Below are 144,179 nucleotides of genomic sequence, written 5' to 3'. Positions count from 1 at the left end.
TTTTCCCTTCCCTTTTCCCAGAATGATAAAGTGCCAGAGACAGGACTCAAGCCCAGGTGTGTCTGACTCTAAAGATCAATTTCCTACGTGTGTACAGGAAGCTGTAGGTCCCAGCTTCCTCACAACATAGGGTGGGCACACTCAACTCTGGACAGAAATACCAACAAGGCCACACATGTGAGAAACCCACTGAGGGTTGTCAGATGTCAGCACGGATACTGGAGAAAAAACAAGGTTTCTGTGTTGCTTTCATGAACTCATTCTGGACCTTTCTTCCTAAAGAGAGAAGGAAGGCTGAATGGTGGGATGTTTGTGAGCCAGTAAAAAGATACAGCAGCCGGGCATGGTGGCACATGCCTATAGTCCCAGCACTTGGGAGGCAGAGGCAGGCGGATCTCTGCGAGTTCAAGGCCAGCCTGGTCTACATAGTGAGTTCCAGGCCAGCTGGGGCTACAGGGAGACCCTGTCTCAAAAAGACAAAAAAAAAAAAAAGAAAGAAAGAAAGAAAAGAAAAGATACAGCAGTGTTTATCTGGAGCAAGGCGGCCAAGCTGCAAAACTCTACCAATGCAGCTGGCCTTCTGCATCGGTAAGTTGAGGTTTATTGGAATCTCGTCCCATTTTGCTTTTTCCAGGGACTGAATCAAGCTATTGAGACAATATTGCATGGCCCAGAAAGTCACAAATATTGGTTACATGGCCCTTTACAGAAAAAGATTGCGAAGCCTATTCTCAGGCCCTTTCTTCAGACACCACCCTGTGCTTCTCAGAGGGCTCACTGAAGCCTTTCCCACCCTGATGCCAGCTGCTGATTTCCAGAGCTCCCAATCATCCACACAGGGTATATCCTCCAGGCAAAGCCCCGCTAGCTAATCCTCCACACAATAATAGAAATTGATAGCCACTACTGATCAAACACCCTAAGGAACCTTGGGATTATGTTTCTAGCAGGGCCCATTATTTCATGTGTATTATAATATTAATACATATGTCACTATATGCACATAAACCTGCACACCCCAACTTATCAGAATTAATTGGAGAAGCCTGGGACAGTGCATATTAAAGTCTGAAATACAGTGGCAGGAGTCTGTGAGACTGGCCTGGTTTGTGATCTGTTTCACCCATGCCGGCAGGTGCTACCTGCCACTCCTCCAATTTTTCATCCTCCTATTTGAGCAGCTGGGGGGGAGGGTAGAAAGGCAGATCATGGGTTCTGGTTCAAGAAGGCCTGGGGTTTCTAACCACTGATCCTGGGTTTGATGACTTCAGGTTGCACAAAACCACCTAACAGAACCTCTGTCTCTTGATCTGTCTCAGGGGAAAAGGCCCTGTTACCACGTATTCTTGTGAGATAATTTTTTTTTGGTCTTTTTGAGACAGGGTCTCCCTGTAGCCCCAGCTGTCCTGGAACTCATGATGTAGACCAGGCTGGCCTTGAACTCACAGAGATCCACCTGCCTCTGCCTCCCGAGTGCTGGGATTAAAGGCGTGTGCCACCACGCCCGACAAGATAAATATTTTTAAAGCTATACTGCAGAGTGTAAAATCTTCAGCAAATACTGGCAGAGAGTGGTTGTGCTTCTGTTCCCTGTGCTAGGATGAAGCCGTTGCTCAAATCCAGCTTTCAATCTGGTGAGGATTTCAGAAAAGAAAAGTCAGTGTAGCTTTTGTGTTGCAACCAATATAAATAATGGAGAAAAAAATAACTGAGAACATCTCTCTCCAGCTCAATAAAAATGTCTCTCCATCTTCCATGTGGGAAGGTCCCCACTTTATCATGAAACCATTGAAACTTTGGTGATAAGACAGAATGATGTCCTCCCCAGCTACACCCACAGATGACCACATCCCTATCCCTAGAACATGCACATTAAGTTATGCGGCCAAAGGGAATTAAAGCTACAGATGAAATTAAGGTCACAAATGAACTAACCTTGTAGTCAGGGGGAGCATCCTGAATTTCCCAGCTGTGGGTCATTAAAAGGACTCTTAAATCAGAAAGAGATGTGATTCAGGAAGCAAGGAGGGTCAGAAAGCTATGGTGCTGTTGCCTTTGACAATTAAAGAGAGATCCTAGGCCAGGAAGTATAGCTGGCCTCTAGAAACTGGTGTTGCCAGATCCCCCAGGGCCTCTGAGAGGAACGCAGTCCTGAGGATGCTTTGATTCTAGCCATAGACCCATGCTGGAATGCAACCTGCTGAACCATGATAATAGACTGAGTCTGGGGTGATTTGTAATGACAGCAATAAGAAAATGACACAGCTTTCATTCACTTTGCAGCTGCATTCCTGTGGAAATGATCTTCAAAGCTGCTCACCAGCTAGTGCAGGAACAGCGAAGCCAGTCTGCAACAGGTCTCATCTCCCTGAGCCACAAGATTGGGCTGGCAAGTGGCCAAGTTGAGGAGTGACATCTTGCTACAACCAGACCACCAAATGTCCACTCAGGTTATAAGGCAGACAGTGAATTTCTTGACACAGACAGTGAGCCAGCCGCAGAGGTCAAGGTGGGGCAGAACTAGCAGAAAGGACAACTTTGCACATTGACTTCTTCCTCCTGCCCAGCTTTATGGACAATAACTAGTAGGTAAAGCCCACACAAAGTGGAAAGTGGAAAATGCTTATTGACCAATGTATGGATGATGCCTTGGAGTTTGGGGGCTCTTCTTGAAGCCTCTGAGGCTCCAGACCACAGTCCAGAGAGGTGGGGGGGCACTTACCACAGCCCAGAGGATCCTGATTATCTTCACTGGGGGTTGAGACTCGGTAGAATCCTTCCAAGCATCCCAACCGGATCCTGGGAGAGATGCCAAAGTGGTCCCCATGGAGGAAGTAGAGGAAGGTGTCTGCTGAGAATGTCTTGGAGTCCAGATCAAGTTGGAACTTGCCTCTTTGGATGAGATCTGTAAAGCGTCCAAGGAGATCCTGACCCAATAAGATCCTTTCTGTAAGACACAGAAAAGGCAGAGGTCACCCAACTGTTCACTGCAGGGTCAAGGAGGATAAAGAAGGGCCCAGCTGTGTAGAACATCCTGGTGGAAGGGACATATGGGCATCATGTGCTCCCTTGCTAGACAGAAGGACAGACCAGGCTCAGAGATCAAGATTGGCTGGCCCAAGGTTACAAGTGAGTCACACATACAAGTCAAACTCCAGTCCAAGTCTCGGGCTCTATGGCACCAATGGGATGCAACTTGGTATAAAATAGTACGCTTTGTCATTAATCTAAGGTATGCTATCCAGATACTCAGCCACCGCAGTCTTCAGAAGCCACCACCTCTGAGCCTGGGTGTTTGCATCTGCTCAGTAGGTATGGGAATGCTTTCAGATGGGGAGGTTCCCGAGGGACAGCATGACTATAGGGGCTGCCCACAGGAAAGGCATGGCCTTCTGGAGGCAACACAGCTTTTACTATTCTGCTAAACATGAAGATGGATATAGTTTCCCAAGAAGAAATCAAAGGAGTGCCACATGAAGTGCTGGGGAAGATCCGTGTATATAGCAAACATCCATGTTGCAACTTGTCATTGGAAAGCCAGCCATGGCCTGAAGCCAGTCATTACTGTCCCCACATTGAAGGAGGGGACAAACATCTCGGTTTCTGCAATATCAAATGCTTCCAAGTTATGAGGCTCTCTCAGGGGTAGGCTGAGGGGATCCCTAATTTATAGATTATTGCCATGGCAACAAGAGGAGGCCAAAAAGAGTGATAGACTTGCAGCCTGCTTCCTGAGAGATGCTTTAGTCATGTTTTCTGGGATTTCTGTCCATAGAACAGAATAAGTTCTAGCTACTGAGTGACCCTGGTTGTCTTGCCACCGGATGATAGAAGAAAAATAGGAGTTACCCTTCAGACCCTGCTTGGAAATATGAGGAATACCTCCTAGGCTACCAGAAAGCTCATGGAAACATGGCTCAGACTCATGACATTCCTCATACCACTGACTCTGCCCTTCCGCTGAGATCTCTGTGGTCTCTCAATTCACCCCTGTCATAACTGTCTGGGAAGGGTAGATACACATTGTAAACCAGTGAAGACTCACTCTCCCCACTTCATCGCTCGTTCATACAGTCTGCTTCACCTCTCCACAGAGAAAATCAGAACTAAAGGATGCTCATGGAAGTCTCTTAGCCTCCCTGTTGCTTATCATGCTGTTTGTCCCTGTTGCAGAACTCTGCTGACTTACATATATATGTTTTCATATGCAGCTAGCTCTTCCCAAAGGCCAGGCACATGACTCTCCTTCACTGTCGTGAGAAAGCTGGTGCTTTCCCCAGCTCCATTAGAAGGAAAGCGTCTGAGGCCTGATGAGGCTGCTCAGTTTCTTCAACACGGTAATGAAGACACACATACCAATGCTCTGCAAATCTGGAAGCGAGGCCACCGAGATGTCCTCAAGCCGTAATTTCCACGTGACATTCACTCCTAAACGCTCCGAAGTCAGACACCCCACCTGTACTGAGGAGTCGTCACAGACAGGACTGGAAACCAGGGTTCCAAACGTCTTCACCTACATGGGGAGGGACGTCTTGGTTCAGGGACACAGAGCAGTTGCTGATGTCAAGCCCATGTCAGAAGCCTAAAGGGCATGCATTTACTCCTGTAATCTTCCACCACCCTGCTCCCAGGGACGAGGCACTGGAAAGTCCCTTCCCCACTTGAGGTTTCCTGACAGCTGATACGTTCAGCCCAAGTCCTCACTGTGGGGAAGGCCAGCATGTACCTGGATCTGGCAGAAGCCACGGGCTGTCAACTCATCCTGTATGAGGACCTGGAAAGCCTGCAGCAAGCCAGCGTAGTCAGCACTACACATCTTGCCTGGTGGGAGCAGTAGCTGAAAGTGCACTCGGGTCTGCACGGTCTGCCACAGCTGGGGCCCTGCAGCCAAGCACATCAGGTCAGTGGGACTCTTTCCTATACAAAGAGCCCATCCTCATTTAGCTTAAATAGCCAGCACTGCCATTTTGCACTTCCATCCTCAGGGGCTCCTGCTTTCTGACACGCTGGTGTGACTGCTCAGAGCTACCTCAGGCTTTAAACCAGGGTGCTTCACAAGGCTGTGACATTCTTTCTGGAAAATTTTCCCTACAGCTCTGCACATGAACGCCACCACGCCACATGGTTCTGCAAGCTAAGAGTAGATGGTATCTAAGGTTGTGCAGTGTTCCATGGTGCTCCCCTTGGTCTTGATTTCAGCTTGAGACCACTCTACCACAGACAAAGGGACAAGTTTCTTATTTTTCCAAATCACGTCTTAGACTTTTTCTGGATGAGAATCCTCTATAACCCAGAGTGCTTTGCAACTAATATTTCCCTGGACACTGGCAGCCAGCTATATAGCCTAGGGATCCAGACCAGTCCTAGGATCTGAGTCTCTACCCAGGATGTCCTTCCATCCTGAAGTTTTGGTTGTCCAGTTCTGCCTGGTCTGTTGGAGCTACTCCTAGCCTGACCTTGCCAAGTCAGGCATGGCTAGAACCCCATGCTACCACATAGTCACATATGTGTGTGCTTTTGCTTTAGTCAGGTGGGGTCAGTGTGGCACCAGAAGGACCTGTGCACAGAAAGAGGATGGTGTTTACGTAAGCTACTGACATCCATCTGGCACAGGGCTTGGACCCCTGCAGTGCCAGGCATTTACCATGGAGGTCCACGTGGACATGGGGAGAGGCTAGAGGTCACTGTCAGGCTAGATAAACAACACTAAGCACATCATACATGGTCCCAAACTTGGCTGCTGGGACATCTACCAGCTGAATGTCTGTCCTGAATCCAAGACACCCCGGGAGAACTGGAATGATGGCAATTCTCCCATGAAACAGATGGCACCAGAGAGCCACAAATAAAGCCTAACTCCAGGAGCTGTGGAGCACATCTGCTCCTTCTAGCAGTGCTCCACAGGGCCAGCTCCCCTACTCTGGTGCCACCTGGCTTTCTATGGAAAGGCTTAATTTAAATGGGAGAGAGTTTCCTCAGTCATGACCCTAAGAGGGAGCAAAGTGTACGACAGATACCCCAGAAGTCACTCACGCTGGCAGGCTTGGGGGGATGGTGGTGGCGATACCCAGCGCTGACTCTCCAGGCTACACATCAATGGACCTGATGGGAATACGCTCTGGTGGCCCTGGCGGCAGAGCAGCTGGCATTGCTGGACCACAGCCCCTCCTGGGCCTGAGGTTGTCTCACAGAGGACCACTCCACCAGCTACATCAGGTGCAGAGAACGGCAGTGGACACTGTGGGCCTGGGACCAGGAGAAAGGACAGTCATGGGCATCTGCCAGGCTACAGCCCAGCTCCTGCCCATCTTTCTGTTTTCCTTAGTTGGTCCCTTTCCTGTTTGTTCCCTGATCTCAGGCAGGGCCCAGGCCTTTCCTCTCCCTCTATGCCTAATCTATAATATTTACTAACATCTCTATTCCCTGTCCTGAAGTAAGGTATTCATAGACAGTTTACCATGCCTGGTCATGTCAATTCAAAGTCTTGAGAACACAGGAGAAATAAAAGGGAAATAATCCTATTGGGGCAGGGTAGATTTTTCTTTTGTTGTTGTTGTTGTTTTGTTTTTGTTTTAGACAGGGTCTTGCTATGTATGTTAGACAGGATGGCCTCAAACTGGTGATCCTTTTAGTGCTGGAACTATAAGCATTGTCTCTATGGTAGGTTCTTAAATAGTACATTTTGAAATGTAAAGATTTATTTTGGTATTCTAATATATACTCATACGATGTATATCTCAATATCTGATAGTCAAATAACTTTCTAGATAACAAAATGAGCAGTTGGGGTGAAGAGACAGTTGAGTGGCTAAGAGCACTTACTGCTCTTGTAGAAGATTCAAGTTGGTTCCCAGCACCTATATGAGGTGGTCACAACCATAACCCCTGCTCCGGGGACTCTGATTCACCTGTGGTCTCTGAGGGTATCTATGCTCATATACACATACCACCTTCCCAACACACACATGGAATAATAAAAATAAATCTTTTTTAATGAGCAAGTTGATAGCTCTCTAGATGTCAGAAATGCAAGTCTCCCTTGAGATCCTGAAATTAGGCTGCTTCTCCAAACCAGGACAACAGGGAGAGCCATCCCAGACTCCTCCTCTGGTAGTAGCACCAGGCTCTTTCCAATTTCAAACCTAGGCTGTTTCTTTGGAAGTGCACACTGGTTTCCACAGCCTGTCAATCAGCCCTGTGCATATCCCTTGCGTGTTCTTTGCCCGTTCCTGTTCCTACAGCTTAGCCTCCCTGAGACTCCCAGCCCAGGTATAGGATGAGGCTTGCAGCCTGTGATTCTTCCAGTGGCTCAGGACTTACTCTCACAGACAGGCTTGCTGCCCACTATGCGTGTCCCAGGAACCTCTTCTCCACTGTCCAGGGTACACCAGCAGCTTCCCTGGGCCAGGTCACACTGCACTGGGGAGAAGCCCCCATCGTGTGCCTCACAGGCTGGTAGATAGCCAGGGCCGACTCTCCTAGACAGGGCTCCGCTCCTGAGGACATCGCAGAGGCCTGGGCCTGGCCAGAGACAAGTGTGGGGAGCAGGGCTACAGCCTCTGCTCCCTGTGTAGGCACAGCTATCACATCCCTCCCCCACTCCTGCCACCCTAGGCCAGCTGCCTGCAGTGTCCCAGGGGTCTCTGCCCTGTCCCTCCCATTGCCTGGCCTGGAGTGGCTCATCCTCACACATTTCAGTGGCGAGCAGTTGGAAAGAAAGAAGGCAAGGGTGCAATGTGGAGCCATGGGGAGGCCCTGAGTTAGCAAAGAGGACTGTGGAGGCTTCTAGAGAACTGCTGGGAATCTGTGAGACTCAGTTGGATAGGAGTGCTTCCTTCCAGGCTGGAGAGCCAGACTGAATAAAAGTCTGGAAGAGAGCGTGTCCCCTCCCTTCAAGTGCTGATCACAATTTGTTACAAGATCCCAAGCACGAGCAATGCAAAGTAAAAGAACCAGATGCCCCACAGGAGCCTGACCTGGGGCCCCTTGGCTATACCAAAGAGTTCTGGCTTGGACCTGGGGTTAATGGAGCTCAGTGGTCTCCGGCAGAGAGGACACAAACACATGGCACTGGGGAGACATTCTCTGGGGTGTGGGGTCTGTAGTGCTTCAGGGCAACACAGTTGCTGTCCCCCAACGCACTAATGATCCCTTGGGCAGGGACAGATGCTGGCTAGTGCTTCTTGGTTCCAAAGCACAGACAGCTCCTTCCACACTGACTTCTCTGAGAACTGTTAAGATAGAAAGAGCACCTATTCTGTAGATGAGAAAGGTGGGCACAGTGGGATCAGGATTTGTGTTCCCAGCTGTGGGGGTAGCAGGTCTGAGACTATACCCAGTGCTCACTAGGGAGGCCATAGGGCAACAGGGGGAGGAACAATTACTCACACTGAGCACTGCTGTTTGTGTCTGGTGGGGTCGCTTCTCCTGAGGCTGGGTCCACACACCAGGTACTCATCCCTGATGCCTGCAGCCTGATGTACTCTCCTGTCTGAAATGAAGTCATCGTCACCTCATCACAGGCAAAGCTTTGCAGCTCACTTACTGGTGGGAGGAAATCTTAAAAGAATTTCCCTTTGCAAACAACTGGTGACAGCTTCTCAAACAAAAGGGAAGGTTCTGCATTGAATTGATGCTCTGAAATGATGGGTACAGCAACCCACGAACAAGGGCAAGTTGTCCCATTTGAGGACAGGGAAGGTCAAGGTTCATTCTGAAGTGATGGAGCAATGTCCCAGAGCTGGATAGTGACAGGTTGGGCCCAAACCATCTAGCCCCAAGCCCAAAATCACTGGTAATCAGGAGCCTTAAAAGGGGCCTTAGTGCTTGTAACTAATAATACAGATATGTCATATGACAGTTACCCAAACTCCATCTCTGGCTGGGGACCCACACAACAGAACCTACCAGTGTTGACTCTGCCTTTCCTGGCCTGTGTTAGGGTTCGCTGGCCTGACCCTGCAGGTAACCTTCCCAAGGACATATAGCCAGGTTCTAGCAGGACTGGGACAGACACCCTTGACTCCTGTGATCTTTTCCCAGTTCATTAAGCCAAATGAACCAAAAAACTAGAAAAGCCACCTCAGGAATGGAGAGATGGCTCAGTGGTTATGAGTACTGACTGCTTTTACAGACAACCAGGGTTCAATTCCCAGCACTCACATGGCAGCTGACAACCATCTGTAACTCCAGTTCCAGGGGAATTTGATGCTCTTTTCTGATTTCTTTGAGCATTGCATGACATACATGAGCATTGCACTTACATACATGCAGGCAACACACTTATACACATAAAAATAAAAATAATAACATTTATAAAAAGGAAAAGCCACCTCAGCCAGAGAGGCTGTGTCAATGACACTTTGTACCCTTTCCTGAGCCCTCGGAGTCTCACCTCCAGGCAGGCAGGAGTGAACAGGACTCCCGGGGCTGGGTTTCCTTGGGATCCAGTCTGTTTCCAAGCAGAAAGCAGCCCATTGACTCGGGATCGCTCACAGCTTGTGGGGCCTATGAGAGAGGGGAGTTCTCAGCAGATGGTCATGAAGATGAGGGAAGGTAGGGAGCCCTGGTTAACCCTAGCGCTTTTCAAAGAGCTGGAACCTCAGAGGAGAGGCAGGCTGTTGTTCAGGAACAGAGACACACAGGAATGGTCTGGAGCTTTGAGGGGTCCAGGGGGTCATTCACTGATGGCCTAGAGCTAACCTTCAGTGGGAGCTAGGCTGCAGGAACAATGTGAGGTGGTGCTAAAATCTCAAGAGTGGCTGGAGCTGCCCAGGAGCCAGGGCCCAGGGACCAAAGTCAGGCTGTCACTAGTCTAGCTCTTCCCTGCACACCCATAGTAGGAGAACCAGTGAGAAAGGGCCAAGGTCACCATGAGCCCCAGGCCTGGGGACTTGGGAAACTGTGTCCAGGGCATACTCAGGGATAGTCTGAAGGGCTAGACACTTGAGTTCTCAGTTGGGTGACCAAGCTGGCTCCAGAAGCATAGGCAGATGAAGGCTTCACTTACACTGGGGCCTCTGGGAGGAGCGGGCAGTCAGCGAGGCTGGAATCAGCTCGCCTCTCTCATCCACACACCAGCAGTAACCTGGAAAACAGCCACAGGCAAGAAGCTTAGGATGCATGCTGGGGAGTCTCCTGAGCATCCTGTGAACGACTTCCCTGCTTTTCAGTCATAGGACTACAGCAAGGTGGCCTATCTGTCGCCTGGTCCAGGCCCCCTGCCTGACATTGTCTATAATTCTAGGACCTTAGCATCCAATGTTCCCAGAACCCAAGCAATTGACATCAGGTTGACTGAATGTCCCTCCTTCCCTGTGTAAGGCAAGGGGCCTGGACCAGGCCAGAGAGGCTAAGAGTTTGTCCTAGTTGCTAGAGGGGCCAAGATCTGGTTTGCCCGCCTCCCATTTCACTTGCCATCCTAAGGTCCTCTTACCTGTCCCAGTGTGGCACTGCAAAGGCATCCAGCTCCCCAGAGCATCACACTGTGGTACATAGGGGTCCAGCTGCAGAGGGCTGACTGCTCCAGCTGACTCTCCCAGGGAAGCACGGCGACCCCTATAGAAGTTCAAGGCTAGAGCCACAGAAAGAAAGAAGAGTAAGGAAGTTGGCCCCTGGGCTCTGTCATTGAGATAAGCCAAGCACACTTCTCAACATGCCCTGATCCCACATAAGATGGCCTTCCTATAAACTGACAAACATTTCAACCTGAAGCATCACAGAGGCTCCTTGGACAGCTGGTAGGTGCTCAGCAGATTGCTCTGTAAACATAAACCGTAGGCTGCAGGTGGAAGAATCTCTGTAGCTCTCTGGTAACTTCACATAGAGCTGATTAGGCCAGTGGGTAGCTTCATGCCACCTTACTCCAGATAAGAGTCATGAGCAGTGAAGGTACCAGGCACTGTCCACTGGTTGACACCACACAGTCATGTGTTCAACCTTTTAACATTGCAACAGGACATTGTCATCTACAAAGTTCACACTCAAGAACCATACCGTGGAATTACAAAACTAAAATCTCAAAAGAATCTCATAACACTTTAAGTAAGTTCATGGTTCTGTGTTGGGCTATATTCATAGTTATCCTGGGATATATGTGGCCCATAGGGCTATGGGCTAGACAGACTTAGAACATGCTTAACTGAGTTATCTCCATGGGTCTATAAAGCATTCTCAACTCAGCTGATCAGTGACAACACTAAGGCAGACAGATAAGACACTTAACCCTGGTCTTGCAGCAGGACATGGAGGGTAGGCTTTGACCACATGGGGCCAGCCCATGCTGATTGTCCTCCTAGTCTTCTCTGCCACACTCTTATGAATTGTTTTCCTGCTCTTCAAAGCCTTGTAATCCACAGAACCTTACCCAATGTTCCCAACAGCTCCACAAATTCAGAACTGTCACCCATGTTAGAACTAAACTCAATGAGAAAGGCCAAGTGAACCCTGCTAAGGACTCTGCACCCAGTCCACAGCTCTTCCACCCCATGTGGCTCCTCTGCATAGCATCCACCCCTATTTCTCCCTCTACCTCCACACATCATCTGCCCCTACCTCTCCCCCACCTCTGTACAGCATTCACTGCCTTTAACACAACAGGTACATGCTGATCTATTTGTGTAAGTGTTCTTTTCCCAGGCTAGTGTTTAGGATTCATGCAGGGATTCACACTTATTTTACATTGGCTCATGGCGCGTACTCAAGAAATAATTAAACCTGTAATCCCAACTACCTATAATCCTCCCTCTGGGAGGCAGAATCAAGAGGCTCTCAAGTTGGAAGCCAGACAGGGCTACAGAGTAAGCTCAAGGCCAACATGGGAAACTTAGTAATCTTTCCCTTTAGGAGGCAGAGGCAAGATGATCTCATGTTGGAGGCCAGTCATGGCTACAGAGTAAGTTCGAGGCCAGCATGGGAAACTTAGGGAGTTAACTTCTCTCAAAATTAAAAGAAAAAAAGGGGGGAGTCCTGGGGTTGATATGAAAAAAAGGGGAAGAAATGAAGAGAGAGAATGAAAGAAGAAAGAAAGAAAGAAAGAAAGAAAGAAAGAAAGAAAGAAAGAAAGCAAAAGAGAAAGAAGGGAGGGAGGGAGGAGGGAGGGAAGGAAGGAGGGAGGGAGGGAAAGGGAAGGGAGGGAAGGAGAGAGAAAGAGAGAGAATTGACATAAAGGCCATGCATATGCACCCTTGAGACGAGGCAAAGAGGTGAGCAGTAGCCAAAGCATGCAGCCATCTGGTTCAGGTCCCCCAGCTCCTCATCCTGGGCTCCCACCACTCTCCTACATGACTGTTGTCTCTCCTATTTGGCCTGCAATCTCCTCTCTACAAATGTGGGTGCCAGAGCTAAGGTTGTGGCTCCTCCTCCAGATCCCAGAGGACTGCCATCTCTGGTACAAGTGGGGCAGTAGCTGTCTTCTGCATACTAGGGGAGTTCTTCCCAACCTGCTGCACATTGGAAATGGGCTTCATGGTTCCAGAAGAAGATCTTGCAGATATAAGGACAGCACCAACCCCCCATCAGAAACCACCTTTGAAGTAGCCTGGTGCTATGCATGGGGCTCTTGAAGCTGATAAGCCTCTGTGTAAATTCAGATACCACACCTCTTGACTATATAACCAGGAGCAAGTAGCCAACTTGCATTTGCTCAGGGTTATGTGTTATATACCATATCAAAAGAGCTAGTAGGTGATAAGCCATGTGCCATGCTTTTCTCCAGCCTCACCAGATTCTAGACAATGCTGCCATGTTCTGTTGGCCATAGGTATTTTGTGGCCTTCAGTCTATCTTTGTTCTGGGCCCTCAATCCCCAGCCCCTCAAAGTAAAGTGCAGCTGGGATGCCTCATTCTTTCTAGAATCTTCTTCTTTGTAGCCTCAGGCATGCAAAATCATGAGGCTAGCTAGAGAGGAACTTCTCAACTTGACTTCTGAAGAAAATGTCACCATGCCATGCACTGACAAATCTCTGGCACCAGCAGCTTCATTTCCTCTGCATCCCCATACTGTGAAGGGCCACTGGGGCCTCTCCCTGTGAGTGCATCAAGCTCCATCCATTCACAAAATTTCAAGTAACTACTTTCCTGTCAGAATCAGAAGTGCCCAGGTCTCTGGGGAATAGAGAAAGGGGGTAACTAGGCAGAATAAGGGGCATGGAAAGAGGAGGGAGCAGCAAGGCAAGTGACCACAGGACTGCCTGGACCAGGTGCTGAGCAGGCCCTGGACACAAAGGAAGGTTAGGATGGTACCGTGCGTTGGCCTCCAGAGCAATGGTCTGGTAATGGAGAAAGGCAGGAAATGGAGCACTTTGTGAAATCCTTCTCTGGGGTTAAAGACACCATTCCCAACCAGCAGCAGACACCACCAGGGGAAGGTAGGAAGTCTCCATCCTTCTGCAAGGGATTCACTCTGGCTTTGCACAAGTGTTGTCACTCAAGCCTGGAATGGTTTAAACAGAGAATCCCCTGAGAGTACTTAGAAGGGATGGAGATCCAGGTGAGGCTCAGAGAGAAAGAAAGAGATGGATCCCATATCCCTGTTGATATGAGGTCAGCGAGAACTCAGTGGGGTCAGAGCCTCTGGCTAGAGTAAGCTGTGGGCAGAGAAGGAAGGACACTGGCTCTCAGATGATCTAGGTCTTGGCACTGACTCCAGGTGCCCCAAGATCAGTTGAACAGAGCACAAGGTATTGAGGGTATGGACCTGAAGCCTGGATCACCAGGCTGTTCACCTTAACTTCCATAGTTAGTAGATGCACAGTGACTTAACCAATAACTCATCTTCTCTGTTGTAAGAATCAAGACGGTGGCAAGATGGTGTAAGAATCAAGCTTTGTTCTTTGAAAGTGTTAGAGGATTAACACAAAGATCTGACTGTGTGCTTAGAGCTTAGCATGCAAGTGTCTGCTCAGGAGCTTGGTTCAAGCACTGTGCAGTTGTTACTGAACCACATAACTATGGCTCTCTTCCTCTGTCACATACAAAGTTGACATAAGCCTTTGGGAGTTGCTCTTTGGATGGGCTCACATGAGCAATGGTTCCTCAGGAATGAGGGTCCTCTGCTTTCTCCTCCAGGTAGTCCCTTCAGTCTTGGGAATGAAGGGGAACGGTTACAGTTGTGTGGTGGGGAGGAAGTATACAGAGTCACTAGCATTTTAACAAGGCTGTGTTCTCAAGCCTGCAGGCACCATCTGCAGTACACAGTGTGGAACCCATGGTAGCTCCACTGGAGGATCTGCAAGACTTTGGGAAAAGCTGTGGCTGGGGTCACAGAGCCACCCTGCCTTTCCAGAAACCCAACAGACTGGGGCAACCAAGCCAAATCCTGGAGAGCCAAATGCAAACTTATGCTTTCCCCAAAGAGATGCTGTAAGAAACTTCAGCACATAGTACTCACTGGACCGTGCAGCCAAAAGAATGGCATATTCGCCCCCACGCAGAAACTTCTCAGAGAAAGCCTCCCGGGATGGGTAGAGAGGAGGAAGGCTGAGCTCATCATTGGTCAGCTGGATTCCCTTGGCCGCTAGGAAACTCTCTCCCAGGGGAAAGGAAGAACTGTTGGAAGCTAAGACAATCTCTTCTGTTTCCTTAATGAACTGCAGGACACGAAATTTCACTTCCTCACAGGAGCCAGGACCTAGGGCAATAAAAATACAGATGGAATCATTCACCAAGCCCAGCTCGTTCTGCTTTGTCTTCTTCCCCTCATTCGCTCAGCATTCATGAGGGAACCTCCGTAAGATTAGTGATACGTAATGTTCACACCATGCCACGTAAAAATTTAATCTGTGTAAGTCTGAGAAGATACTCCTCAGTCCCATGTGTCCTCCTTTCATTTCTGTTGCTGTGACAAAACATCCTGACCAAAATGCAACATGGAAGAGGAAGGATTTATTTGGCTTACATCATTGAAAATAGTCAAGGTAAGAACTTGAAGGCAGGCCTGTTTGTTATTCTACATAGCATTACTTACAACCAATTAACTCACTTCGCAACCAAAGAAGTACAGTGGAACCTTGGAGAATGCTGCTTGCTGACTGGCAGACAGGCTTATACTCAGCTAGCTTTGTTATAAAGTTCAGGACCCTCTGCCTAAGGAATGGTGTTACCCACAGTGGGCCCTCCTACATCAATTAGTAATCAAGACAGTCCCTCACAGACAGGTTCACAGGTCAATATGATCTAGTCAATTTCTCAACTGAGATTCTCTTCCCAGATAGTTGTAGGCTGTTCCAAGTTGACAGTGAAGCTAACCAGATGAGACTCCAGCCTGCAGAAATCATATAACTTGAGCAAGTTCCCAGATAAGTAACTGACTCAGAATTCCAATCTAGACAGTCTTACCCTAGAAACACTGATCTGAACTATATCTAAGATAGACAGGTATGGGGAGGTGGGTGGGTGGCTGGACGTAGAGGTTGAGATACAGGTGGACAGACAAGTGCTGCCATCCATAGATTTATTCCTGTGCTTGTGTAAAGAGCATGTCTCCCAGAAATGCCCTTGGTCCCTACTGTTTACTCACTTTTTTAGCTATCTGATGATAGATAATGTGCTTGGCTTCTCTAAACTTCAGCCCCCTGAACAATGGGGGTTACAGGCACCTCTATTCCAATTTCTCATGAGATGCTTTAATCATTCTGAGAGGGTCTATAATTGAAGGGCTTGGTACAGGGCATGTACATGCTGCCCCATAGTTATCAGTAGAAGGGAAGATACCCTGGTGATACTTATTTCTACCAGACACATAGTGAGTTCAATGGAGGAGGTGCTCCTTTGATTCTTTTGAGGGCATGAGATGAACAGGAGCCTTTAATTTCTGAAATTTCAAAACATGACTGTGTTCTTAATCAAATATGTCTTGATTCCCTTCTCTGTATGTGTGTGGGAGGTCTGTGTATGTTTACATATTCATGTATATGAGTATGGAGGCTCACATGCCATGGTATGCATGTGGAGATCAAAAGTACAGTTCAGGTGTTGATTCTCACCTTCTACTTTGTTTAAGGCAGAGTCTCTTATTGATCACCCCTGTGTATGCCAGGATACCTGGCTAGGGTCTTCCAGGGACTATCCTGTCTCCTTCTCCTATCTTACCATAGGACTGTATTAACCTTGTCAACTTATGAACTCACATGCCCTCTTTGAACCTTGATTCTCTCGGGCAAACATTGCAAGGATGCTCCTGGTCATCTTTGAACTCCATTACTGCATTATCACTCAGTACCTTCCCACCAGACAGCCTTTTCAAAGAATACAGAGTTATCTCTTCACATGAGTCAACTCACATGTTGGGATCTTGCCTGACTCAGCCCGAGTTCCGTTCAGTTCCTGACCAGCCTCATCCACACACCAGCAGCTCCGGAGGTCGAAGTGTGCCAAAGGCACGTTAAAGTCTGAGTATGACCCTGGGTACCGGCTGACCTCACCACTTAGGATCTGCCAAAAGAGGTAGGGCTCCAGGAGAATGTTCTCTCTAGGCTGAATCAGGGCCCCTTCCAGTAATGCCTGTGGGACATCTTGAAGAGAAGGGTACTGTGTCAGCTCTGGGAAGATGCCTTCCTGGTCAGCCTCATAGAAACTTTGAAGAAAGAGACTGAAGTTTCTGGATGCTGCTTCTCTGTAGCTTAGGATCCTCATCAGCAGTTTGGCAGGGGTCACCTCCTGGCCGTCACTGTTTTGAGTGTTCCATCGATCATACCACTCGAAGGCCTGCTCAGGGGGCCCATCACATTGCACTCGTCTCCACTGCCCACTGGCACTGCACTGTGGGATGTAGATGTTGGAGAGGGCAGGTGGGGTGCTGGAGTTAGAGAGCAGGCTCTGCACTGTTCTGAGGAAAGCTTGCTCTGCCTGTAACTGGCAGGGACTGGGACCTGGGTAGAAACAAGAGCAGGTATTTAACATATCGAATAAGCTACAAAGATCAAGGTGGCCACCTCCCTGTCTAAAGCATTTAAACTTATAAGGAGGCAGGAACCTTGACAGTCCTAAACTTATAAATGATATCCAACCAGAGGACACCTGGTGGCTAACCCAAGTACTGACCTGCGCCATAGAAATGTGTGTGGCACTTTCTCTTGTGCATGCGTGTATGTTTGTGTGTATGTGTGTGTTTGTGCACACGTGTATGCATATGGAGGTCAGAAGTCACTGTTGAATGTTTTCGTCAATCCTTCTCTACCTTATTTTTCTGAGACAGGGTCTCTCACTAAAACCTGAAGCTTGCTGATTTGGCTAGACTGGCCCGTGAGCTTCGCAGGTCTGCCTGTTTCCACCTGCCCTCTGCCCCCTAGCACTGGGTTACAGATGCACATCACCCATTGTGCTTTTAGGTGGATAATGGTGATCCAAACTCAGGTCCTCATGCTTGTATAGTGAGTACTTTACTGCCTGAGCCATCTCCTCAGTCCATATGCATGTTCCTAAGGACAAGCAAATCTCCCATTAGCTCACTAAAATGGCTAATGCTGTCCGGGTTTCCCTGTATAATGCTTTGCTTAGACAGCTAATTGTTCTGTTAACTGAAGTTTTCCCTTTAGCCATGACTAAACTCAGTTTCTTGCAATGTACTGGGTTCTGGTCTAAAGAGAGACTGAAAAGTCTATAAATACCCAACAGACTTACACTGCTTGGGCTTGCCAAGTGTACTCTGAGTTCCAGGAATAGCCTGACCCTCAGCATCAACACAGTAGCATTCGGAGTTGAAGCACTGGATAGGGAGGAAATATCCCTCACTAGTACAAGTGGGGACAAAAAAGCTGGAGCCAGCTGGCTGGCTGCCTGCGAGTCTCCGCATAAGGGCTCTTTGCTTCTCACACTCTGTGGGGCACCTGGGGCGTCCACCTCTGACTCTTGAGCCAGGAAGTTCTTTGCCCTTGGAATCCACACACCAACACTCTCCAGCAAAGCACTGGATCTCTTCATAGCTTCCCCCAGAGGTGCATGATGGGACAAACAGCCTCCCAGGGGTCTGTCCACAGGCCTGGGAGCTGAGCACCATTTCCAGCACGTCTCCTAAGTCCCTCGCTACATCCTCAGGCACAGAAACAGCACGCTGCAAGAAGACAAGAAATTCTGGAAGCTCCAGGAGAGAAGCTAGGAATTTTAAGGCATTTTGGTTCTCTTGTATGTTGACTTTGAAGCCAAAGATGCCCATAACTGAGTGATTCATAGCAACAGTCTTCTCAGAGGCATGGAGAGTTTCCGGGGTAGAGTTTGAGTCCAATCCCACAGAGAGAAGCTTGGCTGAGGTTGTCGGTGCATCTCCATTCTGGAAGCCTGGGAGACCAAGCTGCTGAAAAAACTGACTGAAGTTAAATGTGCCTCTTGTGCCAAGGGCTCCAGACAAGTTAAACTGGGCAACATTCACCAAAAATGTCCCTCCAAAAAGGTTTTGCTGGAGTCGCTTGGGGTTGGTGGTAAACTGGAGAGCAAGCTGAGCTAGTTCTCGGGAAGGGAAAACCGCCCTGATGGCTTCTTTGAGTAGGCTTTCTGATGCAGAAAACTCTTGGTATTGCTCTATGGCCATCGAGCGCAGAAGCCCAGAGTCAACAAAGAGCTGCTTGATCATGGGTGGGCAGGATGTGTCTGTACTCCCAAAGACCTGCCTTTCCTCAGAAGAGAACAGGTCCTGCTGGCTGAGGTAGCCTGAGGTACCAAAGTAGAGCCTGGACAAAGCCTGCTGCCTTTCTGAAGCACATGACTGGTCTTCAGCTGCATGAAACAATGCAAGTGGAGACAAGGTTAGCCTCATGGGAAGTCCTGAGCTCCATCCCCAATGCCCCAGGCCTCTGGTAGTCAGATACTGAAAGTTCACACCTGTGTTGTGGACCACTTCCTTCTCTGTATCCTCTTACACTTTTCTTTCTGCCCTTAGCTGCCTCCATTGGGGTTATTTCTGGGGGTGACTATCTCTATCCCCATGACCACTCTGCCACCTCACTGACACTTTTCTACAAGTCTATGAGACACTTGCCCACTGCACTGCATTGAAGAGTGTTCCCTGCAAAATTCATGTCTACCTGGAACCCCTGAATATGATTTGGAAACAGGGTCTTGGCAAATGTAATCAAGTTAAATGAGGTTATCTAGACTAGGATGGGCTGGGCATCCAATGGTTGGTGTCTTATAAGAAGGTCAACATAAACAGAGACACAGGAAGGAGGCCATGTGAAGACTGAGGCATGCAGACTGAAAGTGATGGATGCAGGCACAAGTGAAGGAGACCAGAAATTGTCAACAGTTCTGTGCAGAAGGAGTATGGAAGGCTCTATCCACACCTCGACTTCAGACTTCCCGTGTAAGGATTGTGAGAACAAATTCTGCTATCTAAGGCACCCCATTTGTAGCAATTTGTTCTGGCAGCCATAGGAGCCCAGTTTGCTAACAAAGTCCTGTTCGTGTTAACTGGGATGCTGCTTCCCAGCTTCCTCTCGTTGGAACTCTTAATAGACTTTAATGCTTTACCGTATGCTCTTCCTGTGGCTCCCCAATGCCTTCTCTGGGTAATCTTGTCTAGACTAACTAGTTTCTAGTCTCTTTTGGGATAATGTCTGTACCTTGAATACCACCAGTGTTTCATATAGCAAGAAATGTTCTCCTACATTCAGGCATGTAATCTTAAAAATACAACCTATTTCATTACTGCATCATTTCTTTTCCTTTTTTTTTTGTCTTTTTGAGACAGGTTCTCCCTGCAGTCCCAGCTGGCCTGGAACTCACTATGGAGACCAGGCTGGCCTCAAACTCACAGAGATCTGCCTGCTTTTGCCTCCCGAGTGCTGGAACTAAAGGTGTGTGCCACCACGCCCAGCTGCATCATTTCTTAGAATACTAAAATGCAGAGCAAGTAAACACAGTTAGTGTGCCCCTCAGGTTTCTTGATCTTTCCATTAAATTACTAGTGAGAAGGTGATCAGCTAGTCAATTCCAAGCATAGTCAGACTGTTCTGTATAAGTATCTTTGGGACTGTAATCACATCAGGGAAAAAAACTAAAAGCTCAAAAGCCATGTATCTCTCTTCACATAGGTTGAAGTACGCAAGTTCCATTTTTATCCACAAATCCATAAATCTTGGGGGACCTTCTAAACCACTGCCCCACCTTCCACTTTCAAAAATAATTCTTTCCTCTTGATTCATACAGATACCAAAAAGGAAGCCAACCAACCTCCCTTTGTAACCAGGCAACAGGAAAAGAACTGGAACATATGGGGGGGGGCCTTCAACATATAAACGTGTAACAGATCCCTCAGGAAGACCACTGTGTTCCTTAATCTGCATCATAGGAGGCGTGGAGGAAGTTCACTGCCTTGCTTCTCTTTCTACACTGAGAACCGAGTCCCTCCATACATTTGTTATGTAGTGTTTCCAAGGAAAGAAACCCAGATATCCCCATGTAGCATTTGTTGCCACAGCAACAGAACTGGTGTGCAAGTGAGAAAGAGCGAAAGCCTGTGGCCCATCCATGCATTTGAGTTCTTGTTTTAACTTGGAATGTCATGGTTCTTCATTTCCATCTGAAGGCGAGAGGATGAAGCATTCTCCAGGTTTTAATAGAACTAGAACATGGTTACAAATACCTCCCAAGGAAGTGTCTTAAATTTCTCTTTTTTGACATCTGTGCACTTATCAAATAGAATACTTCCAAAAAGCATGCAGAATATTCAAATTGTGGCAGTAGGAAAGGTTGAACAATTTAAGAGGAATTGTTGACTGAGCATCCATACATGTCTGGCTTGAAGCCATGACACTTTAGTTCCTCCTTCACTGTGCTTAGCTCCCCTGGTTGTGTGCTTGTGTGCTCCTGGCTTCCTCCCTCTCCATCATCAGCAGCTACCCTGTCCCCTTAATCCTGCTGGGGAGATGAGACCAGATGCTCAGTGATATTTCTGAGGTTTACATCCCTCTTTCTGCCCTAACATTGGTCACCATACTGGGTAGAATAGTGTCCCTCCAAATTGCACATTTCTTCCAAGAGAATGTAAAAATTTGGCAAAAGTGTCGCTGCAGGTATCACCGGTCAAGACGAGACCACACTGGTTTAGGGGTCCTTAGTCCAAGCTTACTTATATTCTTACAAGAGGCACAGAGACAGAGGGACGGTGGCAGAGATGGGGGAAGTCCCACTGTAAGCTGAAGGATGGCTGGCCTCCACCAGAGCTAGAAGAGTCAAGAGAGGATCTAGCTGGTACCTGCAGAAGCACAGGCTCTACCCCCACCTGGATTTTGGAATTCCAGGCTCCAGAACTGCAAGACAGTGAAGAGCTGCCCAGCTTGTGTTATTTTGTGACAACAGCCCTTGGAACTCATGAGGTCCCCACCCTCTCTCCTGAGGATACTGAGATGACTTTCTGATTGGTTGTCTTGCCTTGGTTCCAAGGCTTCTTCCACTTCCTCATCTAACATTGCTGGGAGACGTGTCTTGTGCACACAGCCCAAGAGACATCGCCAGAGTGAACCTGACACCAGGCTTACTTCCCTCCAGCATGAAGCCCCAAGTCTTGGTTATCAGAAGTGCTTCTGATCAGTGTCTTGTCTTGCTCCTTCCTGTCTCTGCCTCTAGTCACAAAGTGCAGAGTGCCCCTACTTCATGTTCTAACCATGTCTCACCACCACAGACGCTAAGCAACTGTCACCTCTTCCATGAAGGCCTCCCATGTGCTTTGAAATAGAATGAACGAACTCCGTCTGTGGCCTTCAGCTCCCTGTGTCCAATCCTCCCACAGCACATGAAGACTTAGCTCTCTTTTCTGGTCTGTTTCCTATGAGTCCCTCAGTTCTCCTCGAGCTCTCTGAGGATGTGACTATGTCTGGCATGAGACAAGAAACGTGCCCAAAGGTAATGGCAACAAACTACTCCTTAGTCAGGCACAACTTGAAGGGCACCTGGGTCACACTCGATCAGCAGTTGATTAGTAGGCTCAAGAGACTGGTGTGGAGAAGCAGTGGCAGTAACAGGCTCTGAGGAGATGGGAAAGGATGGCCCTAGAGGAAACGCACCACAAGATGGAGGCTGGCCTTGCCGCCGAGTGCCAGGGATCTCTGCTCCCTGGGCATCCACACACCAGCACACTTCCTTCTGGCACTGAACTGCCTGGTAGTCCCCATTTCTGTGGCAACTCGGAATGTAGGGGTGACCAAAGCTTGTGGCAGCAAACTGCTCCACTTCACACTTTGTAGGACCTGGAAGAAACCATGCAGCAAAGGAGACATACGTGAATAAGGCTTATATGTTCTTTCACAGCCTGAATGGAAGCTTGCTGCCCAGAGCTAACCCCCTGCACTTCCCTTGACTGAACAACCATACAGACTGGAGTGACCCTAAGACCCAAGTGATACCCTTGCATGTCTTTTACCCACTTACATCGGAATCTGCCAGAGATGACCAATTGAACTGCTAGGAAGCGTCTCTGCAATATCCGGTACATGGTGCTGTCAGTGAAGGTGGAAGCCTGGTCCAGGCCAGCAAAAATGGTGTCGTAAATTTCATCCAGTAGCAACTCCAAGCCTGGGCAAAAGCAGACAGCATTTCAGGGACACGCTCATTCCAAAAGAAAGCCCTAACCTTGCTGGATTAACAGATGTCAAAAGGACAGTCTTCACCAACAGCATTTTCAGAGGGTCCAGGCATGTCCAACCTTTTGACATTGCCAAATGACATCATCAACTGCAATACGTTAGAGAACCACGCAACCAAGTTACATAAAAACCTGTGAGAAAAACCTGCAAATAAGCCCCAAATACCAACAACTCATCATGTTTTAAGTAAGTCTATGAATTTGTGTTGGGCTGCACTCATAGCTACCCTTGGCCATACGCAGCATGATGCAGCCCCTGGGCCATAGGTTGGACATGCCTTGAACCATATTTTAACAATGTGCAAGTCAGGGTCGCCATCAAGGTTGCTGGCAGCACAGAGGAGTGTTACTACAGAACGTAGCCGAAAACCCACCCTGTGCGCCACTTGCCATACTGCAAGGTAAACACCTTTCTCAGCGTGAAAAGTGAGTGAGCAGCAGCTGCAACCAGACTACCGCAGATGAACGTTGGCTAGGGCTGCGTCCTCTTGCGCACCTCTAGCAGGCCAGCAACAATGTAGAAGGCCAGTGTCATGTCTGCCATAAGCACTAGAACCCCAAAACTTCACTTGATCCATTCACATGGCCCGAAGGGGGGCCGCTCACCTGTCTCAGCCAGCTCCCGCCCCTGGCTGTCAGCACAGTAACAGTACCCAGACACTTCAGGGAACCTGCTCCTAAACGAACTGAAGGTCACAAATGCCTCTGGAAACCTGATGGAAAACAAGTACGGTCACTGTTTCATAATTGGCAAGTCATTATCAGCTCTTCCCATCAAAATCAATGTGGAGGAGTCCTCAGCTAGGGAGGACTGCTTTCTACATGCAGCCCACAGTTAGTGCAGTAGCTCTTTCTTAAGTCGGTTTCACCCAACCAGAGCAAGGCTGGACTTTTTGTACTAAGGCTATGCTTAGCTGTCATCTACCAATTGTGGCATTTGACCAATTTATGATGTCCATATGTATGTCTCAGAAGACAGGTAGGTCATAGGCACTGCATCAGCCAGTTCCTTGATACAGTGTAACTCTAGAGTCCTAAGGCCAAGCTTATTTTATAAACATATGTTAGGCTGTGGGTGATCTCATTTTGCATGAGCAAATGCTCCAGGGTTTTTTTTTTTTTTTTTTTTTTTTTACAGCTTTCAAGAGCTTGTCAAGAAGCCAGATTCCGTTACAGGAGAAGCAAATGCTTTCAGTTCCATTACTAAAAACACAAAATCAAAGTGATGCCACCATCTCTTTTGTTCTGTTGAAGAAAAGCCTTCCTTAACCATGCCCAACCTAGCAGCTACTACATGAAGCCCACTGTCTGGGTCCACATCCTTGCTTATGAGGAGGCTAAGGGATCAGAAAGCATACCGAGGATTTCCTCCCACGGACAATGAGGTCAGCAGAGGAGAATTTTTCATCTTCATACAATAATGAGAGCTTCTTTTCACACTCTGTACTACTAAGGTGAAGTGTGTATTTCTACCCATGTGTGGAAACAGCACAGAAGCTAGCACTCTGCCCAGAGTTCTCTTGCTGTATACTCTTCTCCAGCAAAACACTGAAAGCAACTTTCATGTTCAACAATGGGCAAGTGAAGTGAATTATAGCAACCCCCCCCCATGGAAGAAAATGCTGCAGCTGACGTAGATATTCATGAACACTAGCAAAAGGGGAGCGTCATGGCAAAGGAAGCAGTATAAAACAGCATGTGCACACAGTGTGATCACTACCACGTAAAACCAGTTCTGGAAGGCAAGACAGGGGCAGCAACTACCCAATTCTGAACATGGGCTGCAACAAGTATTAGTCAATTTGAATGGAAATAAATACGTGAAACAAAAGCTATGAACGTGCTCGAGAACTCCAGACTTTTCCCATGTTGCTTATCTATTATTGTAGATTGCACAAAGAATGCTATCATAAGTGGGCTGCGACATAACAATGAAAGCTGATTTTGCCTAGTTGCCATTAGTAGGAAATACGTAATTTTAAAAGTTCACTCATTGGAAAATGAGATGATTTGATTATAAAGGTGGTAATGATAGTAAAATAGTTGATCCTGTTTATTGAGCACTACTTTTTTAATGACAGCTGCAAAAATGATTACTATCCATCCACTTGTTAAATCTACTACATTCCTCTCAGGATGAAGGTGACATTTTCATCTCATCTTTGAGATGAAGAAGGTAGTGAATGTGGGCCGCTATCTTGATCTAGTGGCAGGAACAGAATTCACACCTGGTCTTACCCAACAACTGAACTCTGCCAGTGTTGTTTCTCAATACGAGTTGGGAAGTGACTAGTTCCTGCTCTGTGTCCTTTGAGGCATATGGCTATTGTTGCAACCATCTCTGCATGCTGAATACCTCACTTTCCCTGGCATGTAATGGATGTTGAAGACACTGTGTTAGAGACAGATGCACAGACCAGTCCCCCAGCTGGCTGAGAGGGTTCTGACATCCACTCCAGCAAGAAGCACGAAGAGCTTAAATCTCCCTACTCCCTGTGGTGCTGAGGCAGCCCAGATGGCCACCTCAGTTTCTTGCTCTAGGCAAAGTATGGCCTCATGGATCTTTGCATGATTTTATCTCATCATTTTATAGCCAAAAGTCCCCCTTTGGGGTTCCTGGTCTTATGAATAGACTAGCATCTGAGCCAACAGTGTTTTGGGTATGACCTTTCTCAATGTCTTTCCCTTCCTGTGTACTGAGGAGCTCTCCCTGGCTTCAGCTTCCTGTCCTCTCAGGAAGATTTCCCCAAGGCCCGTTATTGCTGCCTGCACTCCCCAAGATTGCACCTTCATTTCCTGTGAGGCAGAACTGTGCTGCCACGTGTAATCCTTTTCTGTTAATTTTGTACACAATGAGAAGATCTAGGGCCTGGAACCCACATGGCAGAATTTCTGTTCTGGCCTACCACAGTGATTATTGCTATTAATTATTACTCAGAAACATCAACAAGCAATATGTAGTTATGTAGTAAGCAATCACTCTGCCAAGAGTTATCCACAGTCTATCTCATGCAATTCTTATAACAATCCAAAATAACCCTCAAGTTCACAAATGGAAAAGCTGGCATGCACAGTGGTGATGGGGTAAGATCAAGCTCATCCAGGCAGGACCAAGGTCCTGGCATCCTAAGCCTGTTTCCACTGTTCCTTCCCCAAAGAGAAGGTCAGATGGTAGGATGCCTACATAAACAGAGCATGGTCTTTGGGGCTCTCTCCTCAACCGCTAGTGAGTTCAAGTTCTAAATCATCCTGAGACCCCAAGTTCCTATAACCTGATTTAATACAATCTGATTTTTGTGGACAGTTTCTGAAGTGATGTCACCACTTATCAGTTTGGGGGTTCCTCCAGTGCAACCATTTCCACTGGTGTGGCTGTTTGGCTGTTTCTTATGCTACTGTCAGTGCTGATTTGTCACTGGGGCTGATCCCATACCCCACAGTAGTCAAAGAAAGGCAGAGTCCTGAAACCGAACTACAAACCCAGTGAAGAAGGACATCCCTGGCCCCATCTCCATTAGTAGCTCAGGGGGCTTTGGCCTGAGAAGGTTCCCAGAGGAGGAGAGTTTGGGTGGTACCTAAAGCCACAAATGACCATTTGACCAGGAGAGAATGGAAGACATGTCCAGAAGGTTTTAATGCACCTCAACCCTCTAGGTAAGACATATCCCAGTGTGGACAAGAGAGCAAACAGAAACAATACCAGAGGAGAAACAAGTAAGGCAGAACAACAGGTCCCGAGCATCTCCATCACTCAGCATCAGTGTGCAGAAGCCCTGTGCCAGCTGCTTATGGGCACTGGCCTGGGAAAGCCCTCATCTCATTGACAGCAGGGAATTGTGAGGTGAAATAGCCCTGGAAGGCTTATGCTATTGTCCCCTTTATAAGAACCAAAGACCAAAGTTCCTTCCATCCTCAAGGATGCTTCCCTGAGAAGCTGGCTCATTGTTAGACTTTGAACTGTCCTTTCTCTTGCTATAGCCAAAGCTCAGAGACACATATGAATTCCCTTACACATTTTATAACTTTAAATAAGGACGGGTGTGGACTAGTCTTTGCCATGACTCACTTTGCTTCTCCATGTTTTCCTCTAATATCTTCCTTTATCCTGTTCTTGGAATACAGGGAGAAGGAAGATCAAATCACTACAATATTCCATGAAACAAAACTATGTACTCTATCTCTTGGGAAAGGCTGATGAATGTTTGTTGATTTAAAAGGAAAGTCTCAGACTGAGCAGAACAGAGTACTCAAGAATGAAAATCTTAAAGGAGGGGCAAGTGACGGAGTCAGTGAGCTCATGCGCAGATTGGGCCTCCCTAAACTTAGAGGAATTACAGATGAAGCTCAGTGGAATCTGGAAGGCTGGTCCCCAACAGGCTACTTCAGGTGTCTCCTTGACAGGATCAGATGACTGTTTATGAGGCTTTCCCAGTCTCTTCCATGTTCCAATTATAAGCTTTGCTACATATTAAGGAACTCATGACTCTATTCATGGGATAACTGGGATAGCAGAAGTTCCTAAAGCATTTGAACTGAGGCTCGTTGTTAAGACAGAGTAATCTTTTTTTAAAAAAAAGAAATAAATTTTTATTTTAAGGACATTCAAGAAGCATTGGAATGTAGCCGTATGTTGAAAAACATAATTATGTTAGCTTGACTTTACATATTTTTCTTGTTAGATATGATATGTAAATCTACTGGTGTTCTCTAGTATACAACTAGTACAGTCCATGAATGACAGCTCCTTAGCCATAAGCTACGAACTTCATAAACCTAACATATTGTTTTATATTAGAGAAAACAACAGTTTAAAGTTTATTTTACAATTTTTAAAAAAGAATACTAAATATCTATGTATAAATTCTTTACATATGTTCATATGATGGTTTTTATTATAGTATATTAATAAAATGTGCCATGTATGTAAATCAATGGTATTATAGATATTTAATTAGAACCATAAAAGTGAATGGAGTATCAATCTAACTCATGAATGCGTTACATGTTACAGAAGAAAAATTTACCATTAACATATGAAAGACATACATGCACATAGGACTCTTCATTTTTTCAAGATCAATGTTCAGTATTTTGTATCTGTTATTTGAAAATCAAATAATATAGTAAATATGATTTAAAATATCACTAACTACTAAGCACTTACAAATTGAAAGATTTTGTGGCGACAGAAGTTATAAGAGTATAATTAGGAAGTTAAGAGAGAGCTGTAATCTTACTCAATAGAAGTAAGAGTTGACTTAAAAAAAAAAAAAGCTTTTAACTCAATCTCTAAAGCCTTGATAATGGACCAGTTCTCTATGAAGTTCTGCACAGCTTTCCTTACAGTGTCCAGGCAGGATGGGATTCCATAGTTGGTGCTTGGGCCAGGCCATAGGAAAGGTGGGAGGGGCTCAGAAGAACCAGCACAACTACTGCCCATCAAAAAAGAGGATTTCAGGCTTTCAGCCAAATTGCTATAATAAGTTATGTCTTTTGTCAAGGGGCAAAGGGACTTACAACAGTCAAGGTCAAGTGTAAACCATAGCACAGCACATTGAGAATTCACAGGAAGTTGGGAAATGAGCTGTCCACAGATCTCAAGATTCCTAAAGCCCTCTGAAAGCAAGTCAATTGCCTTATGCCACTCCTCCAAGGAAATCCCCTCAAATTCAATATTCCAAAATCAAATTGTAGCTTTTCCTTTCCGAACACATCATTGGCCATCTACCTAGACACACCTGATTCTCCTCTTCCTCTTCTCCATATGTTTATTTCCTAAATTCTGAAGGTCTACATAGTAAATATGCCTCCAATATAGCCCCATCTCCCAAGTATCCTCCCCATCACCTCCTCTAGTCTGAACTACCATCATCTCCCCTCTAAACTCAAAGTGGCTTCCCAGGACCCACTATGCTTCTCTCAGACCATTCTTTTTAAATTCCAAGTGCTTATGGTAATCATGCAGTACCCTACCAATCCAACCCCTCACCCCATTTCCTGCCCTGACTTAAAATATTTGAGGCAATGTCAAATATATACAGTAAACTAAAATAGCCCTTTGTTCATCTTAAATGCAGCTGTAACTGTCCTGTATTTTATCTGCCAACCCCAGGTGATTTGAATTGTTTCGTACAAGTCCCTTCCACTTGCCTAGGATGGCCAGGTCTGCAGACATATCAGAAAATTCTTGATTACCCCTGAGCTTGCAGTGATCAACCACTTGATCGTTCATATGACCTTCTGAAGCCATAATTTTCTCAGAGATATGCTTGCTTACAAAAAGAAAAAGATCCCATTTCAGAAGTGAATGTTTTTGTTTGCTTATTGTAAACAATGATTCCTTAAGTCTCAACCTTTCCATTTAACTACCCTGCCCTCTTGTGGCAGTAGCTGTGAACTGAGCCTCAATCTCAATGTGGCTCACAAAAGTCTTTGCTGCATCCAACCCATTAAAGTCACTAAACTCAAACTGCAGACTGTATGCAAGGAAGGCTCTGTGCTATGTGCTGTGGGGGAAGAGAAATGGATCGCAGAAGTAAAGGATTTTTATAGACAGCTCTAGAACCCACTATGTTTCCTAGAATGACTTCTTTAAACTCTTCCAGATTCCTCAGCCATATAACAGACTAAAATTGCCTATTTCTGTATTAAAATGGAAGGATATACAATTTTTTAGAAATAGTGAGCACTCAGTTGAATTTGACCTAAGGATACCCAGTTTGCACAAGGTGGATGAGCATTCAGTAAGCCTGGCTGCCTGAGTGGTCTGTACTCACGGGCTAATCGCTAATCGCCAGGGGGGAAAATCTAACCTACATTTTTCTGAAACTGGGTGATGCTTGAGAATTCCCTAAAGAGGAACAATATGTTACAATTCTGTATATTCTCAATGGTTTCGTAGTTGAGGTCTCATCAGATATCTGCCATGGCCCAATAGGCTTCCATTCCCCAGCTGGGAACACTGAGGCTCTGGGAAGGTGACTGACTAAGTCACTGAGCAAAGTAGTGGCAGAGGAAGAACGCAGATGGCGAAGGCAAATACCATCCTGAAAACAGACACGACTGTCAGGAGTAAGGTGGCTGAGACCTAAGGGAGCCAGGACACAGAACAGTATGCCTTGGTCCAAAACAGATAGCTCAAGGCTTTCCACCCTCGGACTTTAAAACCATAAATTCTAAGCTTTCTATTTTAGGTTGAATATATGAAATCACTGCTGTTATACTATTTATAATAAAACCTTATAAGGTATGATCTAATGAGCAGTTCCTAGTTTTTTGTTTGTTTGTTTTGTTCTTAGTTCCTAGTTTTTTAAGTATTATGCAGCTCAGGTGAGGTTTGTCTATGCGACCTGCACACAGGACACTGGTCTGTGACCGCTCTGGCACAGCGCATGGGAATGTCCTCTGTCACTCGTGGAAACTGGTTGTTCTGGAAGTCAGCCACTTCGAGGCTGGAGTTCTCCAACAGAAAGCACAGAGGCATTCACCAACTGGTGCTTGATTTCTTTTTACTCAGAACAGTCTGATTATATCTAAAGTCTGCATGGCCCTTCACAATCATCAAGTGATCTAGAATAGCCAGCTACTACCTGGGTATTTGGGTCAGGACACATAATGTGCCTCTCATTTTATATTTAAATTATTAATGCCATTTATGAGTGCATGCATGGACATAACATCTAGAAACTCACGCATATGATCATATCTATGATTTTAGCGGGCTGTCTTCCACTGTTCTGTATCTCTCTTCTGTCCACAACACCACTGCAGCCCTGATTCTCCAAGGGTCCCTCAGTAAGTGTGTGGTCCTTCACGTTACCCCCTGTGCTCCTGGTCTAATCTAGACCTAGCTTAATCATCCAATCCCAAGATCTTATATGAACATCTACAGGATATTTTGCTTATTTGCTTTATAAATAATTAAATCACAGTACTCGCACTGCATATCTTGAATCATAACATGATGTGGAATCTTCTCTAAGTCAACTGTTCCAGCTTTGGTGCCTTCTCTTAAGTGACTACATAAATATTTATGGCATATACATGTTAATTCAGCCATCCACCCCATTTGACAAGCCATCACTTTTCTCCCCAGGTTCTGCTAGGATGGAGAGCAGTGCAGCGGGCAGCCTGGTTCATATGCTTTCACATTCTGATGTTTTCATTCACGTGGGCTGGCTGGGCCAGAGAGGACTTGCATTTACAGTTTTAATAGCTATTTATTTCCAGATGGTTTTGTTAAAAAGTGCAATAGCCCTGACCTTGCCTGTCAGCAGTGTATGAGAGCAAGACATCTTGATTCTCCACCAGGCTGCATGTTACACATGATACCCCAAGCTCCTGAAGTGCACTTGAGCCTGAGAAGCCAACAGCACCTTGAACTGCCCCTGTCAGGGGCCAGCTCCACTTACCTGTTATAGCTGTGGATCAGATCAAAAATCATCATGTCTGTAGTGTTGACAAACTTGCACTGAACTGGCATAAACTCTCCATCTGCAGAGCACTGGGGGGGTGACTTGTCTCCCACTCCATGGAGGAGACGACGGTTTCTTATCTCACAGCTCCTTGGACCTAAACATTTTCATGCAAAGCTGTTCAGTTCTTATGGATGGGTAGGTATATATATGTTTTCAGGAATGATGTATATACTGATGTAGGTACATATGACGTGGAAACCCACCAGTGCCTAAAATATGCCACCAGAGACTCGCAAGCATTCATTGAAATCCTGCTTGGACTTCTAGCTGTCAGCCAGCAAGTAAGGATCTAGGGTCTATCTGTCACTGAACTGCCTGGATGACAATTTCCCTCAATGGCCAGGCTCTTTGCTGTTGTCAGGCAGACCTAAAAGGATGTAGTTTGAGGGGAGCCAAACTGCAGCCCAACTAGGGGGGATGCTAGTGTCCATGACAGGGACACTTACATTGCGTTGGCCTCCCTAGCTGGCGGGTGCCATACACCTCCATTCCTTCTGCGTCTACACACCAGCACTGCACCTGCCACAGGTCACACTGCACAGGTGCATAATCCCCCGAATCTTGGCATTGGGGGAGATAGGTGGTGTCCGTGCTGTTGATATAGCCACTCAGCAGGATCTGTTGCTTGTGCAGCTGGCAGAAAGACAGACCTGGGGGGGCAAAGAGAGGTGTCCAAAGAGTGCTGAGGGAGAAACCTGGAGGACCCTTCTCTCTCCCCCTCCCTGAGGGGCACTTAGCCAGACATTCAGAAGGCATTAGCATCTTGAGGAGTGGGTCAGAGTGGGATAGCCCTCCATGCAGTCACACCTGCTGTCCTGATCCTTCAGAGGAGATTCCAGAGGAGTTAACAGAATGTCTCAATGTGGGTTTTCATGGAGACAGCAGTGTAAGCTGGGAAGCTGTTTCCCTGCTCCGAGTCTCTGTTTATCTACAAGTAGACTATCTGCTTCCCTCTAGGTGCAGGGGGTCCAGTCGTCTTGCCTTGATTGTTCTTATCAAATAGCTACTGTGCATCAGGTTTATCACATGTTTTAAAACATCACATGGGAGGCAGATTCTCTATTGTTTGGATGGGGAGCTATGTAGCTCAGAATGGGCAGGTGACTTTGGTCAAGGTCATGCCATCAGAGTCAGTGAAGGGCCAGTCTGATTCCCCAAAGCAGTCATGCCAGTTGCAGAAGACAAGAGCCACTGATAGGACTGTAATCCACCCATTGAAGAAGAGTTTTTCTTCTAGGCTCACTTTCACCATTGAACTGACCTTTGCTGAGAGCTCTGAATCTGACTTCAGGATACTTGGAGTTCCACTGGCCATACTTGGCTTGGTACTGGGCTGGCACAGGGGAAGCCCTTGATAGCTACTCACTGGGCACATGACTTGAATGTCTAATTCGATTTTCACTGTGATCCTTGGGAACCTTGTGTGGTGGGCAAGGACTCTGCTATTCAAAGAGGGGGAGCCAGCAGTCCAGAGGGAGGCTTGCCTAGAGGAGGTCACCCACTCAAGCTCAGTACTGATTCCTGAGTGTGAGGTGTCCCAGTACAAGGGCCTTCCTATCTTACTGGGAGCCCCTTTGTCACTTACAAACCATTGGTCTCCCCTGCTGCCTGCTGCCAGGTACTTCCCTGCCATTGACGTCCACACACCAGCAGAAGCGGCCATCGTTTTGGCACTGGACAGTCCTGAAGAGAGACACACCAGGTGACACCATTATGGGTTTTTGAAGCCACATTCTGGCTCCAGCCCAGTAGGGCCCGAAACCAGCAAGCCACATGGGGAAGCCTGGGTTGCGATCAGACCAGGTTGTGGAGTAGGATCCAAGGGCACAGAAGGCTACACTGAGAGCTGCAGGCTATCCTGGGGTAGAAGATAGAAGTGTCCTGGGTAGAGAGAAGACTGTCTGCAGAGCCTTCTGGGGACAAGGCAGGCTTGAAACTTCAGTGGCTAGAACAAGAGATATTGATAGAGGAGGAATATACATAAGCAGGCAGAAGGGAGGCCTGCCCCTTTAGTCTTCCCTCACCACCCTGAATTCCCAGAGGTCCTGACTGAAGGTGGACAGAAGCTTGAGAATACAGAAAGCTTGTTAAGGCCAGTGAAGAGAATAGAGGACAGCATCAGGGATGGTGTTCCATAGGCAGAGATGAGGGCCCTTCAGTGTGATTGTAACAGCAGAAGAGATCCAGCTGCCCATGGATCATGAGGACTCTGACCCCATAGGGGAGAGAAGTTTAGGCTACCACCTCACTCTACTTGGAGGGAGACAGTCCCAGGACCCATCTGTGTCAGAGCCCCTTTCAATGTGGAGCTCCCTGAGGGGCAGTGACCAGGCAGCCTAGGGCAGCTATGAAAGCGAGGAAGGCCAGGTGAGAGAAAGCCCTTGCTTTTTTCCACCAGGGAACAGAGAAGGTACCAAGGAGCACCCTCACACTATTTGGACTTTACTGAAAGGGCACACACACCGCGGTAAACCAGTTAGGACTAAACCATGGCAGGAAGTGAAAGGTTCCCAGCAGTCTATAGGGAGGGCTGGCCTCCTGCTCTCTCCATCAGATTACCTGCACATGAGGGACAAAGAAGGAACCTCTCTCCACATGGCTGCAGCCATAGCTCACACTCTCTGAGGAACTGGGGTCGGGGGGCATTACAACTTGGGGTGGCAGGGATAAGATATGAGAGGTTCCCAAGGCATCTTGGGGCCCTAGAACCAGCCTTACTGGAAGCTGCCATCTTCGGAGCACTGTGACACATAGTCAGCCTGCTTTAGAAAGGCCCTCTCCCTCTGCAGCTCACAAGGACGGAGTGGCTGGGCATCCACCTGGTACTCTAGGCAAAGGGAGAAGGCACATGACAGAAGGGTATAGGTTGGGTCTCGCCCACCCAGATGCCCCCCTCCCCACTCCCCAGAGTACAGGAGTTTGTACAGATACACAGCCATTGCCTTCCCAGTCTCGTTGTGTCTTGGCAGCTATTCATGTCTCCCCAGTGTAAGGTTAGCTCATTTAATCCTCTACAGTCCCCTGGGAGGTGATGAGAATGCCTTCATTCCCCCACAGTCAACCAAACTTCAGGTAGCAGTGAAAGCCACCTGCCCAAGGCTACACAGCTTGCAAGGAAGGATTCCTGAATCACCTTTGGAGTCCACATGTGTCCAAGCCACTGTGGATTGGTATGGGGCACAATAAGGTAGTTGGTTTGGACATCACCAGGCCATGCCTATGGGCATAGCACATTCCTGGCACACAGTGGGAATCATTCTTCATTAAAAACCCACATGGCATGTTGAATCTCAATCACAATCACTTCAGGAGCTGTGTCCTTTGCCTCCCTCCCTCCCTTCCTGCCTCCATGCCTCCCTCCCTCCCTGCCTCTCTCCCTCCCTCCCTCTCTTTCTCTCTGGTATATGCATATATACATGTATGCATTGGCATGGAGGCCAGGAGTCAACATTGGATGTCTTCCTCAATAGCTTCTCTGCCTTATTTTTTAAGACAAAGTCTCTCATAGCACCTGGAGCTCAGTGATTGACTGGACTGGCTGGCCAGTGAGCTCCAGGGATCTGCCTATCTGTCCCCTCCAGCCCTGGGGTTTTGAGCATATGCTGCTGGAGGGCCTGGCTTCAATGTGGGTTTTAGGGATCCAAATCTAGGTCCTTACTGCATGACAAGCACTTACCGACTGAGCCATATCCTCAGCTTTCCTACACATTCCTTTTTTTAAAAAAAAAGTCTCCCTGTAGCCCCAGCTGACCTGGAACTCACTATGTAGACCTGGCTGGCCTTGAGCTCACAGAGCTCTGCCTCTGCCTCCCAAGCCCTGGAATTAAAGGTGTGTGCCACCACACCTGGCTGTGCATGGTTTTTAACACAGAAACTGCAACTTGGCAGTCTGTCCACAGCTGAACAGGTAAATATGAGATATGGATGTGGGGGGGGGGGAGCTGTGATTGTCCTAGGTTCTCCACCAATCCCTAGCTCTGAGACCTAAGGCAATACACATTACTCTTTGAACCACTGTCTTTTATCTGAATAGCAAAGAGAAAATAGCCAGCCTCTGGGCATTTGTGGAGCAAAATTAGATCTGGCATGCTTAAGAGCCCTGGGACAGGATCTGGGTGAGTACCATGTGTGGAAAACTCTCTCCCCAACCCCATGGCCTCAGCCTCAGAACTCACCAAAGATGTTGGCCACCACTGGGTAGGCTGAGCCCAGCAGGGAAAAGACCCACAGGACCAGGGCCATCTTCCTGCCCCTTCCTGGGATGAAGGGGTAGGAGCAGGGTCTTGTTTGAGTCTCTAACCAGGGAATATTTATAGTGTAGTGCCAAGCCCTTGCTTTCTTGCTCAAGAACACTTGGTGGGGTGGTGGCTCAGCCTGTTTTCTCTGTGGGTCACAGGAACTCCCTCTACCTGCGTCTGCTCCCTCTAAAAACACTTGAGTGGTCAATAGGGTATGAGAACCTTGTCTAGACTCTGGGGAGAAGAAATAAGTATGGTGGCATCAAAATCCCTTTCAAAAGGCAGGGGTCAGAGCTCTGTACCCTTGTGGGTTTATTATATCTCTGCTTTTCCTTCTACCTCCTTTCCTCCTCTTCCTCCTCCTCCTCCTCCTGTTCCTCCTCTCCGTCCTCCTTTTCTTCCTTCTTTCCAGTTTTGTTTTAGAGCCTAACATCTGTAGGTATTATTCTAGTAAATGAAGCTATGGAAAAAAACAAATTTTTCCCTCATTAATGTGGAATATGAGAACTACACTGAAGGAAGCCAAATATATAACATACAGGTGCACACTCAGCAAATGGAGTCTTCTGCACACAAGGCCCATGTATCCCTGCAGCTTCTCTTTGGGTCTCTCCAAGAAAGCAAATACAGCATGTACCATGCCATCTTCACTATGGTCATTATCTTCTCATTTTGCAAAGGCCATCATCGTGCCAGGTAATGGCAAATACTCAGAACATCGCTGTAAGACAATGGGCAGGGGTCAGTGAATGACCACTCATCAGAGAAGAGGAAGACCATGTAAGAATCTGAAGAACTGTGTCACTGGACATGGGAAGGGTTTGGGAAGAGATGCATGCTTTCCATGGGCAGAAACCAAGGGTCCACTTTCTGCCCTGGCTGCAGAACAGGGCAAGATGTTGCAGAGACCAAGTCAATTACCTGTGGTTCACACACTCTTAAACAGAAGTACCCAGCATTGGCCACTGTGTTAGTTGGTTCTGGCTGCCATCAAAGAGTAGCATAGAACTAGTGGCCTATGCAACAGACATGCCTTTTCTTCAGGTTCTGGGGGCTGAAAGAGTGAGGCAGAGATGCTGGGTTCTCCTAAGGCTACTCTCTGTGGCTTGTAGGTGACTGGTATGTCCCTGTATCTTCATGTGGTCTTTCCCCTCTGCATGTCTGGGTCCTAACCTCCCCTTCTCCTGAAGACACCAGTCATGAGACTCACCCAAAGAGCCTTATTACCTAAACTGAGTTATCTAAAGACCCTGACTCCAAATACAGTCACACTCTGAGCTACTGAGTGAAGACTTCAACATAGGAATTAGGGGTTGGACTGTATAGTTTATCCACAAACATCTACTGATGTTACTCTGTTCATGATACAAACTAGAATATGAAACCTACGTCATTTTGGGATCTGAGCCTGGTGGTAAGGCAGGTGAGAAACTTTTCCCCACCTCTCTCCTAGGTACCCCACCTTCAGGGCCTCCCCATCACTCCCTGCTTCGGTCTCCAGCCAGGCCTCTTCACAGAGCTCAGATTCCCTTTGCCTGGATGCTTCACAGATGGTTCTTGTTCAAAGACTCCCCACATTGATGGCATAGCTTGGTTGCCACCCTGAGATCTTCCTAACCCTCTCCCCTGACCCAAAGCATCCTTCAGAACCCACCAGGAGCCCATCATCCTTGATGTGCCACCAGTCCTCATTCCCTGCATCCTCCCCTTCTCCCAAGTTGGCCAAAGCTGGCTGAGTGCTGAGTCACTGTGCCTGGCTCAGACTCTGGGAAGCAATGGAGTGTAGGTGACAGGGCCAGGTCCTCACCAGGGTGTTTCTGCTCCATTGGATCTGGTGCTTTAGGGATCCTGGGCTCAGCCCATGAAGCAGGATGAAGAGGGCTCTAGAGGTAAGGGACAGCTGCCCTCTTCCGGGACTCACTTGAGAGACTGCTGGAGTGGGGAGTATGAGCGCAGCGTGGGGCAGAGCTGTCAGGCTTCAGTCCATACCAGAGCTGCCCTCAACCGCCAGAAGACGGCTTCTCTCTACCCAGGCAGCAGAGCAGAACAAGGCTTACAGTATCCCCCACGGGAAACTGGCTTCTCACTATGACTCAGCTCCTCACTTCTGTCTTTTTCTGCACCGAGCCCAGAATAAGCAGGCTTTCATGGTGACTCTATGAGCCACGTTCTACTCAGGCCCCCACCACTCAGAGGACAGGTTCTTCAACACTGGCACAGACACTCCTCAGTTCTGAATGCAAAGCCTTAACCTCCTTTATCCCCTCTTTCCCCAACACAGGAGCCTGGTGCATTATAAGGCATGCTGATGATGTGAGGACCATGCACAGTCATTGGAGTGCACAGTGGGAGATGTTACAAATGGAACCTCACAGGCCCCTACTTCTGAGTTCTCCTGACACCTGTCATCTCCAGAAGGAACTGGTTAGCCCTCTCTCCCCTAGTCCAGTCTGATTGGTTCTGCTAGCCTCACATTCCATTTAGGGTCAGTTTCTCACCCTGTCCCACCCATCTTGGAACTCAAAGCCACATCCTTCCTTCTCCTGATCACTAGGGCAATAACAAAAATTCCTTGCACTTCATTTCCACATCTAGAAAGACGGGGTGGAAACACTTTCCCCAGCACTCCTTACAGTGTGGACTAAGACTGTTGACATCATCTCTGAACAAATGTAACAGGACACTGAAAGGTGGAGGGTACACGGGAGGCATTACTGGCCAGCCACCTCAGGCCCAGAAGAGGGCATCATAGCGAGTCCCTTGGGTTATAATTTGGTTTCATGTCTCAGACTGTATTTTGGAGAAGCTTGCAAATCACAGATACTGGTGAGCACAGATTAAAAACCAATCAAACAATCAAGGAAAGCTTATAGAGACTTGTAAAGGCCACAGCCCTGTTAGAATTTTGGAGACCAAAAGTCCAGTGATCCTGAAAACAGAGCTTTTCCTTTTTCCAGCCATTCTGAGTCTTAAGGAGTATTTGTTTTGCTGTTATTTTCTACAGGAAATAAACATGGCTCTGAAATTTTATCTTCCACTGCAGCTCTCATTTTGTTTCTGAGGAGACTCTACCTGTGTTCTAGCAATTTAAGTGGCTTCTTACAGCACTCTCTGTGACTGTTATCTTGGTTGTTACCTTGATGGAATTGAGAAAACACCTTTGAGGATGTCTAGGAGGGAGGTTGGATTAATTGGGGTGGGATTGAAATCTATGGATTATTTTAAAGATTATTTTAAATCTTCGTCTGATAAAGTTTTTAACTTTCTTATTTTGAAATAATTTTGAACACCCACAATTGAAACAGTATCAGAGTTCCCTTGTACCTTCTAGTCACCCAATATCAATATCATAGATAAACATGTTGAAGTTATAAAAAGTAAGAAACTAACATTGATGCAATACTGTTCAATAACACTGCAACAATTATTTCATTAATTTCAGTTTCTTGGTTCCAGATTGAATACAGAATTTACTCTTTCTTTTAACTAACATCTCCTTAGTCCTCATGGTCAACAATCTGACTATAGAATATATGGGTGTATATCTTTATCTTAGTTACTTTCCATTGCTGAGATAAAAACACTGACCAAAAACTAAACTGGAGATGAAAGGGTTTATTTTACCTTCGGCTTACAGTTCATCATGGAGGAGAACCAGGGTAGGAGCTCAGGGCAGGAATTGAAACACAGACATTGAGGTACACTGTTTACTGACTTGCTTCTCTGGCCCATACTCAGCCTGCTTTCTAATATAACACAGGACTACCTGACCAGGGGTGGCACCGCCCACAGTGGGCTAGGCCCTCCCACATCACCCAGCAATCAAGAAAATGCCTGACAGACATGGCCACAGGCCAATCCAATGGAGGAATTCCTCAGTTGAGGTTCCTCCCACCCAAATGTGTCAAGTTGACAGCTGAAGCTATCCAGCACAGTGTACTTTCTGAAAATAACTGAAATATAATTCACATGCTGTACAAATTTACCTAAAGTGTACAATTCAATAACCAATCACCACAATTATAGAATCTTATCTTCAAAAGAAACCGCCCACCCCTAGATATCATTCTCCAATCTCCCTAACCCTCTTTTCCAGGTACCCACTAATCTACTTTCTGTCATAGATATCCAGGACTTTTCATGCAACATTCATATATATTTCGTATATAATCATACATTTGTTGCTTTTGAGATTACTTTCTTTGACTCAACTGATTCTGAGAATGCAAGGTGGGCTTAACCTCTAAAAGTATTATACCATAAAGTACACTATGATAAAAGAAAAATACAAACTATATATGGTCACTTATATGACAAGAACAAAGATGAGTTTTCAAAATCCAACACCATAGTAATCCAACCACAAAAATCTAACAAAACAAGTTTCAAAAAATCCAAACCATAATAATCCAACTGCAAAATCTAACTTTCCCAATAAAATTTCTCATCAAACTAAGAATTGAGACTAACTTCTTAAATCTGACAAAAAAGGCATATACAAAAAATCTTGGAGATAATTTTTATTCAATGGTGACAAACTAAATGCTTTTCTAGGAGGAGACAATACAAGGATGTTCACTCTAACCATTCTCATCCATAACTGGCTGTTTTTGCCTATGCTAAGTCATTAAAAGTAACAAACAGCATATACATTAGTAAGAAAGGAATGTATTATGTGTAAATCTTAGGGTACACACAAAAAGTCTGTGATCAATGAGCAATTTCAATAATATCAGAGTTCAAAATATAGATATCTCAATTTTATTTTTTACTCCAAGTAGTAAATCCTCTGAAAATGAAATTAAAGTAATTTTATTTATAATATAAAAAATAGTCAGTCATTCTTTCTGTTGCTGTGATAAAATACCCTGATAAAAGCAACTTAAAGAATAAAAATTTTACTTTCCCTTACAGTTTGAGAGGACTGTTTTCCTTGTTGTCATGGTCATGAACCTCTTCCCCTGGTTCTTACAATCTTTCTGCCCCCTCTTCCAAAATGGTCCCTGAGCCCTCTGTGGGTGAAGTTTAAGATAGAAGTCCTGTCCAGGGACCCACACTTTGCACTTTGGCCAGTTGTGGCCTTTTGTGTTCATCATCCTCTGTTGCATGAGAAAGTTTGCTGGTGAGAGTTGAGAGATGCATTGGTTGTCTTTCTTCCGTTTGTTCCACTCTGTTCTGTGAGCCTTGGGTGTGGAGGTTCCGTGTGGATGGATCACTTCGGGTTAGGCATCTCACAGACATCATTCTCTCTGTGTGACCAGTTGTGGAACTCTGTAATAATCTCTGTCTGTTGCAAAAAAATATTTCTTTGATGAGTGGTGACTGACATTCTTGTCTGTAAATAAAAGGATCCACATTTAGCTTGTAGTAAGAAACTACATTTGTCCAAGGATGTGACAGCCTTGGGGTTTTCTCTAAGATCTATGACATCCCCAGCCATGTGTATTTGGTTATGTTTATACTGTCACACATGAGTTCCCTCCCATTGAGCAGGATTTGTCTAATTAGGTAGCTGTTGATTACGCCCTAGAAAAAAGTGCCACTACTGCCTTAACGTAGTTTGCTGTGCCAGTCATTGCTGTGGTGATTAGGCTTAAAGTTGGAGTTGGACCATTGATTGATTTTCTCCACCAGCAGTTTACATAGTATCCTCCAAAACTATCGCAGCTAGTCTTCAGGTCAATTAAAACTCCATTTTTCCAAATTCCATGTCTGAAGTATGTCCTGTCTTCAGCAATAGGGTCTTACCTTCAAGTTCTAGGAGATAATCAAGGGGCTGTGGCTATTGCCTGTATAATTTTGGGAGTCTCTTAAGACTTCCCCGATCAACAGCTCAAAGGTAGGTTTCTCCTGTTAGGCATCATGCTCTTGTTATACAGCCTTCAGCTATACACATGCACTCATGTACAGATATTGTAGGCGGTGTTTGATCAATACATTTTCCTGTGGTTTACATATTAGCTAAGTATTTTTTATCTCTCTTCTCTCTCTCTCCCTGTCTAACATTCCCTCCTCCCTCTCAAGTTTCCCCATTTCACTGTTAATGATACTTGTCTCCTATGGTCCTCCTGCTCTTGAGCTCCTTCTTCCCCTTTAATCCTGTGGTTCCTTGTATAACTCTCTCTTCCCCTCCCAGTTAAATCCCACCCTTTTACCCATTTCCCCCTCAGTAATACCTGTATCCTACTGTTCCTCTCTCGGGCTCCTTCTTTCCCTTTACCTCCATAGTTGTGTTCCATTTCCCTGGCTTCTGCAGTTACATTAATATATACATCAGGACTTGGTGCTAAGATTTATAAAAGAGGGAGAATATACGTCATTTATTTTTCTGAGCCTGTGTTACTTCACTTAGTATGACAGCTTCTAGTTCCATCCATTTACCTGTAGGCGGTGTTCTACTCACTGTTGAGTAGAACTGTATTGTGTAAATGTACCATCTTTTCATTATCCATTAGTCAGTTGAGGGACATTTAGGTTGTTTCCATTTGTTAGCTATTGTAAAAAGAGTAGCAAAAAACATGGATGTACAAGTATCTCTGCAGTAGGATGAGTCCTTTGGGTATAAGCCAAGGAGTGGTATAACAGGATCATACGGTAGATTCATTTTTACTTTATTGCAGTTCTCCATACTGATTTCCATAAACTTTGCAACTCCCAAGCAGTGAATGAGTGCTCACTTTTCCCCACATCCGTGCCAACACTTGGTATTATTTGTTCTCTTGATCCTAGCCAGTTTCATTGGGGCAAGATGAAATCTTAAAGTGGTTTTTATTGGCATTCGCCTAATTCCTGACAATGTTGAACACTTTTTAAGGCGTTCCTTGGCCATTTTTATTTCTTCTTTGGTGACCTCTCCATTCAGATTCATAGCCCATCTTTTTGTTTTTAAAGAAGGCATCCATTTTTTTCTCTGATTCAGGTTTTTTATTTCTGTTTAGATCTGAAGTTAACCAGATGAAGCCCACCCACATAGGGATGGGGGATTGGCTCTGTTCAATCTACCAATTAATATGTTGATCTTACCCAGAAAGCGCCTACAGAGACCCACTTAGAACAGTGTTCGACCAAATGTCTGACCACCTTATGGTTTAGTCAAATTAATACATAAAATTAGGCATCATAGAATTTTAATAATCTTCTCTCAGTAAATGATATAATACCTAGACAAAAATCAGTAAAGATACAAAAGACTGGAGCAGCACTGAAACAGTTTGACCTAACTGACACTCATTAGCTACCACCTATGTTCTACATGAGTAGATCAGCTTAGCCTAAGAGCATATGATAGGGACAACAGGGCTAGTAACTTAGAGAGCAGGCAGATAGAGTGGCGGGGCATTGGAAATGACAGCTAGGCCCACATCCAATGAACTGTGATTATTTCACTGATAAAATCCATATCTCATATATGAGGTATGAATGACCTCAGAAGCTAGCCTGACTTGAAAATCTGAACCCAAAGATTAAGATCTATGGATATTTTATTTTGTTTTATTGTTTTGTTTTGTTGAATTTTTGTGTATTTCATACAGAACACCTTAAACATTCTTTGGCATCTTCGCATCCTCATCCCCACTGGAGCCCATGTACTCTGTCATCCCTGTTAAGGCCCAAGGTGTCAAGTCAGTGTCCACAGACAATTCCCAGTACAAGTACATCCAGTGAGGTCTAGTCAGCTTATCTAGAGTCTCTTGTTTTAGAAAGATCAGGTCTTCTTCACCTAGAAGCAAACAGTTGCCAACATTTCTTCAGATAAGATTGGGGTCTACTATTCATTTTCCCAGTTCTCTTCTGGGTTTTTGTCTGCCCGAGTTTGCATGGGACTTGTATGTGCTGACACCATTCCCATAGAATCATAGGAGCAGGTTCCCAGGAACTAGTAGGACTCTGTTTTCATATGGTCATGCACCTCCTCCCTAGCTCTTACAACCTTTCTGCTCCCTCTTCTTTGATGGTTCCTGAGCCTTGCGTGGGTGAAGTTTAATAAAGGAGTCCAGTCCAAGGACCACCATCCAGCAGACTCTTGATCTCTATGTGTTGGCTGTTTGTGCCTTTTGTTTCTGGCCCTCCACTGCATGAAGGAGCTTCATTAATGAGAACTGAGGGATTCATTAGTGTCCCCTTCTTTACCCCTGTCCTATGTTCCATGAGCCTTAGGTGTAGAGGTTGCATTGCAGATATGTCTTAGGCCCGGGCAATTCACAGACAATGTCCCTGTATGACCAGTTGTGGTACTGGGTAACAGTCTCTGACTCATCCAAAATGATCTTCTTTAATGAGTTGGTTACTGGGATGTTTGCCTGTAAATATAAGGATACATATTTTGTACATAGTAAGAAATCACATTAGTCTAGGGATGTGACAGTCTTAGGGTTTTCTATAAGATTTATGACCACTCCGGTCATGGGTATTTGCTTATGTTTACAGTACCACACTTGAGTTTCCTCCCACTGAGTGGGCTTTTGGTCCAATTAGGTAGCTGCTGATTGCCCCCAAGATAAAAGTGCCATACTGCACCATTAACATATGCTGTGCTGGCCATTGATGTGGTTATTTGGTCTTGAAGCTGGTGGTGGACTATCAATAGTTGTTTTCCCTTGGCACCTTCATAGCGCTCTCCAAAGCGGTGAGACCCAGCCTTCAGGGGAAATGGTTTCAGGTCAGTTGCAGCTCTATTGCTCCAAATCCTGTGTCCGAATTATGTTCTGTCTTCAGCAATAGGGTCTTACTTTCAAGTTCCAGGAGGTCATCAAGGGTTATGGCAATAGCCAGAGTAATTTTGGGAGTCTCTTAGACCACCCTGACCAAAAATTCAAAGGAAGGTTTCTTCTGTCTGGCACTGTTTCTTGTTATGTAGCCTTTAGCTGTACACTTAGATTCATGTAGAGATGATGTATGTGTAATTTGTCATTAGGTTGTTGGACTACTATGCCTCCCTCTGGTTTTTCAGACTATCTAGGCATTATTTACCTCTACCCTCTCACTCACTGTCTAATCCTTCTGGTATGTATTCCTCATTTAAAGTGTCCCCATTTTCCCCTTGATAATACCAGTCTCCTCTCTTGAGCTCCACATTTCCCTTTATCCCCAAGGTTCCTTGTGTAACCTTTCCCACCCTCCCATCTAAATAACCTGATTTTTAGCCATCTCTCCCTTAGTAACTAATCCCTGTTTCCTACTGTTCTTCTCTTTCAAGTTCTTTCCTTCTTTTTACCTCCCTGGTTCCTTTTCATTATTCTGGTGTCTGAAGTTATGTCTGGGCATATACTCACTTATAACGATTTGGTGCTAGGATTCACATATGAGGGAGAACATATGCCATTTATTTTTCTGAGTCTGTGTTACTTCATTTAGTGTAACAGTTTCTAGTTCCACACATTTACCTGCAAATTTCATAATTTTATCTTTCTTTACTGCTGAGAAGAACTCCATTGTGTAAATGTAACACAATTTCATTATCCACTTGTCAGTTGAGGGACACTTAGGCAGCTTCCATCTCTTAGCTATTGTGAGAAGAGAGCAACAAACATGGATGAACAAGTGTCTCTGCAATAGGATGAGTCCTTTGGGCATATGCCAAGAAGTGGTATAACTGAGTCAAATGGTAAGTTCATTTTTAGTTTCTTAAGAGTTTTCCACACTGCCTTCCATAGGGGTCGAACAAATTTGCAATCCCATCAGCAGTGGATGAGTGTTCCCTTTCCCCATATCCTCTCCAACATTTGGTACCATTTCTTCTCTTGATCTTAGCCAGTCTGACTGGGGTAAGATGAAATCTTAAAGTGGTTTTAATTTGCATTTCCGTAACTACTAACAATGTTGAACACCTTTTAAGATGTTTCTTAGCCATCTTTATTTCTTCTTTTGAGAACTCTCTGTTCAGATCCTTAGCCTGTCTTTTAACTGGGGTATTTGCTTTCTTGATTCTTTGTTTTTTGAGTTCTTCATACATTCTGGATGTTAAACCTCTGTCAGATGCATCACTTGTGAAAATTTTCTCCCACTTTGTGGGTTTTCTCTTCATTTCCCTGGTTGCTCCTTTTTCTGCACATAAGATTTTTAGTTTAATGAGATCCCACTTACGAATTCTTGACCTTAATTCCTGAAAAATTGATGTGCAGTTTAGAAAATCCTTTCCTACATCTATATCTTGTAGGTTATTGCCAATGTTTTCTTCTAACAGTTTCAGTTTCAGGTTTCACATTGAGGTCTTTGATCCACTTGGAGTTGACTTTCATGTAACATGAAAGATAGGGGTTTAGTTTCATTCTCCTACAGGTGGACATTCAGTTTTGCCAGCACCATTTGCTGAAGATGCTGCCTTTGCCCCAGTGAATATTCTTGCCTCCTCTGTCAAATATCAAGTGGCTGAAATTGCATGTACTCATATTTGGGCCTTCAATTTTGTTCCATTGATCTACAATTCTATTTTTGTGCCAGTATCATGCTGTTTTAATGACCATAGCAATGTAATACTGTTTTAAACCTGGTATAATAATTCCCCCAGCATTGATCTTTGTGCTCAGAGTTGTTTTGGCTATCCAGGGTCTTTTGCACTTCCGTATGAATTTTAGGATTTTTTTTTTCTAATTTTGTGAAGGATGTCATGGGGATTTTGATTGGCATTGCATTGAATCCATAAATGGCTTTTGGTAAGATGGTCATTTTCACAATATTAATTCTTCCAATCCATGAGCATGGGAGGGCCTTCCATATTCTGGTGTCTTCCTCAATCTCTTTCTTTAAAGACTGCAGAGGTCTTTAACGCCTTGGTCAGGTTTATTCCGAGATTTTTTTTTTTTTTTTGAGACTATGGTAAATGGGAGTGTTTCCATGTACTCTTTCTCCAATTTTTTGTTGTTGGTATATAGAAAGGCTACTAATGTTAATAAATTAATCTTATAATCTGCCACTCTACTGAAAGTGTTCATTTCTAGAAGTTTCTGGCAGAATTTTTGGCATTTCCTAGATATCATATCATCTGCAAAAAGACATAATTTCACCTCTTCTTTTCCAAACAGTACTCCTTTAATTCCCCTTTTTTTGTCTTATTGTTCTAGCAAGAGTTTCAAGCACTGTGTTAAACAGGAGCAGAGATAGTGGATATCCTGATTTTAATGGGAATGCTTCCAGTTTTTCTCCATTTGGAATGATGTTGGCTGTGGCTTTGTTGTATATGGCTTTAATTATGTTGAGGTATGTTCCCTCCATCCCAATTCCCTCTAGGACTTTGAACATAAATACATTTTTAATTTTGTCAAAGACCTTCTCTGCATGTATTAAGATGACCATGTGGTTTTGTCTTTGAGTCCATTTATATATGATTTATGACAATTATTGACTTACATATATTGAACCATCCCTGTATCTCTGGAATAAAGCCGATTTGATCATTGGGGATGATCTTTCTGACGTGTGTCTGTATGCAGTTTGCAAGTATTTTGTTGAGAATTTTTGCGTGTGTTAAGGATATGGGTCTATAGTTTTCTCTTTGGTTGTATCTTTACCTGGTTTTGGTAATAGATTGGTGCTGGCTTCATAGAGGGAATTTGGAAATTCCCCCTCTGTTTCTATCTTTTTAAATAAATTAAGTAGTATTAGCTATAGATCTTTAAGTGTCTCATAGAATTCTGTTGTGAATCCATGTGGGCTTTGGCTTTTTTTGTTGGGGGGGTTGTATTACTGTTTGAATTTCTTTATGTGTTATGGGTCTGTTTAAGCTGTAGATCTATGCTTAGTTTAGCTTTAGTGATTCCCATGATTTCAGATATACATCCATTTCTTTTAGGTATGTTTGTTCTTTTGTAATGTTCTGGATCTTTTTGTTGTCTGTTGTGATGTTTCCATTTCCATCTCTGATTTTGTTGATTTGGAGCTGCTTTTTCTTTCTTTTGGTTAACTGGGCTAAGGGTCTATCTTGTTTAGCTTTTCAAAGAAACAGCTCTTGGATTCATTGATTCTTTGTATTGTTTTCTTTGTTTCTATTTCATTAATTTCTGCTCCAATTTTTCTTATTTTTTTCTTGTCTGCTTGGTTTGGGTTTCATTTGTTGTTCTTTTTCAAGTGTCTTGAGTTGCAATGTTAAGTCATTTATTTGTGTTCTTTCTGAATTTTTAGTGTAGGCACTTAGAGATATAACTTCCCTCTTAAGGCTGATTTAAAGTGTCCCAGAGGTTTTGTTGTGTTGTATTGCCTTTTCATTTATTTCCAGGAATACTTTTATTTCTTTCTTAATTTGTCCTTTGACCCATTCACTATTCAGGAGTGTGTTGCTTAATCTGCATGAGTTCATGTAGCTACTAGGGTTTCTTCCGGTGTTGATTGTAAGCTTTATTGCACTGTGATCAGATAGAATGTATGGAATTATTTCAATTTTTTGTATTTGTTGAGGCTTGTTTCGTGCCCCAGTATATGGTCAATTTTGGAGAAAGGTCCATGGGGCACTGAATAGAAAGTATATTCTTTGGTGCTTAGGTGGAATATTCAGTAGATGTCTATTAGGTCCATTTACTTTTTGCTATTGTTTAGTTCAGATGTCTCTTTGTTTATTCCTTGTCCCACTGGGCTGTCTCCTGGAGGCAGTGGAGTATTGAAGTCCCATACTTTCAGTGAGTTGGGGTTAATCTGTGTCTTAAAGTCCTGTAGTGCTGTTTTTATGCAGTTGGTTGCACCAGAGTTTGGTTCATATATGTTCATGATTGTAAAATCTTCTTGGTCAATTGTTCCTTTGATCAGAATGAAGTAGCCCTCTTTATCTCTTCTGATTAGTTTTAGTTTGAAGTCTATTTTGTCCTTGATGGTGAGATGGGCTTCTTGCAGACAACAAAAAAGATGGATTTTGTTTCTTAATACATTCAACTAGCCTGTGTCTTTTGATTGGGGAGTTCAGTCCATTGATATTTAAAGTTGTTATTGAAAGACGCGCATTGATTCCTGTCATTTTGATTTCTGTTTGCATTCTTGGTCTAACTGAATTTCCACAGTTATACCTTATTTAGTTTCTTTCTGTAACCCCTTGGGTATAGTCTTTCCTTTCTTCAGCTCTTTGTATTGCTTCAAGAATTCTCTGAAGCTCTTGTTTTGTGGACATGAATTCTTTCAGCCCATTTATGTCACAGAAGATTTTTCTTTCCCCTTCACCTATAAAAGACAGTTTTGCTGGATAAATTATTCTGGGTTGACATCTGTAGTTATTTAGAACTGGGAATACTTTGGTCCAGGCCCTTCTGGCTTTCACTATTTGCACTGAAAAGTCAGCTGTAATTCAGACAGGTTTCCCTTTATATGTGACTTCTTTTCTTTTGCAGTTTTCAGTGTTCTCTCTTTGTTCTGTACATTTAGTGTTTTTACTATGATATACCATGGGGAGTTTCTTTTCTGGTCCTGTCTATTTGGTGTTCTATGTGCTTTTTGTATTTGAATGGGCATGTCTTTCTTTAATTTGGGGAAATTTTCTTCTACAATCCTGTTGAAGATCTGGTCCATACCATTATCCTAGGATTCTTCTCCTTCCTCTATGCCTATAATGTGTAAATTTGGTCTTTTCATGGTGTCCCACATTTCCTGCATATTCCATTCCTGTGTTTTCTTAAATTTTTCTGTCTTTGGTTATGTGGTCCAAATTGTCAACTTTATCCTCAAGTCCTGATATTCTGTTTTCCATTTCATTGATTCTGTTGGTGAAGCTTTCTTCTATTTTTTCTAGTTGGCTTAATGAGTGTTTTACTTCCTTCATTTCAGCCCGAGTATTCAGTGCCCTGTGTTATCTCTAGGGGGTTCTCATTGTATACCTCCTCTATAGGACTGTTGGTGCTTGGTGGGGACATATTTGAGTTTTTCATGTTATTATTTTTTCATTGTGACTTTGGCATGTGGATTTCTTTTGTTGTTTCTGATTCTTGTCTGGGACTCAAGCCTTCCTTTGTTGAGTTTAGGCCTATTTCTGTTTGTATGCTTTCTGTGCCTTTATTGTTTTCTTATTGGGTATGAAAAGCTGGTTGGTCTAGGTTTCAGGTTCTCCTTTTTGATTTTATATTAGAAGGGTCTAATGGCTTTAGTCCAGCTGCTCAGGAGTTCCCAGAGAGGCCCAAGTCCTATGAGGATCAGATGCTCTCAGGCTACCTCCTAACGTCTGGGTCCCTCTAGTCAGCAGGCACAGTACAATTTGGGAGGTTTGCTAGGTGGAGTTAGGATTTGGGTGACCTCAGGAAGTCAGGGAAGGAGGCTGGTCTTAGGAATCCCAGGCAAGTTGAAGTTGGGGAAAGCCAGGGTAGAAGGCTGGTCTCAGGTATTCAATGGCATCTTGGGGGTGGGGGCAGGCTGTGAAGTCTCTAGGATATTAGACTGAATAATTGTATTGGTCTGGGTGAAAAGGATCAGGACACAGTGGGTGAATATGGACCAAGATGGTAGTCCAGAGGTTTGGGAGCGATGAGCAGAAGCAGGCCTATGCCCAGGGCTAGAAGGAGACCAGGATGTGTGGGCTCATAGCCCATCTTTTAATTGGATCACTTGATTTCTTGATTATTTTTTGAGTTCTTTATATATTCTGAATACTCATCCTCTGTCAGAAGTGTAGCCAGTAAAGATTTTCTCCCATTCTTTCGATTTCCTCTTTGCTTCCTTGGTTGTTTCTTTTGCAGTACAGAAGTATTTTACTTTAATGAGGTTTCCCTTGTCAATTGTTGACCTGAATTCTGAGCAACTGATGTTCAATTTAGAAAGTCCTTTCCTGCACCTATATCTTATAGGATAATGTCTGTTTTCTTGTGACAGTTTCAGGGTTTCAGGTTTTTACATTGAGGTCTTTGATCCATTTGGCATTGACTTTTGTGGAGGGTGATAGATAAGGGATTAATTTCATTCTTCTACAGGTGAGATCCAGTTTTGCCAGCATCATTTGTTGAAGTTGCTGTCTTGCCTCCAGTGTGTGTTCTTAGAATCTTTGCCAAATATCAGGTGAGTAAAATCTTATACAGTCATGTTTGTGCTATCTATTATGTTCTGATTTACATGTCAGGTTTTGTGCCAGTACTGTGCTGTTTTTATGACTATAACTCTGTAATATAGCTTAAGATATGGTATGGTGATCCCTCCAGCATTGTTCTTTTTCCTCAAGATTGTTTTAATTATCTGGGGGTTCTTGTGATTCCATATGTATTTTAGGATATTTTTTCCTAGCTCTGTGAAGAATGTCATGGGGGGTTTGATTGGCATTGCATTGAATCTATAGATTGCTTTTGGTAGTATGGTTATTTTTACAACATAAATTCTGCCAATCTATGAGTCCAGGAGGTCCTTCCATTTCCTGGTGTCTTCCTTAATCTTGCTTCAAAGGTTTAACATTTTCATTGTAGAGATCTTTGATGTCTTTGGTCAGATTTATTCCTAGATATTTTTGTGAGGCTATTTTGAATAGAAGGGTTTCCATGAACTAGTTCTCTAATTGCTTGTTATTGTTATATAGAAAGGCTATTGATTTTTAAAAATCCATTTTGTAACCTGTCACTTTGCTGAAAGTGTCAATCCTTTCTAGGAGTTTTCTGGTGAAGTTTTTGATATCTCTTATTTATAATATCATATCATCTGCATTTAGGGATAATTTGACCTCTTCTTTTCCAATTAGTACTCCTTTAATTTTCTTTTCTTGTGTTATTGCTCTGGCAAGAGTTTCAAGCACTGTATTGAAAAGGGCTGGAGATAGTGGACAGTCTTGTCTGGTTCTTGATCTTAATGGGAATGTTTCCAGTTTTTCTCCATTTAGAATGGCTGCGGCTTGTTGAATACAACTTTAATTATGTTGAGCTATGTTCCCTCCAGTCCAATTTCCTCTAGGACTTTAAAAGGTGTTTTATTATTTTTATTTTACATGTATGAGTGTATTGCTTGCATGTAGGTAAGTATACCCATCTTATGCAATGCCCACAGAGGTGAGAAGATGTCATCAGATCCCTTGGAACTGGAGTTACATACAGTTGTTAGCCACTGTGGTGATTTGAATGAAAATGTCCCCCAAAGGCTCCAAATATTGGGACATCTTGTCCCCAGTTGGTGACATTGTTTGGGGATGTCTCAGAAGGTGTGGCAATGCTGGAGGAAGCACATCACAGAGGCCCAGCTTAGAGAGTTCTTAAGCCTTGCCAGATCTCAAGCTGCTCTCTTGCTTCCTGTGCCTGCTTGAAGATGTGAGAGTTTAGCTTCTGGTGCTCCTCCTCCAGACACCTGTGTCACCATGTTTGTTGCCAAGACAGACTGTACTTCCCCTGGAACCGTAAGCTCAAATAAACTCTTCCTTCTATAAGTTACTTTGCTCAGTACTTCTATCACAGCAACAGAAAAGTAACATACAGCCACCATGTGGGTGCTGGGAATCAAATTTAGGTCCTCTGCAAAAACAGCCAGTGCTCTTAACCACTGAGCCATTTCTCTAATCACCCTCACCCCCTAAAGCACTTTTAAATTAATGCATGTTGGATTTTTTATTTTCTGCATCTATTGAGATGACCATGTGATTTTTGTCTTTAAGTCCATTTATATGATTTAGTGCATTTATTGACTTATGTATATTGAAGCATTTCTGCATCTCTGTAATAAAGCTGGCTTGATCATGATGGAAGCTCTTTTTGATGTGAGTCTGTATGCAGTTTGCAAGTATTTTGTTGAGAATTTTTGCATCTATGTTCATTAAGGATATGGGTCTATAGTTTTCTTTTTTTGTTGTGTCTTTACCTGGATTTTTTATTAGAATAATACTGGCTTCATAAAAGGAGTTTGGGTGTTGTGGTGATTTGAATGAAAATGTCCCCCATAGGCTCTAAGTATTTGGACATTTTGTCCCCAGATGGTGGTGAGGGACTTAGAAGGTGTGGCTATCCCAGAGAAAGTACATCACTAGGGGTGGGCTTAGAGAGTTCTTAAGCCTTGCTGGATCTCCAGTTGCTTTCTTGCTTCCTGTGCCTGCTTGATAATGTGAGAGCTTAATTTCTGCTGCTCCTGCTCCAGCCACCTCCAGCCACCATGCCTCCCCACCATGATGGACTTTAATTCCTCTGGAACCATAAGCTCAAATAAACTCTTCCTTCTCTAAATTACTTTGGTCATTGTTTCTATCATAGCAACAGAAAAGTGACTAATACAGGTGTTCTCACTCTGTTTCTATCTTTTTGAATAATTTAAGTAGTATTGGATGTAGATCTTTAAATATCTAGTAGAATTCTTCTGTGAATCCATCTGGGCCTGGACATGTTTTAGTCAGGAGATTTTCTTTTTAATATGTTTCAGTTTCCTTATTTGTTATGAGTCTGGATAAGCTGTCCATCTCTTCTTGGTTTAGCTTTGGTGGTTTCCTTGAATTTAGAAAGTGGGCTACTGAATTCTAGTGCTTGAGTAGAATATTATGTAGATATGTTAGACCCATTTGATATATGAATTCAGATGTCTCTCTGTTTATTACTCATCCAGTTGACTTATCTATTGTAAATAGGGGGATATGAATTTACCCACTATTACTAAGTTGGGGTTAATGTGTGTTTTATAGTCCTGTAGCACTTCTTTTATGAAATTGGGTGCACTTTAATTGGTGCATGTATGTTCATGATTGTAATATCTCCTTGGTGAGTTCTTCCTTTGATCAGAATGAAGTGATCTTGTTTTCTCTTCTGAAGAGTTTTAATTTGAAGTCTGTTTTGTCAGATATTATAATTGCAACACCTGCTTGTTTCTTAGTGCCATTTACTTGGAATATCTTTTTACCAGCCTTTCACCTTAAAGTACTGTCTATCCTTGAAGGTGGGATGAGTTTCTTGCACACAACAAAAAGATTGATTTTGTTTCTTAATCCATTCAACTAGCCTGTGTCTTTTGAAAAGGAAGTTGAGGTCATTGTTATTTAAAGTCATTATTGAAAGGTATGTTTTGGTTATTGTCATTTTAATTTCAGTTTGCATTCTTGCTCCAATTTTGTGTTTCCATAAATATACCTTCATTTATTTCCTCTCAGTTGCCTCTCTTGTAGGGCTGGCTTGGTGGACATGAATTCTTTCAGTCTATTTGTGTCATGGAAAATTTTTCTTTCCCCTTCTATCGTAATAGACAGTTTTTCCGGGTAAAGTATTCTGAATTGGCATATATGATCATTTAGAATTTGGTATACTTTGATCCTGGCTCTTCTGGCTTTCATAATTTGCATTGAAAGTCAGCTGTAACTTTGATGAGTTTTCCTTCATATGTGACTTGTTTTTCTCTTGAAGCTTTCAGTATTCTTTGTTCTGTATATTTAGTGTTCTTACTATGTTATGCTGTGGGGAGTTCCTTTTCTGGTCCTGTCCTGTTGGTGTTCTGTGTACTTCTTGTACCTGTATGGCATATCTTTCCTTAATTTAAGGAAATTTTCTTCTATAATCCTGTCAAAGATCTGGTCAGTGACATTATTCTGAGATTCTTCTCCTTCCTCTATGCTTATGATGCCTCAATTTGGTCTTTTCACGGTGTCCCACATTTCCTGCATATTACATTCCTGTGTTTTAATTTTATTTCATATTTTTGAGTGGTCCAATTCTTCAGCTTTATTGACCAGTCTTGATATTGTTTTCCTTTTCATCAATTCTGTTGGCGAGGCTTTCTTCCGTTGTTTCAAATTGGCTTTCTTCTCATTTCAGACTGGGTTTTCTTAAATATTTATATTTATTTTGTGAATTCAGTTGAAGTTTATCCCTGTCCTCTTTTAGTTCTTTGAGCTGTTTGCATGCTCTTTAAATTTGTGGAATTCTTTGATCATGTTTATGATTGCTCTTTTAAATTGTGTGTCCTGGGTTACCTCTTCTCATTGTAGAACTCTTCTATAGGACTGGTGACATTTGATAGGGACATACTATTTTGGTTTTCCATATTATTTTTTCATTGTGGTTGCAGCATGTGTATTTCTTTTGTTGCTTGTGATTCTGGAATGAAACTAAAGCCTGCCTTTGTTGATTTGAAGCTTGATTTGTTTGTATTATTGATATAGCTTGGCTGCTTTCTAATTGGGTATGAAAATTTAGTTGGTCTAGGTTTCAGGTTCTCTTTTTATTTTATATTGGAAGGATCCAATGGATTCAGTCAGGCTAGTCAAGAGCTCTCCAGGAGGGCAAAGATGCCCTGGATAGTTAGGAACAGTTCAGTAGCATCAGAGTGATAGTGCCAAGGTCCAAAGAGAGAAGATGAGAAACAGATGTGCTGGTGCCTTCTAGTCAGCAGGGAAGCCTGAACCCTGGAGCAGTGGGAGGGACTGCAGATGGTCCCAAAGCAGGGGGATGGGCTTGGAGAGATTTGGACAACTCACCACCCAATGTTGAATTTGGGCACTGTCACACAGTCTCAAAAGATCAGGTATGTAAGGAGAGGTGATGGGACAAGGAAGTCCAGGCCCCTAGTCCATTATTTTTAAATCCAGCCTCATAAAAATTGCCAGGGCATGGGAAGAATGCAGATTTTTGGCCAGGATGTAGCAAGAATGATTTCTAGATCAATTCTCAACATAGTCTTTATTCCCCTCTGAATCCTCATGAGCTGGGCCTCTGTTGTCTCTATTTCTCTCAGAACTTTTGTCTTCCAATAGCCCACCATAATGGTTCATTAATGTTCATTTAAAGTGTTCAAATGCATTTCTACCCAAAAGTTCCAAACTCTTCTACATTCCTCCCAGAAACCAGTACCAAAAGCCTAAGAACCACATGGTCATTTTTATCACATTAATGATTCCATTGATGGTACTGATATTTTGAATTAGTTACTCTCCTGGTTGCTATGATACCTTGATAAAAGAAACCTGAAGGAGAAAGGATTTATATTGGCTCATAATTCAAAGGGAAGTCCGTCATGCAGGGAAGATATGGCAGTAGGAATGTGAGGTAGTTGGTCACACTGCATCAACATTCAGAAAGTAAACAGGGATGAATGCATGCTGCTACTCAATTCCCTTCCTTTTGAAAATTTTTATTTATTTTTATATTTTTATGTGTATGCATGCATTGCCTGTATGTATGTATGTAAGTGAACCCATGTCATGCAGTGCCTGCGGAGGACAGAAGAGGCTGTTGGATCCCCTGGAACTGGAGTTACGGACAGTTGTTAGCTGTCAAGTGGGTTCTGGGATTCAAACCTGGGTCTTCTGCAAGAACAATTGGTATTCTTAACCTTGAGCCATCTCTCCAGCCACCCCTTCCTTCTTTTCATTCAGCCAATGAGCCACCCAATGAAATGATGGCACCCACATTTAGGATGGGTCGTCCTACCTCAATCATATAAACAAGACTCTAATCAAGATAATCTCTCACAAGCATGCCTAGGGGCTTATTTCTTTGGCAATTCTAGATCATGTGAAATAGACAATATTAACCATGACAATCTATTCAGCTGCCTTTGTTGTAAAATCTAGTAAACATAATTATATGGATTTATTTCTGAACTCTGATCTTTTTTCAGTATTTTTTCCTGCTGATATCATACTGTATTGGTTACTATGTATTTGTAGTACAGTTTGTAATCAGGTAACAGAATTATTAATATTTATTATAAATTTTCTCAATTCTACAGGGATTTTTTTCTTCCTTTTTTCAGATTTCTGTAAAGATTTAAGTGTCAGATTGCCAACTTCTTTTCAGTCCTTCTGGGATTTTGACAAAAGTGTTTTATGTATGTTGATCAAAAATACTGAAAGGATTCTGATTTGTGACCATGGTATATTTCTAAGCACTGTATCTGAATGTTTTTATTTTTCATGTCACCAATGTGCTGGGATTACAGATATGTGCCACCACAATGGGTTATTCTATTGTTTTGAAAGTTTCTTGTGCACCTGACAATTTATATTCTTGTGCTGCTAGGTGGAATTGCCTATGAATATAAAGCAAGCAGAGTTAAGAGTCTATTTTTGTTCAAGTGTTCTGTATTAATACTGATTTAGTATGCTTGTTCTATCAGTTAATGCTAAAGCAGGAGTGAACTCAATAATAATGGTAAACCTTTCCATTTTTCCACTCAGTGATATTACTGTTTATTTTGATACTCTATTAAGAATTCTGTAAGCTAAAATTACAAAGTAGGCGTTTTGTTTCTTTTATGGGAAAAAGTATAAGGATTATAGCTAAAGGCATGTAAATATAAAAGAAAATAATACTCTGTTGGGAAATAAAATGGAAAGACAAAACCAAGAATATATAAATATGTAACTTTATGTTATAGTAAAGCTTGCTTGTGCATACTTAACAGAATTTTATTAATATTTAAGTTAGCAAACAAAGTAATGGTTTCATTGTGATATATATATTTTTTTTCTTTCTTCTCATTTGCTCCCCTCCACAGTCCTCCACCCACCTTGACAATCCCCTTGCTCTTTCAGAAGAGTCCCTCCTCTTGCTTTCATGTCACATATATTCCATTATCTTGTCTTTTCTCTCATCCCTCCCTTTAAAACTTGTCCCCCCATTTCACAATCTCCTTTCTACTTCAGTGTCCTACACATGCCATATATATGTATATGTCTATATAAATGACAGTATCTGGACTCCACATATGAAAGAAAACATGCTATACTTATTTTTGTGAGTCTGGCTTATTTTGCATCACATGATGAGATCTCTAGTTGTTTTCTTAAAAATGTCATAATCTCATTTTCCTTATAAAGAAAATTCGATGTATTTACCACATTTATTCATTCATCCATTTATGGTTGCCTAGGCTGGTTCTACATCCTGCCCTTTGGGGCCCTTGTTTGAGTTGACATGGGTCCTGTGCTTGATGCCACCATTGCCACAAGTTCACATGTGCAAGTTTTCAGTGGCCTGAAAGCCTCTGCTTCCTTGTGTTTCATGAACCAGCACTGGCTCTTCCACAATGGTCCTTGAGCTTTGAGTGGATGAAATTCCATAAAGGAGTCTTATCCTACACTCTGCAGTCTCTTATTCCTTAAAGCTTGGCCAGTTGTGGCCTCCTGTGAGCATCACACTCTGTTGTATAAGGAAGCTTCACTGGTGAGAGCGGAAGGATGCATTAGTTTTCTCTCTGTCCCTTGTTCCACTATGTCCCATGAGCCTTAGTTGTACAGGTTCAACTGTAGATGTGTCACCTAGTACTGAGCATCTCTCAGATGTATGTTCTCTGTGTCTATCCAGATGTTCAATTCTATATACAAGTATGTTTGTGGTGTGATGAAATAGATTTCTTCCAGTATTCACTCTGGTGTAGTATAGCTGAATCCTATGGTAATTGTACTTTTAGTTTTCTAAGGAGTCGCCCTACTGAGTTCCACAGTGGTTGCACCAGTTTACATTCCCACAAGCAGTGAATGAGTGTACCTTTTCCCACATCTTGCCAGCATTTTTTGTTTCCTTTATGATAGTCATTCCGAGGTGAGGTGAAATCTCAGTGCAGTTTTAATTTTCATTTTCTTGGTGGTTAAGGTTGTTGAACACTTTTTCAAATATTTGCCTTTTGTATTTTTTTCCTTTGAAACTGTCTATTCATTAGTCAATCTATTGATTGAGTGGTTTGGGGGTTTTGGTGTTTAATTTTTGCAGTTTAAAGAAAAAAGAGATTCTGAATCTCCTGTCATATGTAGAGTTGGCAACAGTTTTCTACCATTCTGTAGGCTGTCTCTTCATTCTGCTGTTTCTTTTGCTGTGCAAACCCTTTTTAATTTCATGCAGTCACAATTCCTGAAATTATGTCTTGTGCTATTGGGATCCTTCTCATGAAGTCCTTGACTATGCATTTATCTTGAAGTATTTTGTCTGTGTTTTCCTCTGGCTGTTTCAGAGCTTTGTGTCTAAAATTAAGGATTTTTAAAATTCATTTTCAACTATTTTTTTTGTACAGAATGAGAAAGATTCCTTCCTTTTACACACTGATATATAGTTTTCTAGTACTCTTTTTTCCATGAAAAACCAGTTTTGTTTTGTTTTTTGTACACCATTGTCAAAGACTAGGTGGGTACAGTTGTATGATTTTATTTCTGGGTTCTCTATTCTGTTTCATCCGTCTACATGTCTGTCTTTGTGCCAGTATCATGCTGTTTTAATTACAATACCTCTGCAATATAATTTTAAAGTAGGTATTACTTTCAAAGATTTTTCTAAGAATTGCTTTGACTACTCAAGATCTTTGTTTTCATATGAATGCTAGAATTAGTTTTTCTAGTTCTGTCAAGTATGTCATTGAGATTTTGATGGAGATTTTGTTGAATTTGTGGATCATGTTTGATAGTACTTTTTTTTATAGTATTAATTCTGTCAATCTTTGACTATTGGAGGTCTTTCCCTATAGTGTACTTTTTTGGTTGTGTTTTGTTTCATCTGAGACAAGTCTCCACTATGTAGCACTGGCTGGCCTAGAACTATGTAAACCAGGCTGTCCTTGAAGTCACAGAGATCCATCTGCTTCTACTTTCTGAGTGCTGAGACTAAAGGTGTGTATCACCACACCTAGTTGTCTAGTGTTCAATTTTCTCCTTTAATGTCTTAAAATTCTCAACCTAGAAGTCCTTTTCCTCTTTGTTTGGTTTATTCCTAGGTATATTTTTACATTTATTTAATTTGTGCACACGCCACAATGTGTGTATGGAAATCAGAGGACAACTTTGGAGTCAGTTTTCACCTTCCAGCATGTGAGTCCCAGGGAGCAATTCAGGTTGTCAGGTCTGGTGGTGAGCACTGTCACCCACTGAGTCATCTTGCTGTCATCATTTATTCCTAGTTATAATTTGAAGCTATTGAGAATAGAATTTTGCTTTCTGATTTTTTTTTTCAAAAAGTTCATTACTGGCATATATAAAAGCTACTGCTTTGTATGTTGATTTCTTTTCTTGCTACTTTTCTGGAAGTGTATCAGACCTAATAGGTATCTGGTGAAGTCTATAGGCTCTTAGGCTCTTTTCAATAAAGGATCATTCATAGGTAAATAGGAATCCTACTTCTTCCTTTCCCATTTGTATACTGGTTTCTATTGTCTTACTGTTTTAAGAATTTGAGCACCATATTGAATAGCAGAGAAAGTTGGCACCCTTTTCTCATTCTTGATTTTAGAGGAAATGGGTTGGGTTTTGTTTTTTTTTTTTCCACATTTAATGTTGGCTATAGGTTTACATAGTTTTAAGTTTTTTTTATTATTTTTAATAGTGAGGAATGGTATGGTATGGTAATTCTTACTGGGGCTTCATTGAAGCTGTAGATTTCTTTTGGTAAAATGATTCATTTTAATTCTTCCAATCCATAAGAACTGGAGGTATTTCCATCTTCTAGAGTCTTATCCAAATTCTTCAAAGTAAATTTAAAGTTTTCACTGTAAAACTCTTTCAGAACAAAACAGGCCTAACAACAGTTATTCATGAATGTCAGATGCGCTCATAGAGCCTCATTCCTCCTTAGGGAACCATTAGCTATTGATAGATGCTGGGGGAAGGTGAGTTATTATCTTAAATTATGTACACATTAGTGAGCCCTCCACACAAATGATAATGCAGATGGCCTTTATTAAATTCAGTGGCTCACAAAAAGACTGAATGGGGGGAAAAGCAATTCTGGGGGGTGAGGGGTGGTAGAGAGTGGTTGAGAGGCAAGAGAGAGTGAGGATTAAAAGTAATCAGAATGTGTTATATATACAGAATTGTCCTCCATCCATGTTGGCTATAGGTTTATGTTGTTTTATATAGGTTGATACTTGTTCTTCTGTACACTGGTGATGCTGTCCAGTTTTTTATTGGATTCACTGAGTTTTTCATTGCTAACACTTCTATTACCTTTTTAATGTTTCATTTTGTTACATTTCTCATCTGCCTTTCTTTTTTCCTCTGTTGCCAGCTTTCTTCTCTAGGTCCTGGATTCAAATACTCTTATTTGTAACTTTTTGAGGTCATTAGTCACTTAAATAGCAAACTTTTGAAATCTTTACCTGGTATTCTATTTCATTATCTGAGTAGTTGAATCAGTCTTCTGGAGGAGTCCTCTTGCCTTCCCTTTGTTTCTTTCCTGTGCTTCTGTTTTAATTCATGCATCTGCTGGTGTAGATACTTCCACTTTTATTTGAGGATCTTACTGAGCAGCTACTCCAGAGGGCTCAAGAACCATCAACAGAAAGCAAACTATTTGTGGTGGTTTGAATGAGAATGGTCCCCCATAGGCTCCAAGTATTTGAACTTTTTGTTTATTTATTTATTTCGGTCTTTTTGAGACAGGGTCTCCCTGTAGCCCGAGCTGTCCTGGAACTATGTAGACCAGGCTGGCCTTGAACTTAGAGAGATCTGCCTGCTTCTGCATCCCAAGTGCTGGGACTACAGGTGTGTGCCACCACGCCCGGCTTTGTATTTGAACATTTTGTTCCCACTTGGAGGCACTGTTCTGGGAGGTCTTAGAAAGTGTGGCCATGCTGGAGGAAGCATATCACTAGGGGCGGGCTTAGAGATTTCCTCAAGTCTTGCAGGATCTCCAGTCACCCTCTACTTAGCTTCTGCTTCTGCTCCAGCCACCTCTGTCGCTATGCCTTCTCACCACGATGGACTCTTGCCCCTTTGGAACAATAAGCTAAATAAACTGTTCCTTTTATAAGTTCCCTTGGTCATGTTGTTTCTATCACAGCAACAGAAAAGTAATACACTATTGACATAGCAACATCAAGTCATACAAGATACTGTTTAATATCAACTAAAGCCCACTAATACATCACAAATGACCATAAAATAAAAAAATAGAAAAACTAATGGTGTGGCAGGAAGCTAAAATTTTGGGTGAAAGTGGAAATAGTAAAGGAATGGCATAAATCAAAGAGGCACCGAAAGACAGAAAGAGGTTAAATAAAAGAATAAAGGAGTAGACAAGAATGTTATGGAAGGGAAAGAACAAGAAATAATAATAATAAAAGAATCAAATAAAATGAAGATGTCCCAATAATGGGAAAGCTTGAAAACAGATATGAAAGGGTGAATAAAAATAAGAACAGAAGAGCTTATTTTAATAAGATAGTCAAAATACTAAATGTATAATAGGAAGGAAAAATGGGGCAGGATAAGCAGGACAAAAAAAAAGGGAAGATTGCCCAATAATGAAAAAAATGCAACAATAAAACCAGAGGAATGTATGACAGGGCATAAAAATAGAAACATGAAGTTTTTTGATTTTTAAATTTTATTTTTATGTATATGAATGTTTTACCTGCGAATATGTAAATGCATCACGTGTGTGCAATGTCTAGGGAGGCCAGATGGTGTTGGATCCCTTGGAGCTGGAGTTACAGATTGTTGTTAGCCTCCATGTGGGTGCTGGGAACCGAACACAGATCCTTGGCAAGAGCAATCAGTCCTCTTAACCGCTGAGCCATCTCTCCAGCCCCAAGGTTATTATTTTTAGTACAATTAAGTAAAGCATAGTAAAGGTGATTAAAAGGATAGTAAACAAAACAAAAAACAGGTGAGGGAAGGGGACATAAGGGCCAAAAGGAAAGAAAAAAAAAAAGATGAAGTGTTTGAGCAGCTTCTGAGTTCTCAGAAATCGGAGACTGCCAGTTTTATACATAGGTAAGAAAAGATCAGTTGAGCTTGTAGACCCATCTTTCCTGTGGTTTACACTGGTATTGATTCTGTACTAGGTAAGTATCTAATGTCCACCAGAACTGTCCCACTTAAGTAGCTTCCCTTCTTTGTGTAACAGGAGCCTCTGCTGGTCACACAGTGCAGTCAGTGTGGTAGGCAGGTTCTCCCACTCTTTGGAAACTTGCCAGGTCATATCCCCTGGAGAGGCTAATGTTCTAGTCAGGGGACAACTTCCAAGTATACTTGGAGTTGGGGAAACCACTACAACATTAACACATGTATATGCACAGGACTTGTCTTTGTACTTCTCCAAGGCCCCTAAGTATTAGTCAATCAGCTGGAAAGAGGATGTGGGTAAGTGTTCTGTTGGATCTTCACAGGAAGCAGAAACCTGAGTCTGGTACCCTTAGATCACTTGCCATCCCGACAACTTTCTGGATCTTCAGAATTTGAAAATTCTACAGCAGTAAACACAGTTGGTTCCAGAGGTTAGTCTACCTGCTGACCTCATGCTCTGGGTTATAAACCTCGAGTTATTCTCAGATCTGCTCCAAGCCACCAAGGGCAGGGGTACTATAGCCTGTACATTTTGCTGTTTGAGTAGTTTCCTGCCACCTAGAATTCTCAGCTTGCCAGCACTCTACAAAAACTCTCCTAAGTCTGTCCCTCACTCTGCTGTGTCAGGGACCCTGGCTAGTTGTTTCTTCTTCTCAGATACCCAGGCTAGGTCAGTTTTAAACAGGTTCTCTCAGGATGGCACCCATCCTGACCTTTGTGACAAAATGGGCTTCCTCTCCATGGTTGACCAGGCTGCAAGAACAAGTACTCTCACCAAAGCCTGCAAACAGATCTGAGACTTGTGAGGGCTACACTGTCCAAGCTACGTTCTGTTTAGTTTACTTCAGTATGCAGCCCATGCTGGCACTTTCCAACTACTCTAGCACTTTTATGAATTTCTAAAGTTCTTCCTCTTTAAGGGATAGTCTTTTTCTTATTCTGACTCTTCACCAGGTTACATGACAGCAATTCTAGTCTGCCATGTTACCTCGAAGTTCTCATGTACTTTAAAAAAAAAATAGCATAAATAGCCCAACTGTATTCAGATTCAATTGCATACATTTTAAAACGTTGTAACTAATTGAATATAATGTAAATATATACAAATTGAAAATTACATCCCTTGCATTTAGAAAGATTTAAAAAGGGCAGAACCAAAGCCCTCTTACCCAGGGCAGTGTCCTAATCTGCACATTACTTTCTCCTTCCCTCTTCCATTCCTCCCACCCTTCACTTACACTGACTTGCCCAGATTTTCTTCCTGATAAACTAAGTATACTTAGAAGTCTATACTTTTCCCCCCACCCCTTTGGTCTTTTTGAGACAGGGTCTCTCTGTAACTCCAGCTGTCCCGGAACTCACTATTTAGACCAGGCGGGCCTTGAACTCAGAGATCCGCCTGCCTCTGCCTCCCGAGTGCTGGGATTAAAGTCTATACTTTAAGGGGTACTTGAAGACAATAGGACTAGTAATGAATTGCAATTTCTTAAATTTCCTCTAGAGATTCCAGTCACATTTAACAAAGACCAGAGTTTTACTGAATATACATCATCTAGTTCCCACAGCCTACTTCCTATGAGTCTAACTAGCCTCCTTTCATTTGGCCTCCTTGGCCTAGGCTCTCACTGGAGAATGCGACTGCTTCCAGCCAGTAGACTGTGATCTTATTCTCTATCCACCCCAACTATGTTAACTTAATGGCTTGCACACAGATGACACTCCATGTCCACTAAACTTCCAATTCATTTAAAAAGCTTCATTTTAACTCTACAAGCAATCTTCCAAGTTAGGTAGCCATTTCATCACTTGCATTAAATGTGGACTGGAAGGATATTAAATGAGACAGTGACATTGGCAGCAGATTCAGTTTATTAAGGGAGGAAGTAGTATGCTTCAGTTTGAACATGTGAAGTATGAACACTGAATTCAAACAGTTATGAACAGGGGCTTTACCTGAAAGTTTAAGAATAACCAAGTTCCTTTAAGGAAAAAAGTACATTATTTTACAAGTCAGTAGAACCACAGTCAACCAAGAGGAAGTACAAATTATATTTACCAGTAACATACTAGTAGGAATCCCTCCACCCAGGCTCATTCCATTTTGTCTGGATGGCAAATAAAACATCATCTTTTAAGGAAACATCTTCTCCAGTCCACTGCTTACATTTAAACAGTGACTTTAGATGACTAAAAGGAAAAAACAAATCTTACCTGACACTTCTCACAATGGATTTACTTCTCCAAAATTAATTTGCTCTCTCAAAGAAAAGTTCTAACCTGTAGCTGTGCACAATCTTCAACCAACTGATGATATGCTCTATAGTAAACGGATATGTGCATATAATCTGGTGAATTCTTTAAAAATCTAAATTTAAGAATCAGCTTTCTCTTTCCTCTACATGTAAGTAGAGCAATACATGTAGCAATCCATTAACAAAGCACTCAATTTACTGGCTGCTAATAAAGTGACCTAATTTTGAGATGTAGGGCTAGTATTCATTACTGGAAATTCTTGAGAAGAAAAATGTCTTAGATTTGGCATCTTCTGGGATACTGGGATCTTTACATTTTATAATGACACATTCTTGCCACGAGAGTCAATGCTAAACACGATCTTCATTGTTGTTCCAGGTACAACTTAAACATACAGCCTGAAGATAATTTTACATTGTATTTTTAGTGTAAGAATAAGTGTAGAGCCTACATTTTGTCCATGACTCTGCTATACGAGGTGAGGTGTGGAATTTTCCATTGGTGGAGTCCTATCCCCACTCCATATCTGCAACATTTCAGATTTTTGTACCAGAGTTCCTGTCTGAACTGTAAGAACTAGTGAACATTCCTTTAAATATGTTCACCAGAACCAAGATGATGAGTATGACTGAGGGTAAAGGTCATCTGTGTATATGACAAGAACCAAGGCAACACTACTATTCTTAGGCCAAGGACATTACTTGCTCCATTTTTGAAAAGAAGACGTAAATTCAATATTTAGGGCTTAGTCATGACAGGGAAAATATCAGTCATTATTTTAAAACACCAATCAACAATATAATATCAGTCTTGAAACACAGACATTAGCAAATTTACACATGGAATATAGGCACTAATTTTTACTTTAATATGCAAATTTAAGCAACTACCCCCACAATGACCTCTGCTAAAGCTTTTATCAGTAGGATCTTTGACAAAGTTTAGGTATCACAAGTAAATACACAGGACTACACTTTATGTATGGTGATCTTTGGCACATTTGTCAAGTTGGAAAATCTCAAAAGGCAATACAAAATTTCTCACCATTTTGCACATTTTTAATCTTCACATCAAAACATAAGGCCGCAAAAAGGCAAGCTGAAGTTTTAGATATGTGGAATAGTTTTAATAAAGAGTTTTACATACAGTACCTTACATATAGAACAGTGTGTTTGCAAATTTAAATAATATCTGAATGTACAGTGGCATGTATTCTTATCAAAGATAAATTCAAGTTCACTATCAGTTCTAAGATGCATTTATACAGATTTCTAGAACTGATAAGCAGTATGAGGCATAAAATATTCAAGTGTAATGTCATCAAATAGCCTCCTCTTAACAGTCTTTTTCCCCCTTTTTAAAAAAATTTCAAAACCTGTACATACATCTTTAATTTTTAAAAACAGTCTGTTAAAAGGTAACATTTCATGTTAACCACCAATTTGTATAGTCTATAGTAATAAAACTAGATATGTGATATAAATATGTGATTATGTACATATGTACGCTGAGCACTTAAACAAGCATACTCACAAGTGCATACCTGCACAGGTAGCACTGGGGTGCATACAACTTGCACAAGGACTGGCAGACAGTAGGACCTAGGCTAAAAAAAAAAAATTATATATACATACATATATATATATATATATGTATATGTATATCTCCAGCAAGAGCTGAGTCAGCAACTTAGTTGCCTTTGGTTTCACAAATCTGTCCATTTGTGATCAAAGCTAAAAATTTTGAGTACGTGTATACCTTTTAAAAATAAAATTCATCTTCACAAATGAAGCTTTTCCAGTATTCCACTACTAGCAGTTAAAAAGAAATCCACAGCCACAGATGATTTTGATAATTTGTCACTCCTCATCCCAGCTGAGGTTTATAGTTTTGTTTTCTTTTCAAAAAGCAAACACCAAGTATATCCAGGATCAAGCTGTATGCTGAAGCCTGAACAGTGCCATTCAACTACACAGAACACACATGGCATATGTGACAGATGCACTTTCATGGGTTGATGGCATTATGTGTGATAGGGTGGAAGGACTCCCCCAGTGTTCAAATCCTCTCTTCAGCAGTATCAACATTTGGCACATCAAACCCTTCTGCAAGCCACTTTGCTTTTAAAGAGCACAATGCCTGAAATAAATTCTAATTATTTGGGTTTTTTTTTAATACATTCATAATGAAATTAGAATTCCACAATTGTTTTTCCTAAACATGAGACTTCTCTTATCAGTTTTCGGATTAAATACATTCATCACCCAAGAAACAGCTCATGATCCTAATTAAGTTTAAATAACCTAAATTTCTTTGCAGCTGCATCCAACTGCTGAGAAGGCAATTTTTAGAGCAAACTTGTAGAATTTTCCAGAACTTAAATTTCCTTTACATTTTGGTTTTGGTCAAATGCTGGTTTCTAAACACAGATCTTTCTAATAAAACCTATATTAACATACCGTATTTCTTTCTACAGGTATCTTGCTCTTCATATAAGCAACTATTCAAAGATCCTACCAATGTGATTCCTTTAGTACAGATTATATTCTACTCATTGATCCTTGGCATATAAAACACTATCATTTGGGGCTTGCGCATTCATTTTTAATGTTGGCTTCCTTGATAAAGTTGTTCATTTTCCTTCCAAGCTGCCATACTACTGATATCACAAATCAGCAAATGACCAATATTACTAAGTTTCTTGACTATCCACTTAGCAATAAAAAAATGATTCGACTGAAGAGAGCCACATTCTTGCCACCAATTGTTCACCGTTGTTATACAGAGCACAGAGTTGCAATCTGTTGTACTTTGCCCATGTCAAGCAAGAGCTGTTTTATGTGGCGTTTAAGTTGGGGCAGTCTTGCAAGGGGTTCCGGTGGCTCTAACTCCCCTGTGAAATCAAGCCAGCTTTCCAGAACTAGAAGAGAGAAAAAATAAATTTAAATGGCACCTGGAAGAGCAGGAAGAAGATGGTATAATTAGAGGGCTGGAATGGTGGCAGAGACAAGGCCAACCACTTAAGTCACTGGGAGAGCTAGAATTCTCTCTATCCTAACCACAGTGGGTCTAGCCCTTCTGGGTAACCTTTACCTGCTATTTTAGAACTTTCCCCCCAAGGCTGCACTGAGGAATGAACTCAGGGCAGGTATTCCACTAGTGAACTATATTTCTAGCCCCATTTTTTTCATATGCATACACGCATACACATTTGTAAATATGTGTGTGCATACATTTCACTTTGAAAGTCTCCTTTACTCTCTTTTGGAATAGGATATAACAGTTTTCTAAGCCCACTCAACTTTCTATTTTGGATACAGATCATTTCTACTTCATTTTCCTCTTTGTGCATAAATGCAGGTGCATGTGAGCACTGGTTTGCCCAAGCACATGCATGTGTATGTGTAGATCAGAAGAAAAATTGGATACTGTTTTACTTTTTTTTTTTTGCTGGTCCAATAAGTTTATTGTCTTTGTGAAAAAAAATCTTCATAGAAAATTGCTTTGGCTCTCAGCAGCCCGTTCCCGAGCTCTGAGGACACTTGCCTTCTTTTGAGGTACCTGGTGTTTCTTCTGGGCAAGGGACATTTTGGGACGGTTCCACCTCTTCTTCTTAACTAAAAATATGGAACACTTCACGAATTTGCGTGTCATCCTTGCGCAGGGACCATGCTAAACTCTGTATCACTCCAATTTTAGTATATGTGCTGCCGAAGTGAGCACTGTTTTACCTTTTACGACAAGGTTTCTCACTGGCCTGAAACTTGGCCAAGCCGCTGGGCTCACTGGCAAGATCTAGGCATTTAACTGTACCTGCCTCCCATCTCATCATTTCTGGGATTAAGGGTGTGGCATGCCATCATACTAGGCTTTTTATTTACTTTTTTACATAGATTCTAGGGATCTAGACTCAGGTCCTCACACTTGTAAAACAAGTGCTCCATCAACTGAGCCATTTTCCAAGTCCTCATCTTCCTCTTTAACAAAGGAAAGAGGCATCAATTTTTCAGTGTCCTTTTCAGCTTCACTATGAATGGCAAATATTGTATGACATTTTAAAAGCTCAATAAAAAAATATGCAAGTGAACTCAATTCTAGGTAGAATTTAATTGACCAATTACATGTTAAATGTTTACTTTTTCCTTTGAAAAATCTATCCTAAAATATGGAATTCTGTCAAGTTGCATTTCCTTTTCTTCAAAAATCTCTGGAGAACATTAAACTAAGTCTACAATTAAATTAAAACCAAATGGAAGATGCTTCTCAAATGGTATCCACTTCCTCTCTTCTGAAGGGAAAGAAAAGACAGAGGAGCTCCAATTTAATTCAGTGTGATCCTTATAGGGAGAAAACAAAGGGTGGAGGCAGGTGTGATCTATGAAGTCAGGAGGAAGGAGTCAAAGCAAAAGAAACATGCTGGACTGAAAATCTAGGAATCCTATTTTAGTTTCTAAAATCCAAAATAGCATTTTTTCTGCCTACTTTTCAGAGCTTCTATGTTATGATAAAATTTTTAAAAACTTAGAGAAAACCATTTGAAATTTGTATGCAACCATAAGGTTTACTTACTGAACTTGTAGGAGCTGGTTTTAATTCCACTTAATACTAGCCAAGTGGAAATATACATGCTTAAAATGCTGTATGTTTACTTCCAAAGGAACACATGTCAATGAAACTAACGAATATTCCCTAAGTGCTCTATAGAGCCTGACAGGTGGGCAGTATTTAATAAATAGCCATTCTTTTTAAGAACAAAACAAAATGAACACAATAACAAAACACTACTAAGGGTAATACCCAGCCATCCTGTGTTAAGCTACAAGCCCCTGGATGTACTAAACACAGTGTGAAGGAAGGGATGGAGCTGGACAGGCATGGAGAGCTTCTGTAGTTTTCAACCCATAACCGAGTTTTAAACAGTTCTTCATAACAACACTAAGCACATCACAGTAGTTACACGTTAACTCTGCTAAATTACCATCCACTTCTTTTTCTATGAGGTCCATTCTGCTGGTGACTTCATTCTGCACGTTTTCTATGTGCGTAAGGAGATTGAGCTGCCACTGAAGATGCGAGTTTCCTGGGCCCTCCGTACCCTTTTTATCATTATAAACAAATGCTTTATTCCCTGAAGCTGGATTCTTCGCCAAAGGATCATTGGGAAAACCAAACCAAAAGAGAAGAAAACAGAGAAATGGATGAAATGCAACTTCATAAAAGGAAGGATACAGTAGAACCTACCACCCACAGACATCGGCATGCACCAATCTGACTCTGAAGAAGCCTTCAGCGAAAGCTCCAGCACATTATCAAATTACATGTGGTACTCCCTCAGAGCAAATGTACATACTGTATCCTTCCCCAAAGCCTATCAGAGTGTCCCACAGAAGGCTTCAGTAAAATGTACTAAGGAAATGAAGCCACAAAGTCCTTTCCATAATTAGGGAACTTGAATCATATCCTTCCTCTATAAATTTTAACTGGTGGCATAAATGGAGTGAGGGTAAAGCAATGATTGGAAAACCATGGAAACTGCCAGAAATGCATAGAAGTCCAGTTAACCGCAGAGCGGTCTTATTGTTGCAGTCACATTCATGAAATAAGGGAAGATTAAAATCTTCTAAAAACTTCAAGAATGCAAGAATGTTTCAAATTTGCACTTCTATTTGCCACAGGTCATTAATTTTATAGGAAGGATATTAATTTGACAAAATACTTTTCACAAATTTCATGAAATATAAGCTTTCCAAATTCACTTATTTACTTACAGTGATTGATTTTTTTTTTAAACGCAGAAAATTAAAGAACTAATTTTAAATGATGTTGCTAAATAAAAACCAATAAAACATGAGGGCCATTTCAATCTCAAAGACAATCCCAACAAACAAGAAACCTGTTTACAGATAGTTAATACATATATAGCCATAAGAATTCAGCTTAAAATAAATTAGTAAAATGGACACTTTTGTAAGGGTTAAATGCAAAAGGACACTTTTGTAAGGACACTTTTGTAATAAGCTTACTGTATTATAACAGTTCAATGTTTAAGTGAATGTTTGTGGTAGAGAAATGAAACAAAAGTCTTTACTCAGGTACTTAAAAACTTCCAAGTATTAGCAACGCGTGGGGACTGGGTGTGGGCACTGTTAACAACTTTTCCTCGTGTTCTACATGAACCAGTTACCTTTTCTGATGCTCCAAACTCTTTTGCTGAGTACTGGAAATGGCTTTTATCTCCTATGTGAAATTCAGGTTCCTCTTCAAAACTGCCAGCATCATCATCATCTGAGCTCCCAGGGTCTGCGAGAGATTTGCAGTCCTGGCTCAAGTGTTGTGGCTTTTGGTAGCTGTGCTCACTTGTAATGTAAGTTCCTTCCATTCTCATGGGTGGTTCCTTATGGTTCTGTATGTATTTCTTTCCCTCTACATTAACTGTGTTCTGAACTGTTACTTTTTTCTCCACTCCAGTTACTATCTGATCTTGGTCTTTCCGTTTCCCAGAACAGGCCCAGAGATGAAGGTCAGGATGATGTTTATCCCTTAAAACAAAATTGAAGAAACGGCACTTCAGAAAAAAAATCTGGTAACAAGTTAAAAACCGTAATAATTTCATAACTGTGTGAAGAGGCGGTCAGGACCCAAGACAAAGACAAAGACACTATTTACAGTAACTCCTTCAGTATTTCATACAAAATTCAAGTTCTCCAATTTTAAAGAAATATGCAGAAAATCAATAATGTATTTAATTCTGTTGATTATTAATGTCAGTGTCTGACATACACATTTCTTCACAGATTCTTCCATGTCACTGTATGGCACACATACTTTTATAAGCATATTTAAAAACCTTTAGTCAATCAAAAAGCAGTAACTATTCATGACAAAAATTACAACCATAAATAAATAAAAAGTAAAAAATCTCTTCTACTGTAGCAATCATAAATGATATATAATCTTTCAGAATTTTCCTATGCATATAAAATTTTTAAAAAGGAGTGTACATTGTTTTCTTTTTATATAATTAGGACACATACAATTTGCCTTTTTCCTATACAATATGCTTTGGGCATCTTGCCACATCAGTACACACAGACTTCCTATGCTTTTACTCTAGTGGTTGAATGGTGCTAATTGCCAGTCTAGTCTAGTCAACCAATTCTCTACTAATAGATGATGTGTGTGAATGTGTACTGTTGCACACAAGTTAGAATATTGCAGTCAGACACATTTCTAGACATAGAACTACTGAATAGCATATGCTTTTATTTTAGCTACTGTATAACTGGTCTCCAAAGAAGGTACATTATTTACACCCCCACTAACTTTCATTATTAAACAAGAATAGGATGTGAGTAGTTAGCTCTATAGAATTATAAATACTGCAATAAGCAAAACAGGGCTCCACTCAGCTAAAGTGAAAAGATATTTAAGAGGTATGACTCTACCCAAAGGCTCAATATAGTTGTAAATTAATAATTCAATCAAATAAGTTTTCTTCTAATAATACCAACTGATAATTTCTCAGTTCATAAAGTTTATCTTTTAGGCTTCTAATGATTAATATCCACAGAATATTCATTTAAAAATTCTCAACCAGTAGAAGGCACAGTAGACAGCAAATTGGCCTTATGGTTCCACAGTCCATTGGAGAAGAGCTTGGAGAGGTGACACAGCCCTTTGAAAAACCCATCTTAGCTCACAACTATAATCTGAGCTACTAGAGAAGCTGAGGAAGTTCAAGGCTTGACTGTGCTACACAGTGAGTTCAAAGTCAGCTTAGGGAACTTAGTGAGACTCAGTCTCAGAAAGAAAGAATAAACAGAGGGCCAGGGGTGTAGTTCAGTGGTAGAACACTGGCTCAGTTCAAACGCACGAAGTCTTAGGTTCAATTCCAGTAAAGAAAAAGAAAATCCATCTTTAAAATGAGGCAAGATTTATTTATATCTATTATTGTAAGGATTCAATGAAATATCACATGAAATTACCAATTTGTGGCATGTAAGAAGACTTTCTTAAAAAAGCACAAGTGCTCTTGACTACTGGGACATGTCTCCAGCTCCTTATGTGACCTTTAAATACAGAAATAAATCCCTATTTGGTTGGTGACGTATAACTAATCAAATTTCTCTTAAAAGTGAGTAACTACCCCTACATTTTACACTAGGGCCAAAAAGACAAAAACTCAAGTCCTACCAAGAAGGAACCACAATTCCACTATGCATGCAGTACATCAAGAAGAGTAGGCGCTGGGGGGATGGCTCAGTGGTTAAGAGTACTGACTGCTCTTGTAGAGGACAGGGGTTTGATTCCCAGCACCCACATGGTGGCAAATAACCATCCATAATGCCAGTTCCAAGGGATCCAAAGCCACCTCTGACCTCCCAGGGCATTGCATGATACAGGTGCACTTATATCATGCAGGCAATATACCCATACACATAAGATAAAAATAATAAATAAAATACTGAAAAAAAAAAAAGAGTGGGGTCAAATCTAGCCAGGCAGCTGATGGAAAGGCACTGCTAGTGAAAACAGCTGTAGGAGGATGGGAGGATGGGAGTGTGAGTTAAAGGCCTGGCTCTCCAAGAAAGCATACTTCATTCAGGGCATATGCTTTGGCATAGCTAGAACAGTTGGGTATAATGTGCAGGAGACGGAAGGAGCAGCAACAGAGTATGTATCATGCAAGGGCTTGGGGTCAGTGGGCAACAAGATGACAGGGTATGAAAAGAAGCAAGCTGATGTGCATCTTCACTAAGGTAATGCTGGCAATAGTGTTCAAGAATGAACTAAAAGAAGACAAGAAGGGAACCACAAAGAACTGAATGGTACAGAAACTGCTCCTGTGAAATAAAGCAGCCTGGCTGAGAGTAGCACTGGGTGAAGAGTGAGTTAAGGGCAGAGTGATGATCAGGTATCACAGGGAAGAATGAGGGGACCTAGGGATGCATACAGGGGTGGGTGGGGAAATTTCTAGTCAAGACAAGTGAGTCCAAATGGAGAAAATCTTGTGAAGAATGAGTACAGCATCCTGTTTTTATACATAATAAAAGGATTATTTGCTTATTCTTTTAAAGAATGCTGGATTGGCATTAGAAGGAAATGAGCGCAGGACCTCAAAGACTATTTAGTATGTTATGGGGGTGGGGGATGCCTGGGACTAAAACATAACTGGTGCACAGCAGTAAGGTGGGTCCCAGAGTCTGCTGGCTCCTTACCTCTTCTGAATCAATCTCCAGCTGATTAAAGAACATACCCCTTCTAGACTCTTATTCATCTCCATGCCATTCCCAAAAGACACAAAATACGGGCTCATCACAGCCCAGCTGCAGTTAATTTTGTGCACATGGTAAATACATAAAACATTTGATCTAAAATTGGTTAAAACAGCAGATGCTATCAACCATTAACTACGCTCACCTAATTTCAAGGGGACAGGTGGATAGATTTTGTCATCCAAAAAGTTCTCTTACTTTTAAAAATTAGACTTCAGTTAAATATTCTGTCTTCTGGGGTAGTACTCTAAACCTTCAAAAGACCACCTGCATCTGTTTATTGTTGGTCTGTTTACTCCTTTATGTTTAATTGATGTTTTGCCTTTTGTCTTTAGGTTTTTATACAAATTCGCAAGAATGCATGGCCCCATTCACTTACTTTAGTATTCCAATCTTCAGCTGTAACCCGTGCAGTACTTCTGTCACACCATAGACATCAGCAAGCAGGTGATGTGTGGAAACTATCTTTTTGGCATTGAGATGAGAATAATTTTCTTTTAAAAAAGATAACCCGCACATTCTCCCGTTATTCAACCATTCCTTATCATAACGATATTTTGCACTCCATCTCTGACCTGTAGATGAAGTTGACACTAAAGTCATAAAGGAGTCTATGTATTCAGATCCTCAGGGAATAAGACAAGCTCAAGAACTGAAAGAAGACTCACAGCAGAGTAAGACAGCATGCTGAAGACGGGGCTGATGAGAGGCACCTCTCAGTACCTCTGGTGTGCCTGCACGTAAGGTGAAGCAACGCCACTGAGGATGTGCTCAGGGCCAAGTGACAGCAAAAAGAACCCTGATGGACTATCTAAATTTAATCCATCAGCCACGTTTCCTCTAAGACAGCTGGAGAGAAACCACAGGAGTTCTTTCTTCACTAACTTGCTCTTACCAGGATGAAGCAGAGCTACAGTTGAACAAGCAGAGAACCTGCCCCCATGTCTGTGTTCCCACATATGCCTATGGTACCTGATAGCTTCTATTCGAAGAACAATTTGAGCCTCTTACAATTAGATGCTCCTATGTCTGTATCCCCTTCTGTACTATGAAGTACATGCAGTAATTGCAAATAGAAGGCATCTAATAAATGCTACTGAATGGTGAAAGTCTAAATTTGTTAGTGAATGAATATACAAAGAAAAACAAATGTCAACAATATAAGCTGAAAGAATAAGCAACTGTTTATATTCATATAGATCTGAATAATTCCCTTGCTTTTGTGTGTGTGCTCATGTGTGTGTGCGCACATATGTTGAGACCACAGGTTGATGTCAGGTGTCATCTTTATCATATTACACTTTATTTTTTGAGACAGGTTCTCTCAGGGAATCTAGAGCTCACTGATTCGCTAGACTAGATGGATAGCAAGGCCCAAGGACACTTCCTGTCTCTAGCTCTACAATGCTGGGATTACAGGCATGCTTGACTTTTTACATTGGTGCTGGAGATCGGAACTTGAGTTCCTCCAAGCACTTTACTGATCTAGCCATCTCCTTACCACTCTTTAACTTCTTACTGTAACTTTTTCCTTTATCTTTTTGGTAGGTATGAATGGGAACAGTTCATTTTCTAATTACTTAGGAATAAATGGTTATTTTCTGTCTTAGAGGCTAGAACTATCTACACTCAGAACATACTACTTGAAGACTCTCAGCATAGAAGAAGAAAGCATAACAGATTGGGAATCAAAAAGTTCCATTTCCATCTCAGCCTGCCACACTTACTAGTACTTCTTGTGACACAAGTGCATGACTTTCAGTCCTCTAGCTGCCCTCATCAGTGAAATAAAGGAATACAAATATCTGAGACCCCATGTGTTCTACAATGAACTGGATATGTGGCAACCAGAAATTTCTTCAAAACCTGTCAGAAGGACTGCATGTAGAGAATGGTGGTCCACTCAAATCAGCATAAATAAACCTAGCTAGAAATAAACACATGGGAGTAGGCAAAAGCTAGGCTGCTAAGGGAAAAAGCCATAATCTCCCTTTTGGAGAGGTGATCACTTTGTTGATACATTTATGGAAATGTGTTTGTGTAGGGAATTCTATGAGAGCCATACTATAACAGTGAATTAAGTGAATTACACCCCCACCCCCCAGAGCTGAGAACTGAACCCAGGGCCTTGTGCTTGCTGGGCAAGTGCTCTACCACTGAGCTAAATCTTCAACCCCTGTAATAGTGAATTTTAAAAAATATCTTCTTCTCATGCTAACCCAGACTCCTGAAACACTCTAGTTAGGCAAGAGGTACAGGTATTGCACACAGTGCTCATACTCTGGAGTCAGTGTCACGCAACACACAGGGGGCGAAGGGCCTCACCTGGAGGGTCCCGGCAGATGTAGCAAATGTACTGTTCTGGAATGCTCTCCTCCAGCAGGCCCATGCATACACTGTGCTGCCAGCACAGACATTCTTCACACTATAAATAACAGAAAAGACCTACAGTGCTGATTGAAAAGATCACCGTCAAACAAGGCTAGACAAGGCAAGCGCAGGTGCATTGCCTGCCTTAACTAGCTGGCTAGCTTTCTTGCACTACCAGTTCAACTCCTATTTGACACAACACATTATGATTTAAGATGAATTTTATCAATGAGATAGCTATTTTATGAACTTCATTAGATTATATCTATTAACATGTTTAACATCTATTAAAGTGTTTTTATAAATTACTTAGATTAAAAAAATGACAGAATTCCCCCATGTAAATTCCTAGGCAATCACATCCTCAAAACACCTTATTAAAGTTCAACATTTTTTTGAAGTCAGTTTGTAACAATGTCTGCAGTAATGGCCTCCTAAGGTAATACTCATGTGGTGAAACTAAATTTGCAGCAACTTAATTTGAGAACACCACTGACAAAGAAGAAAGGAGCTTATACTTTCAGTTTTGTAATCACTGTCTCCAAATTTTCCTACATGCTATCATAGAATATAGGTTATGCTTTCCCTTTTTTTTTTCGAGATACCCTTAACTCTTGCAACAATGTTCTCTCTTCTTTGAGAGTACTGGACATTCAGGTTTCAATTTCTACTCACTGGAAGGTGACTATACACTGCTTGCTATTAAGGACCAGTAGCTGTGGTCAACTCTTCCATGTGGAGGCAGACCCACCTTAAAGGTTTCAGCATGAAGGCCTCAATCCATTAGTTAATAAATACCTTTTAAGGGAAGAGTAATACTAAAACAAGCCAAGTGTCTTCACTTAATGAAGAGATTTCCTATTACTGCTGGAATTGCAAGCATGGCAATCTAGCAGAAACCATACTTTGTGGCATGGCCAATACAAAGGGAAAGCACTAAGATGCACACCTGCTGAGTACCAGCAGTGACCCAGAACTGCAGGGCAGACACTAGCCAAATACCTGGATCATGAAGCCATTCTCCTCATCCATTTCACAAATACACCGCACAATCTCATTGAGAGCATCATCTTCATCCTGAGATTCCTCAAAATTGGTTGAATCAAAGTCTTGGTTGTACTCATCCCCACTCAGAAGCAAGCTCTCCGTTGAAGAATCATCTAGGAATTCCATATCTGACAAGTCTGCAAGACACATGAGAAGTATACTTAACACCATTTTCTATTTTTAGGTCACTTACACTTACCAGAAAGGAAGGAGCTATGGAAAGTGAGTATAAGCTTTTCAATGGAGTAAACACATGTGAATGGACTACCTGCCTCTGGTCAAAGAAACAGATCAACTTTGAAGCTTGGATAGTATGCTGTTTTCTCTTCTGATGCACACTCAGTCAAGTAACAGTGAGTAGCTCCTAGTCATCCTGCTTATAGAAGTTACAACTAGAGGCTGATACAAAGTGCTAGCTTTGAGTCACTTTGCCAACCTTTTGATTGGATGTTCACATATACTAGATCTTTTTTGATTGTGAAAAAGTGGGTTTTATTATTTGTACTACAGAGATAACAACTTTAAAGAGCTCTGGTGAAAAAGCACATAAGGGTCAGTGGCATAAAGTGCCACTGCACTATATACACTAAGCACAGGAGATGCAATATGGTTGGATAATGCAGTCAGGTGGTGATAACATCAACTAAGCATTAACTGCCTTGCTGGGCTTGGTACCTCACACCCCAGGCACTCAGGGGGTTAAGACAGGAAGAGGAAGAGTTTAAGGTCATCCTGGGATATAGGGTAAGACCTTGCTCCTTCCCAAACAAACCAAAATACAATAAAAACAGTAGTAACAATAAGTATGTGTGCATATATATATGCACATACACACACATGAATCACACATGAATATATGCACAAATTTACTACCTGCTTTTCAAACATATTTTTAAATTATTTCATCAACGTTTTTGTTGTTTTGTTTTCTTTTAAAACAGGGTCTTCCTGTAGCCCCAGTTGGCCTAGAACTCACTACGTAGACCAGGCTGGCCTCGATTCCACAGAGATCTGCTCTTGCCCCTGCCTCCCAAGTGCTATGATTAAAGAAAGGCCTGTGGCACCATGCCTGGCATTGTCAGCATTTTTTTTTTTTTTTTTCGCCTTTTTGAGACAAGGTCTCCCTGTAACCCCAGCTGCCCTGGAACTCACTATGTAGACCAGGCTGGCTTCGAACTCACAAAGATCCACCTGCCTCTGCCTTCCAAGTGCTGGGACTAAAGGCGTGCGCCACCATGCATGGCAAAACAGTATACGAAGTCCTTCGAGCTTGCATTTTGCCTGCACATATATAAGTGCAACTGTGTCATGCAATGCCTACAAAGGCCAGAAGAGGGCATCAGATCCCCAGGAACTGGAGTTAAGGATGGTTGTAGGTGCTGGGAACTGAACCAGCTCTCCAGCCCCTGTATTCTTATTCTTAAGCTAGGGTCAACTTCTGAGGAATTTTTAAATTTATAGTATGTTTGATGAAAATTTTAAAATAGTAAGCACATTTTAAGATACTACACTTAGATTGTATGGGTGACTATGATATACAACTTGATTTAAATGCCAGGTTTTAGGTTTGTGTTTCTAACAGTGTCAGTGCCAAAGCCCATCATTTTCCTCAGGCTATTGAAGAAAAAAAAGTAATGTTTATTTATGACACTATCAGAGAAAATGATGATTTGACAGCAAAGGGTTTTCGGTGGAGTAGTAAGAGTAGAGAAATGCTGGAGAAACTAAGTTACCACAAGACACACAGCAGAAGACTTAACCACTGCTGCAGGCTGGGCAATTCAGCAGGGGTACTTCCAACTTCTCTCACCCTCTCAGCCTTGAGTCAGGTTCTGAATTATTTCTTTACTTGCTCATCACTTATCTCTCTTTCAATGTCAGAATCCACTGAACAATTTTAATAAAAGGAGCTGTATCTACCTCCCTAGTGGTTAGGACATATATGGAGCCATCCAGGAAGTGAGTAGAAGAGGTAGAGGGAGACAATAGAAAAAAAACAATTTCTTTTCAGACTTACTCAGACCAGATATTTAATTTCCAAGTATTTTTATATCTAAGGATACAGTCCAGTGGTAGAACACATGCCTACCATACATGAGACTCTGGTTTAATTCCCAATACTACAAAAAACTTAACATTTCAAATTTCTTTCTTTAAATAATTATTAAAATTTTTATTTTATGTGTATGACTGTTTTGCCTGCATGTATGTAAGTGCACTGTGTGCATGAAGTGCCTGTGGAGGCCAGAAGATTATAGTATCCCCTGAACCAGAGTTGTAGATGATTGTGAGACACCACGTGGGTGCTGGAAACTGATCCCAGGTCCTCTGCAAGAGCAGCCAGGGCTCTTAACTGCTGAGCTGTATCTCCAGCCCCCAAATTTCAAATATCTAGTGCTGGGATTTTCCTATTAGTTATCTAGTCACTTTGCCAATTGTGTGGCCGGCTTGAATGGTACTCCAAAAAGTACATGTATTCTCAACTCCACACTGAGGAATCTTAGGTCTTGTTTTAGTCATTATACAGTCACACCTACTTTCTCCACTGAGATCAACAGACAGAATTGCCCTTGGGTACTGATAAGTTGTAGTTTTCTCTGTAAACGTGCTTCGTGGAGCCAGAGAGCTCCCAGAAGATCGAGTTAGTGGAGAAGAGCACCTTTCCAAAAAGTCTAGGGAACTGTCTTCATAGTCTGAATAGTCTGCAACATAAGATACATAAAGGCATGTTAGTAAAGTCTCAAGAAATCAAAGAGTCACTACAAAGTCATCATGCCACCACTTTACCGTCTATGACCTGCTAGATCATCACCAGCTGATAAAAAGGAATGGCAAGAACCTGGAAAATCATAACTCTGAACAACATAGACAGCTGAGATTGCCAGGATCTATCTGAAACCTGTAAACTCTCAGAATCCAGAAATGAAAAAAGGTTATTCCTACATTTTCCTCCATTATACTCACCGCTATGTCTGCAAGATATGCAACATGGAATTAGCCCATTTTTGTAGTTTGGAAAGAGGTTCTCCTGCCAGAGACACTAATTACTATAGTGATAATTTGACAGGCTAACCTTAAACACACACAAAAACAAAACAAAACAAACGACAAAACCCCAAAGCAACAACAAACCTCTGAAGAAAATGAGTTGGTCCTGTCAAAGGTCTGCACTTCTCAGCTTGGGATGAGTCAGACAGACAAGCAAGAGCTCATTGGGTTCAGAATGGGGAAAATGGAACAGGAGCTGTGGGTGGATTCAAGGTACTAGGGAAGCTCAGAAGCCAAGAGCAGGGAGTGAGACTCTGGAGCCTGATGTGGGAGAGCAGCCACACAGGTTACAGGTTGCTTTTTAAAATTTTTTTAAGGTTTTATTCACAGGGTTTGAGGGGAAATAGAATGTGACATGAGTCCACTTCCATTTCTACCAGATTCCTGGAGTGGCAGAACAGAACAGAAGGCGACACACAGAGAGAGGGGAGATGGGCCAGAGCAGTGGTCCAGACAAGACATGCTGGTGACTTCAACTGGGATGGCAGCAGCTGAGAGCAAGCCAGGGAGGGAGATGCAGTGATACTATAGATTGCAGGCCAAGAGTAGAGGTGGCATCAAGATGGGTTACCAGGTTTCTACCTGAGGAACTAGGTGGTAAACATGGATCTGTGATGGGGGTGGACAGTAAATAGGAGGTAGGGAAAAAGAGAAGGAACAGGTAGATAGAGCACTGGGTTTTCTTTTTAGGATGGGGAGAAACTATCTAGATATCCTTTATATGGAATCTCAAGATGTAGAGTGGGGTGCTGAGAAATGCTGGGATTTTAAGAATACAGACAGACATTCCTTTCATTTTAATAGGGACAGAGGAAAAAGATGGATATGCTTAGGTAAGTGTGTATGTGTGGACAGAAAAGCAAATTTTCATCTGCTATGTCTATTTTCTCAAAGTACCCCTACTGAGGAAGGTCAGAGAGTAAGAAAGAGGTAGAAAAAATAGCAAATATAGGAGAAAGGAAAAAGGTGAAAAAGTAAGTTTACAGGAGAACAGCACTAATCAGCACTAAATCTCCATCTGAAGCTGGTGGTGAAGCTGGTGGTGACAGCAGGCAGACTGGAGTACTGCATCCATCTATATCCTAATCCCTAGAACTTCTTACACTTCAATTCACATGGTGAAGGGGGAGTAAAGCTGCAGGTGAAATTAAACTAATAGACTAGCTGGCTTGTTGGCTGTAAAGCAGATAAAGTGCTCCAAGTTATCTGGGCGTATCCAGTGGAATCCTAGGGGTCTATTAAATGAAAGAGGCAAAAGAATCAATGTCAGAGTGAATGATTAAGGAAAGATTTGACTGGCTAAAGCTCCTTTCAAGACGAGAGGGGCCAAAGCCAAGACACATGGCAGCCTCTAGAAGCTAGAAAAGGAGCAGAAGCTGTCCTGCTAGAGCCTCCACAAAGGAACATAGCCCTGCTATATCCTGGTTTTAGCTTAAAGGCCCATTTTGGACTTCTGAACTCCAGAATTTGAGGACTGTTGTAAACCACTGGTATATAACAGGTGTCTGGGAAAGCAGCCATGGGGACTTTACACAATCATCACCATAAAAACTAGAATATAACCAGTCCAACACTGAAGGCTCTCTGGCCAAGATGAGTTTTAGTTCTGTGCAGTAACTCTTATCCTCTCAAAAACTCCAGTGAATGAGGTTAGGCTGCTCATGCTATTTTTACTAACGAAAAAACCAAGACATAACACATGAAGTAAACTGCAGGATAGCCTACTGTCACTGGCAAAGTCAACATTCATACCTACATGGCCTAGTGGACTAACTCCAGAAATCTCACTCAAGCAACAGTGTGTTGGAGAACCGGTATTTAAAGTGCCTAGAAACTGGAATGCTTGGTAAAGCTTAGGTTTCTGTGTCTCATGTCTACTCCCAGCATGCCCACCATGGAGGGAGTGGGAACACTGCCAGGCTGCTGCTGCCGGAGGATGAAGCAATCTCTGTAGAGCACTGTGCTATCCTGCCTCTCATGGCTTCACAGAAACTGGGCAACTGAGCCAGCTGCACAAACCCTACATTATCTAGGGAGGCATGAAGAGGGTGTTTACCACACTAGATACCTTGTCTAACACTGCACAATGATAATCTCATTTAATCCTGATGATATTCAGATGTAGTACAAACTAGTGCCACCATTTTAGGGGTGAGGAAACTGGGAGGTGGAGAATATAAACGACCTGATCAAGGCTGCTAGCATAAGTGTTATGGTCAGGATATGAAGCCTACAACCTATAGTGACTACCCTTGGTCTGAAAGGAAAAGCAGCAGAAACCACTTACAGAAATAGTAAAGGAAATCACAATTTGATGTTAAAAATAAAACATGGCTGGGGCTGGAGAGATGGCTCAGTGGTAAAGAGCACTGACTGCTCTTGTAGAGGACCCAAGTTCGACTCCCAGCACCCACATGGCAGCTACAAACCACCGTTAATTCCAGTTCCAGGGGAATCCAAAGCCCTCTTCTGACCTCTGCAGCATTGCATGACACAGATGTACTCACATACATGCAGGCAATACACTCATAGACATAAAATAAAAATGATAATTTTTTTTTTTTTTTAAAAAGGCTGACATGTAACTGGTCTAGATGATTTCTTTACACTCTACAGCCCACCTACGTTCCAACTCCACTCTTCTCTGGCTACCATGAAGTCAAGTCTGTTATGTTTTTTTAAGAGTTAACTGAGAGTAATTGCCTCCATTAATGCCCTTCCTTGATTCCTCCAGGTTTTGGACAGATTTGTACCATCTTATCAGACCTATCACACCTTCCAGGTAGACATCTGTAGTTGTCCTATCACTAAATAAACAAAGATGTTTGTTTGTAAGCTCTTTGAAAAAACATTGTTTTTACTATATAAAGCTTTGAATTCTCTGCACCACTAGCTCTATTTCCTTATAATCTTTGCTGCCTTTGGTTTCCTTGCATTAATGAGATTAAGTCACCTCCAAAAAGTAACAAGGCTAAAAACTAGTAAAATGACACTTGTACATCCCAACATGGCAACTCATTGGATACAATGCTAGTTTTTTATCTGGAAAAAGTTGTTCTGATTGTCAAAGTTTGTTAGTTCACATGGAATGACTATAAAGAGCTAGTTAAATAAATGACTACTTTCCTGACTTCATTTCAAAGTCAGGTAAAAACAGGAACTTTCAGTATGCTAACAAAGATAAGGAAAAACTCCTGTAAGAACACAAAAGCAATCTTTATGGTACAGGAAATAAAATGAACAACCAAGCTTGACTGTGAAAGATTAAAAACACAATGTGATATACAAAACACCATCAAGTGGTAAAAGAATTTAAGAAATTCTCCCATATGCTAATTGTAGACTAAAAACACTTGGGTACAAATCTTATAAATTTAGCAATAATGTGAACTTTTTGGCACTAAGAAGTCATTAAAATTTCAGCCATTTGGAACCCCTTATTTCCTGCTTAAAGATCATCCTCCAATAATTTGTGAAAGTATCACTTCCAAGGAGATTGTAAGCAACCCAGAATAGACTTTCCACCAACATAATATTTAATATTGAAGATACTGGTGATCACTATATTCAATACCTGTTGTTCATAAACACCCAATGCTTGTGCTTCTTCAGGATTTGCTAAGGCTCTGTGGACAAAGGCCATTTATTGGCCTGATTTTAAAATGCAAGTCAAAGTAGAAAGTTCTTTTCCTTAAAATATAGAAAGACACAGGCTGGCTAGATGGCTCAGTGGCTAAAGGTACTTGCTGCCCAGCCTGACAACCTGAATTTGATACCCAGAAACTACATGGTAAAAGAACCAACTCCTGAAAGTTGTCCTTTGACCTCCACACATGTACTGTGACATGGGTGAGCACATATATACACACAAATAAATGTTTTAAAAAAAAAGAATACACATGCATGTAATTTGAGGCACTATCTTTAAGATGGCTTCGAATAAAAGGTTACTGAAGCTGATTCCCATGAAAGGGCAGATTTTCTTCTGCAAATCCTGAATGTTCTCCTCCCTTCCGGGGACCACTTGCTCTAATCTTCTCTACCCCCCTCTTCACTCCTCACAGTTCCATTTCTCCATGTTCTCTGGTGTTCTTGTCTAGTGCTGAATGCTGAAGCACACCAGCACACTGACACAACTGATACAACATCCAATGCATAAGCACCTGCTGTTACCACCCTGACATTCCGAAGTCTCCACTGAGCACCCATGCCAGTTCCAACCTTCAGGGATGGGCCAGATGGAGTGTCATCTGGCAGTGTCAACAACAGGATGAAGTTTGTGTCACACTCAGAGGAGGCTATTCAGTACTCAGGGGTCCTGGTTAGTGGTGTTTATCAGTACTCAAGGCTCCCTTGTTTCCTAAGCCCAGGTCATCTCTGGTTTGGATTCTGCAGTATTGTTCACGGAGAGGCCAAGACAAGATAGGATTGGCCGGGTTGGGGGGAGCTGAGACGTAAGATGGGCACAAGAGTGCTTGGCATATTCAGGACCCACTGGAATGTGGTTTTGATCCTGCGTCTTCAAATTTACTTTGGCAGTTTTAAAATGGCAATGTCATATCCTGTGGAAAAATCAAATTTGTGGAGAGAGTTGGAATCTGAAGAATTTCCCACCATGATTACCTACACCTGGTTATTACAACACCTGGTTGGGTTTATATTTGTTAAAAATTAACTTTATTAAAGATTTAATGAATATAGAAAATAATTATGCTATAAAGGATAACAGTAACTTATATTCAGGTACTGATCTGGCAGTTTAAAATATAATTATCAAAGGTTCCTTTGTCACTTTCCAATTTGGATAGATAACAATTCTGTCCCTTCCCCTCAGAGGACCTGCTATCCTGAATTTTGGCTCATCATTACCTTTCCTTTATGCTTTTCTCCTATGTACCTGAATCCCTAAAACATGCACTGCTTAGTAATACAACCCTTTGAGCATCATATAAATGGAGGCATTCTCTTCAGTGATCTGACATAGAGCTTAGCATTCTGTCTGAGAGATTCCTGCAGATGTAATTCATTATTTTATCCTGTGATGTGGACTCCACTGTAGGAACATGGAACTTCTCTTGGAGATTTGGACTACTTCCAGCACTGCTGTGAACACTCCTGATTTGCTTTGGGTGTACCAGGTGAGAGTGCTGAGGAATCACATGATCTAGGTTGTGTGGCAACTTCTTCAGCTTTATGTGCTGACACTCAACTGACTTCTCACAGAAAAGGTACAGGTGTCTACCTTTCCTCAGCAACATATTAGTTACCTAGTAATTTTTGTCAAAGGGCATAAAATGTTTGCTGAACTTTAAAAACTATTTACTCAGTCTCTGATAATCCCGAGCATCTTATTCCTACTTTATAAGAGTTGTGGCTTCTATGAAATATCTGTTAAAATCTCTTGCCCGTTTTTTATGCGCAATTCTTTTCCTCCTGTTCCCCACTCTTGTCTTTCCTTCCCTTCCTTTCGTCCTCTGTCCCCTTTCCTTTCCTTTTTTCCTTTCTCTCCCTCCCTTCCTTCCTTCTTTCCATTTTTCCTTCCTTGTTTCTTCCTCTTTCTCTGATGCAGGTTCTCACTATATAGCTCAAGGCAGACTAGAACTCACTATGTATTACGTCCAGACTGTCTAATTCACAATGCTCCTGCTTTGGTCATCTGAGTGACCATAATTTTATTTATGAGAGTTTGATATTTTAAAGATTTGTTTTTATTTTTTTAATTATGGGTATGTTGGTTTGTGGGTGTGTACACACATGCATGCACTTGCTTGAGAAGGTCAGAGGCATCAGTTCTCATGGAGCTGAAATTACAGGTGGCTATGAGTCTCCCAATGTGGGGGTTGGGAATCAAACTTGGGTCCTCTGCAAAAACAGTATGCACTCTTAACAGAGCTATCTCTGTAGCCTGAATTTGATATTTTAAGTGCTAATCTTTCATCAATTATATGTGATAGAATCATTTCTTCTGCTTTGTGAGTTATCTTTTTATTACCTCATGATTTTTTTAATGAACAGAAGTTTTAATTTTTTAATATTTTATTATTTTTTATCTTATGTGTATGAATGTATTGCCTTCATGTATGTAAGTACACCAGTGTCGTGCAATGCCTGAGGGGGTCAGAAGATGGTGTCAGATCCCCTGGAACTGGAGTTATGAACAGTGATTAGCTGCCATGTAGGTGCTGGAAATTGAACCCATGTCTTCTGCTCTTAAACCACTGAGCCACCTCTCCAGGCTCAAAGTTTTAAATTATAATACAGTCATACTTTCAACCTTTGCCCCCAGGGTTTACTTTTTTTTTTCTGCCCCCAGGATCATAAACATATTTTTCTATACTGTCTTTTAAAGTTTTAGTTTTTGTCTTCATACATTTAATCTTTAATAAACCTGAATTTAATTTTTGTGTACAGTACATCAGTCTAACTTCATTTTTCTTCCCTATATAGATAAGAAATTGCTTTAACAATTTATTAAAAACTTCCTTTGCCTTTAGCTTGTAGTATAAATACATATAGATGTTTTTGACTGCCTATTTCATTTTCCAAAACATCTGAGTAACAACAGTTAAACAGCAATTCTTCTTTTTCATAAGAATAACTATTACTTTTTCCATTTTCAGTTTAAAAGTAAGCAGTAACTCTATGTGATGGTTTGAATGAAAATTTCCCCCACAGACTCTAAGCATTTGGACATTCTGTCCTCAATTGGTGGTGCTGTTTCGGGAGGTCTTAGAAGGTGTGGCCATGCTGGAGGAAGCACTGGGGGCAGGCTTAGAGAGTTCTTAAGCCTTGTTAGAACTTGAGTTACTCTCTTGCATCCTGTGCCTGCTTGAAGATGTGAGTGCTCTGCTTGCTGTTCCTGCTCCAGCCACCTCCTGCCACCATGCCTCCCACCATGATGGACTGTAATTCCCCTGGAACCATAAGCTCAAATAAACTCTTCCTTCTATAAGCTGCTTTAGTTGGAGTTTCTATCACAGCAAGAGAAAAGTAACTAATACACTCTACAAACATATTCAGCATTAATTGACATCTTTTTGATACCGAATCTTCCAACCTATGAAGATGAATTCTCTCTACTTAGGCTTTTAAAAATATTTCTAAATAAAGTTTATAGTCAACTATTCAAGGTTTGTGTATATGGAATGGTTTGTGTACTTAGAGAAAAGTAATGTTTCTCCTTCACCTTTACTATGATGGATTTCATGATGTTCAACCAGCTTTGCATTCCAATCTTAAGTGCTCATATCCTTGCTAGAAATTGCTAGTTTAATTCTGTAGTATTTATGGATTTTTTAAAAATCTATTGTCAGAAATAAGAAGCCATAATTCTTTTATAGTCTCTGATAATTTCGACAGTATTTAAATCACCTAAAACACACTTGAAGTTACATTTGTTTTCTATAGGTACCACAAGAAAGGACCATCATTTGATGGCTTAAAACAAAGTAAAACTTATGCTCTCAAAGTTCTTCAGGCCAGGAGTCTCAGGCCAGGTACTAATTAACAGACCCAGGCTCCCTCTGAGTCTTGGAACAAAGGCTCCCTTGCCTCTTAAGCTTCTGATGGCAACTGTTAACTGACTCAGGGTTGCATCACCCATTTCTACCTCCACCTTTACAAGAGCTCCTCATGTCTGCGTCTCAAAACTACACTCCCTAAATGATGTCTCTGAGACATTTTTAATCACATCAGCAAATTCCTTACTCCCAAACACAGTCATATTCATGGCTACAAGGAGTTAGTACTTGAATTTATATTTGGAGAGGGCACTATTTGTGCCCACTATGAGAAATGCTCCCTCTTTCTCTAATGTTGATTTCTGCACCAAAATGATCTTCCTGCTATAGCCCCTAACTCACTGAGGCTATAGGTGAGTAACACAAATAACTGGAAAAATAAGTTTCTTTAATGGTTGGAAGAAGTGAACAGAAAAAACTGTCTGGATTCAGTCTTCATGTAGAAAGATTTTAACATATCGGTTATGTTTTTTTAAGTTTTGGAGCCTATTCTCTTGAATTTAATTTCTGGTACTTGTCTATCCTTTCATCTAATTTTTCAAGTTACTCGCATTAGTTGTCTATATTAAGCTTTTTAAAAACATCTGGAGCCTGTATAATTATGTTTTCTGTATATCTAATATGTTTGCATGTTCCCTTTTTTTCTTAACCTTCTATAGCTTGGTTGACATTTTTCTTTTTTCTTTTTCTTTACATTTTTCATTTTTTATCAAATAATTAAACTTGGCATTTAGAAATTCTTCCTAGCATTGTTCTCCTTATTAATTTTTGCTCATGTTTGCCACTTATTTCTACAGTTTTTGATTCATTATTGGTTCTTTTCTAACTTTGTATGTGTGCATGTGTGTCCATGTATGCACATATGCAAATGCATATGGATGTCAGAGTAAAATCCTGGGTGTTGTGTTGTTGCTCAGGCACTGAGCACCCCTTTAAAAAAAATTCTTTAATTATGTTTCACTGGCTTGGAACTTGTCAATTAGGTTAGGCTGGGTGGCCAGTAGTCCCAAAGATCCACCTGTCTCCACTGCTCAGTGCTGGAATTACAATCTCATCCTACCACATTCAGCTTTCTTACAGGGCACTGGGTTCTGGACATTGAGTGCAGGCTCTCTATGTGTTCACCATATTGCAGTTGATATAACAGACCTGAAAAGGCACTGAACTCAGCAACTGAGTATTTCTGTCTTTCTTAAATTTTTATTTTTTAAATATATATATTTTAATATTTTATTATTTTATTTTATGTGTACGAGTGTATTGCCTGCATGTATATGAGTGTACCATGTCATGCAGTGAACAAAGAGGGTGTCAGGTCCTCTGGACTGGAGTTATAGATGATTGCTAGCTATCATGTGGGTGCTAGGATTTTAACCCAGGTCTTCTCCAAGAGCAGCCAGTGCTCTTAACCTCTGAGCCATTGCTCCAGCACCCCCACCCCCAAGCAGTTCTTAAACGGACCATGGGATCCATCTTTAAGCAAATAACAAAAATTTGTTAAAAATGAATATAATATAGACTTAATGTTCTTTTGAATGCAAGAGTCTGTTGGAAGCAGTTTCAAAAGATAAATAGAAATGCCACAAAGGTTTAGAAATAATGCTGGGACTAGAGGGACACCCTGTCTCAAAAAATCAAAATATCAACCAAAAAAAACTATATTGTTATATTTTGGATCTAAAATGTCCCTGCAACGTCTATATATTAAAAGCTTATTTCTAATGCTCAGAATGAGGCCTTTGGGAGGTGATTGGATCATGAGTACCCTAACCCCACCAATGGATTAATTCACTGAAAAAAATTAATCACTTCAAATAGGTTACTGAGAAGCTGATGGAGGAAGAAGGCCTCTAGAGCTATGTTCTTGTTTTTGTTTTTTTTTAAATATTGTATTATTTTTATTTTATGTGTATGAGTGTATTGTCTGCATGTAGGTAAGCGCACCCATGTTGTGCAATGCCTGCGGAGGACAGAAGAGGCCATCGGATTTCCTGGAACTGGAGTTACGGACAGTTGTTATCTGCCATGTTGGTGCTGGGATTCGAACCTGGAGCTTCTGCAAGAACAACCAGTGTTTTTAACCACTGTGCCATCTCTCCAGCCCCCTAGAGTATATTTTTGAAGTATCTATTTTACCATCGACCTCTTTCTCCTCTTTCTTTCCTTCTTGGCTGCAATGGGTTGGGCAGTGTGGCAGTCTTTCCCAAGGGTTCCAGCAAACAATGCTACAAAGCAATGGAGCTAGGCAACCATGCAACGAAACCTCTGAAATTAAGAGCCCAAATAAATCTTTCCTCCTTTAAGGCTGTTTTTCAGGTACTTATCACAGTAATGGAAAGATGACAAACACAAATATGCTAGTCATTCATTTTTAAAAATCTGAGTGTTCATACTGTGTCTAGATGCACATGTGTGCATGTGTGGAGAGGCCAGTAGACAATCTTGAATGTCATTTTCAAGAATACCACCCGCCTCCTTTTTGATAGTCTCTCACTGGCCTGAAACTCACCAATTAGGATAGATTAGCTGGTCATGAGTCCATGGATCCTCTGTTCTGCCTCCCCAAGTGCTGGGATTACAAGCATGTGCCACAATACCTGGCATTTTTGTTTGGATTCTGGGGATCAAACTCAGGTCCTTACACCTGCAAGGCAAGAGCTTTATGGACTGAGTCATTTTCCTAACCCTCTTAATCGCTCTTATGGGTATGAGGTAGAAATAAATCTAAATATGCCATTAGTTATAACACCTTATTTGTAGTTTGTAATTCTCTGTTATCTAATTTTCTCTTGAATTGCCTTCTTTGGATGTGGATGGCTTATTTACTACATTCTTTTCTTTGCTATTTAAGAAATTATACCCTTCTTTGGTGTTTATGTTAGAAATATTTTTATTTCATTTTGTTTTGTTTGTTTCCTGAGGTAAGGTCTCATACTGTAGCCCAGACTGGCCTAAAACTTATGGCAATCCTCCTGCCTTAGTCTCTTGAGTGCTGAGATAACAGGTGTGAGCCACCATATCTGGTTTAGAAAATCTTAACATGAAAATTGAACTTCTTAGAACCTATAAGCAAACATGTAAGGAAATTAAAAACAATGAACTACAAACAAGTATTTGTCTCTAAATATGAGTTAGTATTAAATATTTTGGTTTCTGTTACTTTCTTTTCTTTTCCTTACAAGCTAATTGCTTTGCATTATCAGAATTTAGACTGACCACACACTCACAGTATGCTCATCCTGTCAGTCACATCTCACGCCTTCTTTCTGTATCACCTCCTTAGGCTTTCAGGAAATCCTTTGGGATTTCCTTTAGATCTCTGGTCCCAAATTCTGTTGGTTTTCCAGGTTTTCCCCCAAAATATATTTTTCTCTCATTCTTGGGAGCCAATGCAAACGACTCTACAATTCTAGGCTAAGAATTCCTTCACTTGGGCTGGGGAGAGTGCTTAGTGGATAAAGTGCTTGGTTCTCAAAGATGGGAACCTGAGTTCTGATCCCTAGCATCCATGTAAAAATCAGGCATGATGGCACATGTCTGTAACCCCAGTGCTGGGGGATACAGACAGGCAGATCTCAGGGCCTCCCTAGTCAGCTAGTCTAGCTGAAATGAAGAGCTTCAGGTTTAGAGAAAGAACTTGTCTCAAAAAAGAAGGTAAAGAATGATAGAGGAAGACACCAATGTTAACCTCTGGCCTCCACAACACAAGGACATTCATGAGCACACACACACACACACACACACAGAGGAAAAAAAGGCATGTATACACACAAACACATACACACACAGGCACACAGATGAGAGAGGGGGAGGGAGAGGGGGAGGGAGAGGGAGGAAAAGAGGAGAGACAGAGGAATTCCTTCATTATGTTGATAAGTTCTTGGTTACGGTACCTAGTCCACCATAATGATGAAAACTAAAATCTCTAGTCAGCTGCAACAATTACTTTATAGATCACAGTTGTACATTTTTGTAATGACAAAACAAAGGAAAGTTACAAGAATGCCTTAGCTCTCAACAAGATGGGGATCTTGTGATACCTTGTTGAAAAAATGGAGCATTGACAAATCTCAAAATACTATAAAATGCATCCTGCATACTCACCATGCTGTTTAGATTTCTTTTTCTTTTTCTTCTTCTTCTTCTGCTTTGGTTTGTAGTGATCTTTGTCTCTCTTCTCTTTTCTTTCCTTATCTTTTTCTTTCCTTTTACCTAAAATAAATAAAAGCAAGCCTTTCAATAATCACGAGTGATTCCTAGTTGCTCCTTTGTGGTTACCCTCAAAGCAGCATTTATGTTTGCATCAGCGATTCCAGTCACCTGCCCAGAGTGGACGGATTCAATTAAACTGTTGGTGTCATAAGTCTGGAACTCTTGCTTAGTTTATTGGACTATAAGAGGGGATCTTCATTAGCAGTGTTGAAAAATCCCAACTCCTGACACCTTAAAGTTAACACAGACAGTAGTTAAAAATCTTTAAATAAGTCATAGACTAAAATTCCTACTAGTGCCAAGAAGTTAAATTCCATAATTTAATAAAGACTTCACTGAGGGGAATCAGTAATTGTAGATATAATAAGAAAAGTTTTAGAAAGTTACAAAAATGGACTTTTTTTTCCTTTCGACAAAAAACAGATCAATTAAATCAATCCATAAATTACCCCTTAAGTATTTAAACACTTGCCCTGAGTCTACACAAATGAAGACTAAGATTAAGAAAGCAAAGACTTATTTCATTCTGATTTTTTTTAAATTGAAAGGATTCTTTTCCTAAGTCATAAGCACTTTAAAGAAAATAAATGCATGTTTTAGCAATATCGTAGGACATTACCATCTCAAATTAAAATATGCATATATTCTAGTGGCAATTGTTTCATATCAGAATAGGTTAGTCCACAATTTTCCAAATATAGTAAGTCAGATTTTGGTAACTCCAGGATCCAATTAGCTAAGCTAAGAAATATTTAACACTAGCATCCATTATTTCATGACTTTTAATCATTTATTTGACCGAAGAAAGGACAGTGGAAATGTCAGTAATCTTTTTATAAGGCATACCGAAGAAATGCTTAAAAAAGACTACTTAAATGTATCATTTATTCTCTAAGTTTCAATAATATTAAATGTCTTATTTCAAAAAGTCATCCATAATTTTAATGTGAGATGTTCTGAAAAAAAGTTCTCAGAGAAAGCCAGAGAATTCCTGGATAAGAAAATACACATCTAAGTATAAGCTACACACTGAAGAACAAGTGGGTCTGAAGCTACTTGCTAAGCATGAAAGCGAATGATTTGGGGCACCTTAAGGAGCCCTAGCAAGAAAAGGGAAGACAGAGGCTGTCCTCTCTCTGTCAAGCTTTCTAGTCTTTTGCTTAAAGATTACTTTCTGTCCATACCAAATGCAGTGGAGCTTTTTTCTTCCAATTTCACTTTTTTCTCTGTTTTCGATAATCCTGTGGGTTAGGGGGATAAGATGTAAGTTTAGTTAGAAAGATAAAATATTGCATAGTGTTTTAAATTACAATTGCTCACAAAAATCTAAATCAGACTCTTTTCCCCAAGGTGTACACTATCTTATTACCTGAATGAGTAACTAAAACTTAATTAGGGATGATCTGTGTTTCTTCGGACTACTTGGGTTCAAATCTTGGCCCCACAATTCACTAGTGGTATGAGAGGAGTATGTCATTCAGTGTCTATACTTCTGCTTCCTTATCGTCCTTATGAATATGACTAAGAGGATCTACCACGCTATTATAAAGATTGTATGAGTCAAAGTATGTAAAATGTTTAGACCAGTGCCTAATAAGTATGTTTCTTTCCTTTTTTTTTAATGGTGAGATTATTTGAGACTATACTATTCCAGAAATAGCATAAATTTGGTTCTAACCATATATAAAGGTTATGGTAAAGGTCTTTCGCCATCAGTGAAGGCAGGCAGCAAGCATCTCAGCTTGGGCAATCCAGAAGCAGTTGACACAGCCTTTGGAGTAGTGGGCCCACACATTCCTGCTGCTTTTATGATGAATGCTATTCAGAGCATCCAAATGAAATATTCAACTTTGTATTAAAGTATACTGGTTTTCAACAAGGTATATAACTTTTTAAACTGGTATCTGCCTTCTTGTTGCATAAAACAAATATGTGAATTTCATCAAGACTTTTTATTGGGTAATAAGAGCTCAAACAAAACTATTTTGCTAATTATTTTCGGTCTGCATTAATGTGAAATGCAAAGACACACATACACATAAAAATATGCCATGTTAATGACATGTATTACTGAGTAGTCCAAAGTACATTTGTAAATGCTGCATCTCACTAATGATAACTAAACAGTGCAGATTTCCTTAACTAAGCTTCACAAACATTTCTCACTGCTGAGGTCTTGTTTTGGGGTACAGTTAATCTAGGAAAATTACTTCACATCTACAGTATCAAAACGTTAGCATTTCAGTTTGTTCAAATATTTTATGTAGTTTAAAGAAAAAATTATAAAAATAACACTCAAATCAAGTAGCAACAAGGCTCTAGAAAACTTCAGATTAATAAGACTATTGATAACCACATTGATTGTGACAGAAAGAACTAAAGGGACAGCTGAGCAAAGATAAACACAATAACATTTCTGCATTTATCAAGACTCATTACTTCCTTCTCTTGATTACTGGACCATGGAAACTGAAAACATATGATTTTCTTAAAACTAAGAAACAACTCAAAATATGCTTTTTCAGCCCTTATGGCAGAACAGGTATGCAGAAGGAAAAGTGACAATGATTTTCATCCCCTGTGTGCTTTCTTCTTTGGAGCACTGTTGGGATAACGCAGGGCTGTCTGACTAAGGGAACCATCAAATTGGCTACCTTCAGGCAGTTCAGGTAGGTGGAGCTCAAACACAATGGCAAAAGGCCACAGCTGTAGACTATGGAGGATGGCACATCAGAACAGATAGCAGATAGGCTATTCTGAGTGGTTTTAGGAGAGCAAGCTCCAGGGCCTGCTGGCTCCCTGCTTTCAGATTTCGCAGGTGGTAAAAATTTCAAAAGCTAAATTGGGGACCTGAAAGATGTTGCCAACCTTTTACACAAGGGTATGAAAAGAGATATACAGATATGTGATATTGGCAAGACTTTCAGAAGTACAGACAAATAGAAACAAAAAAACCAAAACAGACCTAGAATTCAACCAAAGAATATAGTTTCCCAAGAAATGACTCTTATTATTTCTTCATGTGCTAGAATTTGCAAACCTAAGTATTTAAGATATTAGTGTACAGGACAGTGAGCTTTAAACTAAATTTATCTGACAGAATATTTTCTTCAAATAAACTATTAGTGCCACTCAAAAAAAGAGCAAAAAGTAAAAAAGTACTCCCAACTCAACTAAGAATAGGAGAACCCTGACTGCTCTTGCTCACATACTTCAGAATCAGGAAAGTAAAGAGTTCTACAACTCCTCCAAGGCACTAACTATCTTGAATTCTTCTGGCTAGACAATCACTGAGACTCATGGAAACCTGAGGTTCCAGAGAAGCCATGAGCACTTGGTATGGAGGTGAGGTAGATTACAGAAAACCAGGTATAGTTTTGTTTTGAACAGGTCTGGAGAATAAATTCAGAAGTAATTTAAATAAAAAGGATGTTAACTAGTAAAGGCACATTGACATCAGATACTAGGAAAGAAAATAACTGCCATTTGAAGGCAGCCACAGTCAGATTGGGTGGAGCCACTGCCATACTAATTCAGACTCCTCAAATCCACCTCTGGTTTTCTTTGGTCATATGTCATGTTAACCAAACAATTTTCAGGGAGTTCAACAAGAAGAGTTCTATCTTAACTGTGACACTCCATAAGTTTATATTTTTATTTATATCTACAGTTCATTTAAAAACGGATTCACGTAATTAACTGAATTCATCTGAAGCTTGAACATTTTATATTAAAAAGGCGTAGTGCTCATATACATATATTTAATATTTGTATCCACATTAAAGTATTCTGAGATAAAATAAATATATCTTGTTATTTGTATTCCAATTTGCTCAAAAATGTGAAAATTAAAATGTTACTGAAATTACATCTTTCAGCATATGATTAATTAAAAATGCTTAGAATTACATTCACACTCTCCCCTAATTTCAATTTTGTCTTCATGGGGGTTATTAAGAATATGTTGTCATTTCTAAATTCAAAGTTAAACCTACCATACCATTATTGTTCTTTGAAATAAATTTAGACTGCATCAAATGCATGATTTTAGAGCTGGAAGTGGCCACAGACATCACCTACTATAAACTTCTCAACATAAAGATAAAAAGTTGAGCTTGAAGGAAGTTGATTTAGGTTTTGCTGAAACTCAGAAGGTACCTACCCTTGCATTGAAACAGTTACTATTATTTGTATGTATATTTCAGTTACTAGCTTTGATTCCCTTCTAGAGGTTCAGTTTTCTGAGGGTAGATTCTGTATCTCAGCACTCTGAGTCCTTTATCTTAAGACAGTATTTAGAGATGGAAGAATAGATACCCTCAGGCCCAGGACATGTAAAGGTTCTTTAGAAAAGGATCCTTTTTAAGAAACACGTATCACTTTGCCTTCCCAGATAACGACAGAACTAATGTTTCTGAAGCTGTATCCCTACCTAAAATTCATTGGCTCTGTTATTTAAAAAAAAAAGATTCTGAAAACAAAGGCATTGATGCTTTTAGAAATATACCATATTTTTTCTTTTCCTTTTATTCTTATTTTCACTTTTTGCTAAAGTGGGCAGCAACAATATTCCTAACCTTAGTCAGTCATGTTGGCATCCATCCCAGTGGAAGAATGTAGATCAATTAGTGCAAGCTCATTATCTCTACTGAAAAAACAATTAAAAGCAAAGTTTAACCTGTTAGGAGACCTAAGTTTACTAAACTTCTTGCCAGTTAACGACTAATATTATGAGTCTGAACTCCCTAGGAGTTTCAGATTTAAAAAACTACAAATACCTGTCCTGGCATATAACGTTTTCTATAGAAGTTTTAAAATATCAACAGAATTTACTTTTATAATTAGGATGAACACCAACCAACCAACCGAATGCATGTACACACACACACACACACACACACACACACACACGCACGCACAAAAGAAATAATAAAATCTTGCCCATTGACTATAGATATAAAACAACATAGATAGCAGACAGAAGTCAAAAAATACTATAAAACAGCATATAAAAGTTAGATAACAGAATATTAGGAAAGCCAGATATGATGATACACAAGTGTAATCTCAGCAATCTGAAGGCTAAATCAAGAAGACTGACAGCTCCAGTCCAGCCTGGGCTACAGATCTTGTTCCAGACTGCCTAGGCTATGTACATAATGAAACTCTGTTCAAAAAAAGAAAACAAATCAATAATAATAATGTATTAAGAGAGAAAAACATGCTGACCACTTGGAAGTTCAATGGAAGTAAGACAAACTGACATGATTTTAAAATAAAAGATGTCCAATTAGAGTATCATCTAAATTCTACTGGTTTCCTCCAAAAAACTAAACTAAAAAAGGTCACAGACAAATTAACATCTCATCTCTTCCTATCCAAACAATCTGTGTACACCTAACTCTGTAACACACTAGCTTTCAGTAGCTAACTTAAAGCTACGTATTTACTTGATATAAGCATTTAAACCTGCCAACCACTGTGCTATTAATACTAAGATCAGTGACCAAGATTCCCACTGTTCTTCAAACAGATCTACAAAGGCAGCACATGAAAATCTGAACCTTTCACTTTCTTCAGAAACTGCCTTATTACATTTAACTCCTGTGGAGAGAAGGCCATGATTGAGACCATGTAAATGGGCCTTGAAATTATCCCCCAAACAGAAAAACTAAGGTTCCTTTTGACAAAATGGTAGAACAGCCAAACCAACTTAGCCATACCCAGGTATCACAGAGCCTCCCTTATCGGCACTTCAAGAATTTCAGGAGAGGAAATCACATGTAGAGTGGCTCATCTTAATTGCCCAAGACTAAACAGCAACCAATCTGGACCGCCCTCATCTATGACAGGAATTACCTGCCAGGAAACTGTAAGCAAAGTGGCTCAACACTAACCTAATGAGGCTTTCTCCAAAATGGAGCGCCCCCTGCCCCCTCATTCTATCCCCAGTCCTTTACTGTTCACAGTGGTTCTATTAGAGGATTCTTCCAAAAATGGAGAACCCCCCATCCCACTCCCAGTCCCTTGCTGTACACAGTTGTTCTATTACTGCCATGTCCACTGTTCTTTTTTTGTGTACCACACAGACCTACTTCTTTCTACTCCCAGCTAAAGGGTGAATTCTGTACTGACCAGCCTACTACATCCTAACTACCACATTTTCCAGTCACTGGCAATATTTAAAGACTGCTGAGGCTTCCCTTTCCCTTCTGCAATTCAACACGGTGAGTATCGAGAACCAATTCCCCAAGACAGTCAGCCACATCTTTACAAATATGCCAGAAATTTTGAGGAGTAAAAAGTTAACCAAAACAAAACAAGAACATACCAAGTTAATCCTCTGGTTAGAAGCAAAATCCTGGGTAAAGGATTTCCATGTACCATCACATCTTTGATGTTTAGAATATATAATCTGGCTGACACAAGATTCTTACTTATGACATGACTTATATTGATCTACATTTCAGTTTTATTATAATTTTTGAATATATTTCAAAGAAAATATAAATATTTCCACATACATATCTATAAATCACTTTCCCAATGGGCATACATCATAAAAATCAACAAAGAATTTCAGATTGTTAAATAAATGCAGGAACACTTCACCAGAAAAACTACCTCAAAAGGTCAATGATAACTCATAAATCTTATGGGAAAATTTGAAAGTAAAATTAGTTACTCTAAGGCCAGGTTTGGAAAAAATATCTAAAAAGACAATGGATCAGATTTGAGAAACAACAATTTTTCAAAGCCTACAAATCTTCAGATGTGTGCATTATTTGTTTTTAAACAAGGAAACATTACCACATATGAAACAATCTCAAACTTTACAGGTAAAATGGAATTGTAGATAACTATGCATTTAATAGCAGTAATATTGCTAATTTGGAAGAAAGAACATGTTAAAGGTAGCATATTAAAATTAAATGTTTCTTAAATTCTGCTTAGCTTTATTTCAATATATATCATGACCAGAGGCTCTATTTTTGCTTCATCTAAGAAGGTGATGAAATGTGCTATGGGGACAATGTTGTTAAACATAATTATTACCAGCATATTTGCTTTATGTTTTTTCCTGAACTGATTGTACTCAAATGTTTTATACTTTATCAATTCAAACTAGTAATACTCGAAAAGCATTTCAAAAGCACTATTTGACTTTTGAAAAGCAAATATATTCTTTTAATGAAATTATCATTTTATAAAATTTCTAAAAAAAGATACAACTATACATGAGAAATATGAATAGCAGATATGAAAGATCAACCACCGAATGTTTTCAGATTACAAATAACAAAATCATCAGAACATGTACTAAACGTGGTTGATTAAAGTCCCTCAAAAACTTTATAACAAATTATATTCAACAAAGGAGATTCTGGTTCCAAATACAGGATTACACTTAAGACACATGTAGTATAGTTAAACTGAATCTAAGTACTTAAATTCAATTGAAGTCTTTAAACCTAAGAATTGATCCCTGAAGTACTGCCTGGCTTCAAAAGAATTTCTATAATAGAAACATATTAAGAATTTCTATAAATAGAAACAATGACTTCATACAATTCATTTATTGTTGTTGTTTTGGGACAGGGTCTTGTCATGTAGCCCTCGCTGGCCTGAAACTTGCCAGTGATCTTCCTGCAGAGAGCCTCCAGAGTGCTGGGACTACTGGCATACACTGACACTTGGCAAAAACAGCATTTAAGAAAGAAGCAAGGGGGTCTGAGGAGATGGCTCAGTGGATAAAGGGCTTGATGCACATGCATCAGGACCAGTGTTCAAATCCAGAATCCATTTAAATGTGGGGCAGGCATGACAGCCACCTGTAATCCTAGTACTCAGGAGGCAGCAGAGGTGGGATCTCTGAGACCAGTTGGCTGGTTAGACCAGCTACAATCTGGAAGCTCCAGGTCAGTGACATTACACATACATAAAAATAAAACATAATTCAAAAAAAAAGAAAATAAATTGACCATAAGTATGTTAAGGATGTGACGAAAATGGTCATACAAAACTTTAAAACAGATAGTCCATCCTCTAAAGAATACTGCCTAAAAGTTTTTTAACAAGTAGTGTTTCTACCCCAAACCAGCAAGCCTCACTATTATAGCACAAGAGTCTTTACCTGTGGCTGCTGGAGCGCCTCTCCTATCAGTCATCACTCTGGAGGAAAGGTTTGGAAGCAACTGTGTCTCCTCTTTTTCTGCTTTGGAATATTCACCGTGGCGAGAGGAGGAGTCTGGGGTTGGTGGTGTTGCAGCTTCTGACCCACGACTTAAATCAAGAGGGACACAGGGCCCGAGCTTCTCAAGCGGCACATGTGCGACAGGAGGCACTACACACACACACACACACACACAAAGCAACGTAATATTAACACAGAGAGCCTGGCCCAGGTCTTATCAATGCAGATCACTGATATATAAGCAGTGCCTGGACAAAAAAGCACTTGGTAAATATTTGTAGAATATAAGAAGTGTTTTTAAGTCCAAAAGACATAAGAAGGAAAACTTAATATTCTACTAATTATCTCAGTATTTATTTTCCTTTACATTGGGTTCTATAGGAAATTAATGTACATTACCCTCTGGTACTGAAGAGTCCTGCTGATTCTGAGAACTGATGGAGAATACTTTCCCATCAGTGGCTGAAGAGGAAGAAAGCTTTTCTACAGAATCATCAGGCATGGGTAAGGTGGCTAACCGCTGAGATCTTCTCCGCTCACTGTGCTTGCAAGGTCTAGGGGGATTCACAGGCTGTGGAGGACCTAGAAAAAGATCTTCAATGTTCACGGAGCAGATACATACCAGGACCATTTTATAATATTTACGGAGACAAATGGGGGGAAAATGACCCATATTCTGCCCTCTGATGCTGCTATAAGATATCCACAAGGAATGGTATGTTCCATTGGTAATCAAAGGGAAAAATTGTGCCCTCTTCACAGAGTTCATCAAAAATTTAATACTTAAAACCTACTAGAACTCAAAGACAATTAACATAGAACATTTAATTTCCAGTAGCTCTCCCCATGTCTGAGACTGGAATTAATTCTCTAAGTGCAGATGGTTGTGTCAATTGCCATTTTGCCCTCAGGAAAGTAGTCTCTTTATAAGCAACGAGGGGGGAGGGGGGCAGAGAAGGGGGGAGGGAAGGAGGGGAGGAAGGAAAAGAGAGAAATAAATCTCTTTTGCTACACCATGACCCTAGGCACTCTAAGGGGAACGGAAGGCAGGGGTACAGGTGGCAGTATTCTAACATACAGGTGCTTTGCTTCACTTGTCAAAGTGAAGCTAATGCAGAGAACTGTGTCCCATTCTCATTCCCTAGATGGATTTTTTTTATACAAATATTTATCTGGGCCTGATTCATTCAAAAAATTGAACACAAACAAACTAAGATGTTTACTATGGTTAAATAAGATTTTAATTACTGACACTGTTTGCTTTCAAAAAACTATCTTATTTATGTGTCTTTTAACAGTATTATTATAAATGTCTGGACAATCCTTTTTCTTTTTCTAACTTTTGAGACGCCTTCATTTTACTTGACATTTGGAGTACACAGTAGGTAAGATTACGCAGCGCAATACATTACTACTAATTTAGAAAAAAAGAAACAAGTAGTTAAAAAGAGCTGAGGCCATGAGTATTTAAGGATAATCTGATAATGACCAAAATGAAAAAGACATGGTGATAATGGGAAAAAAAAACAAGAGTAAATGTGACTTCTATGAAATTGTGGTTATAATACCAAGGCATAAAACACCTTCAAAATAAAATGCTTAACAGTGTCAAGTGACATTCTAGTGCTACTGCTGATATTTCACAATGTAGTTTATGAGAAAACAATTTTTGTTTACTTCGTTTCTGTTCATTTACTTAAAAAGAAAAGAAAAGAAAAAAACCCAAAACTGAGAAATATAGTTTAGTGGACAAAATGACAACTGATTAGAAAACAGATTAGTACATTTGGTAGAGTCTCTCAAACACCAACTGAATGGAAAACAGCCTAGTATATTTGGTAATCTCCCAAATGCCAACTTCTATTCTGAGAGACAAAATATGAATGGCTGATGAGGAAATGTGTCACCCTCATTTCCTGATCATCACATTAATTCATTTGTTGTACAAAGAGCAAAAGACAAGTCATTTGCCGAATGACCTTCCAGGTAACTGCCTGAAATACTAAACTAACAAAGAGAAACTTGTATTTGTTGTTTAGTTTTTTTGGGGGGGATAGGGTCCCCTTGTGGCCAGGTAGCTTGGAACTCACTCTAAAGACCAGGCTGGCCTTGATCTCAAAGTGATCCACCTACCTCTGCCTCTTCAGTGACAGGATCAAAGACATGCAGCATCATGCCTGACATGAACATTTTTTTTAAAGGCTAACACATGAAAGATGAGTACTCTAGCAATAAAATCTTTAAAACTATAATCCAGGGGGTATTCTCCTTTCATTAAGAATGTGACTGAACTCAAGTCTGCATTATTAACATTATAAGAATAATTAAATAAAATGTATTGAAGACAACTACAGATAAAAGGGGAACTAAGTAATATCTATCCATAGGAGGAGCATGAGGAGCTAAGTAAAAATATCACCTATGCATTGTTCTACAGTTCTGTTTCAAGGGGTGTTCTTGTTTGTTTGTTTTTTTGCAATGAATCAGGCCTCTCATTGAGCTTGTATTATTAGCCGAGTATATAGCTGCACTGTAGTAGGAATCTGTGTTCTTCAATGGCAAGGTTTAACTACAGTCTCTGAACAGTAGAACAGAAAGATATGTCTACGATTTTTGCCCTTGAAATAGTTGTAAGCCTTCTCTGTCATATCCACTGAGCTTTGAGTTTATAAAAAGTATCTTCATTAAAAAAAAACAAACATAACTACAACCAAACTGCTTTGAATGTATCTTACAGGGTAAGTAACTATTTCTTAAAAGTCTGTGCTCACTAGTTTTATTTATCACTGAAGAAGAAAGCTGAGGCACAAGCGTCAAATCCTCCGCTTGTGTTAACTCTGGGGCAAGTGGTGATTTAGGGGGTTTTATACACCCAGAAGAAGCTCCAGATTCATGTTTGCATTTCTTGCTGCGAGCCTTCCCTGAAGACAAAGTTGAGGATAACAGTGCAGGTTTCTGAGTGTTGGCAGAACTGCTAATGACAGCTTCATTTTTTTTCTGACTTTGAGGTTTAGGTGAAATCGCCTGAATAAATAATAAAAAATTGATATTTTTATTTTGGTTTCTTCATTTTTTGTTCTTGTATTCTATTTTTGATTGTTAAGCAACTTTAGTATCCAAAAACATTGTTAAGTAACATATAACATTTCTATTACAAATGAAAAACCAAAAAGAACCCCACAGATTATTAACTAAAAGTTGAATAGGCTGTCTTTAAAGGGATACTGTCCACTACTTGTCTACACTTTTAAATATCCATAATGTTCTTCCTATATAAAATACCTTAACAGACATTTTCAGTATTAAATTGAAACTTCTCCCTTGTGAAACCATAATTTTTAATAAAAAAAAAGAATTTTCATGTTTTTAGAGTATTGAAAGAATACATTTAAACCTGTCTACAGAAGATTTCCTGTAATCTACTTCATTAAGTATGTAGAGGTCTAAGTAGACAGCTTCCCTTTAAAGAACGATCTCAACAGGAAAACAATGACCAAATTAACAAAACGTTATCTTTAACTCATTTTAGTGCTGAAAGCTAGAGTTTCATAAGCAAAATGCATCATGAAATCAGAGCCGCCAGCAATAGAGTTAAAAGACTAAGAAACAATACAAAACAAGCAACAGTAACAACGGAAAAAAAACCAAAGAGATAAAGTGTAAGTTAAAACATTGGATTGAAAAACAAAATACGTCGCATTCTCAGATGAGTTTTTACCTTGTTCCTGCCAACTGATACTTTTAAAAAAATTAGAACTTTGTCAGTTCTTTCATAAAGAACAATTTTATTCATTTGGCAGTAAAATTCCCTGCATATATAAAAATATGTGTGAATGTGTCTGCTGTTCAAAGACAACAGAAAATAGCCACACTGAATAAGTTTACAATCTGTTGTACTGGGATGCCTACACTGGATCTCTTACTGATAAAGGTCATCCGAGAACAAAATATGAGATATAGTTTTTAAATCTACACTATGGTAAGTCCCTGTAAAGAATAAAGTTGCTTGTCTTATGAACAACATGCTTGTCCCCAAGAAATCTTTTAACTTTCATATATTTGGTGAGGGCAGATGGTCATGAAATCTGCAGCCTGCAGTTTTCCAGAATATGAGAGATCACTGTATATGGGGCCAAGTAAATAAATACTTCTGTTCCATTAAAATAAAAGGTACTCAAATTTTGGTGGAGAAAAGCATATGCTGGTATTAAATATGGCACCACTGAATGTCCTAGAGATGGCATGCTGGCCATCTGACATAAAGGCCTGGTGTCCAGTGTCCCATTCACTCAGCTCTCATCCTTTCTACTCCTGAATTTCTTCACTATACATGTGTATATGTGGAATTATCCTTTGAAAAAGAACTCCATAAATGTAACATACTCCTAAGCTTATCATAAAAGGTGTTGCCAGAAAAGTAATTAGAGCCATTACTTGTAAATAAACAATTTTATTGTTCATCTTCACATATGTGAAAGACATCACTACAGCATCCATTACTCTTGAGTTACAAAGTTATAAAACAAGATTTTTAAACTTAGATTAATATCTTGATAAGGTGCTTAACTTCTAAACAAGGACAAATTAACATTTAAAATCTTACTGATTATGCATCAAATGCAATTTTATCCAAAAGTAAATAACATGACATTTCCCTAATACAATTAAATAATCTATAATTAATAATCTAATAATGGGGTTCAAAACTGTAGTTTTAATCTTTTAGAAATATAAATAAATCCATTAGCACAGTAAGTTTTGGCTATAGGCCTGTTATCAAGCTATGTCATGACTGACATTGTAACTCATCAGCACAACAGAAGTTAGTGACAATAAAACTTCTCATTTAGGTCTCTTGTTACCAGCTGAGATAGTTAGAACTTTATAACTCGGCTTTTTAACTTAGAAGCAAAGCTAACACATAACATAAAAATCAAGAGAATCAAGAGTTTGGTTACAAAACATTTTCACATAAAATCAGCCTGAATGACAAAAAAAAAAAAAAAAAAAAGGAAAAGAAGGATGTTCCTTAAAATCTTAAAGTAATTTAATTTACAAAGTTTTCATTAATGATTGTTACTGGTCTCTGTTACAAAACTGGCAAGGACTTTCAAAGAATTTTTTAATTATGCAAGTACAAATAGCCGAGTCACTCTATTTCCTTTCTTTTTAAAACTCAGTTTCTCTGAAATGGTTACTGCTCTCTAGACTGACTTCACATGTAATAAATAATTTTCACAATCACATTTACCTCACAAATTATGTGTAATCAAATATTGACATTGTAATGAATTTTCCAGAAACATTTTATTACCCGAGTCCCTGATATATCGCATTCTGAGTATATTATAACAGTTGGGGAAGTACAAAATATTGTTATATCTGGGACATGAATATACACAGTAAAAAAAGGCATTTAAAATTTGGTAGATATACTGACAAGAACGGCAAAGACTTAACCGTTTAATGAGCACAGAAAATCAGAAAGTATGAGTCACTGACATATTGATCAATTTAAAACGACCACTGATTTAATACAACATTAATGGAGGCACCAAACAACGCAGCTTCCAAATCAGGCCTGAAAAAACACTGAAAAACTCAATACAATATCAATTAAATTTGGGCTATCCTTTAAAATGCATATAGAGAGGAGCAAAAAAGATAGTTATTTTAAAATCTTCTTTATTAGGCTACTAATAAAGAAAATTAAAATAATACAAAAAGGATATATTAAAACTACATTAAGGCTCAGATTTTAAAACAGGAGAACCAAGGAAATCCAGTTATGGCTATTACTGTATTCATACAGTGCTTAAGAAGTTAAGCCCTTAGAGAATGTAAAAGCATGCACAGTTCATTATGTACAGGTATTGTGGGAATCCGAAGGTAGCCAAGGCAACATCTAGCAACTGCAACCTTCACTTTAAAATTCCTCTATTAGGTGGTTTAAAGACAGACCCTTAATAGTTTTTAAATTCTCTTTTTTATTGTAGTTATTAAAATATACATCCTAGCAAAAATGTATGGCTCATTGATCAATTCATAAAACACAGTCTAACAACTCCAATTGTTACACTATAAAAGAAACTTCTTATAAAAGAAGCTTAATTTGATATCAAAAAAACCCTGTTTTAACTCACAAATGGAAAGTATTTGTGTAAGGGTCTTTTTGTAAGCTACTTAAAGGTGTCTAGCTAGAAGCTTATACCCTGGGATGCCTGTCTCCAGGCCTTCTAATTTTGGAGACAAAGGCTTTAATACCAGTCTATGGAAAACATACACTAATGAAGTCCATAGTTTATCTGCATACCTGCGAGAAGGCAGAGTTAAAGATCTATCGTCAATCAGTATCCTATTCCCATATCTGATCAGAGGGGCAAATTGCAATTACATGGCTACTACAGCTTCATGATCATTCCAGTGGTAACCTTGAAAATAGTCAAATACTACCATCGCATACCTGCTCCAGCATTGGAGCTGTTGCACTGCAGTCTTCTTTTTTTTCAGCACCATCCACCCCAACAGCTTTGGATGCCAACAAACCTTGAGAAAAATTGTACAGAAATGGCTTATTAGAAAAAAATACCAATATCACAATAATATTTCTCAATTTTAGTAGCTATTTTGAATAATTTTTAAAATATAGTAATAATTTTCAAATGCTTACTTTTCAAAAATACAAACACCCTTAATAATAAGTCAAGAAACTAAACCAAAATTTGAGAGTTGTTTACATAGCTAGGTGGTATTTAAAAAAATATAAGAGCCTTAAATAGCCATACATATTCTAGAAAAATTTTAAATTTTATGACTTTGAGGTCCACATTAAGATGGTTTATATTGTAATACTTATTAAACAAACTAGAATAAATCCTATTGTATTATTAGTTTTAAAGTCTTTCAATTTTAACTTTACTTAGATTCTTTAACCTAAGCTTTATGCATTTACATCTATGCTCACTCTTATTTTCTTGCAAAAATTCCAAAATCACATTATGGTGTCATTTTCTATGAAAAGGGAAGAATGTATTGGTCCTTCTTAGAGCATTTGAACTTACAGCTTCATTCTACACACGATGACAACGTGGAAAGTTCTAGATTTTTCTAACATATATTACAATACTGAATTTTAGAAGACAGAGTAGTTATTTTCACAAAACATGAAAATTTTGTCTTCATAAATTAAAGGTATTTACTGGATAAAATTCTCTGTTCATTCTGTCAGTACTTTCTATGAAATAAGGTTTACAAGGCTTATATAATGACAACAATTTGCTTTTGTTTATGGGCACTTTGTTCACAAAATGCCATGGAAAAATCACATGGCCACACAAAACCTTTGCTTGAAAGGGACTCTGTACACAACTAACAACAGGAAACATACTCTAGCAACTGTACCACTTTTATTACTCAAGCTGCCAGCAGTACTTCACAGAGAAGAAAAGGTACCCTGAAATGCCACAGGACACATACTCACAAGATAATATGACCTGAACATCAAATAACTACCCCAAAGATGTTAAGTTACTAGATAGGAATTCGCATATTCATATAACATTCTGAAGTAGAACTAATGACAGGAGGCACACTGCCTTTACTGGAAAGCTGAATATCTACAGCTCAGCTTCTAACAAATAATGAACAGGCTTAGGGTAAAACAATGATTTTGATACATCAGTGACTGATACTTGGCTTAGTCTGAGAACAGACTGTGTGGTTTCCTCTGTCTCACATTACATAGAGTGTAGATTTAAATGAGAAAGAAAGGCGTATATATTTCATAAAGTTTTTTAACCAAGAAATTCATCTAAATTACATTCTGAATATATTTTATATTGTAAAAAGGACATAGCATGAACTATTTCTTAAAACCACATTCACTAGGTTTTTCTTTTCCAGGTAATAGTCTTGAGAATCAATGAGCTAGTAAAATTATTTTTTAAAATACAGAATCTGCAATTCTACTTTTGTCAGGAAATGAAGAGCTCTATTTCTTAAGGCTATTCAAGTATAACAAGTATTTGCCATTCAATATATCAAATCATTATCCACAAGTATTTGCCATTCAATATATCAAATCATTATATTTTATTTGGTTTCCTGTCATAGAGGGGTAAATATTCATCAATAGATAACAAGAATTACAAGCTAAAAAATGAAAAATAAGGTACCACAGGTTTTAAAAAAAATCATTCATCCATAATCTATTAGGATATTATAGACCCAAATGATTAAAAGCCATTTCTATTTAATTACAGAGAAGGAAAAAAGGCTTTTAATGTGGTCATAGAAAATGAGGTACTTAAGACAAACTACTTAAAACACACACACACACACACACACACACACACACACACACAAACACACACACACACAATACTTAGCATCTAGAAAATTCAAAAGCCCAAAATATGCACAATAAAACTATGTGCTTTATGTTTACACCAGCTTAAAAATGAATTACTTGCCAGGCATACACCTTTAATCCCGGCACTCGGGAGGCAAAGGCAGGTGGATATTTGTGAGTTCAAGGCCAGCCTGGTCTACATAGTGAGTTCCAGGCCAGCTGGGACTACAGGGAGACCCTATCTCAAAAAGAACCCCCCCACCCAAAAATGAATTACTTGACACAAACAGGGACAAATGACAGAACAAGTATTTGAAGAAAGGGCATATAAGAAGACAGTCCAAAACCATTTATCTTCTCCTGCCAAAATTCTAAGAAGAAATGTAATATTGAGAGTAAATGAGAAATAATTCAAATGAAATGGGCCTCAATGAAATGAATATTAATCATTAGCAAAGACTTATTAATATGCCCATATATCATAAACAGGCCCTGCTATAGAAGAACATCCTTAAAGAATGTATGGCACACCCTCAAAGAGATTAAGTGAGATAGAAGCAGAATATCAAAGTCATGAGTCTACCAGCAAAGTCACTTCATAGCAATCTATTTCACTGACAACAAGCAGTACTTTCTCCCTGCCAAGAAAAACAGAGGAGGCCAGAGCTCCCTTGAACACAAAAGGAACACTCAAAGAGCAAAGCAGTTAAAATCTTGGTCAATTTTACAGCTCACTAGTGAATTTAAATCTCTGGATTTTTTTCAATTATTTCAAGAATTCCGTATGCTGCACAAGCATTTCTAAACAGGTAGAACTTCCAGGGATGCCTTATAGTGATCAGAGTAAATCATGTACTAGTTACTATGCTTTATTGTCACCGTGTGGAAAAGTTCTATTTTTAAATCTGCTAAAATTCAATTTGCTTATAACTTGGTACCAAATTATGGATTCTGCATTTATGTGTAAAAATGTCTACCTTAAATCAACATACATATACCATATATTATGGTATACTATTAATAAGGCACAAGAAATGTTAAAAAAAATCATAATCCAGGAGAACACATACACAACTATGTCTCACACACACATGACACATACAGACAGACAGAATCAAACTACATTTTCATTGTTCACCTAGCTAGAAGCTTTGAAAGCACCATCCTTTTACCATTGTCTACAGAGAATCAGATTAAAAGAACTGCAGGACATTTGTATGAGGAAGGGAACCAAAAAAGTGAATAGTTACAGAGTTAAACTTATTCAGTGTCTGGCTCACCAAACTTTAGCTAGAAGTATTTTAAGAAAGTAAAGTGGAGGGTCTGGAGAGATGGCTCAGTGGTTAAAAGCACTGGCTGCTCTTGCAGAGGACCTGGGGTAGAGTCCCAGCATCTACATGGCAGCTAAAAACCATCTGTAGCTCCAGTTCCAGAGAATCTGATGCTCTTCTGACCTCCGTGGGCATTGAACGACACAGGTGCACTTATACACATGCAGGTAATAAACTCATACACATTAAAAAAATAAGATTTTTTTTATAAAGCAAAATGGAATAGAGGAAAGTATATGAGAACAAAGTACCATGATTCTTGCTCCATTCCAGTAAAGGAATAAAAAAAGACATGGAACTTGGTAAATTTAAAGCATGCCACAATCCCAACATAAAATGCTACTTTATATTAGTTCTCATTGGTTTTCAAGGACCATAGCTAATATTTATTGTGTAGATGCAAGCCCAGGGTTCACCTACTCAAAAGAATCTTATATCTTTGTCTTTTTGTAACATGAAAAAATAGATGCAGAGACAAACTACTATAAGGATTATAATACACAATTGAGTAAATAAGGGGAGAAGACTTATTGGCTTCACACTGGTAAAATCTTAAGTGTTGTTCTTGCTGCTAATTCATAACATTTGAGATTCCCAGGGAAAACTGAAGAGAAAGTTCCTTCACAGAAAGCAAGGGGTGTTACTATGCAACTATAAATACAACATGAGACACAAGGTCACTGGCTCTTTTATCCCCACTACTGTCTCTCCAAAGCCACATAGAATTGATGCATCCCTGTGGCCTCAGCTGAATTCTTAGTCTTTTATATCTTTAAATGTTGAGCTTGACCCAGCAAGGCACGTAGGAGTAGTACATATGTGGGAGCAGGTTATGCGGCTGAGGAAGGAAAACCCATGATGCTAGCACGCTGGTAGTTAGCTGTATCAGTCAATGTCATTTCCGTCATCCTTGATCTTGAATCCTCCAACAGTGCAGCTTCATCTTTGTACGACAGAAGTAAAGAGCAGCATTCCACTCTGCCCTGCACAGAGCACCGGGTTCTATATTTTAAGCCATAACCAAAGTCTCAAGTTGCCAGCAGAGCAATCAAAGAAGATTCTGGCTTTCTCCAAGGCTAACAGTTTCTAATGAAAAGGTTTAATGGGTGAAGTGTTATGAATTATGTCCCATCCCAAGGGCAAATATATCCTTTATCAGAGAAAGGCCTGAAAATAATATTAACAGATGGAACAAAACTGGATCTCCTGACCTGTTGAAAGAAATTCTAATCACTTAGATGAACCCTATCATAAAATAGTGGTTCTAAAGAATTCTTGGCTCCCAAGTCATATTTCAGTAGGTTTTCTCTCCAGAAAATAACCAAAACATGTAATTTATGTTTATTCCTAGATTTAACAAAGAAACCAATATTCAAAGTATTTAAATGAATGCCAACAAAAGTTTGTTCAGTTTTATTAGATGAAAGGTTCTTAAAACATTTTGTTCTTAAAAAACATAATTGAATCATTAAAATATTTAAATGTCCATTTAAAACATACTTTAAAAAGAAATATAATGTCTTTTAAATACTAAAACATTAGGCTGAGCAGGGCCTGGAAGAGGCAGAGCATGGCATGCCTGGCCCCAGGTCTAACATTTCAGTTCCTCTTCTCTGAGCACTCACTTGGCTAGTTAGGATTGCCTATATTCTTGATTATTCTAGCACTGCTATATGCTACATTACAAGACGTACATGAGAATAAGCCTCGATTCTAGACACTGACCTGAAGATAAGACCAGCAAAAATAAGAAAAACCTTCAGAGAGGTACTTTAACATCAGAAATTTTGAAAGTATTCCAGGAATTGAATTTAATTCAGGTATCTATCTTTTTGTCACACATAGTTTGATTCCTATGTAAGCCTGGCCAATTCTAAGAATGTTTATATATAAAAATATTTAAACCATAGGAATAAAGTTACCATAGGTTGATAAAAGCAGATAACCCTTCTGAAAGAAATTATTTTTCCCACCTAGGTGAGTTTAAAACTATAAATTTGTAGTACCTGAGCTCATCAATCCTCACAACAACCCTGTGAGGTAGGTAGAAAATGTGGGGTAGGTTGAAATTTTTCACATTTTACAAGACACAAAACAGTGTTGAGAAACATTTACTTCGAAGAACCAGAAAGCAATCTGCTCATTATACTGAACTAACAGACATTTCCTTTATTGAAAAGAAAGTACTGAAGCCCCTTAATCCCCCAAAGAGAATCATTGTAGTTTACCAGTAATCTTGTTAAGTCGCGCTCTCTTTGCCTGAAATGAGTTTCCTTGATTATTTTTCCTCTTGTTTGTTAATGAGCTCTCTGGCTGTGGAAAGACCATCTTTTGCACGCTGTCTATGTGAAGTCCTACTTTTAACAGAACACATATATGAGAATTTGTCTGGAATCCAAAATTAAGACACATAATTAATAGAAAATTAGTAAAAGTACTCTGCACATTTTTTAATCTGGTGCATTTAAAATTTTTGGAAAATTAGAACTTTAAAAAACACAGTCCCTTCAGATTGACACAAGTTCTAAAAGAAAAGCAGGAAGAGAATGATGACTTCTTCCACCACATAGCATACTGAAATAAAGACACAGCCCTTAGAAACTTAAGGAAATAAAACATAAAACTAAAATTGCAAGCAGAAACCTAGTAACAAATATCAATTCATTTTTATTCAAGAGTATCGACAGCATTTAATAGCAAGTACTGACATTACATCTTTAATCTTCTGAGTTACACATAAGATGATAAGAAGTCAGTCATCCTATAATACTAGGGGAAGATAATTCAATTATTAGTTCAAAATTATGGGTAATCAAGGGCTTTTATTTATTTGCTACCTCAGTTTACTTTTGTCACAAGGAAGGAAAATAAGAACGTATTTTGTACCAAATGGTTCACTAGATGCAGGTGCATCTTCCCTCTTCTCAGCTTCTGGTGTGGCCATACACGTTGAGGTCTCTTCCTTCTTTGATGGTACTTTAAACCACTTTCTCTCTTCCTTCTCCTTCTCTTTGTTGCTGTTAGCACTGCTCCGAGGTTTAGTCCCTGTTTTACTCTTGGCTGCAGCCGCAGCAGCTGCTTTGACTAAAGCAATCCAGTCCTCCAAAGGAAAAGCATAACATGTGGAGTATTAAAAAAAGAAAAAAGTCAATCAAACTGGAGGTATGCTAATGAATAAAATATATGTACCACATCTTCAAAGCTACTTTCACATGTACACATGGAATAACTAAGTTACCTACATTTACAAAGTAGATTATTTTACAGAGCACAATATATTTTCAAGCTTAATAACCTAATGACTAATAGGACTGAAAACCCATCTATAAAATGGGAAAATATTCAATAACAAATAGTCCTTCCATATATAATGAAATCCCCAACAACTTTAAGCCTACAGAAAATCTAGACTACTACATGGCATGCTATTTCAGTATTTGGGGGCTAAAAGATGCATTACTGCAATTCTGTGAATACTGAAAGAAATGTATGTTTGCAAAACAAATTACTATTTCTCATTAAGTACATATCATTCAATTCATAGTTCATTTCTTAGAAACAAAAGCATGATTTTATTAGTTTTCGAAACTTTTGAAGTTTAGGATCAATTTATCGCACCACCAAAGGAAAAAAAGAGCTAAGAAGCTTGACTAAACTAAAAGAAAGCACGAACTGCAATCTTGTGACTCATTCTCTCCCCCCACTTCCTTCTGGATAGGGGTTATCATTCTTTTGAGGCACAAATATTAATCTTCCCCTTGTTAATTTTGTTGTTTGCTAGATATTATTTTTTACATTTATGTACTATATATGTGTATGATGTATGGGGCATATATATGCCACAGTACACGAGATGGTCAGAGGACAATTTGTGGGGGTCAGTTCTCTCGTTCCATCTGGGAATCAAACTCAGGTCATCAGACTCGGCAGCAAGCACATTTATCTGCTGAGCCATCTCCCAGACCTAAATGAATCATCATATTTCATCTTTAATTCAAAATTCTTTATTATAAAAGTACAGCGCACTACCAAGAAGGCTAATGTGGTGCTAACAGTTAATTTTCACAAGAAAATCTGTTTTAAACAAGTATTTCTTGGGCTGGAGAGATGGCTCTGCAGTTAAGAGCACTGGCTGTTTTTGTAGAAGACCCGGGTTCAAATCCCAGCACCCACACAGGGGCTAACAACCATCCGTAACTCCAGTTCCAGGGGATCTGACGTCCTCTCTGTCTTCCATAGGCACTGCATAACATGGGTGACTTAAACAAGAAGCAGACATAACACTCATACACATAAACTAAAAAAAAATTAAAACTAAAAAAAAAAAACAAACAAAAATACCCAAGTATTTCTAATGGCTCTACAGAGTTAATTTTCCACTGATGCCTCTGAGTACTGTCTAAATGGCCAATAAGATTCATTGAACATGCATATTATCTGTTCTAAGCAACTGTAAACATTAATTTAATGGGTTACATGCATAAATATGAGCATTAGTTAAAAACTTTAAACAAAAAATAACAGGCGATGACTGGTCACCCGTGAAAATACATGGTGAAGAGGTGCAGGCCACTGAGGACAAACAGCAAACCTATCTACAGACTCCTCTCCTCCATCACTGAAAGGAACTACAAATGTGCAATTGCACCTTACATGCCAGTTTTTTTTTGTTGTTGTTTGTTTTGTGTGTGTATTTTGTCAATTTTCTACTGAATATCTCACTACATATGCCAGGTATCAAGGTAACATCTAAGAGACAACATATGATAAAAGAGATTGGGCTGGATCTCAAGCAATTTACAAGGAAATAAAAATAACCGTAAGAGAGTATGACTGTGGAGGTGGGGCGCAGGAGGATCAGAAGTTCAAGGTTATCCTCAGCCACACACATCCACAGAGAGGTCATTAGACTATCTCAAAAGGGGGGGGGGTGTGTGACAAGACACATGAGAGGAATAAACAAAATACTATGAGACATAAGACTAGTTTTGACTTAAGAGAAAAATTAGTGGGAGACTTCAGAGATAAGGGTTCAAGAAATGATCCCTAAAGTAGAGATTGGCTATAAAAATGGACAGCTACAAAGGGAAAATAGGTCTTCCAAATAACAGGAAAACTATTAACAAAGGCACAGAAGCCATGTGCAGGAACAGAACTTAGAGCTGGGGGTTTCCAGTGAAAAGAGGTAGCAGCTACTCTGGTTAACGCTGAGCCTTGAGACTGACACTGAAGTAGTGATGAAAGACAGTGAATGGGGAAGTCAAGAAGGAGCAACTGACAAAGTAGAAAAAGAAGAAAAAATACAACCATAACAGCAGTGCTCTATGCAGCAGAGAACATGTTTAGAAACTTATTGAAAGAAGAAAATTTGACTCCAGGTTCCATATTGTGGAATTTTCAGTTATCAGAGCAATGGAAGATACCGTTGGGAAAAACTTCCACTCTAAGCTATTTTATACTGCCAATAAAGACACAACAGATGAATGAGAAACACTGCAGTTTTCAAAAGTAATTTAAAAAATGCTTTTGATCATAACGAACGTTACAGTCATGTGATTATAGAATTACCTCCATTATTCTTCCCTTTAATTTTGACATAGAAAAGATTCACTGTCAAAAATAACTAATAGTGCTTTTCCATGAATCAAAACAAATACTGACATATATTACAAAAGCTCTGTAGCTAGCACTATAGAGAAGTGCATTGAAAAGAACACTGGGTTTGTAACCATAAGGTCAGAGTTAGGGAGTCAGTCACTCTATACGTAAGGATTGAGTGAAATTTTAAAATAGTCATTCAACTCCCTAAGTTCTGAATCCCTTAACTATGAGATAAAAATATCAATCATGAATATATGAAAAGAACTGCTATGGCCAACAAAACAATATATGCAAACACTGAAAATAGCAAGACACTTATAATCCATCCATTTTGAATGTTTTGGTGTAAATTTTACATCAGCACACTTTCAAGAAGAAAGGAGGGAAGTGAGTCTACTGCTGTAGGACTCCAAATTTAAAATAAATGCCTCAATCTCTCATCATGCAAGTATTGTTGTTATGTTTTACCAGGGTAGAAGATCAGTTCTAACAGCAACAGTAAGATACCTCACTAAATGTGAGAATCCACCTTTATCCTGTAAAATGTTAGCTTCACAGCTATTTATGAATCAACACTACCATTCTACTCAAAGTTATGTAAAAGAAGAAAAAAAGAAGGCAGGGCTTAGGCAAGGGATCTTTGGACAGTCAACATCTACCAATACAAGAATGCCAACAGCTTATACTTCAACTGAAGTACTTTTAAAGCTCTTTTAGCATGCAAGCTAACTTTTAAATGTACGCAGAAGTTGAATAGTACTAATCAACTGTCTCAAAGTCAGAAATAAAAACATTAAAACTTTGGTTTAAGCATAAAGAAATTAACCTGACATGCACATATGTAAGACTATTTATTATTAATATCCCATTTTATATAGCTCTACAGAAAGTTTAGGGGAGAACATAACTATGGTGCATTTCTTTGATGCATTATTCTTTGATAATTTAGTTTAACATATTTTACTTCATAAAATAATTCCCAAAGTATTAACAATCTAGAAAAAATTTATAAGATAGCATTATCTTAGCCCCGCCTTATCACCTGATTTATCACATTTCCTAGACAAAAATAAATAAAAACTTGTTGGGGGACTCATAAAGTAACAATTTATTTTAAAAAAATCAACTTTCTCAATATTTTAATCTGCATAGAATTAAGACTTTTAAGAAAAATGAAAGATTAGCAGAAAACACTGCATTCAAATTTTTTCAATAGTTTTATATTATATCATTGGCTTAAATTTAATGTACATCATGGTGTACCTAAAATACTGACATAAAAGAGCATCCAAAACACCGAATGAATTTAATTTCTATAGTCTGTAAATTAAACCACAAGCCAAACTGGCTCAATGCGCCACTTTGAAAAAAAAGTTCAAAGCAAAATAATAGTGACATTTCATGATATCTGAATAACTACAGTTATAAAATCACAGCATAAAGGCAAAAACAGAAATCGTTTAAATAGTTATATACTGACTTATGCCCCAAAATTTTATTCATGCTTTCTATTTAGTAACCAAGAAAGTACACCACTGGATGCTTAAAAAATACTTTATTTACATAAACACATAAGACAAATTTGTTGATCAAAAGCATTTTCATTTTAAATTGCATTTACATATTAGTAAGCATGGAACTAGGCTAGTTGATCATTTCATAACCAATCAAACTTTTCAGAATATGTAGAAATAATTATTACAAATGTAGTATAACACATTTGCAGACTATAAGCTGATGCACATGCCTAATTGAAGAAGCCAACCAGGTGATTTTAACACAATTCAGGATGACACTTTTTGCTACACAGTATGGAAAAAATATGGAACATATTTCTACATTAAACAGTTTTATAGATTACTTTCAAGTTCTTAAATTAATTGTAGGTCCAGGTGCTGAAAATCCCAAATAACAGCAGAACATAAAAGAAAATACTTTGTTTCTAATGGCACCTTTCTTTCCAGTACTTCAGGAAGCTTAATCATCAAATGAGGTTTTTTTAAACTGCATCCCAGACTCTCTTTCAAATGCTTACCATTCATTCTTGCTTTGAGCCATGAGAAAGCAAAGAATACACTGCTTCCATCCTATGACTCAGAGAGCCCTGCCTGAAACAGCCTACAGAGTGTCAGGTAAGCGCCTTTTAAAGAAGATGAATAGCTATGGTTTGTAGAAGGAAAGAAGAAGATAAGAAACTCAATGTAAAAATTTCATATTGAAAATGGAATTTCTAAATAAGACTCTATACCAGATAAAAGAAAACAAAATTTAAAAGTAAAAAGGCACTTACCTCACTTCCCATAGACTGGTTACACGATCCAGCTGGGTCGATAGGACAACACCAGCTTAGTGGATGCTGGGATTTCACCTGGAACAGAAACTCGTGACCTATAACTTTAGCAGGTCTAAAACCAATGAGGCAAAAATCAAGTGTATAATTTATTTTACATTCTAAACTTTTTTCTCTTGCTGCTATTTGGGGCTATCAGCACATAACCCTACAATTAGTTCAATTAATAAAATATAAACACATAGATGTTGATCAGACACCATTCAAGAAGAGAACCCTTTAAGTAGCTAGGAATGTTGAACACTCTTACCTGCCCCTTAGCATCCTCAGGCATGGCTTTAATGTGCATTCTTTTTAAACAACGGATTACGCCATCATAAAACTGAACTGTGAATGTGCCTGAAATAGGAGCAGTCAGAATAATTAGAAAGTATCATACGACTCTGTGGAGGAACCTGGAAGCTAACAGGTGGTGGCCTGGTGTGTACAAATGCTCTATGGTTACAATAACACAAGCATACATCCTTTTCAAGGACTCTGCTGAATTTTTTAAGGACATTTTCTCTCAGTCTTAAAAAACAACTCTGAACTAATTTTACCCTTAAAACATGTACAAATTACATTTTAGTTCCATTAACTTTTGTTTTTGCTGAAGAACTTTAAATTTTATTTTGTAAAAATATATGAGACTTATCTCATAAAAATAAAATCATGCCAACTGGTGAGGCACAACTTTAATCCCAGCACTAGGGAAGCAGAGGCAGATGGATCTCTGTGAGATGGAGCCCAGCATGGTCTACATAGCGAGTTCCAGGCCACCTGAGACTACAGGGAGACCTTGTCTCAAAAAAAACTGAAAAACTAAAACCACTATTTACAAAAACATAGTACTGCTACAGGAATGATCACTGGGTGAGTCTCTGGAAAATGTTCTTTTAAAATAAGTAATGGAGACAAAGATCTGACATGTGAAAAACATTAATTTTCCCAAAAGGATTACTTCTGATAGTTCTGAACTGGCACACAAGACTTACAGATTCCAGAGCAAGTTTAAGCTAGAAAATCATTTCCAAACCACCACAATGAAAGTCTTCTACAGATGGACACAACCAGCTCTAGAGGAGCCAAGGATGCCCTCAGCTCTGCAGCACAACTGTCTCTCCTGAGCTGTCTTCTGCAGCTAGTTGTGCCCTTCCTAACAACTCATCCTGCTTTCGGGACTCCAGATTTCCTTCAGGCTTCTATCTGCTTGTAAACCCTGAAGCACAGCCACTTTTTGTGGTAGACCTCATGTTAGCAAGTTAGTGCCAGACAGGGCTACTAGAAAACACCAAGTGGGCTTTACACTATGGAAAGAGTGTCACTTTAAGTGAACAGATACCTGGTGGTGAGAAAAGAAGCACAGACAGGAAGTGCCATCGTTATCAATAGCTGTGAAGCCGACACCAGCCAATGGCATATATCTAAAACTATTTTTCATTTTTGTAACATGAATGACATAATTTGATTTAGTATTTTTCTACACTTAGCATAATGCTAAATATCAAAAATGTCTAAACTTAAGCTAGGAAAACAAATGACAGGTAAACAGCAAGAATGTGAAGACAAGGGCTGGAGAAATGGCTCAGAAGTTAATAGCACTGGTTGCTCTTGTAGAGGACACAGGTTTGATTCCCAGCACCCACATGGCAGCTAACAATCCCTGATGCCCTCTTCTGACCTCCATGGGCATTGCACGACATGGGTACACTTCCATACATGCAGGTAACACACTCTTATACATAAAATAAAAATAATAAATAAAATGTATTAAAAAAAGAATGTGAAGACCATTTAACTTTCTGAGAATGCCAAACTGTATGCACAGTGTGTGCTACCATCATTCCTGCAACTGCCTGTTTCTTCCTCCACATGGCACTCCATAGAAACCTATGCTGCTGAGCCACTGGCAGAGCCTTAGTCCCTCCAGCCCTTGTTCATGTGGTTTCCTCCCCTATGATGCTTTCTCCCTTCCTTTAACTGTACTAAGTCTAACCACTCTTCAGTGACCATTGTCAAGCTATTCCCTGATTACTCTAGTCCACACATCCTATACCCCTTTCTATACTTTTTTTTTTCTTTGAAAATTTTACAAAGGGATACAATGTATCTGTATCTTGATCATATCCGAATTCTATTCCCTCCCTCCAACTGCTCTCTTGACTGGATTTGAGGCCCTTTTTACAGGTTCATGCCTGGTACTATTAATATTACCAAATCCTTGGCTAGAGAAGCCATAGGCCAAAGAGGGGAACCCATTAATGATGCTGTTTTGCTAAAAAATCAAATCATCAAATGGCCTTCTAAATATTTATGCTTATATCCATAGATTTTTGTGTTGCTCTTTCTTCACTTCTATAAGCTGTGTGACAAACACCTAAAAGTGCAAACTGGTTAGGCTCCAGACTGGACACTGAAGGGCTTTGGGTCCAAGACTTGGATGAATGAGCTGCAGAACATAGCTCAACAAGGGCCCAAAAAGAAAAGGAGAAATAAAGGCCGGGCTCTCACCTCTGCTTGCAGTAGGTAACCACTAGAAATAAAGCCATTATCTTTCCTGTGGTTCCAACCCAGTTCAACAATTAAACGATATTAAGAGCTTTGTAAAATGGCACAAATGTCTTCTATTTATCTCAAGCTTAGTTTTATTTTTTTAATATATTTTATTAATTTTATGTGTATGAGTGTGTTGCCTGCATGTGTGTTAAGTGTACCCATGTCATGCAATGCCTGCAGAAGTCAGAAAAGGACATCCTTTGAAGCCCCTGGACCTGGAGTTACTGATGGTTATCAGCCATCATATAGGTGCTGGGAACCAAACCCAGGTGCTCTGCAAGAACAGTCAGTGCTCTTAACCTCTGAGCCAGCTCTCCAGCCCCTCAAACTTGTTTTTAAATCCCAAGTTTAAAGTTTTTCTATGGCTCTCATCATTTCCAAATAGAATTTAAATCATTTGGCAAGATTCTGGAAACTCCTCATGTTGATCCTTGCCATCTTTCTCTTTTCCCACTTTCCACACGAAACAAAGTCCTTGTATCCTGTCTTTACCTAACTTATGGGTCTTTCGGGACTCTATTTAAAGAAGTATCCCCTCCACAGATCAGAGGTCCTTGCAAAGAAGTTGTCATTCAATTTTGTGCTAGTTTCTTTGAAAAAACATTAACTATTAATAATCAGTAAATTTATCAATTTAACAATACTTATTGGTCAGGTTTAAGAAAGAATTATGATTGAAAAGAAATACATAAATAATTTGAAAAATATACTTTCAACTATTTCACAAGTGTTCTAAACAGATTCTTAAATGAGAAGCTTGAAAACCAGGTTAAGTATATTTTCTACAAGTGTCAATTCCTATGCCTTTCCAAATTAATTAGTAAATTATTTCTTCTAAGTTTATTATCTGTCTGAAAGATTTCCCAGACTCCTATCACACTGACACACCCAATTTCTGTGCTATTTTCAGTTTCTGATCACTTCAATAAGACTTGGTCAGTGCTGAATATTCTAACGAATGTCTACAAAAGGTTATTAGGAAAATTAACCAATTACCCACAGATATCATGGAATGGTAGAAGAAACATATAATAAAGAATACCCCTTCCACAAATCACATAGTTCTTTCCTCCCGAGCTGAGCTGATTTGAATCACCTTTTATCTTTAACCTTCCCTAACACTGGCTGAAACACTCATAAATATAATTTTGTCACAAAAACTGGAACTAGAAAAGCAGAAATAAGATGCATATATGCCTGTAACTCAAAGTTGAAAATGTTTAAGCAGCTATTTACTTCTATTAACTAGACCAGTTCATTCAAGTCATTAAGTCATGTGTCAGGTCACTCTATACAATATGTAACAAACATTCCCATAAAGAATATGAGCAAGAAATGCACTCAGTAGAACATAAAATAAGAAAACTTATATGCAACAGTTAAATACATTAACTGAAATTTAAAACTCTGACATTTTACTACAGGCCCCATTCTATGTCTCCAATCATTTCAGGTGCATACCTTCTTTGTTAATTGCTTCAATCTTGGCAGGGTAATAGCGACAGTCGGTCCAACGAGCCAGAACTTCTTCTCCAGCTTTAAAATCCTATTCAAACAACTTTTTAGATCAATTCCATATATAATAAACATGTCCTTAACAAAAACAGGCTTCTGTCAAATTTAACACAATCCTTTAAAAATGTCATTCTATGTCTAGAAAAGTAACAAGGAAAAGCTTACTACTTACAAAGAAATCTTCCTCATCTTTTAGCCCTTCTTTTCTTAGTGCAGGTCTCTCAAGGGGTCGTAATCTGTTGCTGTCCCAATAAATCCACTCATCATATCGATGACTCCAGCGCTCAAAATGAACTAACATCTTGCCTTCTTCATAGTCAATTTTTTCAATTCGTGATGGATACCTATAAAATAAAAAAGCCCCATATCAAGAATAACTCATATCTGTATACAGAAAATCACAAATAGAAAGACTTTATTAACTATTACTTACAACTAAAACTATGAGAAAAATAGTAAGTATATCCTATTTTTAAACTACTAAACTCACAAAACCTACACAATCATTATTATCATTTTTAAATTATTGCTCACAGGAGCTGAGATAATGAACACTTTAATACACGCCCCATGGAAGTACAAAGTGCTGTGCTCTTTTAGAAACCAATGTGTTTAAATGCATCAAGAGCCTTAAACATATTCCTATTCTTTGGAAACAGTAGTTCGATTCTTCAAAGTATGATTCATAATAAGAAAATAGAACCCTATTTAAATATGGTTGGAAAAGCTGAATACTTTTTATACTTACACAAACAATGGCATCTCTGAATGGGGTATATTGATCTTCAAGTGTCAAACACTATATTTAAAATTATAAATATGTAAGTTTAGAAATTATGCCAACATATGTACATCTGTTTCTTGTTGTATGTGTGCATGCTTATGTATATGGATGGGCGTTTGTGTATGTGAATACACATGTACATACATACACAAGTGGAAGTCAAAGGATAATGTCAGCTATCATTCCTCACATGCCATCTACTTTGTTTTCCTGGCCTGAAGCTCACCAAGTTAGCTACGCTGGCTGACCAGCGGGTCCCAGGGATCTGCCTGCCTCCACCTTCCTAGTGCTGCAATCATAAGCAGCCCCCACACTTCCAGTCGTTTCACAAGAGTTCTGGGAATGGAACTCAGGTCCTCGTACTTACAGCTGAGCCATCTCCCAGTCTATACCTCTGTATGGTATGAGCATACATTTTATTTTTCTATATTCTGCACTATTCTAAAATAAGCATCAATGATGGCAAGGAAAAACCCAGCAAGATTTTTAAATTTAAAAATATAAAAATATCTGATTGTTCCACCTTCATGTGTAACAATTCTTCTATGATTAATTTCAAAACAGAAAACTAGTTCACCTTTTATAGGGAATGGTATTCCTAATGTACTACATTAAAGTGTTCACAGAGGACTCCATTTAAAAAATATGAATAGCATTAAGAACTCAATAGCAAATAGTTTATCTCGTATTTTTCTGTTTTTTGTTAAATTCGGAATCTTTGTTTTCTATGAAAAACTGTCTTTAAACATAAAGTCACTATAACTTTGAAGTCACCACCGATTTTAGCAATCAGTGAATTGCACATGTCAATGGCCTAAATCTTCCTGACATTTCTTAGTTCTTGGCTAAGTCCATCTTTGTAGCAGGATACTGACCTGTTCATATCACCCCAAACACATCATGGTCCAACAAGCCACAAGCTTTTGTCCTTTCTCTCCTTTCTCCTAGCCTTACGCTGCACTTCCTGTCCTTTGTATCCTCACAGCTCGGGCTTTGTTCAACATGTACCTGCTCATCCTGTGCAGACTTCTTGCCTCTGCATTCTGCTGCTCTTACAGCATTTCTCATGTTAATAGTCTCTCTATACAGGTTCCCAAACTGGGTGCTGAGAGCAGTCATAACAGCAGAGGCACTGGTATGTGCCATAGGAAGGTCCCAATGCCAAATACTCTAGGGAAATACTGGATTAAAAAATTAAACTGTTTATTAAAGACTTACTGGTGCTTTCAGGAGGTAAAGCACCTGACTTTACCAAACTTAAGAGAAATGTCCATCACAAAATGTTTATATAACACTGCTAGAGACAAAACACAGCTAAGGAACATGAATCTGGAATGCCACTGTAGCCTGTGAGCACTGGAGGTAACAGGCCTGAGCAGAGTGCCCTGCAGCTGAGACAACGACAGAAGACAGAAAAGCCACTGGAGCAGTGTTCAACAAAAATACCAAGTGATATGATGGAAGACAATCTTCATGTATCCTGAGAACTAGGACAGCTACTGACTCCCTATAACCTTATGTCTTATAGTCTTTGGGAAGAAGTGGGTGTAAATAACTCTGCTACAGAAAAGCATCATGCTGCAAAAATCTAGGAGCTTAACATTTCCTGGGTAGACATGCCTACACAGCCCATTTAGAATCAAAAACTACAATCATCTTTTGCAGTATTTCTCTTGCTGTTCTCGATTTCTTTTAGATAAAAAATTGTCAGCAGCATAAAGGGAAATTGACAAGGATGCCCTATACTTTCAACATCTACTACCCACTGATGTACTATGAAGATAATTTTCTAGTGATTATAAAAACTGATAAATTTCCTTAAATACCTAAGAACTCCCAATTTCACTTAATTTATCATTTAAGTTTGGAGCAAAAAACAAGTTTACTCTCTAGGTTCCTTCAAAATCTAAATGTGTGCAATTCTACATATTTAAAACATTTTCAAAGTGAGAATAGTCCACAGTCACAGTTAAATACATCTCTAATTTCATAACATGATTTAATTGCATAAAGAATCAAAATCTAAATGAGTTTAAATAATGTAAATCTAGATTGATTTTTTTTTTTTTTTTTTGGTCTTTTTTTGAGACAGGGTCTCCCAGTAGCCCCGGCTGGCCTGAAACTCACTAGTAGACCAAGCTGGCCTTGAACTCACAGAGATCCACCTGCCTCTGCCTCCTGAGTGCTGGGATTAAAGGCATGTGCCACCATGCCCGGCCTAGACTGTTATTTTAAAGCAACTTATGGTTTTCCTAAAATATTTCAAATTCTGTTCACTGAAAGGATGCCTGTAGCAACAGTCACATCAAAAATTACATCTTGGGGAAACTGTTCAGGGCTATAGTTTCTACATAAATGCTTAAGAATGATATGAATATATACCTAGGCCACAGCAAAGGATTAAATAAATAATGCAAATCTATTTTTACTAATCAAATATTGAAGGTTAAGGTGTCAGAATTATCATTATCAAGAATGTCCAATTTTTTTGTTCATCCATTAGGCATATATTTAAGTATCTAATAAGACAAAAGGAGGGTTGAAGGTTTAGCTCACTGGTAGAAGGCTTCCTTGCCTAGCAAGCACATGACTCTTGGGATTTCAAGAGAAGCCCCGTTGGTAGATTAAAAAAAGAAACGTAATTAAATTCTTTCATCATTGAGTTTAGCTTTGAGCTGGATTAGAAGACATACTGTCCTGTGTATCATACTATCTTCTTTGCTTACTGTTTATTGTTCTTTATACACATATCTTGGTTTCTGTCCAAGGCATAGCTAGCATAGTATCCTTTAACAGAATACAAAACATAATTTCAAAGCAAAGACTAACTGGCACAGAAGCCTCTGTTCTATACCAATAGGAGGAATGGAGTAAGACCTACATCCAAGTGGTAACAGAGATAGGAAAACTGTTAAGTGTACACAAAAATTTATTTCACATGCTTCAGTATTTTCAAGAGCATCAAGGAGTCCACTAAAGGTTCTTAGGAGACATCCATATTGGACTTGATGGAGAATTTAAGGATTTACACTGAAGCAGAATTCAAATGTAATGTAAACACAGAACATAATTCATTCAATGTTCAATTACTTAAAAATATCATTTGACTTGCCGGGAATGGTGTCTCAAAAAGACCAAAAAAAACCCCCAACCCGCCCCCCCCGCCCCCAAATAAAACCATCATTTGACTCTAGGTGAGAACACAGCCACTTAGGATGTAGAGCCAAGTAAGATGTAGTTTGTCCTTAAGATCCTCATGTTCAGATATTTTGGGGTACTTAATTAAAGGCAAGAGCAATATTCTATCTGGCTATACTGCATAAGTATCAGTAAGGTGGGTAAAGGAGAGCAGCAGGCCATCAAATTAAACTGGTTGGCTTGCTATCAAATAGCAAGCTAATTGAAATGACCCTTTGTTCTGCAAACAATGAGGGGGGTCACTAACACTTATGCTTAATTTGGTCATCAGTTATACTTTAGGAAGGAAAAAATTTGTTAAGACCTTTCCAATATGTAAAATACACATTTCACATATGGTAATTCACATATAGTTCTGTACAGTGAAATGATTCCTGTGCTCTAGCAGATGGCCCATACTAGTATGTGTTTTGATACACACAGGAAAAGAAAAATATTCTTGAGTACATGCATTCAAAATGCCTCCATATCTTGAAGCACAATATTATTTTAATGGCTTATTTATACTCTACTATAATTGATTGTGAAATGAATGTAAGATTTTTCCCCCTGAATTTGGAAAATATGGTGTCAATGTTTTTGTTTGTGTCGTTTTAAAGGCTGAATCATAGAAAGCTGTTAAAGTAAGGAATAGTGATTAGGCTCAGTCCCAGACATTTATGAATGATTCAGGAAAGGATTTAAGTAAAAGATTAGTGTTTAAGAGTTCAGAGTGTCAGGTAAGAGGTACGACACCAAAATGACTAGCTGTAAGAGAAGATCACCACAGCTGCCTCATCTCGAGGTTCAACAGAAAGAGATGAAGGTGAACCTCACCAAAAGGATGACTCCTCAGTGCCAAAATGCTACGTAAAGCTCTCTGAACACTTACCATTCGTTACTGAAAAATAAGTTTCCATGATCTACCTACCTGCAATAATCCCATCTCACAAGGCAGACACTGCATTCTAGACGGATGGGGTTTACTGGCCTCCAAAGTAAGGAATTTCCTGCAGGGCTCTGGGTCCACTCTGCTTTTCTATGTTTTTTATGCCTAACCCTGGAGACAATTTCCTTTCAGAAAACTAAGAAAAACAGTTCCCCCTAAAAGAAATTCTAGGTTTTCTGGCTAATATAAATGCAAAAGACCCCAAAATACTGAGAATCTGACTTGAAAATAATTTTTGCTAACATTAAGTGACCTTTGTAAAACTGGTATGTGATTCTTTCCAAATCTAAGTTCTCTGATGGCCAAATTAAACCATGGCCAATATTACAAATTCAGCAATGTCATAAAACATTTTTACGTTCTCTGAACTCTCACATTTACTGCCTCATCTGAAGTCTATAATTTTAGCACCATAACTGGTGCTTCCAATTTAGAAGATTCTTCAGAGAGTAACAGTATCTACAGATTGTAGACTAAACCCACAATTCATTAAGAACTAGACACTGGCCAAAGAAGTTAGCTACACCTGACATGCCGTTATCAGTTCCCAATCGAATCAACTCTCAAGTGATGGCAAATCAAATGAAACAGAAATCTAAGATGGGAGTCACCACTACATGTGAGTTCCTACATGGTTTACACTACTCACTGCTATATTGACTTATCCACTAGGTCAAGAGTCCAGGAACTCTTTTATTGCAAAAGATCATGTGTCTGGTGTAGCTAAATTCTTTGGCCAATATCTAGTTCTTAATGAACTGTAGGTTTTCTTCAGAATGAGTTTTCCTCAGAGATGGAGATTCCTAGGCTGTATCAGATTTTGAAAGTGATGTCCATGGAGAAATCCTTGTGCAAGGTAAGAACATCTACTACCTTCAGTGCTCTGTTTATTACCCTTGGAGAACAGAGAAAAGAAAGGGCAGGCATCCAGCTATGCTACAAACATCATCTGATGGGTTAAAGTTTAAAACAGCATTTTGGAATAACAATAAAACAAACACTATTTGTATTTAAGGAACTCAATCTTACTTGTCACCTAGTTTCATATATCCAGATTTTTTTTAACCCATGTTGATAAAGAAAGTCAACCACAGGAAAATAATATGGAAATTTTCCTGATATACTTATAAATCTTCTGCATTTGAGCCCAAGGACAGAGTTAACAACCATCTACCATTAAGTTATAACACACTGAATATGACCAGAATATGCTATGAATTAGTTGAATAAATTTGAATAACTGTTGTGTTAATCAAAATGGCAAAAGCTTTTTAAAAACTTGTCCCAATTAAGTTTTCAAGTAATATTTTTAAGTAAGTTATTTTCTTATTTATGTTGATAATAAAATTTATAACATATAATTTAGAAATTAACAGTTATTTCATATATTCAAGGAGAATCATAATAGCAATATAATGAGTAATGATACAGTATTATACTAGCATACAGAAAGAATATTTTAAAAAAGAATGTTCTCTTGGATAAGATAGTTCTTTCAGTTTTAAGGATGATAATATATGAAATAAATTTGAAATGAGTTAAACATAAGAATCCTAGGAAGGATTAACAACTATTATGGAATAAAAATCTCACTTATAACGTATTCATTAAAAAAACTAACACCTACTAGGAGAGCCAGAAATAGAGGGGTAAGAACTGCCTTACATGTGACTGTCAGGTAGAGGGTTATTTGCCAAATAAAAATCAGGGTAAAATGGAATCCAAAGCAAATGCAATATTCTTGTAACCTAGAAACTCTCTAATATTTTTAGCTACCTGGAAGAATTATGTTTTGCAATTTCCTTACCCATTCAACTCACTGAATACACTTTTAGTGAAAATGTAACAGTATTGCTATGCCAGTATCCAATTTTCTTTATACTTTAAAAACAACACAATGAAAACAAAATCTTAATTCAAATGATATTCTAAAATGGAATAAAAATGAAATGGTCTAGAACGTCATGAGTATTCAGATAATAGATTGTGGGTCAAAATCCTATCTTCTCTAACAGTGAATTCTAAACATTCTCATCAGTTATTCCTCAGATTTCTCCACACCTAAGAGAAAGTTATTTCCACCTCGACTAAAACATACTCTCCCTTTTGCCAGTACTTGTTTCAAAGTTTATGCACTTCAAACAACTTGTCTAAGCCTGTATAACCAGACTATTTTGTTTTGTTTTTTTTTTTTATCATGTCTGCAAAATTCAAGAGTTCCAGCAGGATGTAGCTGTCTAACTCTCTTTAATATTCTCTGTTCTTCCTATAGTCATCTTTGATCATCCCCCACTGATCAGGTCTATGAATTTACATTGATTTGTTTCACTTGACACTACTTTCTTACTTAATGATGTTTAGCAAATGCTTACTCCATGTGGCAGAAATTGAGCTAAGCTCTTAATCTCTTCCAAGTGCATTATTGGTTTAACTGTCAAAGGATCCTTTACACGAGGCACCACTTCCCCACTTGTTTTGTTGTTTTGGAGAGAGTGTCTTATTATGCAGCCCAAGCTGAGCTAGCTCTCAAAAGCATGCCTCAACCCCCTGGGTACTGGGATTAAAGGTATATATACCACAGACCCAACTTTTCTCACTTTTTAAAGGGAGGTCACCAGGGTTAAAGGTTCAGTGACTTGTTCAAGTTAAAGAGGTAACAAGTGATGGACGCCTGAATGCAGATGTTTGGGTCCATAAAAGCTTCCCATTCAGTTGTCAGAGATTCTGCAATGTGTACCTAATGTTCAACTCTTGCAACTGTGGTGGTTCAAATCTAGAAAGTTCTTACCAAAGAAGTACTGCAAACAACACAAAAATGAAATGTTTTTTTTTTCTTGCAAATAATCTGCTTCCTATATAAACAACCTACCTAAAGTGTTTTTGTTAGTCAAAAGGGTATAACAGTTTTTTTTTTATTATACTGAACAAAATACCCACTGTGCATTAAAAAACTAATGGAAAAGGCGCTTCTAAAATTTCTCAAAAGAACTGAATCTCAAATCTAAATATGAAATGTCACATTATTAAAATGAAACAGAAACAAGGAATTAGCTAATTTTTAACAGTTAAAACTGGCATAATATAAATAATTAGGACAGGAAATCTAGGGTATTTTTTATAGAACGAAAGAAAATATTTTAAAAATAAAATTTGTTAATTTAGGATAATACAATTTTATGCTTAACCAATAAACCAAAACCCATAAGCAGGTATTTCAAGACTTCCTGATTTGTGTTTGTTCTTTATAAGTCTACCAAAATTCAATGAATTTTGTGCAGTACCTTGCATGTGTGCCTGTGTTGTATATCACTTAATTAACTTATACTTGAGTATGATGCATGGGAAACATTTTTTAAAAATCGGGGGTTTATTTTTATGTAATGTGTATGAGTATTTTGCCTACATGTATGTATGTGCACCTGTGTCACATGCAATGGCCACAGAGGCCTGAAAAGGGTATGGGATGCCCCTGGAAATGGAGTTATAGCTGCCATGTGGGAGCTGGGAACCAAACCCAGGTTCTCTGCAAGAGGAGTCAGTAGCCTTAACTGTTGAGCCATCTCTCCAGCCCTCAGAAAATATATTTTTTTAATCTTTTAAAAAATATTTTATTTTTATTTTATGTGCACCCGTGTCGTGCAATGACCACGGAGGACAGAAGAGGCTGTTAGATCCCCTGGAACTGGAGTTATGAACAGTTATTAGCTGTCATGTGGGTGCTGTGATTTGAACCAGGTCTTCTGTAAGAACAGCCAGTGTTCTTAACCACTGAGCCATCTCTCTAGCCCCCCAGGAAACTATTTTTAATTGAAATGTTTGTGGGGTTTTGTTTTGCCAATGAGAAAAGTTTTAAAACATTCTAAATATTAAATAAATATCCACATACTTCCTTTAACTGTACTCCAACAAATGTCACACAAAAAATGAAGTCAAATCCAGGGATCCAATCAGATGCAGAGGATGTAGATGCAGAGTACCACACAAGGAAAGGACTAAAGTTTGCTGGTTTCTGATGCCCAATGAAACACGGGAATGCGGGAGTGTCTTCTTACATTTGCCCCATCAGTGCTTCTAATTATTGCATAGTTTTTGATTTACAAATGCAATTTCATTTTAGAAATGAGATTTGTATTAGTCACTTTTCTGTTGCTGTAATAGAAACACTGACCCAAGCAATTTATAGAAGGAAGAATTTATTTGAGCTTATGGTTCCAGGGGACTTACAGTCCGTCTTGGCAGGGAGGCATGGTGGCAGAGGTGGCTGGAGAAGAGGGGCAGAAGCTAAGTTCTACATCTTCCAGCAGGCACAGGAAACAAGAGAGCAACTGGCGATCTGGCAAGGCTTAAGAACTCTCTAAGTCCACCCCCAGTGATGTGCTTCCTCCAGGAGAGCCACACCTTCTAAAACCTCTCAAACAGCGCCAACATCTAGAGATAGAATTTTCAAATATTTGGAGCCTATGGGCAACATTATCATTCAAACCATCACATTCTACCCCCTGACCCCCATAGGCTCATGACCATATAAAATGCAAAATGCATTTAGTACAACTTTAAAAGTCCCCATAGTCTTTATCAGTCTCAATACTAAGTTGCAATACTATTTAAAAACCCACAGTCCAGTCTTTTCTAAGACTCAGGTAAATATCTTAACCGTAAGCCTCTATAAAATCAAGACTAATTACATACTCCCAACATACAGTGGAACCGAATACACATTATCATTCCAAAAGGGAAAAATGGAGGCCTAGTAAGGAAATACCAGACCAAAACAAGACTGAAAACCAGCAGGCAAACACCAAATCCAGTAGCTCCACGTCCAACTTTTGGGACTTCCAAAGGGCTTAGATGGCTCAGCCTCTCTAGCTTTGCTGCGTGCAACACACATCTCTCTCCTGTGCTGGTACCACTCCGTGTGCAGGTCTTCTTGGCAGATGCCTCACAGCTCTGGTATCATGAACATCGTGAGGTCTCCATTGCCAACCAGGCTTCACCTTCAGAGCTTCCTGCAATGACCTATCAGGGCCTTTTCTAAGCAGGGAATCCCTGCTTCACACTGCCTGGCCTCTGAGGCTCTCTGAAATCACAGAAGAACTGATGACCCCTTCACTCTTCCATCTTTCATGGCTCTAAAGCCAGCACCAGGTGAACTGCCAAGTTTGACTACACGTTTGGGGTGGACTCCAGCCTGCTTTATCCATTTTAGAAGCTTTTCTCTTCAGTGGCCGCTGCAGCATTTTCCTTTCACAAACTGGAGGCTTTACTGGGTGTGGACTTGCCCTGGAGGCACTCTCTCCATTCTTTAAGTTTGACTCTCTAGGCCCCTCCTTAATCACTTTAATCTCCTTATCAATGGGATCCTCTCCATCACATGCCAGGGCTCCAACATTAATCTTCCTAGTGCTCTTTTCAATCCATCCTATACATTCTGTATTTCTTTCTGCCTCATCTGCTCTTTTTCACTGTAAATCTGTATAATATTCACCACTAATAGCCATGCCACCATTTCTACATTAGGCTGTCTTGACATTTCTTCCGCCTGAGGGTAGACTCCAGCCAGACTCTTTGCCAAAACAGCCCAAGTGCTGCTTAAGTCCTTATTTCCCTCTGGAACTACACTGTTCTCAGCACTACTTTCTTCCAGGCCCCTACTAGAATGGCCTATTAAGCTCCACTTACAGCAATCAACCACTTTTCTAGCCCAAATTTCCAAAGCCTTCCACATTCTTCCAAAACCCCACATGATCAGGTTCTTCACAGTCAACAGCCCACTCTCTGGTACCAATTACTGTATTAGTCACTTTTCTGTTGCTGTAATAGAAACACTGACCCAAGCAATTTATAGAAGGAAGAGTTTATTTGAGTTTACAGTTCCAGGGGACTTATGGTCAGTCTTGGCGGGGAGGCATGGTGGCAGAGGTGGCTGGAGAAGAGGGGCAGAAGATAAATTCTACATCATCCAGCAGGCACAGGAAACAAGAGAGCAACTGGCAATCTGGCAAGGCTTAAGAACTCTCTAAGTCCACCCCCAGTGACGTGCTTCCTCCAGGAGAGCCACACCTTCTAAAACCTCCCAAAACAGCACCACTACCTGGCGACAGAATTTCCAAATATTTGGAGCCTATGGGGGATATTATCATTCAAACCATCACAAGATTGTAGTTTAATACTTTGAATAAAGAAAACTTGGGTTCAATATGTGGTTTTTAATTTATGATACCTGTAATTTGACACACACACAAGGTTAAAATTGCTTCCCCAAACCACACCTTTAATCAAAGCTTTGTTAAAAATTCAGGTTTCAGGCTAGTAAGACGACTCGGCAGGCAGACACCACCAACCCTGATGACCTGAGTTCAATCCTCAGAATGCATATGGTAGAAAGAACCAGTTCTCAAAAGTTGTCCTTTGACCTCCACACATCCACAAACCATGAATAAATTTAATATAAAAAACCATTTAGAACCAAAAGTGAATACCCTGAAACATCAGCATCTGACTTGTCTGCCACTGAACAAAACTAGAGCATTACATTCTTCATATTAGTTAATTACCGTAACAAACTAGTACAGTCAACGTCGGCAACAAAGCTGAAACCATTATCTAATGCGTGATGACAAGTGTGATGTCACAAAACCCAGTAACAACATTCAACAAGAATGCTCCAAGAGGCACGTAAGATAAATAATGACTGCACATAAATATGTAACTCTCCTTTCTTTTGGCCAAATCCTTGCCATTACATACATACACACACACACACACACACACACACACACACACACACATATACACACACAGGGCAAGCCTGAGAGTCTATCTGTGTATTTTTAAAAACTGATGAAGGAGGATATAAAATTGTCAGTTTTGAACTTTGCAGCTACATAAAGCTCAGGAGAAAGTTCTGTGGGCTAGGCAGACTTGAAGTCAATTTTCCTTGCTTAAGTTCTTTACTTCTAAACAGCATGGGAACTACAGGGCCCTTCTAAGTGCCATGTACACACATGTCTAGAGTAAGTCAGTGACTGCATTAGCCTATACTCACAGAGCAGATTTAGCTAGGTGGCTCAAAGCTTTTGGGAAACTATGAGAGGCAGTAGATTATAGTGGTAAACTCACTATACCTGGAGTCAAAAAACTATCATGCAAATGCTTCTATTTAGTTCCAAACTTCTATTTTAGTTCCAAATTACATTCACCTTTCTCTATTTTTCTGAGTGACTAGCAGTATTGAACAAGCAGTCCATCTATGAACGAGATAAAATTATGTCAACCCAAAACAGGTGAAAACAGGTAAATGGGTTTAATTAGAAAGGGCCTAAATGATCATCTGCCCTGTAACACTCCCAAGAGGACACTAAAGCAGAGAGGCCCATCCTAGTCACACAGTTCATGATAAAACAGCACTTACAACACTTATTTTCTGGCTTCTAGTTAAATTTACTTTTTCTAATATCCATTTCTTCTCCTTTTCAAAAAAATCATGATAGAAGAAAAAATGTACAGATCAGAAAAATTTGTATTATAAATGAATCAGCAGAATGAAACGAAGCACAAGCCATCAAGAACAAGCAGCTGGGGCCAAGTGTGTCTCAGATGAATGATTCGACCCTATTCTTTTCCTAATCTTGCTTTTCACACATTTGTGTGTGTGTGTGTGGGGGGGGGTGTTAGTGTCTCATTTTTAGCATCATTAAACAGAGCTTACAGAGCTCTATTTTATGGAATTTTTAAATTTTAAAACATTTGTACACTAGTACAGGCCTGCCTGATAATAGTAAATGGTTTACGTAAAATCCTAAGATTCAATATTTGTGACTATCTGATCATGAAGATCTCAATTTAAATTCTGCAAGAAGGGTCCTTAATCTATAGTCATGAACAAATTCTCTGTGAACTTATAAACCTAATATATAATTCAGTTATGCTGGTATTATATATGCAACTGCACTTTTTTTCAGAGACTACAGCTGAAATCAGGTTTTCAAAGGCAGTTAATGATTCACAATAATAATTCTATTTCAACTACATAATAACTTTGGGAAAACCCCAAACAAAAAAAGACTAAAGTGTTATTCAAATTCCCATAAATTTCAAACTCATCTAATATTGTTTCACTTTTAAAATGACTAATTTTCAGGAGCAGTTTCCTGCCCTCAGTATAGATCACATAGCACATCTCTACCACGTCCAACTCAAAAAGATAACTTTTTATTCACAAAATTTGTACTTCTTTTCAGTTACACAGGATTTTTCACTGCTATGATCGTATCTCACACTATTAAAACTCTGTTCATGAACAACTTAAACACTCACATTTGCAAATGTTCCATACAGTTCAAACCCTCCAAATGTGTGGGACCAGCATGTCACTCAAATTTATACTGTTCTAGGAAACTCTGATACTTGGAGACATCTCCACACTTTTTAATCTTTCATTTTTCCTTTTCTTTAGATCTAGAAGAGAATTAAATAGAAATAGTCCAAAAGAAGTCAGAAGAGCATAACTCATCTGAACTGCGTAAATTGACTCTATATTTTAACTTTAAGACTAATACCAGAGCACATTACTTGATCTGTTCTGCTTTCATAACTAAATCACTTACTGTAGAATAACTTTTAACTCTAACCAAAAGACAGCAATTAAATCAATAGTCAATACCAGTTTCATCACTTATCAAACTACCTTCTGAATGATGAGACATGTTAATATTCACACCAGTGCTCTGTAAGCAAGAAAACTCTATGGGAATACAAAGCTGTGTGGGTAGCTTGAAAAGACCATGCTCTTCCAGCTTGTTGCAATGATACTTCATTCCTGTATGAGTCCAGCCCATCTCATGCCAACAATAATGTTCCATTTAAGAGTGTATACACCAAAGTCCTCAGGTTCCCAGAGATTTATTTTTCAACTTCCTCTCTTCCCTTCCATTTTTACATTATTTTAGATTTTAGAATTCAAAGCAAGTTTAGATTCACATGTATTTGAACCTTAAAATAATTTAATAATAGCCAGAACTAGTACTGTTAAACTAGGACCTGCCCATACTTAATACGATTAATAATTACTGTATAAATTTAAACTCATCCACTTCATGGCTTCAATATAAATCTAAATATTCTTTCCTCAAATACATTCTTGACTGAAAAACTTGTATCATTATTCTTCTTCTGGTGGTGTTATCGTCAAGGGATGATAAAACTCGATGCCCAAGTATAGACAGACATAGGTAATATGGGAAATATGATGGAAGTAAGAGTAAAAATGACTGATTGTATTAGCTACATTAGCATGGTAAAGTCCTTATGCAGACTGTTCAGGAAAAGTTAAGGATACTGTTTTAAGAAAGACTGTAAGATAGCCAAATATTAAAACAGTCCATATTACTCAATGGGAGTTAAGTCAGCATGGAAGAGATATAATTATCAAAAAGCAAATACCAAAGTAAAGATGCCAAGTCCCACAATGACTTCTTAAGGTCAGTACCCATCAGTTCAGATAAACCAACAATGAGTTTTCATACACAGCTGTGTGCTTACTTTGAAAATACAGAGTAACAAATCACTAAAACAATGCAAAGTGCATTTTCAAAGGTAAGGAATCTTGATGAACTTTAAGGAGTATGTGATAGTGCTATTATACAAACTGTATGGATGCTACTTTTCCCAAGAAATAGATTAAGTCTTCTTATATGAATTCTTCCCAAACCTAAAAGTAGGAGCTTAACTTAGCTTTATTTCTGTTCACTAAATTTAGAGTTTATCCTTTTTTTTCTAGGGCACACATCAAAATTTATTTTCCTTTTTTATATATGAAAAACCTGTTAGATACAGATTAAATAACTGGTATTTTAGGTATTTCATTATTACCAACTTTTGTGCTTTTTTGTTTGTCTAGGTGGTACATAGCCTTGAATCCAGGGCCCTGGAACATGCCCAGAAAGTGCTCTACCCAAAGCTATACTCTCAAAATGTCTACTTTTTGATGCAGGCACACTAAGTTGCCCATGCTAGTCTTGAACCACAATCTTCCTGACTCAACCTTCTCAGTGCTGGGATTAGAGGTCTGTGCCACCATGCTTGGCCTATACCTCTCTCTCCTTCTTTCTCTCTTTATCACATGTATGTCTGTGTCAGCATGAATGTCAATGCAAGTGCTCAAAGGCCAGAAGAAAGCATGGATCCTTTGGCGCTGGAGTTACAGTTGTGAGTCACCCAACATGGGTGCTAAGAACAGAACTTGAGTCCTCGAGAAAAGCAACAAGCACTATTAACTGCTGAGCCATCTCTCCAGCGCCTCTTGTATCTCTCTCTAAATGGAAATATAACAACATATAAGCTAATTCCACAATAGATATTCAGATGAGAAAAGGGAAAGTACTCAAGATTTGCAGCCTGCTCTACTCTGCCTATCTCATTCATTCATTCATTCATTCATTCATTCATATCAAAAATGACTCAATACTTTGCCAACTAAACAGAATACATCTGAATGATAAATCATTTAATATGAAATATGTGAGAGACGGTTGTTATCAATATATTTTAAACGATTATTGTAGCTTTCATGATGTCAAAGTTTCTCAAATATCAAAATTATCCTGTACTTTTACTTGATATTAAAGCAAAACTTTGAAGAATTTGTAGAGAATGGTCTTTTACAAGTGGGATGACATAAAGAAGAGTTAATAATTGTCTTGTTTAAGATATAAAACCTGCTAAAACAGTAAGTCTCATACAATTTTTGTGCCACATATAAAATTAAGTAAATATCAGCACTTTAATTCTATAGTAAACCACTTGGTACTAAATTTAAGGCTAACCCAACTCTAACTGGTTCCTGATATTACTAACAGAGAGAAAAAAAAAATCAATCTTAAAATTATTTGAATTACCCAAAACAAATATATATGTACATATGTATGTATATTCTATATGTATCTATAATCCCAAATGCTTTATTAAGGAGCCATCTGAAGTAGAGTATTCAAATATTTATATAAATGAGTTGAAAGAAATTAAAAGTCATGGGACTGGAGAGATGGCTCAGTGGTTAAAAGCACTGGCTGCTTTTGCAGAGGATCTATGATCAATGCCCAAGACTCACATGACAGCTAACAACCATAAGTTTCAGGGGATCTGACAACCTTTTCTTTTTTTCTTATTTATTATTTTATGTGCATAACTGTATTGCTTACATGCATGTAAGTGTACCATGTTGTGCAATGCCCACAGAGGTAAGAAGAGGGCATTGGATTTCCCTGGAACTGGAGTTACAGACGGTTGTTAGCCACCTTGTGGGTGCTGAGAATCAAACCTGGGCCCTCTGTAAGAGCAGTCAGTGCTCTCAACCGCTGAGCCATCTCTTTAGTCCCTGATGCCCTCTCCTGACCTCTGTGGGCACTGTAAGATGTGGGTGCACTTACAGACATGCAGGTAAAACACTTATACATCAAAACCTACTGAGCAAGAATTTCTTTGTGAGAAGCTATAACCCTTGACTTATTTTCTGAAATTAATGCTCTAAAAATACAGGACATGGGAAGCACATTTAAGTGTGGTCTTAACAAGTATTTCTTTTTAACAATCTTTTTAATTTAATACTGAATCATAAATTTAACGGCCACTGAATCAGAAGAGACTTCACTACCAGAAGTAAATTCTTCCAGTATCAAGACCATAGCTGTGTTACTATCTCTGAAAGACACTGAGAAGAAATCAACGATGTGCATCTTCAAAACGGGAAGCTGGTCGATGGCAGCTCCATTGGCTGAGAAGCCAAAGAGAACATATGAATTTGAACTAACTTGTTACTCCCCAAACCAGTAACTTAAAAACAACAATAAAGATTAGCATTATAAGAAAAGCATTCTTTCTTTCTATATTCATCTCATAAAGATCCAATTATGTCCCTTCACAGTAAAAAGATCTCAGCTGATTTAGAACCAAGAACCAATTTCTGCATAAAGTGGCCCATTCTGTTGCCTGGTCTAAATGCAGGGTTTTTCGGCAGGGAACATCTCCCCACTGTCACCATTCCATCTTCCTTCAAATATGGAGTATCTGGAGACTATTTTCTAATCAGCTCTGCTCTGAAGGAGCTACTGTCTAGTTCTCAGGTGCTTCCCAAGTTTTAAGAACACTATCTACCTGCTGAGATTATCAAGCTCCTTAAAAAAAAAAATGTAGCTGGGAGCAAGAAACAAACTGTGTCCCTCAACCTCAAACTGAAGGTCCAGTTCCGAACTGTCCTAAAGCAAAATCCAGGACTGAGGCTATTAAGCCAGGTGACAAAGAAGTGTGCTGAGTTCTAAGGCTAGATGTTGAAAGGTAAGCCAGGGCTGGTCTCAAGTCATATACCATGACCACACAGGACTTCTCCATCTGTGATTGCCAATTCAGGAAGTTGATTTCCTGAAAATCACATCTACACAAGCAAATCTACAAGGTACCAACTATGGTTTCAATGGAGCTATCATGAGAGAAAAATGGCAAACTGTGTGGCAAATAGTCTTTGAGTAGCTAAACCTAGACCCTTCCCCAAAATGAGTTTCAGGAAGGAGGAACAAAGCAGCAAGGTGCCAGGACAGAGGCTCTCAAATGCCCTTTTCAGCGACTGAGAACAGGAGGAGGACATCTGTCAAGAAGGCAGAGCATGGGCCAGCTAGTCAGGAGGAGCCCATTCCCCATCTCTGCTCCTCCAGGGCTTGGTGACCTTGGCAAGCTATTTCCCTTCTCCTAGCCACATGGTGACTTCACACCAGCCTTTTCCCACACAACTGTGTAAAGGGTATGCAAGGTGTTTATACTGACTAGCTGCCACAGATGGCCAGAGCAAGGTGAGAAGGGGTTCTGAGAGGACTGAACTTCTAGTACCACAGCCAGTTATAACCTGCCTTGAGGTTCTGCTCTTTAGGAGCTTAGGTGTGATTTAGGTTTTCAGTGGGACAGTGAAGAATGGACATATTGGTGGATGTGTACACTTGAAAATAAAATGCTAACCGTTAATAATACACTCCAGTTTGAAAACTCACCTTTGGAAAACGACAAGAAAACAGACACATCGAAGTTTTTATCCAAAATTTTGGAAGGTGATTATGTGAATTCATTGCCTCTCCAGTTCCCTCAATAAGGGGTACTGATACTCTCTATTCGCCTCTCACTCTACAGTAACTCTGAAAAGCCTGAAAGCTAAAACCCCATGTACTCAAGAGGTGACTATACTAATTAATGCTTATGCCACATGTAGAACAGTCATTGACTGACTCACATAGAGCTAGATCACAGCACTGCAGCTCAAAGTTCTACATTTTCCATACCATTTCTGTAAGTAGTCCAGTGCTTCCAAACGAGCACCAATCTCAAAAGTGATTCCAGGACGATTTGGGGGCTTTTTACTCATCTTGAGTTCCTATTCTTCAGTATTTTCTTTTCAATACCTCAAGAGGAAAAGAAAAAGTTAGACTGTGATACGTGAAATGCGTTAAGGACTATGGTTCAAAGGACAGGCAAAATTCAAATGACTTTTAAAATAATACATGCTAAGTTAAAATATTTGACAATTTTTTGACTGACCAATTACCAATATCTGTGGGTAACATGCAGCATGAAGGCAATCTTGATACAGCATTAAGGAAAGGAGTACAGAAAAAGATAACTGGAAAGATGAGTCACTAAAACGTAGGAATGGCTAAAAGCCTTAAGTTTTAACTTGGAAATTGCCTAAGGAAGTTCTACCCAGGGAAACTGGAAGCACTGTAACTTTTAAAAATTAAGACAACCCAGTGTCTTGTACTATTCTTAAAGAGAACAAATTAATCACGTTTTTCATTTAATTTCAAGAAATCTTCCAGTGTTTCAATCCTTTAAAAAACAACACTAAGAACACAGAGGAAATGTAGGCACACCACCGAGGACACTCTAACCATTCTTCCTGTGAGATTAGCATGTTTCCTTACTATGATTCTCCTCTGCGCAGCATATCATCTGATATTTTCAACATATATAGTTACAAAAAACATTTCTTATGTTTTACATGCCCGAGATTTTAACTTAGAATTATTCCTACCATAATTCAATAGAGTATCCTCAGTGACAATAAAAATAACTCTAAAAAAAAATTGTGAAGGGGAACCTGCGTCTCTCTAGATCATTCACATGCTGAGCATTTACTGTTCTGACCACACTGGCACCTAGTATACTGGAGGCCTCTTTTTCAGCACTGAGTATTGAGGAATAGAATGCATTTTCAATGTATAAAAACTGGAATGGAAATAAAATTGGAATGCATGTTCTCATTAAAATACAACTGCTAATCATGAATATAAAGCTGCTATTGTTGAAGGAAAATCCTTAAAACATGTTTGTGTATTAAAGGTTATTTAATTAACTATGCTCCCTCCAACTTTAAAAAAAAAAAAAAACTCACAAAACTGTAACGTTTTATAATGGTTTGGTCACAATTTAAAATAACAAACAAAATTCCAAATGCTCATTCCTCTCTCTCTTAGAATCTAAGGGAAGAAATAGCCTCAACACTTGCTCTGATAATGGGAGATCAACTTTAAGAGCTCTTGGCAGAGGGTGAGTAGGAAAACATCCTGGCATGGCATCAGCAAGTGTTACTGTATTCAAAAGCTAAGAATCGTGGTCAGGGTACACTGGGTGTAACGGGAACATACATATTTTTAATAGAAATCTTGTCAGTGTGCAACACTGGGTTGCTGAAATATGTAGAAATCGGATCCGAATTTCTGCTGCTGTTCACAAGAAGAGTCACTAAGAGGCAGCTCACCAGTTAAACTAACATTTTCTAAGATCAAACTTCCAGCCTGTAAGTCTGGTGACACTTAGGCACCAAGGAGTGAAAAGGCATTATTTCCTTTCTCTTGGAGTGGAGAGGGAAGAATGAGGAGAGATTTGAATTAAGAACTTTGACAAAAGAACTACTGGGGGGGAGTAAAAAAAAAAAAAAACAACTTGAATTACAGGAGGGAAGGACGCAGAGGAAACAAAAAGGAGTGGAAACGGAAAGAAGAGCTGCGAAAAGATCGCGAGCAACACAAGGCTGGTGGAAGTTACTGGAGATGACAGCGAGGGGAGAGAAAAGGAGAAGACGAGCAAGGGAATGCCAAGGGACTACCGCCAGACCGCGCGGAGCTGAGGGACCAGGCTGCCGGGAGGGGCGGCGAGAGCAGCCAGGAAAGGCCGCGGGCGGCTGGCCCGGAGCCCGGGAGCTGCAGGTTGACAGCCCGGCCCGCAGGGGAAGGAAGGCGGGGAGCGCGGCGTGCAGACAATAGGGCCGGCGAGTGGCGGGGAGCGGGGCGCGGGGAGCGGCCGACAGCGCGGGCCCGAGACCCCGCGGCCACTAGGCCCGCCGCCGCCTCTTACCGACTCGGCCTCGTCTCCGCACAGCAGCCGGGCCGTCCGGGGCCGAGCCGGGGCGCGTCAGGGCGGCCAGCGCGGGCCTCCGCCTCGGCGTCCGCGCGGGCAGCGGCCGGGGATTGAGCAGAAGCCGAGCGAGCCGGGCCCGCGGCGCCGCTTCGGCCGGAGGAGGCGCAGGAGGGAGCGGGGTCCGACCCTTAAGCCCGGACGGGGGCCGCTACCATCCCTGTCACCACAGCCGCCACCGCCGCCGCTGCCTCCCGCCAGCCCTGACGCGACGCCGGCCTGCGACGTCAGCTGCCCGCGACGCGCCGGAAGCGGGCTGGACCGCGCCTAGTGATGCGCGAGGGCTGGGCTCGCGCCGAACCGCTCATTGGAGGACTGCGCTGGGGGCGGGGCTTCGCGGACCTCCTGGGGAACCGCCGTAGGAAGGCAGCGTCGCCGGCTCTGAGCTGCTATTGGTTCGCTGAAGAGCCTGACTTTCGGGGTGAGAGCTTGAAGGCCACCAATTGTGACTGTTGATTTCTCACAAATTCTGCTCCCTGGGACGAACTTTTATAAATCCACTGTACACTTTCCTGGGTATCCATTCCATCCTACATTAAAAACAGAGACAATGTCCCTACTACAAAGTTCAGAAAAGTGTCTATTGACTAAACATACCACATTGTTGCAGTTGGCATCTTGGGGAAAGGTTGGTTTTGTTTTCTCAGCCAATTAGAGAAAACGCACGAAAAATCTACGTCAGCAGAGAGCAACAGGCAAATAAACTTTTATTGAAAGGTAAAGAATCACACACACACACACACACACACATCCACACACACACACACACACCATCATACAGAAAGATCAACCTTTCCAAGGGGAACCTAGAAACTGAGAATCCAACGTTTTCCAGGGAAGACCTGCGTTTCAAGATTTGTGTGGTTTCCCCCTCTGTATTATTGAGTTGGTCAGTTTAAACAAAGAGAAGGCTGATAAGTCCCAGCTCCATCCAGGGATACGTGACTCTAAACAGTTCAGTTGAAGGCATCTTCGTTGGAGTTAAAAATAAGGCGTTCCTGTCAGAGATCAAGAAAAAGACCCAAGGATGTCATCTTTATTATTTCTCAGTGACCCTATTTGCTTACTAAGGATTTAGTCCCTTACAACATGACAACCACAACCACACAATTATACTGCTTTCCAATCTAGTAGATCTTTGGAAAACAAAATATTACTGGGAGCGGGGTCCCAATAGCTACTGTGACATTCCGTCCACAAATCTACACAACTCATGTTTTCACCCAGTGCTCGCCATGCCCCAACGTCTGTATAAGCACAAGAGGCCAAGTCCCAGCTTTGAAAACTTACAAGTGATCACATTCAAAGCACTATGAGACAAAACATCTATTTTGTCACTGTCCACTGTATCACTCTGGCTCTCATATTTTTAAAGAGCATGATTTCGTACAAACAACACATCTTTATCTTGCTTCATTGTGTGCAGTGAAAATAGCAAAATAATTTTAATGATAGTGACATTTGGTAAATTAAGCAAATGTTCATATTCATCGTTTTATTCAAAAGACATGCATTCAAAGACATACTCTGCTTCAAATAACCACTAGGTTACCAGGAGCCTGGTAATTCTACAAGCGATATAAATAAGATGGTCTCTAGGGTATATTTGTATTCTGGTCTTTTGGTAGCTCAGCATCTGTGCTCTTTTCCATATTTGAGCAATTTCTCCATGATTATCATTAGTCTGGTGCACCAAATATTTCTAGAATCTTCCTTTGGTCACAGGCAGAATTATATTTTCCACTTTCCTTAGTATTATGTGTGGTCATTTAATTTGCTAGAAATGAAAATAAGAGTGAAATTTATTATACTGTGTTGGTAATGTAAGAACCCAGTTCAACAAATTCTCTGTACCTGGCACTACAAGTGGAATATTTGAGATGAGAGCTTCTCTAGAAACATAGGTTCTGAATAGATTAGAATGAGCTCAGGAATCACAGGCATCTACTACCAGTATGCAGTTTAAAGATAAAAACTTAGCTAAAGAATAAAATATATAATTTACATATTAAAGAGACACACGCACACACACACACAAACACACACACACACACACACACACACACACACCAGGGTCATGTAACATAGCCTAACATTCCAAAACTGACTCATCCACTTCTTTAGGACTATTGGAGACACAGTTAACTTCTCACTAGATAAGATTCAAATATCAGAATCAAATGTTCTATGCCTCCCTTTATGGCTAAATTGCCAGGTTCAGAAATGCTCATTAAACCATATCACTTAAGATTTTGTATGAAAAATGCTGGTAATGTTCAAAAGAAGGAAAAATTTTCCAGCATCAGTGGCACTACCACT

General features: G+C 40.1%; 2 protein-coding genes and 1 non-coding gene across 7 annotated transcripts in view; all 3 read right to left on the bottom strand.

Annotated features, from left to right (window-relative positions):
- Nucleotides 1-35,292, bottom strand: part of Tg (thyroglobulin) — an 83,735-nt gene extending 48,443 nt beyond the window's left edge. Inside the window, exons 1-20 of the mRNA XM_008843188.1 lie at nucleotides 35,226-35,292; nucleotides 33,769-33,877; nucleotides 32,636-32,733; nucleotides 31,497-31,700; nucleotides 30,985-31,144; nucleotides 23,180-23,286; nucleotides 22,360-22,503; nucleotides 21,996-22,178; nucleotides 17,620-18,708; nucleotides 16,281-16,868; nucleotides 14,390-14,629; nucleotides 10,436-10,573; nucleotides 10,010-10,087; nucleotides 9,395-9,507; nucleotides 8,389-8,491; nucleotides 7,321-7,521; nucleotides 6,034-6,246; nucleotides 4,727-4,881; nucleotides 4,357-4,513; nucleotides 2,723-2,947 (exon numbers count right to left, since the gene is read on the bottom strand). Coding sequence (XP_008841410.1) covers nucleotides 2,723-2,947; nucleotides 4,357-4,513; nucleotides 4,727-4,881; nucleotides 6,034-6,246; nucleotides 7,321-7,521; nucleotides 8,389-8,491; nucleotides 9,395-9,507; nucleotides 10,010-10,087; nucleotides 10,436-10,573; nucleotides 14,390-14,629; nucleotides 16,281-16,868; nucleotides 17,620-18,708; nucleotides 21,996-22,178; nucleotides 22,360-22,503; nucleotides 23,180-23,286; nucleotides 30,985-31,144; nucleotides 31,497-31,700; nucleotides 32,636-32,733; nucleotides 33,769-33,877; nucleotides 35,226-35,292 — 4,372 coding nt within the window. The remainder of the gene's footprint in view (nucleotides 1-2,722; nucleotides 2,948-4,356; nucleotides 4,514-4,726; nucleotides 4,882-6,033; nucleotides 6,247-7,320; nucleotides 7,522-8,388; nucleotides 8,492-9,394; nucleotides 9,508-10,009; nucleotides 10,088-10,435; nucleotides 10,574-14,389; nucleotides 14,630-16,280; nucleotides 16,869-17,619; nucleotides 18,709-21,995; nucleotides 22,179-22,359; nucleotides 22,504-23,179; nucleotides 23,287-30,984; nucleotides 31,145-31,496; nucleotides 31,701-32,635; nucleotides 32,734-33,768; nucleotides 33,878-35,225) is intronic.
- Nucleotides 35,293-63,750: 28,458 nt separating this feature from the next.
- On the bottom strand, nucleotides 63,751-142,096 carry Phf20l1 (PHD finger protein 20 like 1). 5 transcript variants are annotated; one of them, XM_008843182.3, is made up of 21 exons: nucleotides 141,801-142,096; nucleotides 139,730-139,849; nucleotides 121,673-121,844; nucleotides 121,447-121,531; nucleotides 117,701-117,789; nucleotides 117,391-117,468; nucleotides 112,386-112,599; nucleotides 111,728-111,856; nucleotides 106,282-106,364; nucleotides 102,590-102,842; nucleotides 100,218-100,400; nucleotides 99,759-99,968; nucleotides 92,809-92,865; nucleotides 91,517-91,624; nucleotides 79,382-79,546; nucleotides 76,800-76,981; nucleotides 75,753-75,852; nucleotides 73,807-74,002; nucleotides 70,337-70,691; nucleotides 69,131-69,293; nucleotides 63,751-67,072 (listed from the first exon to the last, which is right to left on the bottom strand). In XM_008843182.3, the coding sequence occupies exons 2-21, from the start codon at nucleotides 139,810-139,812 to the stop codon at nucleotides 66,930-66,932; spliced, it is 3,048 nt and encodes a 1,015-aa protein (XP_008841404.1). In that variant the 5' UTR covers nucleotides 139,813-139,849; nucleotides 141,801-142,096; the 3' UTR covers nucleotides 63,751-66,929. The 5 variants fall into 5 exon arrangements, with proteins under 5 accessions (XP_008841404.1, XP_008841405.1, XP_017656122.1 ...); XM_008843183.2 differs by having other exon boundaries at nucleotides 111,728-111,853; nucleotides 141,801-142,044; XM_017800633.2 differs by lacking the exon at nucleotides 117,391-117,468 and having other exon boundaries at nucleotides 111,728-111,853.
- LOC115072053 lies at nucleotides 67,772-67,875 on the bottom strand. Its single transcript, XR_003851114.1, has one exon. It is a non-coding gene; the product is annotated as a U6 spliceosomal RNA (small nuclear RNA).
- Nucleotides 142,097-144,179: the final 2,083 nt, after the last annotated feature.

Source organism: Nannospalax galili, unplaced genomic scaffold, assembly GCF_000622305.1.
Source record: "Nannospalax galili isolate Female #2095 unplaced genomic scaffold, S.galili_v1.0 scaffold620, whole genome shotgun sequence".
In the NCBI taxonomy this organism is placed as follows: Eukaryota; Metazoa; Chordata; class Mammalia; order Rodentia; family Spalacidae; genus Nannospalax; species Nannospalax galili.
The sequence above is the reverse complement of the archived record's forward strand: the minus strand, read 5'-3'. Positions and strand labels throughout refer to the sequence as shown.

Excerpts from the sequence above, each read along its gene's own strand:
- Phf20l1 (XM_008843182.3), bottom strand. The coding sequence starts at position 139,812 with ATGAGTAAAAAGCCCCCAAATCGTCCTGGAATCACTTTTGAGATTGGT. Across the intron at positions 117,790-121,446 it reads TGAAGCAATTAACAAAGAAG|GCACATTCACAGTTCAGTTT; the intron begins GTATGCACCTGA and ends CTCCTATTTCAG. Across the intron at positions 91,625-92,808 it reads AAAAAGCTCCACTGCATTTG|GTAAAAGGAAAGAAAAAGAT; the intron begins GTATGGACAGAA and ends TATTTATTTTAG.